Source organism: Cyrtonyx montezumae, unplaced genomic scaffold, assembly GCF_038088225.1.
Source record: "Cyrtonyx montezumae isolate F1298 unplaced genomic scaffold, pur_monq_1.0 scaffold_5, whole genome shotgun sequence".
Taxonomy (NCBI): domain Eukaryota; kingdom Metazoa; phylum Chordata; class Aves; order Galliformes; family Odontophoridae; genus Cyrtonyx; species Cyrtonyx montezumae.
Genome location: NW_027072056.1, coordinates 4,880,731 through 5,008,012, shown reverse-complemented (window position 1 = coordinate 5,008,012; position 127,282 = coordinate 4,880,731). Strand labels below are relative to the sequence as shown.

The following is a 127,282-nucleotide window of genomic DNA, read 5'->3' as shown; positions in this document are numbered from 1 at the left end:
AATTGGATAGCTGATGCTATTCTTAGTGTGGTCACGAGGGATCCAGGTACTTGCAAGCTACAAAAACACGGTGGTTTTTTTGTGCAAAAAATTCAAAGGTGATTTGCCTTCACACCAAGGGTAAAAACCTTGTGGTGTGTACAGTGTTGCCTGGATTTACTGCATCTTGAGGTGTGCTTGGATGATCTGTTCAGCAAGTTCCATTGAATTCTTCTGAGCTGACCTTAATTACATGAGGTCTGAAAATGCTTTGGTCATCGTAGCACCGTGGATCCCTCGTGTAACAAAACATGCAAAAGGTGTACTGGTAAAGCAGTTCACAGAACTACAACTCTGGGTATCTGCAATGCAGGTGAGGTGGTATTAACATGCATATTTGGATATAAATTTTGATAATTGTATATTACTTTTTGAGAACCAAAGTGCTGCTGATAGATTATGTTTCAAGTATTTCTGTTTCTGGTAATCTGTTCCCCAGTTGTGAACGTACAAAGGTTACAAGCTAAATGTGACTTCATGTGTTTGCCACCTTGGTAATGTGTACTCACAAAAGCGCTCACTTAGCACAGCAGAGCTGCTGGGAGCAGGCACTGTCTGACAGCTTCTCCCACCTCTGTAGCCCCTAGGCGTCACTGGTGTCCTGTGACTGAGTCTTTTTGCTGCCCCTGTTCTTCCTCTGTTCAGCTTCCCTGAGCTACTGAGTTTATTACCTTTGATGTAAAGGTGAAGATTTGTAACTGTTAACTTCAGATAAGATGCTGGGAGAATTCCTAATGAAATGTTGCTGGCCCAGTGATAGTGAACATGAATATAAAATATCTTACTGGAAAGGAGGAATGAAGTACTGAAAAGCATCCTATTTTAGCCTGCTGTCATGGATTTAGAGAACACTTGTTCTCTTTATTAAGCATCAATATCCTTGATTGTTTTCTTTTCTTCCCAGGAAAGATGGAAAGAAACTAATGTAATGATAAGCCTCTGTCTCAAGAACGTGATGCTTCTGGCAAAGTGACAGCTTAGGAAGAAAGTAACTTCTGTAAGTGTAGCTTCCAGATATTCCAGTATTCCCTAACCCTTTATGAGCAAGTAGCTTGGCAGATCTGCTGGACAAGGTAGTGAACAGCTCACCAGCTCCTTTCTTTTTTTTTTCCAGTGGTAGTGATTGAGGATGGTGTTTTCAGGGGTGGTATGGAAGGTTTATAACAACCTTGTCAGTTTGCTTTATGGGTATGACTTAAGAAAAGGCTTAGGCTCTCATCGCATGGCAGCGATGAAGGATTCCCTGATAATGAATGAAGGAATTTTTCTTCCCTTCTCTTTACTTGTGCATAATTGAGAAGATGATTACCAAAGTGCTTTGAATGGAAGTTTTTAAAGCTTTGGGTGTAGACAGGCCACCTAATTTCACTGCTGACGAGGTGATTACTTTCAGTTTTAATAACTGAAATCAATACAAAGATCTGATTATGAAAATGCCTGTGCACAGCAGTCCTACCAACCCACTTGGAATCTTTACCCTGATGGATGCACTTTGCTGTTAGAAGCTGATGCCCAACTCTTAGATTTTTAAAGTATGGAATTTCCAGAAGTCTGTAGCTTGGGTTTTCAGGGAAAATCTGTTGGATTGGTGAGGGGTGCTGTTTGATAAGTTTTTAGCAAAATGAATGTCAGTGTCTGAATCTGCGTGAAATGGCACCAACCAAACCAGGCTATGTAACTGAAAATGTTTTCACAGACTTCACTTACTGATAGAAGTAGTTTGAAGTGATATAGGACAGCCTATTTCTCCTAATTTAGTGTCCATAGGCCCATGAAGTTTATGGTGTTAACTTCTACTCATTTAGGCTGACAGCAGTGGCTTTACAGGTGGAGTCTTTCTGAATGTATTTGGCATTCTGAATGTATTTGGCATGTATTTGGCAAAGGGTCCAAATGCTCAGGAAGTCATTGAGCAACATTGCTGCCCATAGTGCCTTTCAAGAGGACAAACTAAAGTAGGAAGGTCAGGATATCTTGGCCAGCATAATGTAAATCATCAGTGTGTCTGAGTGGGCCTGCAGTAAATTAGATCCAAGAAGCACAGCACTATGTCCTAATGTGATTAAGGAGTTTATAAATGGAGATGGTGTTCGTCACCTAGCTGACTTACAGTCAGACTTGCTTATTCGAGTATTTCTAAAGAGAACTTAAAGCTTTCAAACATAAAATTTGGTTTCAGGAGAGTAGCGTGTTGATGAGAGACATGTGTTATTTGTTCTTCGTGAGGATGGATGCCAGCAGCCATCTCCAAGCTTAATAGACTTTATAATACTTTATCAGTGCACACAGTAGTTAATTGGAGGGGATTGCCAAGACTCACTTTTTGAGTAAACTGCTTCATTAAATGTATCTGGAACTTTCCAAGCATTGTGTGTTGCCATACCTCTAACACTTAGATAAGATGAGGACTGAATTGTGACACGTGGGTTATATATAGAACCTGTCAGTTTGTTGCTCTGGAAACATTTGGGTTGTTGCACTATGGTTTGTGACTTTCTTGAAAGAATTGAAGGAAGAAGATAATGACAGAGGTCCAAAGGGCACTGCCTCTTCTTTGAAATCACTAAACACTACCTTTTTAAAAATAGTTTTATCAACAGCTAAACACTGCTTATCTTCCTTTGGGAGGGACGTGGCACTCACTTGTCAGAGAGAATTTAAGAGAGGTAAAGATGAATGTCTATGAAGTCATGTGGGTGCTGGGACCTTAAAGAACAGTTGAGTGGAGGCAGGGAGTACTGAAATTCAGACAGACAAAAGGCAGGCACAGGGTTAAATCTGTGCATCCGTGGGCTATGGCCATAAAAAATGAGAAAACTGTCAAAGTAAGGAAGGATGAAATTGCTCTGTGTCTAGACATACAGAGGGGGGGTGGGGGTGAGGAAAAGGAGACTGGAGGCAGAGGTTGAGGTTTAGAGCTCTTGGCAAAAGAAGCACCAAACCCCGTGCAGGGTTGTGTTCTCTTGGTTTCTCTGCTAAACTGAATTACCAAGTGCCAGAATGGTAAGAGTGCAGGTACAAAAGCAATGCTTAGAAGCTGTGTCTCCAGACACTTCAGATTTTGGTGGTTTGGAAAACCAAGCTTAAATAACCAACAGAGACTTCTGATGAATCCATTTATAGTTTAACTTAAAGCCAGGTATAAATTAACTTTGTCTAGGTAGTTTCCTAATACTAATGTTCTTTAAAAACAAGAACAGTAAGTACAGAATGCATGTTTAAAAAAACCCAAAATCTTTGTTTCAGGGGAAGGACAGGAAATAGAAGCACTTCCGTTCTTGCCATTGCATGTTTATTTCTTGCTGCTCAGATGCCATGGTTACAAGTACTACAGAAAACAAACCAGTGGTACCAGGTAGGCTCCCCAGCTGTGTTCCAGCAGTATTGATTCCTCTGCAGTTTGTGCAGTGCCAACGGGAATCTGAGGAAGGCCGAACAGTGACGGTGTGCTTCAGCAACAGAAGGAATTATTATTTATTTGAATCTTGTGCATGATGAAAAGTAGCATGCATCATTTGGTATGTGAAACAGCAGTGACTCCTGTGGGCAGCAGTGAGACCCATGAGTCTGAATGAGTCCCCTTTTTCCTTTTGGCAGCCAAGAAAGCTTTCCCATCAGCCTCTTTGCAGCAGTTCTCCTCTTGTATCTGCTATAAACTGATTGATTCTAACAGCTGTAAATTGGTGTATAAAGACACAAAAGACGAGGTGATCTTTTTTTTTTCCTTTCTAGAAAACAATTTGTTGTCAGCAGTGTTAGCCTGCATCTGAATGACAAGCTAGACTGTGCTTGGAGATGTGTGTACATGGGTTGTCTTGTTGGCAGATTCCTGTTTAATCTCTGCTTTTCCCCTCAGGATAACAACCACTGAGACAGTACTTTTTTCCCCATCTTTGAAGCTTTGTTAGAATTATACAGAAGTGAGATGTCACTGATTGTTGTTATGACAACTGGCATATCAGTACGATATTGTCATTGCATCTTTTAAAGTAAAAAATCCTCAGTGTTAAAGCAAGTGAAAGGATATTACTGCTTGTCCTCCCTTGTAGCTATTGGATGGACCTCCTAGCAAAAGGCAGAGCAGTAAGAATGTCTGTTCATTTAATAAATAAAATGGTTAGATTGTAATTTCATAAATGAAGGAATGATGCTTTTGGGAAGGAATAGGAGATGGAATGATCTAAGTGAGCACAGAGCAATGGGATGGTGTGGTTTTACACAATTTTGAAGACTCTCTGTGTCGCTGGGGCTTTTTTGGCCTTGGAATGGAGCTCTGACAAATCATTTTTCCTGCTTCCTGCAGCAACTGAGAGTGAAGCCTGTCCTGCTGTCGCTGAGTCATGCTGGCTGCTATGCTGTGCTGTGCTGTGCTACAGTCTGCATTGGTCACTGCTGAGCAGCCAAGTGCTGCCAGTGCCCTCCTGCAGCAGAAAAGCAGTGGCATGGACTTGCTGGTAGCTTAGCAGTCCTGACATCCACATAACTGCTGCTCTGGGCAGCTGCTGCTGTGCATTTGCTCAGGGCAGATCAGGTGTGATGGAGTGATGATGCCTTTTGGGCCTTTTTTTTTTTTTTTTTTTTTAGAAAAAAGTGCATTTAGGAGCTTTCAAAATGGCATTGGTTCGTATAAAACTCCTGGGAGCTACTGAGCATCCTGGGTGTGCTGTACGGGGGTCCCAATGCTCCCTAGAAGTGCAGTGCTTGCTCCTAGATCACTGTTGTGTACTTCCCAAAAAAGTGTGTTGGTGTGTTAAGGAAATCCTAATTCAGTGGAAGGGTTAACGAGGGGGAAGCTTGCAGCTGCTATGAGTGGCAGCTTCTCAGTGAAGATATGCTCCTGAATCCTAGATTTCTGTAAGATGGTATGCACACCTTCTTCCCAGCATGGGAGACTCAGTTACACTTCTGTTTTCTGATAGCAGTTAATTGGCTTCTGTGAAGGGCAGAACAGATCTGGACCAGGCTCAGAGGCATGTAGATGTAGTTTTCAGTACTCAGCAGGTATCTGCGAAGGATCTTTTGAGGGGAAAGGGATTCTTGTACGTTGTTTTGGAATGGCTCAAGGGCTGATGCGTAATTTGAATCCACCTCCACTGGGGATCAGCTGTGTGTAATGAAGACTCCCTTGCTTTATAAAAGCAGCTCACAAGCACCAACAAGAGTCTGCTGGGTCAAAGGAGGACAATTGCCTAGAAACCTGTGGGGATTTTTCAGCCCTTGGGTGCTGTGAACAACCTCTCTGAGCTGGAGCAAAACCTTGACAGGGCTGACAATGGAGATGCCATCTCTTTTATTTTATTTTTTTTCCCCCCATTCTCAGTTTCTGGGATGTTAACTGCAAGTACTTGCATGGTGACAGGAGAAAGTATTTTGTAATGACCCTGTGTGGCTCCTATTGGTTCTGGCAAAGCCAGTTTTAGGGAGAACAAAACTGATGTTTTGTTAGTGCGCCTCATTTGTGAGTGGTCCAAATGTGGAAACAGTGAAGCTTGCTTAGAGGGCCCTTTGAAGACAAAATCCTTCCTGAAGCACGTAACTGAGAGGGCACCCAGGCTCCCAGTAATCCCCCTTTGCACGCAGTGGGCATGTCGTTTAGGGATACTCTTGAATCGTACCTTTTTGGTGGTGATTTTAAATTAGGCTGCTTTCCTTTGTACCTAAACGATCTAAGCCTTTGCAGAGTTCAGCTGAGGGTAATTCACTCAGGGTAATTCCTGAGCTGTCTGCAACAGTGTGCTGGAGGATGCCTCAGGTCTACGCTTCTTGAGTTGCAGAGAAAAACTACCTGCTATGCTTTCAAGTCTATAATTTGAGTCTGAGTTCAATGTGAAAGCTAAGACTGCAAACTGCAGTAGTTTTATACTTAAGAAATGTAAGAGTAGAGAGGGTCATCTAATCCAGTTGGCAGTATGCTGTAGTTTTATAAAGTCTTCTCAGTTCTTCACAAAGCAATTTGCATTTGCTTTGGGAAGGACCTGATGACACAGAAAGAAAGGGAATTCATGACTTCTTCAGTTTCTGATTTGAATGTTGTTTACCTTGTCATTTCAAACAGTTAGACAGGACAAGAGGGAACAACCTCAAGTTGTGCCAGGGGAGGTTCAGGCACTGCTGTCCTGGAGCATGGTGGGGTCACCACCCCAGAGGTGTTTCTGGAAAGGTTGGGTGCAGTACTGAGGGACTTAGTGGGTAATATTGGTGGTGTGTGAATGGATGGCCCAGATGATGTTAGAGGTCTTTTCCAAACTTAATGATCACATGAACTCTCTGTGTAGCTCCCAGTGTTTGAGGCTCTATGTTATTGGATTAAAAGGCTCAGCTGGAAGGAGCGTAATATGACAGACATCGTGCAGTATGACCAATCAAATTGCCCTCAATTGTCTTGTTCAACTAGATTAAAATGTTCTGCTGTAAGATATATTTTCATGCTTGAATGCTTTCACATCAGTTTTGATATATACATGTTTTTTTTTAACTTTATTAAAATGCAGAAATGAGGTTAACACTTGCAGAAAACAATAACTGAATACTAAGCTTCCACAGGAAACTAAAAATCCCATGGAAAGAGGTAGAGTGGGATCTTTTTTTCCCTCTTCTCTCAGCTCATGCAGGAGTCAAAGAGGCTCCGTGTGCACAATGTAGTGATGCTATCAATTCAGGTAACTGCTAGCTCAAGACATCAGTATGTGAATGCATAAACACAACTTTGAACCAGGGGTCTCATGCACGAAAATGAAAATACATCCTAAGACGTGGAGGAAGGATATAGTCTTGTGGCTCAGCCAGCTGTTTTGGTAGATTGCTTTGTTCCTTGAGTTTCCATGTGCTTCCTGCATGACTTTCTTCACAACTTTGTGCCCATTTGTGGAATGGGAGGATGTTCTCCTGGGTCCCATCTGTACTGGTTTGTGTTTCAGTGGTCTGAGGGAGCACAGCCCAAGCTGTTGCTGCTGGGGAGAGCTCAGCAGGGGACGTGCTGCTTGGCCCTGCTGCTCTCCTTAGTGGGGAGAGGGAAGAACTGCTGGGGCAAAAGTCCTTGTGTGTTCTAAGAGCTGAACACCAGATCTGTAAAACTTGTGTGTCTGCACCCATGTCCTCCAACGGGAGAAAAGCAGTTGGGGCTGGATGCCTCTTTCTATTTGTGCTAGTGTGTCTGCTGCTGATGCTTGGAGGTGGGGCCATAAATGGGAGAATCCTAAACCTGAGCTCTGACAGCTGTGGATGTCAGGACTGGATTGCCTCCTGGGGAAGTTGTCTGTGGGCACTTGCTCACCATGGAGAGGGTCTTTATGTTGACTTTATTTTGCAGGTGAAAACTTTGCAGAATGATAGTTGCTGGTGGGTGACAAAGGAAGATGCCTGTAGATTTGGAGAGCCTGAAAGCTTCAGCCTGCACCCTGGCTGAGGGCTGCAACAAAGACCCGGTATGTATGGCCAGTAGCTTAGGAGAGGTTTGAACAGAGTCCTCTCTGCTGAACTGGTTAACAGGGAGCACTTTTCCCCTGTGACAGGTGTGAGTGACTGGCATGCAAAGAGCTTTTCTTTCAGTTGTTCTGCAACTGCATATCAAACGAGTGTCCCTCTGATTGTGTGCTGCTCCTCTCCCCCTTTACAATGCAGTGCACTGTCAGATCAGATAGTCTGTTTAATTGTCTGTTGGAGTGGAAAATAAAAGCAGTCCTTTCTGTAAAGGACTTGAAAAGGCTTCTGGTTTTTCATCCAAGCTGCTGGAGCCCTTCCTTCCCCTCCTTCTTCCCCAGTCCCACCCCAGAACCTCACCTCTTCCTGCCTGTGTCAGGAAAGTGTCAGATTTGACACCTTTGCAATAAGGTACAGAAATGCAAATGGTAAAACCAGCAACACCTACTCAGAGGATGTAAACTTTCTGTCAGTCTAATTTGTGGATTTAAAAACAAACAAAAAAACCCCTTATTGCCAATGTATTTCTAAAATATTTTTGACACTTTAAAAAAAAAAAACCCTCTAGCAGTGGTGCCTCTTTCAGCCAACACAGGAAGAAGAACTGTGCATGGGAAAGGAGTGCTGCCCTTCTGCCATGGCCCTGGCTACCCATTCTGGCTTTTGGACAGCAGCTGACCCAGTACCTGTCCTGAAGGCCACGGCCAGCACGTGTGGAGCTCCTTCTGCAGCAGTGGGATAGGTGCAGCCTTCAGTTCTGCCATGGCTCATGTGCAAGGTGCACCATGTTGCCCCCAGTTGTGGGAAGGGCTGAATCAAAGCTGGCAATTTATGTTGACTCTCCGCTGTGTTTCTGTCACCAAAGTATCAGGATTTGCTCTTGCTCTCACAGCGGTGTTACAGAAGAGCCTCAACTCAGCCCTTTTCATCTCCTGGAAATGAAGCTGAGCCAAAGCTGCCTCTTGTATTCCTGCAACAGCTGCAGCCCTAGATGTCAAACAACCCAGGGAGCACAGGTGGGATTGCTGCCCAGTTCTGCTGTGCAGCTGGGCTTGCTGCTGTCCACTGGGGGGTGGGCTATGCACAGCACTGTCTTGCCTCTGGTCCTGTGCTTCTTCATGGGCTGCCCATCTCCATAGGGCTCCTGGCCTTGCCCAACCCTTGGGAGCTGTGGCCCTATTTCCCTGGGAGCACGGGATAGAAAGGTGGTTTCTGGGTGGCAGGTGAAGCTGTCACTGCACTATGTGACCCTGCTAAGTTATGTGTTAATAGAGGAGGTGTTGTTATCTTAGCTAGGTGAGCAAAAGCTATGGTGTCAGGCCTGTAGTAACTGGGGGAAGCAGCTTTGTTTAAAAATAAAAATGTGACCTTGCACTGGGTCAGTGGGGCAGGCTCAGTCCAAGGGGTCATCTTGCATGTAGGGTGTTACTACTAGTGCAAGTGTCCCAGGTTACTCCCTCATTTACACTTCAAATGCTGGCCTCCCTCCCTAAGCAGAGGTCACTACAGCAGCTCTCACTGCCTCCTGGAGAGCTGGTTCTCGCCCTTCTTCCCAGTTCAAAGGGAAATGAGTTGTTCTGTTTTTGTGCTAGATCTGATGGTAATCTTCAATAAGAACCTGCCCCCCTCAGGTAACATTAAATAAAGAGCAGTCTACTGGTACTTAGTTTCCATTTTTATTGTTCTGTAGGGTTGTTAACAAAGGAAAGTTACAGGTCTCATCCCCTGGTGGTTAGGTTGCTTCCTTTCTTGCTTGTTCTATGTTTGGGAACTTCCATGTATTAAGAAACTTAACAATTGCTTTTGTTACTCTCCTTAGAGTGCCAGTGCTCGGGAAGGTGGTATTGCAGAACAAATAACCTGGCATCTCCCAGTAGGGACGTGAGAGAAATCAGACCTCGTGTACAGCAGCGCTGAAGCCCAACTCCCTTAAAACTGTTTTTTTTTCTCTCTTTAGAAATACCTTCCCAGACCTCTGCGTGCTCCAGCCAACTTTGCATGTGAAAGCAAAACCACACATTGGTGCTGTGCTGCCCCAGCAGAGGATGTGTCCAATGCTGCTGGAGTCAGGACAGCTCTACCAACCCCACTCTGAGAAGGGAGCAGGTAAGGGGCAGCTGTGCTGGGAAGGCTGCCACAGATCACTGTATGCTACTCAATGCAGTATCATGTCTTTTAGCATTAGACAGAGACACTTGAATTCCAATACCTGAGCTAACAGTAGCTTAGTACACGAACTAAGTGCTTAATTACCAGCATTGTTCCGCAGACACAAATACTTCTGTTCCTGGTTAAGACAGAGCACAACACAACCCATGAGAGCCACTGTGAGCTCGCTATTTTTTTATTAAAGATTAAAAAGAAACAAAAAAATTGATTTGACACCCTCATATACATAAAGTCACAATGAACTCAAATGTGCTAAAAGCCAAACGTGAATCAAGATGCTCATTTCCAAAGGCACCCTGCCACCAGTGCTGCAAGTGTCTGCAGAGCTCGTGGGTCCTGGTGCTCTTCCTTCCTTGCAGGCAGGAGGGGGGGGGGGCTGCTGCCACGCACAGCTGCTCCTGGGAGCCCCTTCCAGGGCTCCGTGCTGTCCCCAGAACACAAATGCTGGGTGCAGACTGAGTTTCTCACGGAGCTGCCCGGATCTAAAACGCACAAGGGCTTTTTCTTAAGAGAAAAAGGTAATGTGTTATCTGGGACCCCTTAAACAGGCCGAGAGGATGAGGCAGGGTTAAGAGATCACGGCTGTGCGTCCACCGACGAGCTTCGCTACTATGAAAACCTCCCTCCTCCCCATCCCACTCCCCCCTCTCTCATACAAACAGCCCCCCGTTACAAAGCGCGCTGTCCGCGTGCTGCCACGCATCTCGTTCAGCCTCATCCTGCCGGGGGTGATGGCAGTGCCGCGGTCCGAGCCCGAGGGGCCGCTCGCAGCGTTACCACGGCCTCCACATGGACTTGGGCGAGCCGGGCGAGGGCACCCCCCGCGTCTGTGCCGCCTCCAGTCCGTGTGCGGGGGTCCGGCCCGGCTCGGCGTCCGCCTCGTCCGAGTCGGAGCACATCTCCTCGCCGGACGGCGGCACCGGGCCCAGGGCCACCTCGCAGCCCGGCCAGGGCTCGGCCAGAACGTCCGCCATCAAGTCCCGCAGTCCGCCCTCGCTGAGCGGCATGGACTCCAGCAGGTGGTTGAGCAGCTCGGCCGCCGTGGTGGCGTCGATGCCGGGGCAGCCGGACACGAAGGTGTGCACCTCGTGCATGCACTGGATGTAGCCGGCGGCGAAGCGCTCGCTGGCCTCGCGGTGCAGCCGCCCGCCCTCTGCGGCCCGGGAGAGACAGACAGATGCTCAGACACACAGACACACACACAGCGGGGAGCGGTGCGGCGCGGTCCCCCCCCAACCCCCCCCCGCGGCACTCACCGAGCGCGCGGCGCTCCAGCACGGCCTGCACCCGCCGCACCGTCAGCTCCAGCACCTCCGCGTTCTCCAGCTTCGCCTGGAACTGCCCCGGGACGCCGCGGCCGTCAGCGTCGGCGCGGCCCCGGCCCCCGCCGCCCTCCCCGCTCCTCACCTCGCCGCCGGCCAGCAGCCGCCGCAGCTCCCGCAGGCTCTCGTTGATCCGCGCTCTGCGCTTCTTCTCCACCAGCGGCTTCCGCGCCTGCGCGCTCCCGTCCGCGCCGCTCGCCCTCCCGTCCGCGCGCGGCCCCGCACCGCCCCGCGCAGCGCGGCCTTTGCCGCCCCGGAACGACGGCGCCATCGCCGCCGCGCTGCCCCGCGGCCCCGCGCCGCTCCCCGCCCCGCGCCGCCCCTCTTATAGCGGCCGCGCCGCGGCTCCGTGCGCCCATTGGCCGCGCCGCGCGGGCAGCGCCGCAGCGTGGGCTGAACGGCCCAATGGCGGCCGCGCGCTTTGTCTGCGGCGGGGCCGGGCCGGAGCGCGGTGCGCTGCGTTGCGGTGCGCTGCGCTCTGCCCCTCCCGGCGCGGCCCCGGCCCCGACGTGACCGTGTAACGGCTCGGGGCGTGCGCGTACGGGCGCTCCTTCAGGCTCCTGGGTGCCCCCGGCGGGAGGGGCGGTCGCAGTGGCTGGATGCTGCCGGCTCGGCGCTCCGATCCCTTTGTTTTCGCCCGAGCGAGGCGCGCTGCCCCCGCCGGGCCGTCCTCGGGCCGTGCCTGCCGGGCTGGGAGCCGCACCCGGGGCGTCTCGTCCCCCCGCCGCTCCCCAGCGCCGGCCGAGGCCCTGGCTTTGTGCGGTAACTTGATGCTGATGACAGTTGGCAGCTGCAGTTCCCCCGGCAGACTGAAGCGGATAAAAGCGTCGGGGCTCGTCCCCGAGGAGAGCGACAGGTGTTCGCTCCCGCTCCTTTTGTTTCCCTCTTTTCATTCTCCTCGCTAATGGGTGTCGTATTTTTACCGCCCGAGGAAACGCGAGACGCAGCCCCCGCTGGAAGCGGCCCCGCCCGACGTGTGCAGCACAACTGACCCCGCTGGAGGTGGGGGCTCCTGCTGCGTGCCATTATCCGAGCTGCGGAATGGTCGGGTTGGAGGACGCCTTACAGCCGGGCCGGTTCCAACGCCTGCCGTGGGCTGGGTGCCCCACCAGCTCGGGATGCCCGGAGCCCAATCCAACACAGCCCTGAACACCTCCACACGTGGGACACCCGCACTCCTCTGGGCAGCAGTGCCACGGCCTCACTGCCCTCTGAGTGAAGGATTTCCTCCTCACATCTAACCTACATCTCCCCGCTGTTACCTTAAAGCTCTTACTGCCACAGTGGTACTGCTGGTGGTGGTCCAATCCCTTTTCCTTTTGTTTGAAGGAAACGCTGTTTGCATTTTGTCCGGTTGCTCTATAGGTGGCACATTTCATTGCCCTATAGACCCTAAAACTGGGTCGTAGCTGTGAATGTGTGGTTAAACACATCTCTGCAGTTCCGATGAGCTCCATGCACCATGGGACACGATACTGGAACAGGCAGAACCCTCAGTAATGGCACTAATGCAGACCAGCAGAAGTGCTGCTCGGGCCAGGCCAGGTGCGTGGCATTTTGCTCTTTAGGCAAGTAGCGCCTGCAGTCTGTGTCTGATCCGTGCGAAACTGGCCTGATGTGAGAAGGCAGCTGTATGGGTGCAAGCTGCAGCGAAGCAATGAGTCTCCATTTAGAAGGAGCTGTCCTTATTCTGACCCAAATCTGGCCAGGTAAAAGCAGACATACATAGAAACTCCCGAACACATGCACATCATTATAAAATGTGTAGTAACACTGAGTGTACACTGATTTCCCACAAACCTCACACTTGCACGCTGTGCAGCAGTGAGGAGCTGCTTGCACAGAGCGAAACAAACCCAAGGGGGATGCATCTCACCTATTCGTCATTTTAGAACCTAATCTGCAATACACTGGGGGTGGTCTGCTAGCCAAGCTTGGCCACAGAGAGCTGTCCATGGCTGTAGTGTCCCGTTTGTGCTCTCACTGCTGGAAGCAATGGCAGTGAGCTGCACCAGGTGCCGGCCCAGCTCCGGAGTGTGTCTTCCTGTGTACTGCAAGTCAAATGAGTTGAAAATGCTGGAGTCACTTGTGCTGTACATTAAAGATGTATCATAAATAAACATCAGGGCACTGCAAGAGCTGCAGTTCTGGAGGCAGAAGTCAGTGCAGGCTCAGTGCTCCGGCACACAGGGGTAATGTGACGTTTTTGTGCCACTTTCAGAGAGCTCCATCACATCAAGTGAAACGATTCATGATAACCTCATGCATTTTAATGTAAATGTCAACTGCAATCTTGTAAAAGCAAACGTCCCTTAGATACTTATCTAATGCCTCAGTGTTTGCCCAAGCATCACGATTCCTGAAGGACGTTTTGGCAAAACTCTTGGCTTATCCATACTGCTCTGCACAGGTTAGGCCCATACTGATGAGTGCTCTCCTCCTGCATGGAGGGTGGGAGTTTAACTGTGTCCTCCCAGGGACTGCAGCTCCCACACATCATAGCACAGCCAAAGAGCAGCATGTTTTAGCAGAGATGAATGAGATCAGAGCTTTATCCTGCCAGTTTGTGTGCAGAGTACCACAGCACATGATGACTGACTGTAATTCTTTGTAGATTATATACAGTCACTAACGTACCTGTGGCAGCAGTGGCTGAGACAGCAGTGGAAGATAATCCTGCAGCCTCAACTCTGCACTGTGTGCTCTGTGGCCCATCCCTGTGAGGTGGGGCTGAGCAGCATGGAGTGCTGTGCACAGTTGAGCCATCAGTTGCATCTGAAAGCTTTCCAGCTCCCAGAAGAACATCCACAGAGATACAACGCGACTCTGAGAAGCTGTGAGGACCCCACAGCCAAATGCACGGCCAACTGTGTTCTTGGGCTTGAGACTGATGTGATCTGAACTTTCAGTAGGTCATCCAGCATCTGCGAGCAGGATCATCAGAGCACGGGATAGAGACATGAGCATGGACAGCATCCAGTGGGAATGCTCAAGTAGGTCTTTTAGTAAGCGGTGTAACATCTGTTGTCGTTGGAGGCAAAAGTTCTTGTCAAAGAGACACGTCATCCTTATAAATATTAATGGTGTGGATGAATGGTGGTGGGTATAAGCTGCGGTGGATGTTTGGTTACTGGGTGGATTGCTCCTTAGGCAGCAGTTTGCTGCCATCCCGTTTATTCTTAAAACTACCAATTGTTGATGTGGCACAGTGAGCAGAGCTGCCTTCTTCCTCTTCCTTCACAATTCTCCTGATGGGTCCTGGATGAAAATTAGTCCATCTCCCTGAGTGTGCTGGAGCTGGAAGAGCTGGGGGCTGCAGGCAATAAATGCAGGGAATGAGGAAAGCTGCACATAAAGGTTTGCAGCATTGCCCACCAGACAGATCCCTCCAGTGCCACTGATTTCTTGGCTGCTGAAAGCAGGTGTTTAACCCTGAGAGGCAAATCTGCTCTCAGACTCCAGTCTGCCTGTTGCTGCAACTCATGTCCATGGCTTTCAGCATGGAGTTTCTGTTGCCACTTTCAAAACCAGAAGGCTTTTCCTGTCCGTTTCCGTTTATCAGCCAACTCAGAAGCAGTGCTCATGCTCACCAGCTGGGGCACACAGAGCAGCTCATGCCAGCAGCAGCATTAATCAGTAGCCCAAGTGTCTTATGTCACAGAAGAGCCCCAGGACTACATTCACTCTCTACGAAGATCTGGATTCCCCTTGGACTGTGGGGATGATTCTGCCACCTCGGTGGTTCTGCTGGTGATGTTCAAACACAGCAAGTGATGGGGCTGTGCTGTGGTGGCAGTGGGAGGGCAGCGTGTCCCAGCCTGCGAGCACTGTGCGGGTGCTGCTGGGCACAGTGCTGAGAAGGAGCACCCATTGTTGGTGTCTGCTTCATTCCCATGCTCGTGAAGTGGCAGCGTGGTCTTTATCCCCTTTGTTTCAGCAGGTGCTTTTATTGCCTCGATATCCTTGCCTTCCAACCTGTTGGGCTTCAGTAGAGAGTTTGCCCAAATGCCACTGCAGAGTGCTTCAGCTGTTACCACTCAGACTGCCCTGTTGCAGTGGCAGAGCCCCATGTCATGCGATGCTAGAGCCCATTGCTCAGTCACGCTGTATTTGTGAAAGCTGTTTCAGGGAATGAGAGCAAACTGTCGGAGGTGAATACTGAGGCGTTCTTGTTCATTTTCTTCTCATCTGCCGAGGCCCTGGAACTCAGCCCTCACTGAGGCTGCGAGCTTTTTGAGATGTGTGCCCCTCCGGGCACTTTTTTTGATGCACAGTGTGTGCCCAGGACGACTCTCAGTCTGCACCTCTGGCAACAACACTCCACGTTTGCTGACAGGACACGGGTTTTATTTTGCTCAGATTAACACGTACATAATCAGGCTCAGAACTTTGCCCCTGTGTGTTCTGAGAAATGCTCTAGGAAATGTCTGCTTTCACGCTCCGCTGCAGATTTGCATCCCCATTGCAGATGACGCATCTGTTTAGTGAAGGCAGCATATATTTTACGGTCAGTTTTGATAAATGCTGGGCTTTTCTAAATCAAAATTGGAATATTTTACTAATAGAGATCACTACCCTTTATTTGAGGGTCCTGGTCCTTTTTATAAGTACTGGTTTATACAAATGTGTTTCCTAGAAGTATCCTTAGACAGCATGGGACATGCCCACAGCAATGGATATTTTGAGGTTAGTAGTCTGCAAGTCCAAGACAGAAGAAATACCTTCTCTTATCCATCGCATCTTGTCTGAGATATGCCATGCTCATGCTGAGGGCTGGGTATTTCTCAAAGTAATCATTAAGGCTGGAAAAGACCACTAAGATCTCCTAGTCAACCCATCACCCCCATGCTGACTGACCATGTCACTCAGTGCCACATCTACACATCAGCATGTGTTGTGGAAGAGTTGTCTACTTATTTGTGGGAAGTGTAGAGTGTATCTTTGCCTTGCTGTCCTGCAGAGCTCATTCACTTGGCCTATCGCTCCGCTGATGTATGCTGGTGATTGGATTCTGTAATCTGCCAAATGCATTTGGTGTTAAGTGAGACTTCTCTGATGATAAATGCAGGCAGAAGTGGGCAGAAGACACTGAGACAAGTTCCCTTTGGCTTGCGTTCATGGGTTGAGTTCAGCAGATGCTGTGAGTGCTGGAGCCTGCTGTTTCCTCCTGCAGCTCCCCGCAGCCATTCGTGTTCACTGGGATACTTCTCTCTTATTATGTCTACTCTGATTTTACACACTTATTTGCTCCTTGGGGCTTTGTAAAGAGGAGATGAGCACTTAAAGGAACTCAAGAAGGAAGGGGAACATGAGCTGTAGGATAGAGGTTAGCAAGGGGATCAGGTCCTGAAACCTGCCATCATGCATTCTGTGCTTCCTAGGAAAAAGCTTTATGATGTTTGTATTGGGGCCTGAGTGGGGAGGGTACGTGGCTGATTTACTGAAGTGACGTCTGTGTCTTTGTTGTATCCATAAAATTATTTGCACAGATTTTGTTTGAAGGAGGAAGTGATCTTGAAATGTTCTGGTCTAAAGAAAAGTCTCCTGTTCCTTTTTCGCAGCAAGCCACTGCCTGTGTCTCCCTGAAGGGGCTCCGTCGTGGTGTGCAGAAAGAGGGCAGGAGAAGCACATGTTGTTTCTTGCAGCAGATTGCTGTCCTGGCACAGCAGGGTGAGCAGGGATGGCACCCTGGGCTTGGGCAATTACTGCATTACTTTTCACTACAAAACATTAGAGAGTATCTTCTCCCGTGGTGCTGTGGTCTCCTGTGCTTGGTTGGTTTGACATAGTGACCCAGGTCTGGGTGGAAGCTGTCTGCTCCATCTTATTATGATCTCAGTATGAAGAAAATTGGTTTGGTGAGTGAGGAGAACATAGGGGGCCAGATGTAGAAAGAAGTCATCCTTCCCCCTGACCAGGAGATGGATATGAGGGGAGGGAGCAGTCCTAGCAGCTCAAAGTGGCTGTAATTCTGCTTGAACTCACAATTTTACAACAGAAGCAAGGGAATGTTTGCTGAGGAAGCAGAAGTCTTCTTGTTCTGCGTATGCAGTAAGAAGCTGCCTCTTTAGTTCTTGTGCAATATGAGTATCCAGTGAAGGAGAGGAGTGACATGGGGCTATCTTTAGTGTCTTCTGTGGTGTGCTGTGTGCCTCCAGGGGACAGTCTCCTCCTGCACTTGCTGCCTGGTGGGCTGTTCTGGGGGACATGGAGCTGGATTCCCCATGGCTTTGCATCATCTGCTGGATCTTCTCCTCTTCACATCCATAAATTTTTCCTCTGTGGCCCGCAAAAGGTGAACCCCTGCTGTGGGATCTCCCACCTCAGCCCAGGTGCCCATATTCACAGGAGCTTCATTTTCTCCTAAGTTTTTGGTCCTTGGTCAGCTGTTAAATACAGCTAGACAGGCTGAGCATTCCTGGGGAGCAGCGACAGATTTGGGAAGGGACAGGGGCTGCAGCGGGACTGCTTCTTCAACAGAGGAGGCAAAGGAAGCCTGGGGAACCAAGAGGTTTGCCTCTGTCCTCTTATCTGCAGATCTTGAGCTTAATCATCACAAGTATATCATCGCTGCTGAAGACTTAATTAAGTTCAGCATTTTACCGTCAGCATAATTGCATTAACCGTCTTCCTTTCTCGGTATGCCTCGAAACACGGTCTTTATAGACTCCCTGCCAAGTTATTCAATTTTAACGTAGCTGGAACCAAGCTTTTATAAAACGCACCTCAAACACAGCAAACGCTCGCGGTTCACAAGGCCTGCCTTGTTTCCAGCAGTGAGTCAGATCAGCAGGACGAGCCAGGCGTGAAGGCACTGTGCTTTGCTTTGCCCAGCCGAGCAGACAGCCCTGAGCACGGAGCATCCCCTGGTTGTGCTGCAGACGGCGGTGGTGCTCTGGCTTTTCCATCAGGACCTGTAAAATGTTGGTGTTTCTCTCTTAAAATCCAGGTTGCCAGAAGAGGCGTGTCCCCTTGAGCATAAATGGGTATTCATGGTGCAGCCCCTCGTCTTCTGGGAGTAGAAAGACTCGGCAGCTCTCCCCGCAGGGTGCCGGTGTAGGGGTGCCCCAGGAGCCCCCCTCCTCCCATCAGCTGCCCTGGGATGTGGTTTGTCTGGGCAGACAGACAGCTGCCTTTGCCAGGATGGGCTGTATCTCAGCAGGGGGCTTTTCTGGCAAATGCTGTACAGCTCTAATTGAGCCTTTGATTGGTTCCAGCGTTTGTTTGTTTGTTTGTTTTACTTACACTGAATCTTGTAAGATAGAAGAAACACATCCAGCCGGAGCCCCAAGAGCCTGTTTCGGTTATTAACACCATCGTTACTGATAGAACCTTCCTGCTAAGCAATGCAGGATCATCTTCCCCATAAATGTTTAACCCCTTTCAGAACCATGAAGGAAGAAAGCTAGATTTGCAGCGTGACTGCAGGAGCAGACGGCACCACCACGTCCACTGTGGCAGCAGCTGACAAGAGGACAAGCAAAGCAGAGGTGCAGCCCTTCCCCAGGCACACGGGTCGGGCTGCAGCCAGGGTGGGTGGGGGTTGCAGGCCTTGTGTCGGCCACATCTGATGGATGGGAGGTCTCTGGAGAGATCACACCGAGCAGGTGAACTTCAGAAGTGCAGTGTGACTGCTGTGATCTGCCTGAGTGATGCATGCGAGCGCACCGGCAGTATTTGTGAAACTGCATCAGAGCTTCTGTACCACAGGACTCTTTTGTTAGAGCACTAACACTGGATGCCTGCTCTTCAGTCTCCAAGCAGCCACCTCATCCGCTGAACGATTTGTCAGCTGCTGTCTAGCATCCATCCTGCCATTCTTTCCATCTTCCAAGAGAGAGTTGCATTACTGCGGCACTCGCACGTCTGTATACAGGGGCATTGGTAAATTCCAGCCTGGATCAAGCAGAAGGCACAGCCCAGTGACAGCCCTTTCCAAGGGCTGCTGAGCCCTGCCTGCTGGCTGCCTCGGGGCTGTGCTCTGCGTTAGTGCTCCTTGGTCTGTCTGCTGGTTTTGACACCACCGACCACGACGTCCTTGTGAAGTGCTCTGAGCAGATGGTGCATCCGTCTGGGGCTGCTTCAGGTTGATCCAGATTGTATCTTACAGAGAGCTGCTAATGTGCCAGTTACATGTTCCAGTCCTTCCAGCAGGTTTCTGTCTGCTGCATGGGGACCCCTCTGTTTTGGTGCCTATTGATTTATCTAGTCTAGGCTGATTAAGCACGTACTCCCTTCTGTCTGCCTTCAGGCAATCCCCTTATTTCCTGCTCCCTTCCCCAACCTGTCACTCCAGCAAAGCAAGGCATATTTGCAGCTTTTTGAGGATATGTTGTTGCAAACAGTGTCCTTCTTGGTTGGATCAGTGCCCCAGGAGTTCCAAGGACTTCCCAGCCTGCCTTAGGAAGAGGAAACTCTGCATGTCCTCCCCGTGGTCATGGCACAGATAGGCTGGACATTGCCACGTTTGTAGGGCTCTGCATGGAGTGAGCGACTCGGCAAAGATGCAGCAGCTCCTGGGCTCAGTTGCAGCACAGGGGTAAGGTGGGGTCAGGAGCAGTGGGGTCACTTCTGCTTGCTGTGTCCCCCCACATCAGCAATCCCAGGGTGCTGGCAAACCATGCAGAGCTATCCCCAGATCTCAAAGGGACCAAGAATGGCCTGGAAATCCTCAGGTGATGTCAGCCCATGGGGTCAGTTTCTAACAGAGATGAGGCTGGAGTCCCATATACTCAAGCTTGCTCACCACCTGCTTGTTACTAAGGCATGGGGCAGTTCTGGGGTCTCCATAGTATCTGAAGGCTGTTCTCTCTTTTACTGTGCCCTTCAGTAGCATTAACACTGCAAGGACTGACAGGTTGCTTTACACCTTAGTGTCAGAGCTGTTGTCAAAGAAAACAAGTCTTTAATTTTAGCTGGAGATGATTGGCTGTGTTTTGTTTATGAAAGACATAGAGAGAACCGGGCCCTTTTCTAAATACAGCAATCAGAAGCCACTTGGGCTTAAGTAGGCTTGTTTTATATATAGTACTTTTGTTCTTTAGTTTGCAAATACTGTTATCTAAATAATTCCACAGGCTGGAAAAGAGAGGTGGAGAAAGGCCATGACTTCCCCTCAGCTGCGTGGCAGGCAGCTGGCAGATGCAGCCTGACCCTCCCTTCTGCTGCTCTCCCGCACAGTTCCTTGCTCCTGTACTTTTCCTTTCCCTTCTTGAGACGTTTATTTATGTTTCCCCTTCCCTTGTTCCTTCTTTCATCCATTCTGTGGGGAAGAGGTGGAAGGGAGATCACAGAATCATTAAAGTTGGAAAAGACCTCTGAGATCCCCCAGCCCACCCCACCGTGCCCACTGCCCACGTCCCTCAGAGCCACATCTCTATGGCTCTGGAGCACCGCCAGGGATGGGGACCCCAGCACCTCCTGTGCAGCTGTGCAGTGCCTCACTGCCCTTTCTGAGATGAAATTCTCCCCAGTATCCAACCTGACCCTGCCATGGTGCAACTAGAGGCCATCACCTCTCAACCCCCACCTCACCACCACCTTCTCTCGGTGTTGCAGAGTGATGAGGTCTCCCCTGAGCCCCCTCTTCTCCACACTGACCCATCCCAGTTCCCCCAGCCGTGTGTGCCCCAGACCCCTCACAGCTCTGCTGCCCTCTGGACGTATTCCATCACCTCACTGTTCCTGCCTGCCGTTCGCTGCACTCCTGACAACCCCTGATGAAGGATTTCAGAAGACTGCCCAGTCTTCAGTAGGAATAAACTGGGTTGTTGCGTTCTGACCACCTCCAGCACCCTGTGCCACAAACCCACCTTGTCCCCAAGGGTGACAAACGCTGTCGTTGTGCCTTGACCCTGTGCTGAGCAGATTCCTGGAACCAAGAGCAGCTATCTCAGAATGGAGCTCAAGGGGTTTGTTCTTTATTGGCTACACATTGTACCTGAACTTTACCATTGGCGAGGCAATCCCAGCCTGTCTATCGTTACATTCCCTGTCTGGAATTCACCACGCAAGCAATAGCGGTGTAATAAAAGCCAACAGACAATCCGGTTGCTGCACGGAGCTTTGAAGTGGGAGCGTTTGGCGTGTTGCCACGCTCCTTGTTGGGGCTCAGCCACTCATGCACCCAGGAGCTGTGCTGAGCAGATGGCTCCGGTGCTGTGCAGCCCCTGCTTGCTCTTTCCTAGCCCAAACACCTAAAGAAATGAGCAGAGCTCAGCTGAACCGTGCCACGCATGCATGTATGTGTGTGTGTGTGTGCTCCCTCCAGAGCTCCCTGTTCCCTTCACTCCCAAGTGACTGGAACCTGTTGGGGCAGTTTCAGCCACATGGGACACAAAGGCAGAGTAATGCATTAAACTCTTACAGGTTTGTGAAAAGAGGTGCTGGGGTGGAAGAAAGAGGTTTCATTTGTGGCGAGCAGCAGTGCCTGTGCAGCCTCTCTCAGGGAGCAGGAGATCCAGGCGCCCACGTGGGGCAGGGCTGTAGGTGCTTGTGGGTTTGCTCTTCGTGGAAATGCTTTGCTGTTGGTTTTTGTCTTTCAGTTCCTCCCATTGTCTCTTGATGAAATCTGTCTCTGGAGCTGCACTAAAGGTACACGCTGAAATCGGTTGTCTGTATTGAAATCCTCGTGCCTCAGCTCTGGCTTCGAGTTTGCTGCGGTCCCGTAGAAATCCACGGAGTGTTTGTCACACCTCCCAGCATGACACACTGCGACAGCTGTGCTTGTGAATGCTGTTACCTGGTGTTTCACTCAGTTCAGCAGCACTGCATTTAACAGGGCTTCACGCAGCTTAGTGTGCCTGCTCAGAGCCTGGCGGGGTGGGCTGGGGTTGGACTAGGGGATCTTAGAGGTCCTTTCCAACCTTAACGATTCTATGACTATGTAATTTCTCTCCATCACCCGTCATTTCCTCAGGTACATCTGTCCTACATAAAACCAGACCTGGGATGGTTTGAAGCCTGGGGAAGCGCTGGGGTTTGGAGCAATTACCTTTCACTTGATTCAGAGTGCTAAGGAGGATGGGAAAGAAACGAATCATTCAAACATCAATTAAAAATAGCAGGGGGAAAAGTCTGCGAGCTTTTGTTAGGGGTTGCCCGAGCTACTCTCCTGCTTGCTCTGTCAAGGAGAATGGGACAAAGTACTCCTCACCTCCCACACATCGGCACAGGAGCAGGGCAAGGGACAATGCCAGTGCCCTCCCACCCTGCCCCAACACCCAGCTCCTGCTCTGTCAGGAGGCTACAGGCAGAGCCGTGTATGCCTGCACTGCATGCAGCAGCTCACCAGGGCTGAAATCTGGCTTTGCCCAGCCTTTAGAGGCACCACTATCTCTTGCTATCAGTGCTTCCAGCAGAGCTGTCAGTGGAGGTCTGTTTCTCAGTTTGTTCCAGTGTGATTTCAGGGTTTCACTCAGCTTTTGCAAATAACACTGACTTGAAGAGAAGAAGGAAGAGATGTGGCTTCTTGAGAAAATACATCATCAGCACTTTGGTAGCTGTCTCTCAGACAACCTTGACAGCTTTGATAAAGGTCCCTGCGCCTGTGCCTCTCCTTTTCAGAGATGGCAATAGCACCAAGGGCTCCTGTACTTTTCCTTTCCTCACCCTCAGCTGCCCAGCAATTTCAGGTTAGCCTGTACTTGGTATGTTTACCTTGCAAGCAGTCTGGGATGCATGGAGCGCAGAGCAGCTGTCGGACTGCGGTGTTGTATAAACACAAGGCAGGTGCTAGCTGGCATCCCATCTCTTGTATGTCAGGTATAATTGCAGGAGACAGCCACGGTTCTGCCATCTGGGTGAGTCCCCAGTGTATTTTTGTGGTTACTGTAAATACAGATTGCCATATCATGCAGGAAGCCTTTCCCCACCAGGATATCCCCCACCAGTTACCATTGCAGATGAGCCCCTTGTTGCTCTCTGATTCCGGATACTGCTGTGGAAGTGTGACAAACCCAGCTCAGCACACTGCTGCTCACCATTGCCTTTGGCCTTGCCAAATTTTCATGCAAAAAGATGTAAATTTCATGGAACATCATGTGTACTGTATGGTGAAGGAGTTTGTTGTGCAAAACCCCAAATTCCCCCAGACTGGGAAAGGAGCGAGGTAGACAAACTGCCCAAACTCAGCTCTGAACTGATTTCTTCTCCCTACGGATTAGGCACTGCTGATTTGATCTGAGAAGCACTTTCAGGCAGGCAAAGCAAGCTGTGCTCCATGTAGGGTGGGTCTGTGAAGGAGGAGAAAAGTCAGCACCACAAGGTGTGGTGAAAGTGCTGGAGAAAATGGTCCCTGGCAGGGCAGCTGGGAGCCCCACCTGCAGGCAACCAGCTGAACCCAAGGGGAGGTGGGAGGATGAGCTGACTCCACATGCCTCTGATTTTCCTGCTCATTCCTTAATTTTTTCTCCCTTAGGGGAATCCAGTTTTAGGTGGTTGGGTGCTTACAGAGATGTTCTGCTGCAGAGACCGCTGCCATGGCTGCAGCAGCCTGGGATGCTCCTCACCTGGATGCTCCTTTCTGGAGATAGCCTGCAAGGCTGCTTTGCTTTGCGTTACCACTGTGAAACTGCTGGGGCTGCTCGGAGACAGAGGCAGCAGGAGCAGTTCTTGTGGGCTGTGTCAATGGGGTGAGTGTAAAGAGTGCTCCACTTTTTCCCTGTGTGGTTCACAAATCCCAGTGGAAATTGCCTGCCAGACCTCCGGCCCTGTGTCTGGATTTAGGGTGAGTAGAGCTGAAGCTCTGCAGTTTCCAACAATTGAGTCCTTTCAACGGACAGCAGTTTGGTGGTGGTGTGCTGTGCCTTGGCAGAGGGGAGCAGCTCCCTCCCTTCAGAACTGGGGGCTTTTGCCATGTCTTCTATTCACAGCTTGCTTTTGGAAAGAGCTCTCGAACCTGGTAGAAGGCTTTTCAAGCTGTGGGTGCAGCATTAATGGCTGTACAAGAGATGAGGTTCTGCTTTGTCACATACCCTCTCAGAGGGGACAAAGTTAAAACAACACCATCACTTTGAAAATGAGATTAGGGTGAATACTTTTTATATCCCCCACACAGGAGCACTGAGCCTTGGGTATTTGATAGATGGAGGTGATTGGTCCCCCAGCTTCCTCCTTCCAGCTCCCTCCTGCCACAGACAGCAGCTAAGCCAGGATGCTTAGCACCAGGAAATTCCTCGTGGCACTGCAGTCTTTGAAGGCAAATGTGACCCTTTGATTGACAGCCCTAAATCTGACCAGACTTAAAATAGGAACCTCAGCATTAGTGCTCTGAAATTCAAGTCTCCACAGTCCTCAGATTTTGGCCCTGCTTAATTCCGATTTCAATACACTGCGTTGTAATTAGGCATTGTGCAAATGGATACCGTTAACAAAGGAACAAGGTATTACGTGCTCTGACTGTTGAACTTGTATTTGCTTTGCATCATGAAGATTTGGTTGCCTGAGGAGGATACAGTCCTGTCCAGAAGGAGAGGTTTGCCCTCGCTCTGAGGCCGGGCAGCTCAGGGCAGGCTGCGAGGAGAGGAGGTACTGCAGGGCAGCCCTGTCCCTGCTGGGAGCAGAGGGCTGTGATGTAGGATGGCAGCTCCACGTGTGCTCTGCCTCACCCTTTGCCTGCAACCCTCAGAGATAGATGCTGTGTTAGGTGGGCTCCTGATCTCATCTAAAGTGAACCTTATTCTCTTACATCGTAACAGGTATTTCATGGGATGGTACAAACAGGGAAACTCCTGTGTCTGGCTTGGCTGCTGGACACCTAATACATACCTCCCATAACCTGGGGAGACCAAATGCATGAGTCCTGGAGTAACAGTGGCCAAAACATCATGCTAAGAGCTTTCCTCTGTTTCTCTGTCTTCTTCCCCCATTGCCATCTGCTTACCATACTTTTGTTTGCTTACCTCAGCCAAAGCACCTTCTGCTTCTGTATTTCACCCCAGAGATGGGAGCTTTTCACAGGCAACAGTCCTCTGTCTCTGGTTTGCAGATTCACACTTTAAAGTTTGTTCTGTGCAGAACAGCGGCTAAGGTTTGTTTATTTGTTTTATTGTAATTACACCACTTCACTGCACAATCCCTACCAGTTATACCAGCATGAAAGTGCTGGCTAAATGAGGCTGATTTTGCTCGTCTGGTTGGTCGATTCCAGTCTTCAGTTTTGCTGTACTGGGGAGTTTCAACAGTATGGATGCACCAGCAGAACTGGTAAGTGCAGCTGGGAGTCGCTGGACGCATATCAATTGATTGGCATCCAGTGCTCCATCTTCACTGTTCGGTCCCTGCTGTCTCAGTGATCTGTAGGCTGAGGGTGTTTTTGCTTCCTAAGCCAGTATTCACTGAGGTGTTGGGTCAAATTCGGGGAGGCTTTCATGCATTTGCTACAGTCAAGCTTTGATCCTAAATGATAGCAGTGTTTGGAGCTCTGTGATGCTGTGGAAGAGTAGAAAGTCTTACAGAGACACTGAATGGTTGGGTTGGAAGGGACCTCAAAGACCATCTAGTTCCCACACCCTGCTGTGAGCAGGGTTGTCATACACTGAGCAGGCACCAGCTCAGGCCTAGGACACATCCAACCTGGCCTTGGGCACCTCCAGGAATGGGGCACTCGCTCTTCTCTGAGTAGAACCTGTGTGTCCTGGTTGTCCCTCACCTCAGCATTTGGAGAGGTAAGGCATTCCCAATCAGGAAATTCACTGTATATGTGTGTGAGGGCATGTGCACATGCCCACACTGTTGTGGTTGAGGATTTGTCCTGAGAGTGCCCCAGAACCAGAGTTTTCAGCACCCAAAGTCTAAGTTGAGCTCTCTGTAGAACCCACATCCCAACACACTTTGTGTACCCCCAGCCAGAGCTGTGCAATGGCCTCTCTCCATGTCTGTACAGCCTGTCTGCAGAGAAGCACTTTGGTTGATCCTTTTTACCACCTTGCCTCGCATTCAAATGCTTTGGCAGTCATCTGGGGAGCTGCCAGTTGCATGCTGATGGTGTTTGGGTTCAGGTCGTGCACAGACATGCTGGGGAAAGCATTCCTCCCCTGTGGCTTGTTATCTCTCCCGGGAGGAATGCAGCATCTCCTTTGTATAATGTGTACACACTGCACTTTGTTGCTAGGAATGGCCAGCACAAAACAACTGCTGTTTGGAAGGATTTGTGTGTGTGTGTGTGTGTGTGTGTGTGTTTGAGAGGGGTGCTAAATAGGAGCTGATGATTTTGAGGGTGTTAGAGAAGCAGGGGAATGTGGAGGTACTTCACATTTTTAGCCTTTTTCTACCAGTCCCCCTGCACTCACACATATAAATATACGCACCCAGAGACACACACACGGACATACATGGGCCATAGAAACTGAGTTACTGAGTTACTAATTGAGTTACTGAAATGTCCCTTAAAATAAGTGCATATTGGCATGATATATTTATGGGAAGGGACTTTTCACATGTATTGGAAGGAATTTTACTGACGGCAACCACTTGTACCAGCACAGAGCCCTGGCACAGTGAGCACTGCCAGGTCAGCCCCATGCTACACGGCAACATGAGCTCCTGGGGTCTTGATGCAGCCACAGATATTCTTTGGCTCTGAGCAGGGCAGGCAGACAGAACCCTCTCCTGCTCAGCCCTTTGCCTCTCTGCAGAGGAGATGAGGCTAAATTGAAGACTGTCAAACCTAGGATATAGCACAGCTAGAACATGGGCATCACCACTGACTGCTCACATCACAGCTTTTGAAAGAGACAGGATCTCTGGCTGGGGATGACACAGGGGCACATGAGCACTGCCAAAAGCCTGCTCCCAGCAGGGCAGCAGCCACAAAAGGTTTTGCAGCTCTTGTTCTAAAACATTCACTGCTGTCCCAGTGGCAGCTCAGGTGGAGGAGTGAGCCCTTCTAGGCGGATCCTTCCCTCCCAGGCTTGCCCTGATACCTGGTAGTAGCGTGGGCTGACTTTCTGGATGGAGGTGTCAGGCAGCTGGAGCAATGCCTGCCCCTTGTTTAGGGAAGGGAATGCCTGCCTGTGTGCTGGGTGAGGCCTCTCTGATCTGTGTGCCAGGAGCTGGATATAGACACAGACAACTGGATGAAAGGTGAAAGGTGTGTGAATTCCTCCCCGAGGGGCTGCGATTGAAGCTGTTAAACCAAAAGTTTACAGAAATGCTTTGGACTTAGTCTGGAGTAGCCATGTTTGCCTAGAAAACCAATGGGAACTGTGAGAACGTAGGCTCCAGCTGCAGTGGTGTTTTTCTTTGGAGCCTTTGTGTGGTTTTGTAGCAAATTTCCTAATTGTCCACTCTCTCTGCACACAGCACCAGCTGGCAGCACACATTCCATGTATGCAGACGGGGGTTCATTTTGGTTGAAACTAAATGAGAAGTTCTGCTGTGAGCTTGCACCAGGTGTGCTCTCACCATAATGGAGAAAGGAGTGGCAGCAGAGGTTCTCTGGGGAGCTGTGAGCCACATGCATGGCCACAGGTTTGGCTCAGTCTGGATGGAGGTCCTTAAGAAGCATGCACAATAGATGTAATAGCCACAAGAGCTGCTTCTTCAGCAACCCAGTCTCCTCTGTCGCACACAATTACACTGCCAGCGCTGTAGGAAGGCTCCAGCAATAACAGGAGTATGTTTGTGCAGACAGGCTTTGAAGAGGTGAGTGCTGCTGGAGCTAGAAGGACAGAGGAGATGTGATTCATACGATAGCAGGTTGGAGAGGTGCTTCTTAAGTCTTGCCTCACCTCTTTAATCTCTGCAGTCCTTGGCATTTTGCTAGTGCTTTTCATCTAGAGATCTCAAAGGTGAGTGCAGTCATCTCTCCCAGGTAGGAGGCGGGAAATATTCAGGTGTGGAGTAATGGAAGTGAGAGCTGGGCTTAGATCAAGGCCAGTGTCCTGTGGCTCATACCACTCCCTTCACTACTGCCCTGTGCTGCTCCTCTGTGACGGTGGCTGCTCAGAAAGTGCACAGAGCAATTGACACACAGTCCAGCTCTATGGAGGAGATAAGCTGCACTGAAGGGCTCAGAGCTTTCCTCCGTGTTAGAAAGCTTGCTCTGCTCATGGGCCTTTCTGTCCCAGATTCATCACATCCCCTCAGATGTTATAGCCCAGGAGAGCAGAGGTTCTGCTTGCTGCAGCGGTCTCCCCATCAGTGTGTGTTCCTGTGCATGGTGCTGAGCAGCAGGAAGCACTGTGAGGCACCGTGCTCCTTTTCCCCATAGAATACTGACCCCAGGATGTCTGGCTGGGAGAACCTGTCTGTCTGGGTATTGCTTTGGTTTTGTTCAATGGTCTGGGTGGTTCTCCTCTCATGCCTATTGAAGTGATATCTCAGCACTTCTCAGGAGTGCACGAGGTGATGTGATTGCTATCCTACGTGGATTGCTTGTTCTCACAGCCTTTCTGGTGGGAAGAGTGCCCGTCTTGGAGTGTTTTGCTCTGTGCTACAGTACTCACACAGGCTATGTCAGTAGGGCAGGAGGCAGGGAAGCTTGAGGTTCTGTGGTTGCTCCCGAGTGGCTGTTCCCACAGCAGGAGAGCTCCAGCTGTGGAGGTTGGCTCTGCCCTGCAGTGGAAGCTCTTCTGGCTCAAGGAGCTCAGCTGTGGCTCCCTTCTTTGTCCTGATAAAGCACTGTTCTCTGGAATGCTTGTTTATCTCTTCCTTCTCAGTTGGCAAGAGGTAGAAAGATACAGCTTCCCTAAGGGAGTGCGTTTCTCCTGCTGTGTGGGGGAGGAAACATCGAGCTCTGAGCTAAGGGGGAACTGGGGGTGCTGCCTCAGTGAGGTCAGCGTGCTGGGCAGTGACAGATGGCTCCTCAGTGCCTGACCGGGTCCCCATGTAATCCCGTTAGGGTGCTGTGCAGAGCCCATCTGCTGGCGGGAGGCTGTGGGCCGGGGAGAGCTGTAGAAATATATTTGATTGGTCGCATTAGCCAAAGAAAACGTGATGGAAATGTTCTGACAAGCTCTTTAACTCCAAATGCACAGAAAGATTGTTGACACCCAGTGCAAGGACCAAAGGAGTCCCAGAAGCAAAGTTCCCAGGCTCTGGGATGTCTGCGATGAGTGCCCGAGGCAGCAAACTGCATTCTGAGGGGGCTGTGATGTATGAAAGTCTTTGCAGCACAGACCCAGGGCTGGTTTCAGTTCTGCTACATTATTCACGAGTGTGTGAAAGCTCTGACAAATGTGAATTTGGGTTAGGTTCTCAACACAATATTACTTCTCATGAGATGAAATATGAGTACGGCTCCGTTAAGATAGGAATGTATACACTGGAAGATGTGAGATAATGACATATATATAAAGGGAAACTGAAGTCTTCGGTGTCCTGCTGCCAGTGAGCTTCCCCTCAGGAGCGTGGTGCTATCTAGCTGCTGGCACTCAAATCATCACTGGATGCTTAAAAGCAGTTTGACAATGTTCTGCTCCAAAACTGCTTTTGCACAGGGTTTTGCAGGGTCACCTGCTTTTAAGTGCAGAGGATTAAGAGCCCCTCCACAGGTCCCACAGAGGTCACGCAGCAGTCTGTAGCCTCCTCCTCCCAAAGTGAGTACTCTGAAAATGTAGCTTGTGTTTCTTTATTAAGCAAAGTGCTCAGCCCCCATAAGTTGCTGCCTGAGGGGGCTCAGTACCACTCCTCTGTCTCTGGAGGAGCTTGGCCTGGTTGCTGGGGGTGACTGTGGGACTGTGTGGTCAGAAGGGAGCTGCTCCGGTGTCTTCAAAGCAAGGAGAGAAGTAAGGGAAGGTGCAGGGATGCCCTGCAGAGCCTGGGTTGTGTGCTGGGCAGTCATAAGTCTGTTACATACCCATCCTCCTCTGTGTTTTCCCACTTGGGGATGGGCTCAGTCCCATTTCCTGAGAAATAAGTGGGAGTTTTTCTGTTGGTTTCAATGGGAATTGGTCTGGGAACGCAGTGTGCATGATCAGAGCTGCTGTGTACAGGAGTGTTTTGTCCACCTGTGCTCACAGTATTACTGCATACATCTCTAACTGCTTTGTGTTGAAGGTGCATGGGGGTCGTGAGCCTCAGGTCCAGCTTTCCTCATACCGTAGGATCACAGAATCACTGAGATTGGAAAAGACCCCAGAGATCCCCAGGTCCAACCCCAGCCCACCCCACTGTGCCCTCTGACCACATCCCTCAGTGCCACATCTCTACAGCTCTGAAATGGTGATTGTCCCACCTCTCTGTGCAGCTGTGCAGTGCCTCACTGCTCTTTCTGGAAAGAAATATTTCCTAGTATCCAACCTTACCCCGCCCTGGCACAACTTGAGGCCACCATCTCTCAACCTATGACTGTTGCCTGGGAGCAGAGGCTAATCCCCAACTACGTCAGGACTGCCCTCTTCTTAATTCTCAGTTCACACAATTGGAGCAGCATTTTGGCAGGGCACAAAGCCCAGACCTGTGGCAGGCTGTCCCAGCCCCACGTGTGCTCCATGCTCTGTGTGAAGTTGGACACAGCTTGTGGCTGCTTGCAGCAGGCAGATCTGTCCAGATGAACCTGTGCTGAGCAATCTGGACTGAGTGCTTGTCTTGGCTGATTCCAGTGTGTGTATTGGGTCAAGACCTGAGTGTGTGGCACCTCTGCACCTTCAAATCACTTATGTCTTGTGCCTGCAGCCCCTGGTGAGAGCTGTGCTGCGGTGCCTCATCTGGTGCGTGGGGCTGAGCCCTGCTTGCACTGGGGCACACCAGCAGCTGGGAGGCACCACTGCCAGGGCCTGGTGCAGATGTTAGGGGGAGGAGACAGTGGTTTTCGAGTTTTCAGGGAGGAGGTGCCTGTATTGAAGGGTGAAGTAGACTGACAGACCTGCTCTTGTAGACTCCAGGTTCTGATGAAGCCCAATGAATCTGAACCCAGTTTCTTTGTCAAACACAAGCAGCAGCAGACTTCACATGCGTGAAGGGTTAGGAATGACCTTCTGCCTCCCTAAAGAAACGCCTTCTTTACTGAAAACTGTTGATGTGCACAGGATTCTGTCTGACCAAAGTAGGTACGTGGCACGGGATCATCTAAAAGAGCCCCTTGGATGGAAGAGAAGGCAATGAGAAATGAGCACTGTGTACTGCTGGCCAAGCATTGCAGTCTCACTTTTCTATTTTTAAAGCTCTCTCCAGCTGCTGTGCAACCATTCCCTCCGCACCCATGAAAGAAAAAAAAACCAACAACAACGCACCGATTAGAAACAGGACATAATAAAACCCACTAACCACAAAGTATGTTAAAATGCACTGAGTAAACAACCAGAGATGGTGAGAAATACGTATTTCCCACTGATCTCTTTTCAGCACAGCAACCAAAGCTGATAATTATAGTCAGTGGAGATTTAAAGCATTAGGGGAAAGTATGTTTTTAAGTTGATGCTGTCAAAACACAGGAGAACATTGGCAGCACAGTGGAGTGGTTGCCACAAGTTGATACGGTGCATTACTGAAATGAACAAAAAGGAATAGAAAATAGTGAAGTTTGAGGCCCCATTCTGGGTAGGGATCTGCTGCTTTACCTGCCACAGGGCCCAGCACTGGGCAGCAGAGGAAGCAGTGCAGCAATGGGTGCTCAGGTCACGTGCAGATTTCTCTGACCTCAGCGGGGTGTGTGGTAATATCTGCCACCACCTTTTGTGTCTTTTCCTTTCCAGGATCCTGAGGTTCACTTTGTCTGACTGTTATCATGACCTGTGAGTGCTCCTTGACTCTGCTGCCTTTTTCTGCTAAGCAGAACAGGATGCTAAATCCAGAGGTGACGGTTTTCACTCTTTCAGTGCATCACTGAATATGTCATGCTGCATAATTAGCCCTTCTGAACTGGATGTCCATTACTTGGTATGCACGGTGTTTGTTTTCTCGTTCAACCAAATGTTACTAGAAGCTGAGTGGGTTTGACCAGTCCAATGGGTACAATTTGCAGGCAGTTTTGCCTTCTGCCTGTCAAGAGTCTATCTGCAATGCTCTTCTAAGTCAAACCTGAAGTACTGCTGTGGGTTGAGAAGCTCAACTCGCGACTTCATTTGTCACTCACAGACGTTACCGTCACTCAGGCGATTCTCAGTGTGTGCACACACGCTGCTTTTCTCCAAAGCATCAAGCACTGTGTTCAGAGCAGGCAGAAGGAGGCTGGGAGAAACACAGTCGCTGTCTTCCAAGAGTTTATTTAGAAAATAAACAAAAACAATCTCTAGATGCAACTACAGGTGACATACATGCACAGGTAGCTGACTGCTTGAACAGTTGTGTCAGCATGTTCAGGAACAATGTGTGGATATTGAGCAATACAGAGAATATTTCTAAACAGTCTAAACCATCTCTCCCTTTGTATTTTCAGCACTGCAGCATTCTTACAAGAATCAGAACTGAACTCTCCTACAGTTGCCCAGGAATGGCTGTAACAATAACAAAAGTAAGAAGAAGAGATTGGCTGTTTGCTGCTTTGTTCAATGAAGTGGTCTCAGCTGCTGCATGAGATCCAAGAGGCAAGCTTGGTGCAAGAGAGGGTTGTTGTCATCGTCTTGTATCTTTACTGATAGAACATTAATTATTTTAGGAATGCAAGACAAGAAAGTTATATAATTAATATACACTAAAGAGCACGAGAGGATACTATACAATAATTTAGATGTATTAAATAAATACAAAATAATTGCAGCCTTCTATAATGCAGGCTACACATAGGTTTACTTCGGCTTGAAGTACCCTGGTCTTTAGTACACCTACGGGAGCAGACTCGCTCCACAAGTGTTGTAAAGAAACATATCTATAAGATACATACATAAGAATGTCTAAGGTTAGGATAAACATTTGAAAACACATTTTACCATGGTCTCCACATATCTAATGACCCCATACTAGGGTTATTATGGGAAAAATTAGGCTGCAGGACCTGTCTGGGAGGCGCAGCATCGACCTGGCCAAAACCGGACAGCGACGGTGGCTGGAATGAATTTTTCAAAGCCTGTTTGTGTTCTGCTGGGTAGAAGTGCTCCTGAGATGGATTTGTGCTGGGAGTGTTCCCTTTAGGACTCAGTGGGGTTTTTGGAGTAAGGAGAGGCTGCTGAGATGGGCTCGAAGAACTTAATGCTGCTTTGCAGGTGTCTTCACCAGACCTGGGTAGGGATTTCAGCAGGTGGTTTAGCAGGCGTGCCCCGAGCGTCTTGTCCATCCACTCGCAGGTGAGGAGAAGGTTGTGGACCTCGTGCATGCACTGAATGTATCCTGTGCTGTACCTCTGCTGAGCTTCAAGGCCAACTTTGGAGTCAGCTGCGTTGAACAGGAGAGAACTCAAGTTGGTAAGTGTGTAAAGCCTGCACATCCCACTTAAACACATTCAGCAGGTTCCTGTGTGCTTTGCCCCATTTGCTGTGTGCCCCATGGAGGGCCTATTGCTGAAACCATATCCAGCATCCTGCTTAAATCACTGTGGGGCTGTGGCAAGCCAGGGCCCTGCTGCTCCTGGGTGGGACAGAAGCTGTGCAGGAGGAAGAGCACTTATTTAAGAGCCAGATACTGGCTTTTGGAGAAGGCAGATTGGTTCCTGCACAAATCTGAGTTTGGTTTAATGCTTTACAGGATCGTGCGTGGTTTGCAGGGCTCGGGGAAGGTGGTGCAGGGAGCGGGCAGCCCGCAGCATCCTGCTGCCCATGGGCAGGCAGAGCCAGAACGGAGCAAGGGGACAAAACCAGTGCGGGAAGGAAAACCTGCCGTGGGTTAGCGCGTGCTCGGCTCCATTTCCCCATCTAGCGGTGAAAGCCAGCCCAGAGCAGCAGCACGGCGGTCAACAGGACTGCGAGAGGCTTTGGCCAAGCTCCCAGGGGGTTCAGTGTGCAGCCCTGTGCCTCCTGCACCCCAGGGGCTGCAGGGAAGGGACACTTACCCATCAGCTTGCTGTTCTGGATGTTCTGGAGGTGTTTCACCGTCATTTCCAGGATGTCTGCTTTTTCCAGTTTAGACTGCTAATAAAGAAGGAGTTCGGCAGCTGAGAGGCCGTGGGGTATTTGCGGCTTTTCACAAAAGACAGAGGCCTTCTCCCACCCCCAAAAAGCCAAACATTCTCCATCAGCAGGGGAGCACAATCTGCATCAGAATGAACACTTACATCCAAGTGAAATGCGCCAACCACGGTCTCCTTCAGCTGGTCCAAGCAGTTGTTAATCCTTTCCCTGCGCTTCCGCTCGATTAGAGGTTTCCTTAACTGTGGGGAAGAGGAGGGGGAATTGCAGTCGAATTATTTTTTGTGGAGAAGGGAAGAACCTGGACTATGCGAGCTCCGTGGGGGCAGGTTGGGGTCTGTGGGAGGCAGGAGAGACACATCTCAGTGTGCAACCAGTGTGGGATGGCATGATGCTTGGCAGGGTCAGTACTGACAGAGAGCCTCCGTCTGGTAAGGGCCTGTCCTTCAGGTCATGCTACCTCTGAATGCCCGTACTTCCACCCCCATTAACCTGTGTTTACCCAATGGAAACCAAAAGACAGAGAAAGGAAGCAGAAAATAAACTTACACAGGTTAAATTCCGAGAAAACATCCCTAAGAGGAAGACAACGACTCTCCCCTAGGAGAGGCACCTACCTTCCTCTCCTCCTTGGTGCTGGACAGCTTGTGTGCTCCGCCGGCCATGGCTGTGGCTGTCATTGTAATCCAGGCCGTCCGCCCGGCGCGCTGCCAGGACGGGCGCGGGTGGCACTCGGGCAGCAGGTCGCTGCCAGTCCCGGCGGCTGCTCTGCCTCTCTTCTGCTCCTCTGCTGTATTTATAACCCAGAATTAGCATGTGAAAGGGAGCTCGCCTTGGCGGGACTTCTTTTCCCACACGAGGGGTCGAGCCCAGAGGTTTGTGGCCATCAATCAAAGCTGACAGGTCACTGCTTCTTTTCAATGACCACGGCGGCCCCCCCAAACAGCGACAGATGTCCGGCCTCCAAAGCCTTGCTTTGTAGGGATCTTTTGTTAAGGAAGAAGAGAAGCAAAATGGGCGCGCTCGGAGCAGCTTGCATGGCTCCTGCTCAATTTGCACAGATTCCCAGGGAGGAAAACAATAGCGGGACCCAGTTGAGTTACACCTGGGAAAATGCCTTCTGCATCCCTTCTCCCTTGCATCCCTCTGAGCCAGCGCTTCTTTTACCTGCCAACGTGAGCCTCGAGCATCTTCCATCCTCAAAGCAGCCTCTTAATTTAATAATAGAGTACTCGATTGACTAGTTCCTGTAGGAATTGTTATTGCAGGGTAATGGCGATCGATTAAAAAGTGTTGACAGCAGACAGCAATAGAAACCTCGCTCCCATCCCAGAAACCCTCCAGGGAGAGCACTTCACGGACCTCCCGAGGACGTGAATTCTCTGTTGCGTGCAGCTAGGTGCAGGGATTACAGAGCTCATCTAGTTTTTCATTGCTGTGTGCTATTTAATATTAAACTTGCAGACAGCTGCAGAAGCAGCCCAACCTTAAGGTGAGCGTAGACCTGTTGAATCTGTGGGATTTTCACTTGTTTGCTTCCCCTCCCTTCCCTTTTTCACGCTGCCTTGGCTGTTTTGGGGGGGGAAGGGTGTTTTTCTGTTTGTTGCAGACCTCTGAAGTGCTAGTGCAGAAGCACAGGGGCCTTTACAGCAGGCTTGGCGCAGGATGGGAATGTGCTTGTATGCTTCCTCACTGCTGTCTAGTTTTGAGGGGGAGCATGGAGGCATTTTCCACGGCTTTGCTTTTTCTTTCTGACAACTGCTTTGCTAATGGGCAGGATCCGGCAGTGTCCTGTAGAGTCACCCAGGTGAAACCCTTCAAGTTGGTGTCGAATGTGCCACCTTACGTAAATGAACAGGAAGAAGCTTCCTTGGTTCAGAAGCTCCAGAAGCCCTCAGGATCCGCTCTTGGAATTTCCCATCACCCAGCACAAAGCTGCAGCTGCAGAGCCCTTACTCCACCCCTTCAGCCGTAGGTGGTGATGTACCCCAGGAATGGATCGAGGACATGATGTCCTGCACTTAAACGCTGTGTGGGTGTATGCTTGGATGTGTGTAAATGCAAACATTTGCAGCATGCCTGCGCTCAGTGCTGTCTGGGCTTATAGTGGGAATGTGTCCCCGGACATGCTATGGTGCAGGCAGGGGTTTGTCAGCCAAACACAGGTGCTGGGTGCAGTTGCCTGGTTTTATAAACACCTTCTTGGCAAGGGTGCACGAGGGAGAGCCTGAGATGGGTGTTTGTTGCTCTGGGAGAGGACAATTGATATGTTGTCCATTGTGTTGCAGGACCAGAGTGGGAATGGGCACCTTGTATCAGGTCTGTCCCCTGCACAGAAAATGGGGGACGTTCCACTGTCCAGTGTGAGAGCTCTTCATGTCTGCCAACCCCCGGAATTTAAGATACTTTTGTTTTTGCAATTATTTTTTTTTCCAATTGACCAGGAGAGGCAGCTGCACAACTTCCAGACAGGTTTGGCCCTGCTGGTGCGAAGAGAAGTCCCTACCCTGCTCCCCCCACCATCACACCTCACATGGAAGAAGTACTATCCCACAGCGACCTTCCCAAGGGGATGCTCAAGGCTGCCTCGGCTCCTGGCTCATCTGAGCATTGCAGAGGTGTGTGAGAATGCAAAATTGCCCCCAAAAGCTGTGAAACACACCAGAAGAGGTGCCCATGCCCAGCCCCACCCCATGCCCATTCCTCCCCTGGGCAGTGGGCTCAGGGCTCTGAGAAGCTCCCGGATTCCCCGCTGGCTTCTGCTGGCGATGAGTTCATTTCAAGGTTCATTTGTAAGACAGCATTTCCGTGAAAAAGAAGAGCAGCTTTTGCTGTAAACAGTTATTTTACACCTCTCATTCAGGGCAGAACCCTTTATGCTCAAAGCGAGGGGGTGCGCGGGCGGGAGGGCCGCGCTGCCTTTCAGGGGAAGCGTGACATCTGTGCTGGGGATTGTGTGGCCCGAACAGCCACATGCAAATGAGCGCGGAGCATTAAAGGGAGCTTTTTGCAAATTCCCGCTTCACTTTCGCATTTTGCACTGCCAGGTTTCGCTGAAAGGGGATTCTCCGTAGCAAACAAAGCCTCCCTTTTTCCCGGGCTTCCCGAAAAAAAAAAAAAAAGAAGGAAAAGGGTCAGTGCCGCTCGGAGTTTTCTTTTTTGCTATTTGTCTACATTTCACACCCTGTAGAAAGAAAACAACTTTTAACATCTGTTCCTGCACTTTTTAAGATGGAAAGAAAGGCCCTTGGAAATGGGGAAAGTGTGGCAGATGTTTGCAGATTCCCTCCAACGCAGATGTCTTGCTCTGAAAAAAGTTTCTTTAGGAATCCGTGGCCACAGCTCCTCTTTGACTCGGGACACGCGACTGCTGAGAGAATGAAGGGACGTGGGAAAGCTCTATAGGACAAAAGAGCTTATTCAAACAAACCTGAGAGCCGTGAACAATCTAATAACCAGCAGAGAAATGGTCAGCGGCCCTGGCCCTGCCAGAGGGACAGTGCTCCTGGGGCTGGGGTAGCCAATGGCTGCAGGAAGGGGCCCTTGGTGCCTCTCATTGCAAAGCCAACTTTGCCTCAGCATGGGACGTGTGTCCCTGGGAAGCAGGGATGGTGCCACCGAGGTCTCTTCCACTTGGGTGACATCCACATCCCATACATGACCGCTGCTGCCCTTTGTGATCTGCATGCTGAAGCCTCACTCTAAGAGGCAGTTTCTGGACAGAAGGGTACTTTGTAGACCAGGTTCAACTCCTGCTGAAGACAGACATGAGATGAAGGGGTGTGCAGTGGGGCTGCCGAGCTGCTGAGTGGGGGCCCAGGGCTGCGGGCTGCCCCTCTCTGCATCCTAACATCCTCCCCCAGCACTGATGCTGTGCTGCAGCCAAAGGCTTCTACCTTGGGTGCTGGTGCCAGCCCTGTCTCAGCCATCTGGGTTCTTCAGCACTGCTGTGATGGCTCCAGGGTGAAAAGACACATGGTTTTCTGGCATGTCTCAAGCAAGTTTAATTCCTGGGTGACCACAGAAAGCCACAGGGATGCTTCCTAGTTTCCCATTCTGTCTTTTGGGATCTATGTTTCCCCTGTATATTTGCTACAGATTAGAGAGAACAGCATAACCTAAATACATTGTGTCCCTTAGTCCTTGCTTTACTGCCATGGATATGAAGAGGACACCTCTCTAGCAGCCCCTTTGACATTGCCACCACTGCCTTTCTAGACTGAGGCACCATTTCCCTCACCTCTCCCTGCAGACGGTGTGGTTGCTCCAGGTAGATGGCTCAGCACAGCTCCCAGTTGGCCTTCCTGCTGTCCCTTGCTGGATTTTCCTTTTGGGTAGAAAAGATCAAATCCAGGCTGCTTCTTTAGGAGTTGCATCCTCCCTGCCAAGTGCCCAGAGAGGCTGGGAGCCAGGTGGCCTTGTGCAGAGCAGGAACAGTTAAGCAGAATCATTACAGATGCCTGAGCACAGCCTGTCAGCATGGGTGCCCAGCTGCTGGGCTCAGGCAGACATAGCAGTGTCACTTGCAGCTCTGAGCAGGTTTGGGAGAGCAGCCATCAGCAGGTGCAGGCACTCAGCCTGTCCCAGCTTCACAAAGCACGAACTGGAGCTGCTGGAAGGATGAGGCCAGGGAACAAACACCACACAGGGCACTGAGAACAACTCAGCCCTAACGTGTGGCCTCAGTACCCCCTGCACCCTCCCCAGGGCAGGGATGGCCCCAGATCTCGGTTGCCATAAGCAAACATTCACAAAGGAGAGGCTGTTTTCACAGCGGTTTCAGTCATTATGACTAAATGGTTTTAGTCTGGGGGGGTTCAGAAGTTCAGTTCTGGTTCAAAGATGGGGTTTGAAAACAAAGGTTAAATCTCTTCATTAAAAGGCTCAAATCTGCTGCTTTTGGAGCAGCTGTAAATCGTACTGCTCTGACTTCCTGTGTCGCCCACGGGTGGTTTGCTCCCCTAATGAACCCAGCACGAGAGGAATGTGGCAAAGAGCTGTAAATGCCGGCGAGGTGACTGGATGCATCAGGTCAGGAGGGAACAGTCAGTGTCTGGGCAGGTAGAATTGCTCCCAGCACAGCAGCACGTAAACTATAAGCACCATAAGTGCTGCTCAGAGATTACTCACTACCAGATTACGTCAGGGGGAACAGGGCACTTCCAACCTGGCTTTGGTTCAGGATGCTCCATTAGATCTTGCAGTGAGAGTAGCTGTGGCTTTGCTGGGGAAAGGCTGCTGCAGAGACCCTTTGTAGTGGCAGGTTATGGGGCTGCTGACTTATAGCAGTGGTCCTAGGGGAAGGAAGCAGGAAAAGACTCTGAAAAGTTGAGTTCTTAAACGTGCAGTCCTTGGTGTCATTGTTTTCCTTCTGGCCAGAAAGGAAACAGAAAGGACTCACCAGAGTTAGCAGGGTTTAATGCTAACACTGGACAGTCCCTTCTCTTTATCCCTGTTGCCATCTCTTGTGAGGACTGATAGTTGATGTTCTCATTGCTGTCTTTGATATGTGTGGGGAACAGGAGCAGAGCTGGATGTTCATCTGCTCTGAAGGCATTTATGGACAGAGAGGAGCACACATGGCACAGGATAGTGCTGTATGGATTTTATTCATCATAAGAGAAGTCCTGCTCCAAAAGCAGTAAGGGATGTCTCTGGAAATGCTGTTGGTATCTCTCAATCCAGCTATTGTATCGAGTGCTCCAATGTTCACCAGCCCCAGCTTTTCACCCTCAGTATCCAAAGAAGGGCAACAAAGCTGTGAAGAGTCTGGAGCACACATGTGATGGGGAGCAGCTGAGGGAACTGGGATGGGTCAATGTGGAGAAGAGGAGGCTCAGGGGAGACCTCATCACTCTGCATTTCCCTGAGAAAAGGTGATAGTAAGGTGGAGGTCAGCCTCTGCTCCCAGGTAACAGTGATGGGATGAGAGGTGATGGCCTTAAGTTGGGAGGGGTCAGGATGGATACTGGGGAGAATTTCATCTCAGAAAGAGCAGTGAAGCACTGCACAGCTGCACAGGGAGGTGGGGGAGTCACTGTCCCTGGAGGTGTTTCAGAGCCATGGAGATGTGGCAATGAGGGACATGGTCAGCGGGCATGGTGGGGTGGGTTGGGGTTGGACCTGATTGTCTTAGTGGTCTTTCATTCTGTGATCCTATGATCACATGACTAAACCATCCTCAGGAGTGGACTCCTGGAATAGGAAATAATTACAAGGCTGGTACCAGATGAGTAATTTTCAGCTTTTCCTTCACACACACCCCTCCAGCCTTTGTGTTCAAGATCAGCTGATGTTCCTGCCATTGCTCAACACCTCTCCTGTCTGGTGGGTTACAAGAGCTTCTGCAGGAAGTCTTATCTGCTCTTCTCAGACAGAGACCTGCTGGTTGCAACATGGACTCTTAGGCCAAGAGTGAGTTATAGGAAGAAGAATATCTGATAAGCCACTCGTGGGCGGTGACACACTGATAAGGTCTAACCTCCTGCTGAGCTGGAGTGGTATTTGGGGATGGAGAGCCACTCTTGGCTCCCCACCCTTGGTGGGAAAAGTGCAGGGGGCTTTCAGGGTGTATTCAAAGCCGTTCTTGAACTTTCCTCATTGGGCATCCCAGGGTTACTTTTTGTTCAAGGCAGCTCCAGGCTTTCTCACACTTTCTGTGCGTGTAATGTTACCAGATGCTGTCTGATAACAGGCCTCATCTATAATGCAGCAAGTTCCATTTCCACAGCAACTTCAGCGTGTGTGCCTGCCTCCCAGGTGTCAGGAAACGGGAGCTGGGCACCCATAGCAGCCTCTGCACATCTCACACAGCCCATGTCTGTTTGGCCTCTTGGTTCCTGAGGCTGCAGAAGTAGCTGAGAACGAGGGGCCTTTGTGAGATAAAACTGTCTTCTGTGCCTATGAGTAAATTCAGCTCTCATCCCAGTTTGGCCACACGCCAATAGCAGCTTTCTTTTTATAGTACGTGTGTATACGTGTGCTGACACCACATCCTGACCCCTTGACACAAAATACCTTGTCAGCATGAATGAGGCAATGGGGGTGGCCAGCATTCATCCTCTGCAGGAAGAACAACCTGCAGCCTTCATGCCATTATGTTGTTCTCAGCCTTCAGCACACCAACAACTTCTGCAGGGTGCAAAAGGACAGCCTGCAAGGCACTGGGCTCAGACACAGCTCTTCCTTTGTGCTGCTTACTTCTGGCCCCGCAGGGCTGGGATTGTGGCACCAGAGGAAGTGAGGAAACACTTGGTCAGGTTTTTGAGCTTGTGGGTTTGGTCCCATACAACCCAGCTCACTTCTGGGCCGGCAGAAAGACTATAGGATGGGTAGGCACGAGCCTTGGGGGTTCTGGTCCTTACCAGCCAAATCCAGCCTGGACTGCACATAAAATCACATGCTTATATATATATATATATATAAAGAATTATAACAAAGAGCTACAAAATTTCTTGTGGGTTTAAATCTGTTTTTAGTTCTATAAATACAGCCTAGTTTTAACCACATCTATTTTCTCTTTAAATTCTTTCCTTTTTTTCTCTCTCTCTCCTTGTATAACTCGGATGAGGATTTCTTACTCCGACAGAGGAGCCAAAGGGATGGGGATGGAGTGGCTCAGTGGGAAGAAGAACACAACTCCCATGGCCAGAGGGCTGTCAGGACCCACATGGAAGTGTGTGATGCTCCATGAGCTGGCCTGTGAAGGTGAAAAGCAGAGCTTGCACCTGCTCCAGCTTCTCCATAACATGGCATTTAAAAAGAAATAATGATACAGAAAGCCTGCAATCGCTACCCTTTTAAAAATTTATTGTCTGTTTCAATACTAGGAGTCGTGCTCCAGGTTTGCTCTTTGAGGAAGCAAAAGAGACCACAACACACATGAACTACCCAAGGATTCCTCTAGAAAAATAATTGATGGAAAGGTGTTTTTTTGTGCTTTTAAGGTAATGTTCTGTTTCCTCCTGTCTCCACTTTCCCTGGTGTATGTACACACAGATGCAGATGGCCTCCTATGTAAATGCAGTTGCTTTCAAAGGTGTCCCAGGTGAGTGATGCTGAGCTGGAAAAGGGGCTCAGCCCCTCTGCAAACCAGTGCCTGAGTTTCAGGGTGGAGAGAGGCAGAAATCCTGGGTGCTCTCCTTGTCCGGAGTCTGTATTCACAACAGGGGAGTGAGGAGAAGTAGTGCAGAAGAGCTTCAAAGAGGCTTGGGGAAGGTCTCTGCATATTTGCTGGAGTGGCTGAGCACAGATGTATTTCAAACGAGATTGGAGCAGCCCTGCTGCTAACCCAGCCCCACAGCAGCCCAAATCCATCTGAACCACACAGAATAGCACTAATCCCATGTCCTTCATTGTAGCAGCTCTCTGCTGCAAGAACTAATTAATTAGTTTCTGTAGAGTCCTTTGAAGGTGTAAATTGCTAAGTAAGTGTGGATCGCTATTGTCCAGAGGGTGTGGGCTTCCAAGTGAAATGGGCACTACTTAAATATGAGCATTAGTAAACTCATTCGAAATTTTTTTTAAATGAAAAGAGCAATGTGCCAAGAGGAGGGTCAGCCTCTGGCCAAAGCTGCACACGCAGTGGGGGCCGGGGCCACAGTACCCAGCCCTGGGTGGGAGGGAGAGTAAATGGGATGTACTCACTGTGGCTGGCAGCAGGAGTGCTCCTGCCCTTCTCACCTCACGGCCACCTCTGCCATCTCCTCGTGCTGGTTCATCTTCTCTTTTTTGGCCAAGGCACTGCGATGAAGGATAACAGTGCACACAGATCTCCCTCTCTGCAGATTTTGGCTTTCCATACAAGCATTTCTGCATCAGCACAGCTGGACTGTAGCAGTCATTTGGTAATGCTGACCATGAAGAAGAGTCACCAAAACAAGTCAGGTCCCAGAAGCATGAGCCTTCAGTTCATGATACTTGGTTTTCAGCCTTAATGTACCTGCACAAACAGGAAGTTTCTCTTTTAATAATATTCTATTTTCAAGTTGATTTGATAGAAATGGGAGAATAAAATTCCTGAGAAACAAGCAAACAAGCAAAACAGAAGAAGAGCAGTCCTTCCTTAAAGATAGTTTATTTTCATGCTTACCACGTTGATGGAAATGACGTGGCTTTAGCAGTAGATTCTGACCAGAATGGATTCTGAGCTTTACAAATAACTTTCAATTGTTCCATAGCAGTAAAATTAAAAGGACATGATTCAGAAGGACAACATACTGCTTTTGTTGCTGTACAGGAAATGAATTTGCAAGAGAGTTTTTTCCTATGATTTTTCTGGCAATTGTTTCTGATGGACTTTACCTGCTACCCTGAATTCCTGTGATTTGCAATCATATTTCAAAAGTAAGCTTTAATTCTGAAATGGCAGCTTGAATCGAGGATAAATCATAGCATTACTGTGAGAAGAAAGAAGTGCTGACACGGATGGCCATTCCGTGTACTCGTGCCTTCTGTTGTAAATACATCTTGGGGAGAGTGAGTCTGTTCATTACGTACGGCTTGAATGAACTGACAGACAGCAACATGCTCAGCAGCAGGTGTTTCTTTGAGGCCAGCAAACAGCCACAGCCAGCAGCAGGGGTGAAATGCAGCTTCGGGAAAAGCCACGGGCACTTCTGAAACATGGCCCACGAGATTAAGCCACTGCCACTTGGCCCAGTTCAAAGTCCATGGGAAGAATCTGAATTCTTTTCCTTCCAGACTTTCAGTAGAAGGTACCTGAGTCCTCATATTTTCTACTCAAAACCTTTTCCCTGAAATTCCTTGTCAGGGCATACAAGCCTGGGTTTTGGTCTCTGAATTACATCAATGTATAGCCACAGCTGAGCAATCTTGAACTGAAAAATAAACTGGGTGTTGGTTTGTGTTATTTCCTCATTGTACTATCTGTCAAGGCACTCGTTATTTTTTCACTTGCTTTATGTCATGCCCATTGAGATGGCCTTGTAGTTAGCGTGAACTTCTCCCTGACAACCACGTGGAGAAGTGTGAGATACATGAGGTAAGGGCATTGATTTCTAACTTCCTGGTTTATTTTTCTACTGCTCCCCTTAGCCCCGTTCCTAGTGCCCCTGCCTGATTGAATTGACGGTGATCTCAGAGTAAGATAAAATGGTGAGTCACTTTCCCTGAGTGAGGTTTTAAGGAAGAGGAGGGATTAAGATAGAAGACTTAATCCCTGTCTGTAGGGCAGCACCCAAGTAAGGATGAGAGTAACCACAAAGTGTCAGCAGCACAGTCAGAATTCAAGATGTTTAAAGCATGTGCTGTCCTCTTCTTCCTTGCTCTCAAGTTTTCTTTGTTCTTACTTATCCACCTGTGTGGATGTTCCCCATTCCCTCCCTCCTTTCTGGGCTCTCCACTCCAATCCCAGATACTGGTTCTTGTGAAGGGACATCCTTGGGGACATGGTGGGACAGAGACCCTGAGGCAGCGGGGACTGACAGGAGGAAGAGGGGATGCAGAGAGGATGATGCTGCTGCCTCTACTCCTCTGAGCAGACCCGAAGCTCTTTTTTCATCAGATATAACAGCAAGAGGTCGGGTGCTGTTACATCATGGCTATAAAATGTGTGTTAGTGGCTTGGCAGCTTGGCTCCATGTTTGGTGGGAGGGAAACACATGTCTGCATGTCTGGAAGCACTTGGCGCTGCAGCAAACTGCAGTGTCTTGGTGCTATGGTGGTAGTGGCCCCAGCTGCTGCTATGTCTTTTTTAAGTAGAGAAAAGTAAATCAAACTTTGGCTTCTGCTTTACAGTTTGCCATCAGCTGCTTCTGCTGACTTCATTACTTCAAAATTGTATTTTAGAGGCAGTTGCTTCACTGATGTCTTAAAGAAACCATCCTCATGTAAGAGACATCCTGCAAGCATGATGTCCCTGCAGGGATGTGTCGGTTGGTTTTGGGCTGAGCCAAATGAGCCCTTGGAGCCTTAAGATCCCATTCAACTGGCTGCTCCTACAGAGCAGAGCATCTGAGTGCTTGCCTTTATAGCTAGTTTTTTTTTTTCTTCAGTGAAGTAACTTGAATTTTTGAGTCATGTTTATTCACTTCCTAATTTGCAAGAATTAAGTAATTCACAATGGCTCTCAGTCAGGGCTGTGAATTAGTGAATTGCTATTGTACTAAAAGGTCTCTCGCATGTTGAATTCAATTTTTGAGGGCTTAGAAGAATCACGCTCCCCCTGCTCACAGATTTCCCTGAAGTGCACTACATGGTGATGATAATTACAGTGGATGCATTATTTGCATGGTCTTTTTTCCAGTGGTCATCTGTAAAGCACTAGTGTCTATTTTCCAGGTGCTCTGTTGAATCATTGTCCTGGTGCTTGTCTTTAATTCTTTTTTCTCTCCTGAATATTATCTGTTTAAACTTGAATGTTTTTAGCATAATTACAAGCTAACAATTTGAGCTCAGACATACACACCCTTTCAAAGCTGGCTTTGAAAACAATTATTTCCAGCTCACAGGCGGGATATACAAAGTGCCAACATTCTGCCGACCGCATGCTGTGGGCCCAGACAAGCATGGCCAACCATCCCCAGCAGCCTGTCACCTGCCTGGGCAGCACGTCCCAGTGTGCATTCAGGTCCAGAGCTGTTCTGTCTGCCTGTGAGATGAACTGTCATCACATGTGGATGTTCTTTTCCTGCCCCACCTTTCAGCTGTTTGGGAGAACATCCCCATGGTAGCAGCACTGCTGCAGATAGCCATGTAGCGGAAAGTGAATGCGTATGAACTGTGATGCTTGTCAGACTCGGGGATGGTTGCAAGTGTGGTCAGAAGTGTTTTCCTGAGCTGACAAAGCAGGCTGATGCACATGGGCAGTGCAGCACACAGGGAGGCAAAGCATCTCACATGTTCCATGACATCTCTTGTCAAGACAGCACCAGGATCTCATTTTGTCTTTAACAGCCTTTTTAATGCTGTCATTACTCAGAAATACCATTGCTACGGCTCCTTAGAGAAGGAGAATACCTCTGCAACTAGGATAGCCCCCCCCAAGAGTCCTGTCAGTGCTCACAAGGTTTCTCTCTTTTCTTTTAAGTTTTATTTTTTAGAAGTTTTATCTTTTTAGAAGACAGACTTCTGTGGTTAAAGTGCTTACTGCTTCTTTCAGCACAGTTCAGTGGATCTCAGGGAGAACAAGGAGACTTTGAGCAGCAAACAGGATGGGATGTTGCAGGTGGATGGTTTGCAAAGGATCCAGGAATGAGAATGTCTCACAGGGGTGAGAAGCTGGACTGTGAAATACTGGAGGTTGCTGTCAGGCTGCTAAAAGACACGGTGAGGGTGGAATGCATGGAACATGTGGATCCAAAAATGCTACACACGGGGCAACGCAATAGCCGAGCATGGCATGGCACGGGCACATGAACTCAGCTCTGCTGAGCTGTGTGAGCCAATGGTTGCTGCTGTGCTTGCTCTCAAGGTATGAAGACTTATTTTGCTTGGGTTTTTTAGATTTGTTACACTTCTAGCTGGGTGTTAGAGATGAGAAGTCTGCAGAGCAGACCCTTCATATCCCAAGAGCAGTGTGGAGGTGCAGGCAAAACCCCAATGCAATAATTCAAGAGTCATTATGGAAATTGCTTTTGCTTTTCATCTGCCCAGTCACCTCTCAGGTGGCAGAGCAAGGCACAACCTGGCTCACTTAAAGCAGTTTTCTTTAAGGCAAAATGTTAACACACGAAATACGAAACCCAAGGCTGCTACATTCTGCTACAGAAAAACTAACGGCGCTGAGAAGCCTCCAGAAAAGCGGTCCAGTGATGTGGCAGGGAAACGCAGGGAAGTAAGGGCAGAAATGTAACACAGCACAGGTCATTAAACCCAAACCGAGGACAGAAACTGTCAGTGCAGCAGAGCACGAGGAGCTTAAGGACTTCTCGGCTGCTGCTCAGCAGCGACACGTGGGGCTCACAGGTGCAAGCATTTGCATTTAAAATCGTAGCTTGTAAGAAAGTAATGACATGCTCCAGAAAATCGTTATTTCATTTCCCTGCTTTAAACCGACGCTGTGCGTTACACCTAACGGACGGCACGGGCCCGACGCACGCACGCGTGCTTGTGCCTTTGTTCCATACATACCGCGCTCCGCCCCACCCGTCTCCCGCTGCCCCCGCAGCGCCCTCGGCATTCGGACCTCCGCTCCGGCAGGGGGCGCTCGCGTGCGGCGGCGGGCGGAAGCGACGCCGCGTTCCGCCGCCGCTGCCGCCGCCGGCTGCTCGCCGCGCTCCGCCGCCGGGCGAGGACGGGCGCGAGGGACGGGCAGCTGCGGCGCCGCAGCACCGCGGGGCGGGGGCCGGGCCGCGCCTCAGCCCGCAGCCGGAGCCGGGCGGTCGTGCCGCGCCAGGGGCGGGCCCCGCCGGACGCGACGCCGAGGAGGCGCCAGGCCGCGGCCCAGGTACCGGACGGGAGGCGGCGGGCGGTGCGCGCGCGAGGGGCCAGGCCCACCCGTGTCTTCCGACCCTCCGGGCCCGGGTGCGCCGCAGGGCAGGGCAGGGCCGCGGGGGCCGCCGGGGGAGCGGCCCAGCCGGGCCGTGACCGCCGCGCTTCGGCCCCTCGTCGGTCAGCGGCGGCCGCGACGGGCGGGTCCCGGCCGCGCGGAACTTTCCCCGGGCGGCTCCTTCCCGTGCGGGGCCGCAGCGAGCTCCGTGCTGAGGAGCGGAGCCGAGGGGAGCTCTGCGCCGGGCCGCCCCCGGTCGGGATCGCGCGGTCGGAGCTCCCTTTTGTCGCTTCCTTCGCTGTCTTTACGGGCCGAGGCGCGGAGTGGGCGCGGTGCGGCCCTCGTAGCGTCCGTGTCTAAGGCCTCTTCCTACAGTTGTTCCCGGTCGCGGTGCTCGCGGGCCCCGCGTAGAAGGAGCGGTACGAGGGCGTTGTTAAATCCCCTGTTTTTGTGAGCTAAGCCCTGGAAGCCGGCATGCTGTGCTCTGTGTGTGCCACAGAGGAAAGAAGTTGTTTCATTTGTTGTCCTACAATCCTGTGGCGTGCTAGGAAGTATTGAGGTTTTTTCTTTTTTTTTCTTTTAATAAAATATGCTTTATTTTTTTATAAGTGCCCATGAAGGTGTGTGTGGTTTATTTAACACCTATATGCTGCCTTATGGGAATGGTGAGTCAAAGAGTCAGCTGCGTGACCTGCCCTGTGCAGTTTCAGTGGGGCAGGTAACAGCGCTTGGGGAAGCAGTTGAAGTGCCGACCACAGGTGAAATCTGATTAGCATCAAAACACTGACGAGGTGTTGTGTGTGTGGTTTGGAACCTGCCTATCAGAAGTTCCAGCACAGGGCCAGTGTTTTCCTTCCAGCAGTGCTGCACATCTCCAGGAAACATCTCTTCCTTTTCAGTGCTAGAGCTTGTGAAATCATATGGTGTGAGAGGAAGTGTCACATCCTGAGCTCGCACCTTAGCATCTTGTCTTTGAAATGATAGACTTTTACCACTTAAAACGCTGCGTGCCTGTAGTTAGTACCCACTCCCTTGTGTCTGTTGATGTGGCGTGAGCCTTTAGCTGGAGAGGAAAAAGAGGCCAGGAAATACACTGGAGCAGGTTGCTCACAATGAGAAGTGACTTTTCAGTTGTCCTGAGCAGTGTGACAGCCCAGCTAAGCTGTAAGAACGGCACCATGCCCCCGGCACCGTGTCTCGCTGGGATCCTGTCTGTCACTGACTCACTGTTGTAAGAGCATTTTATTTTACAATTAGCTTCGTGGCTGTCTTGTGACATGGGAAGCTATTGAGTCAGCCAGGTAGTGCTCACTGGGCTGAAGTCTGCTTGTACTCAAATGCTTATCTTGATGGCAGCGTGGTGCAGGTGGTGGTAGGAGTTTTCTTTGTCAGGCTGAAAAAGTACCTTAATACCAGAGGAGATTCTGTCTGGAGTTTGTATGTATGCAATAGCATGCTGCTGAATGTATCTAGGGGCTGATAGCGTTGGTCTTTCGAGTTAATTGCCTTCACTTAGATTGGCTGAGGTTCTGCAACTTCATGCCTTCCACAGGCCTTTAAAGCCTGGTTACAGATAGAGAAGCTTTGAAAAGCAGTGCTACAACGTAGAACTGGTGCTTCTTTAGGGGGGTATGTATTTATACAAATAAGGGGGACTAAGTAGGGTTGCCAGCTAAGCAGCACTTCATGACAGCATGTTTTTGAGAGATAATTGTGTTCTTTGGGTATTATCAAGTGCAGACAAATGTGTATTCCCGGGGGGGGTGTGACAATATTAAGAAAACTCCACCTCTCGTAATTCCTTGATTGCTTTTCAGAAACATTTATGCAGGAGGGAATGGTGTCTATTTTGCATTCTATCGTGGGAGCTAATGAGTTTGTTTCTTACTAATTAGCCGATGGTAGTCAGGAGGGGCTTTACTGTTGTGCTGCACGTGCAAGGCCGTTTAGCTTTTTTAAAGACACTTTTGTGAATGCTGGGATTACTGACCGATGTCCTTGCGTTTGATGTAATCCATTCTGGATTGTCTGAGTTGTTACAGAGTTGGTGATGAGTAGTTTGCAGTCTTAATATCTGCGGAAAATATTTCTGCAGGCTTTGATAATCTCTGCCATGCACTCAGAGGCTTGAGACAGGGGCAGGAAGGCGTCGGGGTGACCTTCTGAATTCCCTCCTGGCCCCGCTTTTCTGTAATTCTGGCACTTTCTCATGTGATTTAATTACAAGAGCAGCTATTAAAGTATGATTACCACTGTCTAATTGGAGACATCTTGCAGCTTTCTATCAAGAATAAGGTTCGAATCATGTGCTTCTTCAAAATTAATAGTGCCACAGTAGCCACCTCCCCCCACCCAAGTGTGAGCATGCAGGTCAAGTTAGAAGATGATGCTGCCCTGAATTATTTTAACAGACTTGATGTAGGCTTTTACATGTGTGCTTCACTGGTACCTATGGCTTCAGCTGGTGTCATGTGAGTTTGGTCTTTTTTTATCCTGAGCAGATTTTGACACGATAAAATGGCCCATGTGTTTGTCCCTATGTAAGAACTCTTCATGAAGAGCTGAGTTGAGGATTGGCCCAAACTGGGAACAGCCAAAATGCTGTGTGTGCACAGCAAGAACTGTGCTCTTTCCTCAGCAGCCTTCATGGGCTGCCTTTCTCAGACAGCATTAATTTAGAAATAGGAAGTACATTTCTTAGCTTTAAATAAACAACATCAATTTGGTTTTTAAGTCCCTTGTTTGGAGAGTTCTAGCTGATATTTCGAAGACTCAGAAGAGGCATTACAAAAAGTTGCTCACAGTGCATTTCAGGTATGCTGGAAGGAAGCACGTTGTAAGGCCACCCAGGGGGGCACGTGGTCATAGGGGTATCAGTGTATGTTGTAGCTGAGCTTTCTGTTCGTTAGGCTCACTTCTGAAGGTCTGTTTGCTTTGTCATTCCTCCTCTCTCTTCGAACACTTAGAGAATTCATCACTGAGAAGTGAAATGTCTGAAGGCAGTTTGGAAATGGTGAAGGTACGATTAGTGTAGGACTGTATGTTTCTGAACTTCATCAAACAAACTTCAGTGAAGTTATTGAATAGCTGCTGCTTGGACTAATTTTGAAACGCTCGGGTATACTCTCCAACTTCTCACCTAAAAATGGCAGTGTCAGTGACCCACTCCTGTGTACTGCTCTAGCCAGGGCTGGGGACCTTTGGCATGTGTTTGTCCACAGGTATCTGACTTCCCAGCATCCTGCTCAGGAAGTTGCTTAAATAATCTGCAGGCCTTGACTTCCTAGCAGCACTGTGTGCAGCGTGCTGCCATCCTGATGCCTGAGCACTGCCTGCAGCTTGTGCAAAAGGTATTTCTCTCATTATGCTTTGCTTCCATTGCTGCGTGTAAAACATGCACGTCGCTGCTTCAGGAGATCATAGTTCTTGTACTGTATGTCAAAAGATTTATTTTGGTTGATGTATTTTGTTTTGGAATTACCCACAGTATAATGACTTTATGAGAAGTAACCAATAGACAAAGAAGAAGCAAAAGAAAAGCTTTTTTGCAGAGAAATGTGATTTTAGGAAAGAAAATCCAGCAGCTTTTTTTCAGCGTGAGCAGGACCTTTGGGATGCTGACATGCAGTGAAGTTAATGTAAGTGAGCACTGGGAAGTGTCTCCCACGCAGTTTGTGAATGCATCACTCTTCTAACCTGTAGCACCTGCTGCTCGAGTCCTCAGCTTCTGCTGAGCAGAGCAGAGGTTGGCAGTGAGGGAGGAACTTTCCAGGGGGATTTAAAGAGGCAGCTTGTCATGGAGTGCTGGGACCCCTTCTGAGGAAGGTGTAGTTCAGTGCCTTGTTAGAAAGATGTTGAGGAAGTAAAGTTCATTTCTCAAAGGCTGACTGAGACAATCAGGGATTCAGTTTGCTTCATTTCTGATATGGTTTCCAAAGTTTGATTCATTCATTGTTTTCAGTTTTTTCAGCAGGATCTTTTGCTCAGGTAGTGCATGGGAGTGCACTCAGAGAATGATGTTTGAGCATGAGATGTTGTGTGCAGTGCTGTCTGGTAGAGCTTCTGTGTGCTTTCACAGCTTCTTTTCCAGTGGCAGTGGGTTACCTAGCTGTAGGGATCTGGTGTATCTCGTAGGTGCTGTAAGGTTTCTGCCCAGCATGGGTGTGCAGCTGGTGACTTTCTGCACTGGGAAGGGAAAATGGCTTTAGACTGAAGGAGTGGAGATCTAGATTGAATGGCACTTTTTCACAGAGAGGGTGTTGAGGTGCTGGCACAGGCTGTCCAGAGAAACTGTGGATGCCCTATACCTGGAGGTGCTCCAGGCCAGCTTGGATGTGGCCTTGGGCAGCCTGAACTGGAGACCCAGCCCCCACAGCAGGGGTGGGAACTGGATGGTCTTTGAGGGTACTTGCAACCCAACTGTCCTAGGGTTACCAGGTTGTCCCTGTGGCTGGGTGAGGTGGAGGTTCGCTGTGGGTATCACAGATAGTAGTTGACAGCAAAGGAAACTTCTCGAAAATACTCAGTTTTCTAAACAAGTGTTGTTCTCAGCATGGTTATGTAGGTTTGTAATCTCTAAGAAAAGCAGTATATTGACTCATCAGTATTGACTAATAGGTTTCCGTTTTACATCTCTAATTGACATTGAGCAATGTTTAAGCTCTGCTCTCGCTGTAGCAGGGTGGAGCTGGAGTAAACAGTGTTGTGCTGGGAGCTGCCTCCATTCACTGGGCACTGGCACGGCCATCCTGCTCTGTGACACCCACCCCACGTGTCACGGCGAGGGATCAGCATGCCCAGATCCAGGAAAGCCTCTTTATTGCAGGGTTAGGGAATGCTTCCAGAAGAGTCACAAGAACTTCGTAGCCATAGTGCAGGATTGTACTGCTGGGATGGTGACAAAGCCACAAGTGTATCGAAGTTTTGACTTTTGTGAAAGACTTCTTGTCCGTTTCCTTCTTTCTGGTCACTTAAAAAAAAAAATGTGCTGATGTGTTTTTTTTCTTTCATGCCTGCGTGTATGTGCTTTTATCTAGCTTGGATTTACAATGCACCTCTGACAGAAGATGGATTGTATCTTTCCTTTGGGACTGACTGCGCAGTGCTGCTTGCTTGCCATAGGAATTGCACTGTGTTGCTCCAGTTGGGTCATTAGACTGGCTGTGGAGATCAGTTGTGCCCTCACTGGCATTGGCAGTCGTCCTCGGTGTATTTTCTGAGGCTGAGAACTTAACTATGTCAAATCTAGGAAGAAATTTCAAATCTGTGTCTCAGAATGAGCTGTTCTTAAGCTGTTTAGTGAACAAGGAGAAGGGTTGTTGGCCATGAGCACAGTGCTTTGATTCTCTCAATGTGTAATTTTTAACTGTTGGAAATCCTTACAAGCCCTGGAAGGCCTTAGCACAGCAGAAGTTTCTACAGCTTGTCCCTAACTTGGGGTGTTGTGGAATCGTGCCTCCAAGCTTTATGTCCAAACAGAAAGTCTGGCTTTTCCTAAGGCCTGTAGGTTATCTAACCAAATCAAACAGTCGGAGCTGTTAAATAACTTTTGAGTTCACTGAGGTGGTGAATTCTGATAGCTTGTGCTGTTTGTTTCTCGAGGCTTTTATGGTAGAGCCTGGTTTCCTTGGCTGAGCTTCTGGAGATGATTACTTCTGTTAGCCTTTGAGTTTTTCTTGGTAGCTATATGCAGTAACTGTGTTAAGAGGAAAGCCAGGAGCTTTTATTTTAAATATTGTGAAATGACACTAGTTCCTTTTTCCAGCCCAGCTCTTGGAGGCAAATCAGATAAGTGAACTCTGTCCCTCTGAGATGATTCAGTTCTTTTTCGCTCTATTAGTTGGGCTGGTGTTAGTTGCTTCTTGTTACAAGCCTGATTTTCTACCTGCTATCTCTGGTAGCTCTCAGTTCTGATTTGCAAACCTCTAGGTGCTTTGCAGGAGAGATGCTGACTCCTAGATAGAAAATACCTGCTGTTTCTAGAGCGGGTGTTAGTTGCCTTCTGTGAACTGGTGCCTTGTGAGTAATCAGAATGAACTGGTTAGGTTGTCATGAAAAGAGCCTGGAGCATCTTTGGGAGCAATCTAGATCTTCCCCCCCCTTCTCGATTCCTATGCTGCATAGTATTTCCTAGTATGGATTGAGGGGTTTAGGTGAAACTTCCACCTCTCTACCCCAAAATACATGCTGCAGTAGGAAAATACAATGGCTTGAAGTTCTGAGTCCCACTGCTGATAGTCCATCATCTTTGCCCTTAAGTACATCTTCCTGTGCACTGCCCAAAAGGTACACATCTGTCTTGGTGTTCTAGGCCTGATGGGCTTAGGGGTCAGGGATTGAATCTGTTTATGACTTTGAAGATGGAGACCAAACATGTGAACTATCAGTAGAAACAGAGCTGATTTGGGGGGACTGTGAAAGGACACTTCCATACAGCAGCCTTAGATGCAGCATCATTTGGAATTACTTACGTGGAGCTTCTGCATCGCTGTGGCTGGTTCTGCTCTCGGGAGGAAGCTGTGAATTAGAGGTTGCTGTTTTGCTTGTTTGTTTACTTCTCTTAAGTTCTTCTCTTGCAAGTGCAGTGACATCTTAGTAGCAAGGAGATGTGCATCTCAGTGCCACAGACGTGTTCTGGCCTATACTGTGTCATGTTGTTTTGTGCTGTTTCAAGTGAAAGCTAATCCTTGATCTTGAGTATTCAGGGAAGAAGAGAGGTTTCTCCTAGCTAGCCTCAGATTTTGCTGATCTTTGCAATGTTTTCGCCTCTGTCACACTGTCCTTGATATAGTGTCTTCAGGAGGAAGCAGAGATTTTCATCTGAGGATAAGCTGGGCAGAAGTTCCTTCTGAAGAAAATAAGTTCCACATCCAGTTTGGGCAGCGTGGACACTGGATTTGTGGTGGCAAAGGGGAGAGCCCCATGGTAGTGCCAGCACAGCTGCAGGTACAGTGGTCAGTGGTTGATTGATTGATTTTTTTTCACTCATGTAAGCTGTATAGCTGCACTGCTAGGGTTTAACAAGACAACTGGATTAGTAAACTCTTTGTATTGTCATCAAAACTGCAACTTAAGTGCCAGAGCCCAGGGCGAAACTAAAGGTTTGGCAGAAAGCTCTTCAAATGAGTAGCGACCGTATTGATCAGTTCAGAGACTGCCTGTACATGAGCTCCTTGTACTTGTTAAGAGGTGATAGAAGGAAAAAAATAACCAAGCATTTTTTTTCCCTGTACTGAATAAGAATGTGATGAGCTAGAAGGGGAGAATTCATACACGTGGTGGGGTCGTGCTTCTCAGCTTGTTTATCGATTACCCCCTCGCGCTGCAGTGACTCTGTGCAGCTCCTGTCGGCTATTGGTCAGGAACTCCCTTGCAGAGGAGATATGTAATCACTTCATGGGGTGCCAAGTTCTCTGTTTGACGTAGCAGGAATCAACTTGGATTCATGGGAGTTGATCTCAGAATAACGTACTCGTTAGTCTTTGCCTCATGCTGATGAGGTGTCGGAGGGATTGCAGATGGCAGAACGGCCGTGCTGCTTGCTGTGCTTGTGGTTACAGGACTGCCCTCCTCGTGTCAGGTGAACACACAGAAGCGAACCCAGAGCCATTAAGCTACCCTAGACTGCATGTCATCTCTGCTAGTTTTGTAGTGACTGTTGGGATTGAGGTGAATTGTACAGTAGCCTAACAAAAAGAGCCTTTAATTGTGAGCTTCCAGATCCCTTCTTTCGGAAGGGAGGCCTTAACAGGCGCAGCACATCAAAGCAGGGACAGGTAGTTCCTCCAAAGCAGCCAGTAGGAATCATTTAGGTAAGATGGGCACTCCCTGATGTGTCTTCTCACTTCTTAAGTCAATAGTTTCAGGATGTTCCTGTGCTACATCTGAATTGTTGTTTAATAGCCTGTTCATGTAATGTTTTAATGTTGTCATTCTTCAAGTGATCTTTTTCCTGTGCAGGTTATGTTTATTAAAGATCCTGTCATTCTTCAGATAAATTACATGGAGAGCTATGATGGGTTTGCTTAAGTGGAGTTGGGCTGAGCATTACTCAATACAGACCACAAAACTCAATCTCAGAAGGAACTATGGGAGCTGTAGACAAAGTATTGTTGATTTTTCTCAACGTTATTTTAAAAAGTAATAGTAAAGTACAGTTCTTTCTAACAAAAATTGCACCCTGAGCAGTCACAGCATCGTTCCTGTAGTTCAACTGTTCTCAGCTTCTCTGAAAAAGAAACCCCCTCCCAAAAGTGCATGTGCATTTCCCTCTCTGTTGGGACTGATGCTTACTATTGTCAGCTTCTCTGCTTAAGTAATTAACTCATGCTTGTAGGTGATCTGCTTTCCTCATGTTTGTTGCACTAACTTTGTTTTAAAAACTGAGCTCTGATGCTGCAGTGCTGGAGGGGTTTCCAGCCCTTGTGCAGTTAAAACTTCATTCAGTTGTCTGTAGTTACTGGAACATTACGTGTAGACCATATTTCAGTGAATGAAAGCAGAGACTAAACTGCAGTGTACTTTTTGCCTCCCTGTTTGCCGTTTCTTCCCTTTCAAAATTAACCCCTAAATGCATATTAAAAAAACAAAAACCGAAACAAAAAAAAACCCAACACCTGATATGAAAGAGTTTTCTGTGATGTGAAAGGCAAACCTCTGAAAAGGAATGGGAATAAGACAAACAGAGGAACAGAAATCGTTACAGTGGAGACTTTGTCTTTTGCATTTTTGCTTCTGAGGGTGAGTAGAATGGCACGTACTTAATTGCAGCCTTTTTTGTCATGTAAGGAATATTCTGTTTTTTGTGATGATGTGGTGAAGGCATCTGGGTCATCGGGGGCTGACTGCAGTGCCAGGTTATGAGAAATTTGACTTCCCACCTGGCCAGAAGTGGGCGTGCTGTCTTATGGCATTTCTTAAAGCTTGAAGTAAGTTCTTTGTGGCGTGTTTGGGATACGAGTTACTTTTTGTGTGTATATAGGTGTGTGTGTATATCTATATTTAAGCTTACCAAGGAATGGGTGAGGCGTCTGCGTGCTTCTCTGTATACTGTATTGCTGTATAGCACTAAGGTTTGTGGGGAAATGAATGGGTGGGGTAACTCCAAACAGCACACCAGGGAAAGAAGCTGAGTCATAAGATTTCCTTGCTTATGGGGAAAGAACTGGGATTTCAGATATTAAGCATTAGTACTAACAAGCTTTTGTGCACATTAGTACTAAGGATCTCCGAAGCCCCCTAAGTACAGCAGCCTTATTTTAAAACAATTCTGACTTAGTTTCTGTAAAGGCTTTGTAGCAGTGTGTTAAATTGCAATGAATAAACTGATGCACAAACTCCAAAGCAGAGTGCAGTCTGGGGAGGCTGCAGTGAGCGAGCAGGGGCTGATGAAAGCAGCTGCCCTGTCTCCCCAGCAGGATGCAGATGTCTGCTGGAGAAGTAGGCTCTCGAGGAGGAAGGATCAGTAAAGTAATTGAATGGCAAGAGAGAAGTCTGCTTAATGAAGGGAATCAGCTGGTGTTTGGTGCTAAAGAAACAAGCGGGGCTGTGAACTGCTGGGGACTTAATTAGAAGGAAATTTTCACAAAGGGAGAAGCTGTCTCGCATTATGTGCTTCATTCTTACATAGACACTTATTTTCCAATTCTCCATCTTTTCTGAATCTATTGAATTGGTCTCTTCTCTCAATTGTATGCCCTATTACAGCGGAGGATTTCAGGTTTTTCATTTTTTCTCTGAAATAAGTTATAATTCTGAGATTATTTTTTTCCTGAGTTTTCATCTTCAAACAGACGAGTCCACGAATAATGATGTGGAGCAGAATTGTGAAATTGCTTCAGAATCTATCTAAAGCTTTTGTGCACTCAGTGTTAATAGAATCGGCTAACAGTGGATTTTAAGGAAGAAGCTGGTGTTCAGTGCCAGGCAGGAGACATCAGCATGAGGTGTACGTATAAATTCTGTTCCTCACAAGGTATTAGAGCAGTCCAAACTGTCCTAATACTGGAGCTGTGGAGCAGATCCTGGTGGTAGTCACTGGTGCTTCAGGCACACAGAATGCTGGAGGTGTAACTTCATGTGTGTGAGACAGCCCGTGTAGTCCTTGAGTCCGTGCTTTAAAATCCTCTTGAAAGAAGTGCTGGAAAGATGTGCAGAAGTGTTTAGAGAAGAGCAGAAATACCTTAGAGCTGTAGCGTGCTCCCCCAGCAATTGGAAGTGCCAGTAATTGCTATTTACAACTGCAGCCATTTTGTTAATGGCATAATTCTGCAGACTGAGCCATGGTTGTACTAAATAGTTCATTCTGGAGTTCCAAAGTAGTTGGAAGAGTGGCTGATGTGATCCATCAGTCCCACTTCCTGCATGTGTTAGGGAGGTGTTGCCTATGTTTTATATTAACAGGTTATGCAATGAAGATGTGTTTGGGTGAGAGATGCTCACGCTCCAGTTTGGTTAGCTCATCAGAAAAAGATCTGAGAAATGATTTAGGTGCAGTGCTTGGGCTCTAGAAAACTGCTTATCTTGTGGAGAGTGCTTATCCAGATCCAGGATATGGAAAGACACAGCAAGCAGCAGGAAATAAAAGACACGGAAGTGGTCTTAATGGTGAATGTGAGTACCCAATTTAAATCATATCCGAATGATGTGTAGTGCCCTTGGCCAACTGCTGTTGTGCAGCTGGGAGTGGTGCAGCAGTTCTGGGGCCGTGCCATGCCTGGCAGCTGGCGGTGCTGGGCTGTGGGCTGGCACTGGGCGCTGCCTGCCTGTGCAGAAGCTGCAGGGAGGATGCTGAGGATGTTGCTACGGATACTCGATAAAATAAGTGGTAACGTTCGGTCATCCTGTGCGGGAAGGCTTCTGTCTTTGAAGTTCTGAAGTACTTTTTCCTGAAGAGTATGTCAGCTTGCATAAAAACTGGTTCCTGGATCAAAGCAATGGCTGTCAGGCTCCCTCTGATCACTGGGAATGTCTGAGTGAAGCTGTGCTTTTAAAAATGCATAATTTCTCTCTATTTCTGTTCTTGTTATTCCAACCAGCCTTCAGAGTGGTGAACTAACAATAAGGCAAGATGAGAACTGATCTACAGCAGTGGTGTTTTTTGTATTGGCTTACTGAGCTCCTTAATCCAGGAGGTACACGACAAAAGAACAAGTTCTTGGGATAATTCAGTTCGACAGGGACAGACGTGCTCCTACTCCATCAGACTGGTAGTACAATCATACCTCTCTTCAGTAAGAGGCAGCAAGTTTTGTCAGTAGTGGGTTGGTGACTTGTTAATCACAGGGTGGCCCTCGCTGTTTTTTTTACTTTGCAAATGGGTTAACTTATGTAATTGTATTTGTTGAAGACCATCCCTGTGTGCTGATAGCACTGCTGTATGAGCAGGGGAAGGCACAGGGCGGGAGTGGAGCCTCCCCTGGTTACATGGACTCCTTTGCCTTGGGAACCCAAGTGGTTGGCCATTAAAGTTCTGTTAGACCTTCATGGTTTTCTTGCTCTTACTGAATACCACCTGGATGCTGGATGTGTGTTTTCAGAGGGCCTGTGCAGCCACAAGGGGCTGAAGGGGCTTTTTGCTCCTCCCTCCTCATTAGGAGCTTAATAAAAGCAGTCACCCAAACTCTCCTCGTGTGAACAAAGCAGCAGGCTCTGTCTAGACACTTAATGTACAGCAGTCTAGTTTAAGGGAAGCAAGAGTAATACCATGTAATACTGTGAGGCCTAAAATAAAACAAGAAATTAAGGCTATTGTACTTGGCTGTTTCACAACACGGGCAAGGAGATTTTTCTGTACAATGCTCAAGTAGCATTGGCCGAAAAGCCAAGAGGGCAGCATGCATGTTAGGATGCAATAAGCACGGTGTGGCCAGCTGGTCTGCAGAGGTATTGGTGTGGCCTCTCCTGCAGTGTGCCGTGCAGTTCTGGGCTCCACAGCCTAGCAAGGAACATAATTAGAAACAGGAGTGCACGTTCCTTACAGCACGCTTCATTTAAAGCAAAACCAGAGCTTCCCACTGCCGGGTAACCATGGCTTGTAGTGTAACACTTGTACTGTTATATGGGCAGCACTTTCTCAGCCCTCCACACGAGAGAACAATCCCAACTGAAAGAGAGGAGACTCTGGGCTACTGCATCTATTTTTTTTACAGAATTAAAATTGATTAAAAGAGAGGTTTTGCTCATCATGCTCCTGTATTTACTCCTGCAGCAGCTTCTTGGAGCAGGGTTGTCCTTGCAGAGAAACAAATGTATTTAAGCATTACCTGCTTAGTTTCAAAAGAATAATAGAATAATGTTTTTTATATGGAGTATGTGAAATTGGATTTAAATTGGTTGCGTGGTCAATAACAGCATGTAAAGCAAACTGCTCATGGATCCTCCTGCGTGGTGGAGCTGCAATTCCTGTTCTGGTGGAGCAGGGGGGCTGTTGTCCCCTGGTGCCCCAGAGGCCCAGATGTGCTGGTGCAGCTGTGGCTCTGTGTTGGCTGCGTGCTGTGCTGCTGTTGGACAGCCCCATTGGGTTTGTGAGTCCTGTAAGGTTTCTGTATGTGAGCACAACATTGAGGACCCTCTTTTTGTTGGCTTTGTCATGCTTGAATATTGGTAAAATGGAAAGGCATGCCTAAGGAGTCTGATGTGTAAAATCCTGCCCAGGGCTCCTTCCAACAAAGGGCTGAAGACAGGAGCTCTCCGGTAAGGTGAGGGAAAGTGAGGGAGCCTGGCAGAGCACCAAGCCACCCATGGACTTGCTGCAGCTTCTGGGCTCCCTTTGTAAAGCTACAATTAAAACTTTGCAATGAATTCACAAGAAATCCAGTTGCTGGGAATGTGAAACAATTGCTATTTGACACGATGTAAGGTCTGTTCCTCAATTATTCACAGAAAATGTCAGTTGATGTTGTTTCCTTTTTTTCCACTTTGCAGATGCAGGTGGTGGCAGCTCTTTCCGATCTCACACAGATGTTGGCATTGTCTATTGTTGCAGGGTGCTGTTGTTGTAGGGTGTTGGTGTGGCTTTGCTAGGCTGAGGAGAGAACAGTTGGTGTGTGTTCTCAGAGCCACGTTAAGCACATCTCTGCGAGACAAGGGGCTGCTCAGCTTTTCTTGGCAGGATGGGCACAGCTCTGTCAGTACAGCTTTGCTCCAGGGTTGGTGGGATCTTCAGTCTTGAGGCCTCAAAGGTTGTTCCTGACAGTGCTGCTGCATTCCCTCTGGTAATACAAGTGCAATAGCAATAATGTTTATTCCATTATCTACAATCAGTGAAACACCTTGGAGCAAAATACCACCTTTGGTAATGCAGTGTGTGGATTGCCTTCTTCCTCTCCTTCTTTTCTAAATTGCTTATGAGAAATTCGTTCAGAGATGTACCTGATTTGGGAACAATGCTTAGTATAAATATATGCTGTTATTAATTGATTATCTTCTAATAGATCTGCTAGTAGATAAAGTTGTTTATGACTTGTGCACATGATTTATGCAGATGCTGGCACGTTTCATAAGTTGTTGCTGGACTATTTTTAATTTGGAGAAGCAGATGAGCAGTCTCTGGAGGGAAGTCCCGTTCTGCAAGCCTAGACACTGGGCAGATCTTAAGAAGTTATTTGCTGTTGCTCTTTGCATGTTATGTCTGTTGTCATATCATCTTTTAGATTAGAAGTAACGTAGTTGTGACCAAGAAATGAATGTGGACAGACATTTTCCTGTGCTCTGCTTATTCTCTTTGTGTGCTGCTGTAGTACTCTTAATTTTGTTTTCCCATATTTTTATTCTCTCAGAGAAATGCTTGAATTTCTGTGGCTTTTTTTTCCCCTGTTCTTCCATTCAAATGTGATAAAGTTGAGGCATAAAATCCCCTTGCCTAAGGAGTGATGTGTGGTTGGTTTATATCTCCTAGGGAATCCGTTTGGTGTTTGTAGTTTCATTTTTTCAACCTCTTGTTACTGCAGAGAGCACAGAAGGTATCTGCAATTTGGAAGAGACTGGAAGTAGGGGGTGATGGATCTCTCAGCTCCCTTCATGCTGTTAGTTTTTTCCTTTCATCTGAAAGTATTCTGATTTAAAAAACGACCTCACACTTTTTGTCAGCTGTGATAGGTCAGTGACAGGTGTGAAACGCTGAAGGCAACATCTGTGTAGCTGCTTTCCTGGTGCATGTTGTTATGGACACTTTCTTGGCCAAGGATTGGGTTACTTCTGTCCTTCATCGTTTAACTGTTGTCCTCGGACCAGCCCAAATTGTTTTGTGTTAAAAATCAGAATAACTCAAAAAGAGCGTAAAATCAATATTTTTAGTTGTTGTGTAATGTGATTGGATCAGATCGGGTTTAATAAAGTTCACAGCATGTGAGCCAATGTTTTAATCAAGGATCAAAGTACTTGGTCTTAGATAAGAAACTTTAAGGTTGTGATTGGCTCATTAATAACCTCACTGGCGTTGTCTGAGTGCAGGACTTACTCCTTTCAGGATAATATCCCTTCTTTGTAGTGACAGTAATCTGTGCTCTGTCAGCTCTGCATTTTGTGTCCAGCCCTTGCAGTGCTGGCAGCATTTTGAATGCAGGATTTCCTGTTCTTCACTATCTAGATTAGAGTTCTGAAAGTGTATTCTTCTATGCAGTTCGTTTGTAAGAAATTTTTATTGTCGTAAAAGTGGAGGCATACGTGTTTAGTAACAAAAGCTTTTGTATGCTCATTTATACTAATAATATTCCTCTGTTTTGTACACAGAGGTGAATATTTTATATATATATGTAAATATACAGAGGAACAAACGTATTTGGTTGCGGAAGCCAAGTATTTTTGTGAAGGGAAATTTCTACTGTGAGTTTGAAAAGGGCAGATTAGATATTTAGTTTTCATGTTTGTGTGTGCCTTATTTAAGCCCTCGCTACTGATGACAAAGTTGGCTTCCCATGAAACGAGTCAGGGAGAGACTGTATTTCAGCATGAAATTACAGCAGTACTGGCACAAGAAAGTCAGGGCATAGCAAGTGTTATGACCTAGGTATGAGCTGCTGTCTGCTGGCTCACCTGCATCAAGCTCTTAGCTCCTGCACTAAGTAAGCCTTGCTGTCAGCTTTGCTTTTGTTGTGGAGTGAGTATGGATAAAAGCATGTACCTGGACAGTCATTGCAGTGCAGCTGAGGCACAATGCCTTGTGTCAAAAATCTAATGTAAAATTGCATTCTGCTTGATGGCATTGATTATAGTAACTTATCCGTGTTGGTCTTGCCCATGTGGGGCTTTTGAACTGTATGTGGCTTTGGATGTAATTAATGTACTCTTCAATTTATTCCTGTAAAATAAGGTAATTATTTTAATGTGAATTGTTAGTATCTGTACTTCGTGCTTTAAAAGAATTAGAAGCACAGTTAGCATGCATATTTGCAATGGCAAGCTCTAGTTTAACTGTCAAGGGTGGTTATTCTGTATATGAGTGCCTTTACTGTATTCTCTTCATGCACATTGTTACAGTGACCTCATAATTCTATTTATGATATGCTTTTTTCCCCCTCCTTTTCCAGGTGAAGCAGGAGCTGTAGAAGGTTGACCTGGTGGCTCGCAATCATGCCGTTCCCCTTTGGCAAATCCCACAAGTCTCCTGCAGACATAGTGAAGAACCTGAAGGAAAGTATGGCAGTTCTAGAAAAGCAGGATATATCTGACAAGAAGGCAGAAAAGGTATGGTTGGGACTTTTAATTTGCTAAACAGCAATTAAATGGAAGACAAAAAAAAAAATCTATCGTCGCAGCTTTACTGTACTTCTGTGCTTGGCTGTGCAAGTGGTCACAGAGCAGAGTGCCTCTGTTAACAAAACCAAGTGGCTTTGAGTCCCTGTGGCTATCAGAAGAATATACTGTGATATTCTTGTGCCCTCTCTCTTTCCTGTGGGATTTTTCTTCAGCCCGTAAGAGGATGGCAAGGTATAAATTCCCTGTACTGCTGCATTGTCCTTTTAAATAGGGTGGTTTGCTACTTCTGGATCTGTACCCATCTTTCAGGATCTCTGCCTTGCAACAGTCATTTACTTCTCGACAGGTAATCTTGAGAGCTTCATTAAAAATTATCTGCAGATTCAGGCTGTGTGCAGCTGCTTCCTACCTACTGACTCATCCTAACAGGGGTTATTTACAGTTCAGACCAAGTTTTTCTTTCAATATCAGTACTGGGATGTAAACACCAACGCTTCTTAAATTAAAAACAAACAAACGAAAACCCCTCAAACTGAAACAAGCAAGAGAATAACCTCCCCCCTCCTTAAATCCACCAGCTTTTGAAGCAGGCTGTGATATCATAGCCCCTTGAATCCTCTCCTAGCAGTAACTGTTTTGTTAATGCCATTCTTGGCATCCTTACAGAGTCAAGCACAGGAGTTAGTCATAAACTTTTCCATGCTCACTGATATTTCTGAGCACAGTGTGGCCGGCCTCTCTGCATTGTTTCATCCACATTTGGCACTACTGCTGAAAGTGTAAGAGAATCTGGATCTTAACTGTATAGCCATCTTTATCCTGATACTCTGTAGGATCAGCATCTTCTGCACCAGTGCCAGGATGTGATGTGTTCCAGATCTCCTGCAGTGTACCACAGTGGTTTTTCCTAGATGCTTTTCTGTTTTGCTAGCGCAGAATGCACGCTCTTGTCTTGTTCTGTTCTTTTTCCTAGTTCATGGCAGTGTTAGCACAAAAGCTGGGAGGGTTTTCATAGCTGCTGCTTTTTTTTTCTCTATTAAAGACATGTGCCATGCGAGGAGGGGAAGGTGCATTCTGAGGAATGTGTGAATGAGACTTGGCGCTGCCTTCTTCATATCAACTTCACTCTTAATTCCCAGAGATGTAGCTTGATGTTGGAGACTGTGCTCTTTTGTCGTCTTTTTGTGTAGACATCTAATAGGAAACAGGCCAGCTTCATTCCTTTGTGCATAGCTGTGCTCTGTATTACATGCCTTGTTCTTGATGCTTTAACTGCAGATTATTACATACTACTGGCTTCTTGCTGGTCTTTAATCCCATGCCTCTATCTTCTTTAAATACCTCATTTATGAGCCATCTTTGACAAGAAATAATGTACTTAAGTCTGTGGGGTTTCATCCTGTATTGTAACAGGCAATGCATTGTGCACAAAGCAGGAAAGACAGACAAATTCACCAGGTTAGATGTGATAAGGGTTAAATACTGACAATCATGAGGCTGAGGCGGGTGGTGCTGGCCTTTGTCATCCTCATTATTCACAAAGGAGATCAGCTGGTAGATCTGAATTTTCACAGTGCCTGGTCCTGTGTGTCCTTACGTGGGTTCTTCAGGAAATTATTCTTTCGTTGGCATGCCAAGACCTCTGTGAAGGTGACTGTAGTTGTAGCAGTTTATCTCCGGTTGTTAGATAGTTTGCTAGTTTGACAGGGAAAGCTTTTCATTATATTAGAAGCCGGTCATATCTTCAGAGGTCTGATTGAACATCTTGAATTCATGCCCACTTCCTACCCAGTCTGTTAGAGCTTTTGTAGCCAGTCAGATAACAGCAGTGAGCTTTCAGGGCCCAGTACTGTGCTGCTGAAGCAGTGCATTGGGCCTTCTGTGGTGAGAACGCCCGTTCAGGTGTTACTTTCATTTGTTTTGTCCTAGACTACATTGTTTCTGAAGTATATACACAGTTGCATATCTTTATTACTCTTGGCCCTACGGAATTTCCATTCTGTATATGAGCAGGACTATGAATACTTCAGCATATGTTGAAGTGACCTGAACGTTTCAAAATTAATTATTTCTTCCACAAAATGAAGTTCATTGTATTGTTTTATACATTATGTCTGACTGAGCTTCCAAAGACAAACCAGCACTTTTCTGCTGCAGCATGACAGTGGTTTGCTTTTAATATGCAGTCTAGGGTAGTTCCTACCATGCAGTAGCAACTCATTGCTATTCTGTTTTGCAGAGGATGCACTCTGACAGTTTCCAAGCATGCTTGAAAATATAGATTTGTAAAGAAAAATAAAGAATTAACAATTTTCCCGAGAAATTAAAGCTGTAGTTAATTAGAGTTTTGAATACCTTGGATTATTTGAAGAAAAAGATGTGGAACAACAGTAGTGGTCATGGTGCATTTTATGCAATTAAGAAACATTCTACCCTGTAATAACTGCAAAATTTGCTTTATAAATAGAAATCTGAAGCTTGAGAAGTGAATTCTAGTTGCATGTTAATCTGTATGTTTTTGAATGGGACACATACAGGAGAAAAATTAACCAGGTAATTCTCCAGGTCCTTTTGAAACACTGTTTAGGTTTGCAGTACATACTTAGGAAATGAGATTTGAAGTGCCTGCAGAAGCCAGGCTGTGTCTCAGGGCTGACAGTGCCTCCAGTGCCATGGCTCAGTGACTGCTGACTGCAGTTTGTTACTTAGGATAAAGGCAATAGATGGCCATCTTTTATTATATTGGAAGGGTAACCAGAAAGCTGAAAAGACAAGTGCTTTATATCCGAAAAATGAACAACATATACACTGTTAGTTTTCCTTCCCTTGCTTTCTTTTTTCTTCTCCAGAAATGGGCTGAAGGGAGAATCTTTTCATATTAGTGGGACCTGCTCATGAGCTTTTACATCAGTTAGTATTTTATTCTCATCTCTTCCTCTTCTTTGGCTTACACTAGCATTTATTATTATGCTACCATTTCATTTAATTTGTGGCACACAGTCACTGTCTTGAAGGTAAACATTTACTCATGTAATAGACTTGTTCTTCCCTACCCTCTGACCTTGGGTTAACCTGCTCATGGCAACTTCAGATTGGCTTTCTGGTAATAGTTCCAGCCACGCTGTTAACTTGTGCAGATTGACTGTTACAAAAAGAGGAAAAAAAAACCAACAGAACAACACAGATTTTTGGCTGAAATGAAATTCAGAGAGTCACGGTTTCTCTTGCTTAATTTAACAAGCTCAGTGCAGTGGACAGAGTGCTATGCAATATGCTATTGTACCTGATTCTCCTATCAGGTTATAATATAGCATCGCAATGACAGAGATGTAAATTCAGATTTTATTCACTGAGCTAACACTGAAATTTACAAAGCAGTGAAATTTTAGATCTGTTATGAGCATTTGTGCTGTTAATCCATGTTTGAGGTAAAACTAAAGGTCAAGTACTCTTCTTTGCCTGCTGCAGGGGGCTTTGATTAACAGCTCAAGATGGAGTAAGGGGCAAAGGTTGTTGGTGTTCTCTTATTTTCAGATTCGGGTGTGACAATCATACAAGCGACTTAGTGGAGTGTTATCTTTAAGTAATACCTTCCTATCACTGACAAAAAGATAGAAACACAGGGGTTTTTGTTTCTTTTCCTTCCTTATTTAGTTCTGAAGTCTGACTTATCCTCAGATGTTGTTTGTTGTCTGACATCACTGAATTTTAAATGGTCTTACAACAGCATTTTTGTCTATGACTCTGCCCCTTGGTTGCTCCTTCTCAGTATTGATATACATATAATATATATTCTGTATATATAACATACCTTGCTTATATGCTTTTTTAGAATGTATATTAGTGATTCCACTTTTTGTTTGTTTGTTTTGATGAATATAATTGTGCATTTTGATTTTCTATAGAGATTGTTTGTTTCTTCCAAAAGAAGGCAGCACGCTTGGCAATATTTTGGTATCTGTACCTTAGGAAGCAATGCTAGTTAGCCTTTACAAGCAATGCTAGGTAGCCTAGCCTTTTCCTGTCTGTCTTGAATTTCTAAATGAGTTTTTCACTTAATTCCTGACTTGAACATATAATTCTACAGTAAATATCAGGTGTAATGAACTAAGTTCCATTCAGTATCTGAAATGGGGAAGCTAACTCTGCACACTGTGTATCTGCTCTAGTGCTTGGAATGCAGTGGAGTGGAGAGACATTCTAGAAGTTTGTAGGAGTTTGTTTCAATCCTTTTGAGTTTTAGAATAGGAGAGCAGGGAACACAGAAACGGGATCTGCTACAGACGCCGAGCATCAAAAAAAATTGGTTGTTGATACAGTGCTTATAGAAAATGTCATATTTCTATATTTGTGTGTATCCAGAAGTTATAGTTTGCCTAAGTAGCAGTGACACAAGCGATGGCACTTTTAACTGCAGGCACGTCCTCAGTGTTGCCACTGTCCTGATTAAAACAGCTCTTCACACCTTAGCATTTCTTCTCCCATCTTGCTTTCTGGATTGGTGTGCAGGGACAAACTGCAGTAGAATTCTTTACTACAACAAAAACAGAAAGAGGTAATAATGCTTCAAGGGGATCCCTCTGTAGCTCCATGTTCGACAGACATTCCCGTTCCTTTCCTTGTAAAGATGAATTTCTTCTGAATTTTCAGGAGGAAATAATGCAGTTGTGCTGCATAATGTGTCAGGCTGGCTTTCTCAGTCTGTGTCTGTAGGGGATGTCATGAGTCTGAGCAGTCAAAATGAACATTTGCTTCTTGCTGTCATAATAATTGCAGAATATCCTCTGGAGTTTAAATAAAGGAGCAGACAACTGGAATTAGTGAGAAAATGGAGACAGTATGGAGTGGAAAGTTGTGGAGGAGCAAAAAATGATCCAGAGCCTCCTTAAAGGTCACAGGATCCTTACTTGCATACCTAGCAAGGCTGGAATGGCATCAGCTTTAATAGCTCTTGGGTCATGTTGAAGCCTCTCTAGATATAGCCCGCGGATGAGAAATCTTCTGACGTGTCCCTTTTAAGATCCAGAAAGTTCTCATTCTTTTCCTTTATTAATTTTCCGTGTGCTACCAAATGAATACTTTAGAGTTTATGCATTCCTTGTTGTCAGATTCATCTAATTACTAAAAATGAGTGCACTCACAGACCTTTCACGCTTTCTAAGCATGTGAAGAGCTAATGTATTACAGCCAAACTGATTATATATGATGATCATTTTGCAGTGTTTTATCCCCAAGATCTGCAAATGTATATATTTAAAGCAGTTCTTCCCTCTCCCCTCCAAGATAACTGTGTTTTAAGATTCAGAAGTGGATGTTTAGAAGTGTTCCTGCTGATTTTGTTTATTTTTACTTATGAGATATCTGCTTCCACTGCGAAGTGTTACTCCAGTCCAACAGAGCCACAGGCACTCCTTGCACTGGTTCCCCAAGGAGAGCAGTCTCACTGATGTCTTTTGGGATGTGTCTGATTCTTCCATTTGTCCCCTGAATCAATATTTTCTTTGGAAAGCCCACTCTTTTTGGGTCTGGCTGCCAGTTAGTTCTTCTATACTGAGAGAACCTGAAGATTGGGTTACACTGTCTTTCAGGTTTTCCTTTGGAAAGGAGAGCATGTATAGTTACTGCACTGTGAGGTTGGTATTTGCCAGGAGATCGGCTGTGGGCAAAATCTGCAGGAGTGCAGGTGTTTCTCTGGGCAGCTTGCTAGACAAGCACACGTCTGTCGTGTTTTCCAGTCTGATCCTGTGTACCTCTGTTTTACAGAATGGAAATTTTGTCTGGTTCCTCTCATACTGTCGCTAGTCTCTTGGAGATTTTTTGAATGGGAAGCTTAAAGGCACTAAAAAAGAAGAGATTTTGCTTTTGATAACTTGTTAATTAAATTGCTTGTCTCCTCTCTGCCTCATTACTTTTAATAACACATAACTTTATTTGCAGAAAGATTGTCTATTGTTTTCTTAACATGTTGTCATTTCCTGATTATTTTATTCCCCCTCTGTCATGGAAGTGTGCAGTTAATAAGAATAACAGTATGCAGTTACAAAGACAAATGGTATTCTCTATGTTCTAACTTTATTTTTTTTCTCCCATTTTCTTCAGGCCACTGAAGAGGTCTCAAAAAACCTTGTCGCCATGAAGGAGATCTTATATGGCACAAATGAAAAAGAACCACAGACAGAAGCTGTGGCACAGCTTGCTCAGGAGCTGTACAACAGTGGTCTCCTTAGTACCCTCGTAGCTGACTTGCAGCTAATTGATTTTGAGGTAAGAAAATTGATATTTCACGTATTGTATGTTAAAATGAATACATCTGAGTTCCTGTGACTTCAGTTGGTTTAAAACATCTTTTGACCTACAGCTTTTGTTTTCTGGCCGGGACAAAGCCAGGAGAAAGGGAACTAAATATTCCAAACCATCTAGAAAATTAAGCAAATATTGAATACAAAATCAGTGAATTTGCTCCAAGATGAAGTAGTTACACTGCTGATCTTGATGCTTTGATTCTGTTAAAATTATGGCACGAACCTTAATTGTTGTACCGATACCACACTGAACACAAGCTTCAGTGCCACAAGCTGTGTCTGTATTCTCATCTTAAGTTAAATTACTTGGAAAAGAAAATGGCCGTAACGTTTTTAGAGTTTTAAATTTTTAAGGTAAAGCTGTTCCTTTTGCTAAGTCTTCAGTTTTTCTTTCTTTAGAAACCTTTCTTTCTTCTTATTTTTTTCTGTTTATATATATAAAGAACCCATGGTATTTTATTGATTACTTCAAAATAGCAACACTTATAATCGAATGTGTCTCTATCCAAACCTCTGTCTGACATTTGTCACCACATCACATAGAATAATTTAGTTTCCCAGCTCCATAGAGAGAAATCATCCTATGTAGTTATAAGAAATTGCAGTACAATTGGATTTTTCTGTTTTCCCTGAGGTCCCACATGAATTGTGTGGTTGTCTAGGAAAGGAGCCAAAGCCCATGTCTCACACTCCACAGCCTTGACCATAAAGGCCATACCACTTAAGATTGCTTTAAGACAGCATTGTTCATAACCAAGTTGTTCATGATGCAGACTGAACAGTTTGAAGTCCTATTGTAGTATGACATACCCAAAATAATAGCCTTCTTCCCTGTTCTTTTCCTCTCACCCCTCCACCCCACCCATAACTGCCTCTGATTTGTTTAATTGTAATATGGTTGTATTTTTTTCCCCTGCCCACACAGATGTTTACAGCAAACATAAAACATTCAGGTTGTTAAGTAAGCAAGGAGACCTGGGAAAGTTGAGATAGAATGTTGAAATATGACAACCTTTAACTGCCAAGGAAAGGAAATCATGAAACGTCATCTGGATTCTGCTGACCTCTAGATTCTTATCAGCTTAATGTTTACTCAGCTCAGTTTTTATAGAAGGAAACATTCATTATCTGCTGCTGATGAAGAATGATAACAATTTGTACAAGCTCGCTCTCATTAAAGAGAGCTATTCATTTTATTCTAAGGGGACTTAAGAAGATTGCAAGTAGTTTCCTGCTTTGGACTTTCTGCTACTTTGTTACACAAGGATATTATCTTTTCCCCTAGAGAACCAAGTCATTCGCATTGCTTTCTAGGCTGGGCCTTGTCTGCTTTTTAAGGATGGGATCTGGCAGACTGTCCAGCTATTGTTTTTCTTTGAATTAATGTCAACACACCTGTGCTCCAGACCTGCACTAGCTTCCCATCTATGACAAAGTCAATCAGATGTGTTCTGTGATTTGGAATTTACTGTATTGGAAATGATTTATCTATTGCAGAGAGAGAGAGAGAAACTTTATTTCCTGCTGCTTTTTCAAAGATTGAGTTTAGTTTGGTACTTCCTTTGCCTCTCCAAAGCTTGAAATTATTCAAAGATGAAGGAAACACCATCTTTTTTTTTGTCAGAACGCTGCTCTTCTTCAAGATGTCTTTGGTGGTTGCTGAGCTAATAGAGAAGGGACCATTTACTGGACTCCTGAACTATCTCAAGTGTGTTTGAATGTGGAACAGAATGGTTAAAAAAACAACACTCGCAAAGACAGGGAAGCAGAAATTTAGTGTTTTATAATCCTGTAATCTGAAACAGTGGCTGTTGAACCTTGCTGGGTATAAAGGCCTGTTTAAAATGATATTTTTACCTGGGAGTTTTCTTTCCAAGTAGAGCAGTGAACAAAACCATCTACTTAGCAAAGTTATGAACTTTCCGGTTATCTCCTCGCTGATCTGTGCCAGCGTGCCCACAGGAGAGATGGCATCCCTTGTAGAACTGTATTCTTTGTTCTTGCTTTTTTTCTTTTTTTTTTTTTTAATGGAGGGGAGGGGGAAATGCAAACAAAAACTCCTTTTGCCTGAGGGAGTCTGAATCCTACTGGGAAAACAATGCTAGCACAGTTGTACTCTCACCTCTCGCAGTCGTGACTACTGGCACAAGGGCTGGTGCCTGTTTGCCCTTGTTAGCCATGAGGTCACTTAGCAGTGTATGCTGCTTAACAATAACTAGGCTTGGAATTACTGTGTACCACTGTCAGTTTGCTTAGGTGAATAATAAGGAAATGCTGTTCTTGCTGCCGAATGCAAAGGAAATTGTGAGATGTAGAGCAAAATTGGCAGTGTTAGTGAATGAGAGTTGATGACTATATTATGTGGAGGTTGAGTAAAGCAGTTTCTGCAAACACTGCTCTACTCATTTCAGAACAAAGAGTGCTGGTGTTGCTTTGGGCTGGCTTGCAATGGAATTGTAATTGAGCAAACAAGCATTTACAAACAAACTCTTATATCCTGAAAACAACAGTCGCTCAAATGGTCGGTGGTAATTCACAAACATGCCATTTGTAAAACTGGAGCCCTCCTACGTTCGTTATAAACATTTGGGGTTTCTTTTTCCTTACACAGTCATCTTTATGTTGATTAGAAAACTGAACTAGTTTTGAATAATTGCTGTTGTGTTTTAAATGCTTGCTAATTAAACACACTCTGAATTTTGCTTGATAATTTGGTAATGTAACACAGGGAATTTATAATACAGAGTAGATAGAGATGGTCAAGAGGAGTGGTTTGCATGTGGTCTTCATGAGTTTGACATTCAGGAATCCTTCCTGCAGGGTTGCTTAATGGCGTTATTTGCAAGACCAGGTGTAGCACAGGTTTGCCTGGGATTTCTTTGGGTTACATCTGACAACGGATAGCCTTGAAGTTGTCCTTATGGAAATTTCAGATTGCAAGTTAATTAAGTGATGTATGTGAATGAGAGTGATATTCCTTATGTTTATAATCAGCTTTTTGTCCATAGCAGTTTGGCATCTTTAGCTGTGTTCTGACATGTCCACAGAGAAATAAATAAGGAATGTATATATACTCAAGATAATATTTTCAACTACTTTTATGCTACCTGGTGCTAACATTGTGTATATAATTTGCTGAATTCCAGCATCTTGTTCTCATTCATACTACCGTTATCTGTTAAAATATGTGAGACTTGTGTTTTAGGTCAGTGGGTGAGTTCTCTTTGTAGTTCTTATTTATTTGTTTTGCCTTCAGAAGTTCCAGTTTTAAATAGAATGTTAACACTGCAGGCAGAAGTGCTTTACAGGCAACGGATGGTGGCATTATGCCTTTCCAGAGAAGGGGAGGGGGGAAGGTAATGGAATATTGAGGACACAGACTTGCAGGCAGGAGCACAGCTAAAAATCAGAATGTTATTAGCAAAAATAACCAACGAACAAGAATAAAACAAGTCCTGGAGTCTGAAGCTACACAGAATGTCAGATGAAATCCGAACTGGCTTTATTCATGTAATTAACCTGCAGTCTGCCTGAACATCTGTCCGGTAGAGTTTAGAGCACTTTGGAGTATTTGAAATGAGCATGAAGAGAATAAACTATTTAATCTGACTAAGATCAGACTACAGAGGCTGTCTGAACTGTAGAACTAACAGTGGTATGAATGCATGAGATGCCAGTGTGTAATTCCTGCTTGAACAGTGGACTTGAATACTATGTGTTTAACTGCTTGTGTTTTTGACAGGGCAAAAAAGATGTTGCTCAAATCTTCAACAACATCCTCAGAAGGCAAATTGGTACAAGAACTCCCACAGTTGAATACATCTGCACTCAACAGAATATATTATTCATGCTACTAAAAGGGTATGTATGCTGTAAGGCATAAATATACTTTTTGATGAAGTAGGATGTTATGGTCATGAAGAAGCACCAAGTTCTGAAATGTTTTTTGATTCCTTTGCAGCATGCTTGATTTTGTTGTTCTTGTCTAAGGGCAACTTCCCCTAAGGAAAGGAAAATTTGAGTAATAAACACCAGAAATATACTTCTGCCTGGTGTTTGACTGAAAATTGAGAACTGATAGTAACCTAAGTTATTCTTACTGGGGTATTGTCAGCATTCTCCTTTTGGTATATTACATGATCCAGTTGAAGTTATTTCCTTCTGAAATTACTCATTTGTCTAGAGTTAAAGTGGTGAATTTGTTTGAGTTTTTCTTTCTTAGTTTCTTTCTTTTAACCAATGTCCTTTCCAGCTCGCTGTCCTATTCCCTGGTCTTAGTTTGTCTTGTGCATGTTATTTGTAGTGATTCATATTCTTGTAGTCACAGGACCAAACAAAGAATGACTCAGGGTATGCACTGCATGCCAGGCTACTCTTTCTTCCTCTCTTCTCTTCGTTTTTCTGATGCTGGGTGTTGGAGAGCAGCACCAGACTGAATATGTGGTTGCACACCTGAAGTTGTGGATCTCAAATGTGAGAGCTGAAATGTATTTGCAGTGGTTTCTTGGAAAAATAAGATTTTCTTGAAAACTGACAGCGTGCTCTCTGTGTATAAATAAATAAATAAAATAATAATAATAATTGCTCACATTTCTATTAACTTTATTAAGCAAAGTTCTGAAAATTGGTATCCCGGTTGTAGCACAGAGAAGTTCATCAGTGTGTAAAGAACAAAATAAAACACAAAAACCTGTTCTTGAAATGTTCTTTCAAGTATTCAGTTTATCTTCTGTGTTAAAGCTGCTGGGAAGGGTTACTTCAGTAAGCTTCCATGGGCTGCAGCTGGGAAGCACTTATTCCTCTTGGTGGGATAATAGGTGATAAAGGAAGGGGACATGCATTTCAGTGAGACATTTGCCTGCATTATGATGGTAGCCCAGAGATATGAGGATAATCAAACATATTTTTAACATTTAGACAGAAGGCATTATTTTACTTTTCCCTTTCCTTCTTCCTACTTCATAGTGGTAGCTGGAAATGCTAACTGAGTTCAGAGTGAAGCCTGCCTCATACATGATACACGAGGCAATTTTATTTTAACACTGTGTAAGATGTGTGGTGCCAGAGGTGCTTTGATTTTTGTTTTTTCCTGTGCTATACAAACATGATTCCAGGAAGAAGCAAGATTTAGATGGCAGAAGGGCAAACAACTGTTAATTGTGGCATATGAAAGAGAATACTGATTCAGGACTTCTTCAAAGCAATTTAAAATGAAGCTGAATTTGAGATGCAGAGAGATGGAGCTACTTTCTCAGTGTGCTCTCATTGAAATGTGACTGAATGAGTGCTGCAGCACAGTTGTCCTAATTTTTATACTGTGTTGTCACTCTTCAGAGGGATTGTTGAAACGTATTCATAAGTCAGGATGTTTGAAATGAGCATTTAATTAGCTTTAATGACTGCAGTGTTACATCTGGTATCTATCTGAGTCCAATTTATGCAAATTTAAGCTCTATGGTAAGTTACAGAAAGTCCAGTAGTAAGTCTTCATGACAAGTTAAGTAGGAAAGTATCACAACATTTAATGTGAAAATTGATTCATAAGCAAATGGTTTTGTATGGTGATTTAATTAGTGCTTAGTGCACACAATCATGTGTTGCTCCAGAAGTATGCTGGTAAATTGAAATCAGCTTCTGATGAACTTGGGACCAAGGCCTTTTTTGGGTGGGAGGGGAAAAGTTGTATAAGAGACTTCAAGTGTTCCAGAAGCAGGCATGTAAGGATAGCCACAACTTCTCTGTGGATCGGGATAGCTTATTTTGCAACTTGCTGAGGTTAGTATCAGGAAGGCAGGCCCACGTTCATCCGATTTCTTGCTACTGGTGTGCTTGGGAACACCAAGCTAGTAGCTGCTAGTAGCAAGCACTGAGGTCTATTTCTATCAGATGGATCTTAGTCTGTTGTGAAATTTGGGCAGCTGCTGTTGGTGTATGCTTAGATAAGCTGAGAGAACACTGTAGCTTGTATATGAGCAGGAAAGCCTGCCAAGAAAGTTTGGAGAGAATATCTAAATGAAGCTATCTCTGGCAGCTTCATCATTTTCATCAAAACAGCAATGGGCATGGTGGTGATGGGTTGATGGTTGGACTTGATGATCTTACTGGTCTTTTCCAACCATAAAGTTTCTATAATTCTTTGATGGTCAAGTTCCAGAAGATTCTTGTCAGAAGCTGCAGATACTCTGCTTGGGATAGTAAAGACTCAGGTGCAGAGAGCAGTGTTCACCAGTATCCTCAAAGTCAGGGGACACTGCTAACAGCTCAAGCTGGAAGTATGTATGCGTAAAGTGATGCTGAGAGCTGGTTTCATGAAAGAGTGGCCATGAATTTACATCCAGTTTTGTTAACTGTTTAGCATCAAATATACTAAGGATAATCTTATGTAAACTGTTGGGTGTAACCATACAGCTTTCCCAGATGTCTGCAATTGCACCAACGTGGAAAAAACAAACAAATATATTTTCTTCATGCTCAAAATTAATTTTAGTCTTCTCATTTTTATAAAGTAATTTGTATTGATAATAACTTGGCAATAAAGAGGCAGTGATTTCAGTAGTACTTCAGGTAAGTATTTCAAAGTGAAATTTAATACTGAAACAAGTATCTCTAATTCTTTGAATTTTTGTTTATGCAGTAGCACAGAAAATTGTAATTGGCAGTGCAACATTTTGGAAGTGCTTATAAAGAACCTGTATTTTTTTTGTTGTTGTTGTCTTTTTTAAACAGGTACGAATCTCCAGAAATTGCTCTAAATTGTGGAATAATGCTTAGGGAATGCATCAGACATGAACCGCTGGCTAAAATAATCTTGTGGTCAGAACAATTCTATGATTTCTTCAGATATGTGGAAATGTCAACATTTGACATTGCTTCAGATGCATTTGCCACATTCAAGGTAACTTCCATTCTGTGTTTAGGTAATTTCTGTAGTTCTGTTTCCACCATGTAAACTCAGATGTATACTCTTGAGCAAAATGAGTGTACAGAGGGAGAGGTAAAAAACATACTGGTGTGGTGCAAATGCTGAACACTGTTCATCCTGTATTTCTCAGAATGTGAGACATTCCTTCAAATATGTGTGCTCTGTTCCCAATAACTTCTTAAAACTATATATTAACTACCATCCCCTAACACAGAACATACCTACCTTCATGCCAGGGGACTTTAATCTGGTTCCAGCCATGCAAGCTGCGTGGAGTGTATTTGATGCTGGTTCTTAGGGAGTAGTTCTTTGTTGTCCTAAAACAAATCAAAACTAAAACCAGTCCCCCAAAAATACTCCGAAGAAAACAAAAATTGTCATAGGACTATAATCATAATATTTATCAGTGTCAAATAGTTGGACTTAGTTGTGTGTAGTTCTGTGAAGAGAGTGAGTGTTGCTTTGATTCGTGAATGTCATTCTCAGTGCTAATTCCACAGGCTTAAGTGAATTAATATAAAACACAGCAATCTTTTTCTAACTGATGCCAAGGCCCTTAGGAATGCACAAGTCTTATGAACCTACAGTTTATTCAGATCGTACTTGTAACATGTAACTGTTGCAGTAAAAGTACTGTTTTTGTGTTCTTACAGGATTTACTTACAAGACACAAGTTGCTAAGTGCAGAATTCTTGGAACAACATTACGATAGGGTGAGCAAATACATTTTATTATTGAGAATTTTGTGATGCTGTATGTCACCAAATAAGAAGAATCTGTGTTATCTTTCCCTATGTGCTTGTCCTTTTGAAATTTATGTAAAATATTAAACCAAATGGAAGCAGTCATTTCTGCCAAAGTGATAAAATTAGTGTTAAGACTTTGCCTTTGGACACGAAAAATAAAAATGAGAGGCTGAGGCAAAAATTCAGTGAGAATGTGTTTTTTCCACTAGAGGGAACCCTTTCCCAATCTATTTCCTTGTGTGTACCTGTGTCAACCAAACATTACCAGATAGTCCTTGTCCCTCTCCTGGGACTCCTGAAATTAATAAGCAGTGTTCAGAACCAGGATCTGCTGTAGTTTAACAAACAGTGACATAACTGCCTCTAACACACTGCAATCTAAACTTTTTTCTTAAAGCATATACAGTAGTGACTCAAGAAACTACTGAGATTTCAGATTTTGCTTATGTTTTTGTTTGCAGATTTCCACCTCCTCCAGTTTTTATAGTAACTTGGAATAAGAGGACTTGTAGTACTTGAAAAAGTCTTAACCATTCTGTTTGTTCTGTGTTTAGTTCTTCAGTGAATATGAGAAGTTACTTCATTCAGAAAACTATGTGACAAAGAGACAGTCACTTAAGGTAAGGCAGTTTTATGTACTTCAGTGCAAAGTTAGGGAGTGCCATTAATTTCAAGATGGGTTGACTAAATGAAACAACAAGCAACTGCTTTGGGTAATATTTAATTTTATTTTTTACTTGCCTCTTGAGATCATTTAGTTTCCTATAGTCCAGTCTGCCATTATTCAGTGTCCATCACACAGCAAGTCATTTCTTTCTCCATGCAGAAGTGACTGTATGGGAGAGTTTATTTCTGTTGTTTTTTTAAATTACTAAATAATTATTTGATTATTAATAAATTAAAAGGGACTCATGTGACATAATTAGTGCAATGCTGATTTTACATTCAAGTTAGTCAGAAATATTGAATATAAATACTATATATATATGTATATGCCAATTTGTAGCAGGGGTGGTACTTCGGGGTGATATGGTATTGTTCCTGCAGCAGTTCTCCTCACAGTAAGAGGTTCTGTGTACTTCACTGAGCTTTATGGTGCTTCAATTGTTGGCATATGTTCTTAGGAGGTAGGAAATATGTGTATAAAATCTTCTGAGGTTTCCACCTTGGTTTTGCACTCTTTCTGGACAAAAGAGGTAGCAAAAATAGTACAGATTTCTCATTTGAATTACTAACTCCCTTTCCTTGCTGAATTCTTCAAGTTGTTGCATAGCTTTTTTTAAAATGAAAAATATAGTGAAGTTGGTGGGGAAAAAAGGCATCAGAAAGATTTTTTTTCTTTAATTTCAGTTCCATTTCATGACAAAAGGAGAGTAAAAGGAGATTTTGCAGTTGCATGTTGAGAAAAAGGATGTTTGAGTTCAAATTTTTCCGCTTTTACAGAGCGGTGTTGGTTTCTCAGCGTGTTAGAAAGTATATAATTAAAGTGTTTAAAAACCTTTCCCCTTGTTTTTGGCTTCTAGCTTCTTGGTGAATTATTATTGGACAGACACAACTTCACTATTATGACAAAATACATCAGTAAACCTGAGAATCTCAAACTAATGATGAACCTTCTACGAGACAAGAGTCGTAACATTCAGTTTGAGGCCTTTCACGTGTTTAAGGTAAGTTTGAAAACAAGCGGGCACACAGTGCAGCAGGATAAGGAGGGATCCATTCTTTTAGGGAAGCATGAATTATCTTGTAGTTCAGAAGTGTTTCCATCATGCTGTGTGGCACTATAAAGCATAGCGATGTTGTAATCAATGCAGCTACATTTCAAAGCCTAAATGTTTGTGTGTTAAAAAAGATAGGTTCTGACTTTGCAGCATACAGGCAAATAACAAAGAGCTCAGAGAAACAGCTTGGGGAATCAGAGTTTTCAGTGAACTTTAATATACCCATCTGATGTTGTATATAATATGGAATGATGCGTTTGCCACGGAATTTAACTGTGGAATGTCTGAACTGGATTCTGCAGACAGTATTGTGTCTAGTAACTCCCACAGTCTGACTTTACTTCAGTACTAGGGTTTGATTTCTGTTCTTATTCAAGAAAATTAACAGAGCAGTTTTAAAATGAAAGTTTTGTTCCATTTTATTTTCAGTGTACATTTTGGAATATGGAATAATTAAGACATCACTTTAAGTTATTGTTATCTCTATTTTGTTGGCTAGGTTTGTTTTTTATCTTAGCCTCCTGTTTCCTACTGTTACACTGAATGCCATTTATTTTCTTGCAGGTGTTTGTAGCCAATCCTAACAAGACACAGCCTATATTAGACATCCTTCTAAAGAACCAGACCAAACTCATTGAGTTCCTCAGCAAGTTTCAGAATGACAGGACCGAGGACGAACAATTTAATGATGAGAAGACCTATTTAGTTAAACAGATCAGGGATTTGAAGAGACCAGCACAGCAAGAAGCTTAATCTCCAGTAAACCCCTATAATATTAAACCCAAATTCAGCAGTTGCTGTTAGATATTCAGCATCAGGCACTCTTATCGATTCATGAGGAACATTACTGCTAATCTGCTGTTCAGTGAACGGTTTTTGTTTTTCTTTTTTCTTTTTTAGTCCAAGTTGAAAAACATAGCTGCTGCTTTCTTGCACAATGTGGACTTTCTTGATATTTGTGTCATTTCAGAATTCAAAGACACTGCTTGTTTTATGAGCCCTGAAAAGAAAGATTCTAGGTTCATGAACGCAAACATATAGATAATAGTTTGGTTTAGGAAAGAAGGTATTAATGTAGTTAAGTAAAAGGTTGCATGCTTGCAAATCTGAATAAATCTGTATGTTTGCACTTACCTTGTTTGAGATACGAGCACAACGTGACCTGTGCATACCTGGCACCATAGTATAAGATTATATGCCTTGATTTAAAAACAAAAAAAAATTGTGCAGTGCTTTATTTGTAATCAAAGGGGAAATGTATCTAAGATGTGAGCTTATTGGGATAAACAGTTGTCTTGCAAATAAACTGATATTGAAACTTAGCAACTTTTGAAAGAGTGAAATCTCAAAGTTCATAAGGAAAATGTATATATGCCTTTCACTGCTTTCTAGATTTTCTGGACATGATTTGATTTTTCTGAGAATTGACTTGTACACTTGGAAATATGTTCTAAGGGGTTTTGTTCATTTTGCTTTAAAGGTATTTCAGACAGTAGACCTAGCAGTGACATTTTGCGTTTCATTTCAACGATGCTTGCTGGTTTCTTTTGTATATAACTCCTAGGCTGCTCATTTCTTTAAAATATGATTTAATTTGTACAGCAGAGGAATGTTATTGTATTAGTCTGTAACTATTACCTAATATTGAGTTTGGCAAAATGAATGCTCATATGTAATTGAATACTTCAGATCACATGGAAATGCTGATTTAACGATCGTAAGTACTGCAGCATTAAAAGAAAAAAACCACCAACAAATTCTTTGTACTCACTTATCTAATGGGGTGCCATCAGTTAGGGTAAGCTGACGTAGAGAACTGGAACCCTTTCTGCTAGATTCTCTCTGGGTAATATTGGCCTTATTCGATTAAACTAGCATTGTGCTCACCAGCTCTGCAGATGGCAAACAGGATGCTAAATTAATACGGATTCCTCTTACTTCTGGGGAGCCTGCAGTGCATCGTTCCTTTCTTACAGTAGTTAACTCAGTATGTAGTTGTGCAAGTGAATGATTTCATTCCCTCTGACTTCAAGAAACATAATGATGTAGATGTCCTAGAGTAACGAAATGATTTTCCTTTGTTGATTTTGTTCTTTAATGCTGCAAACTATCAGTATTTATAAAAAACAAAAAACCAACTGATTTTGCACCATGTTTTTGTTACTGTGACCGTACAAAAGGAATCTACTAAATATAGCTAAACAATGTTATTAAAGTTGTATTTATCCATCATATAGTAATGCTAAGATCACAACCAACCAAGCGTATGGATTGGAGTCTGAAAGTTCAAATTCTGCATGGCTGAATCTGATTGAGAATGCTATAGAAAATGTTTGTTGCTTCCTGTCCTCTTCCTAATTAAAATATTTTGCAGTCAGCAAGATGAAACTCGTAAGTGACATTTAAGCCAATTTGAAAGCCTTCACAAGGGAAGTTGGATAGCTCCAGAAGACTGAGTGTTTTCACCCAGTAGTTTAAAATTGCTCTTAACATTTTAATTGGCGTTTTTCAGGTCCTTAATGCGTCCTTTGCAAACAAATTCATTTTGCCTACTGGAAGGAAAAAGAGCTGACTCTTCCTCGTGATTGCTTACACAGGCAGGCAGGATTGGCCACAAGATGGTATTGTAGTTCAGCACTAACAGATTATTATTTTCTTGGTTTATTGTAGCTGAGTGGAAGAAAACGTTATTTGCCAAGTTACCACAAGGTTTCCTCTTTAGAAAAATGTAGAAGTGCTGAAGATTTATATATGTAAAGATGTGAAAACATTTGGACTGGGATATAGGTTACTCTATATTAGGTCTTGGAAGTAATGGCTAAGGTAACTTCTTTAATATGTGAAAACATGTGAATGTTGGCTTTTGGGAAGAAGTTGTGTTTAAATTAAATCTCATTTGACGTGTTCTTCGTATTAAAAAACAACCCAACTCTTGTTCTGGAAGTGGTTTGTTATCTGCTTGAAGGCTTTAAGGTTATTACTAAAACTTATTTAATTATGTGAGCGGTTTTTGATTTTGTGCTTTTTTTTTTTTCTTTTTAAATAAGAGATGTACACAATTGTAATTCTACTTCCGTGGTAGCATTTCATTTCTCCTGAGGAAAATGCGTTTCTTATCCAAAAGAATCTGGCTGGCCCCATAATTTAAATTGAAATAAAGTTTTGAAGAAAAACGTGTGCTTTACTGTGTTTCTGAAGGTGGTGGGTTTCTCATGCATGTGAGCCTTTGTATCTTTGTTGTCTTAGAGATGTTCCATGTTCTCACTCTTACATGTTAAATAATTCTGAATCATGAAGAACTCCAGCTTGTAAAAAAATTGGTAAGTATCTAAGACAAAGTGCTGTTTTGGAGATATAATCAGTTTTAATTAATTGTGAGTAGCCTTTTTTTTTGCCTATGCATAGCAGTATTTGCTGATTCTGTTCCCTTTTGACATGACCCAGGGCAGAGAAGAGATGCTGTGTCTTGTGTCCTCTCCAGAGACAGGGCCTGACAGGATCAGCGGAGGTGAACTGCTGGTAATTGTGGCCCTTCCTTCCAAGCTTCCAGTACAAAACTGTGTGGGACTGTTACTCTTTCCTTAGGAAATACTCTGGTGTCTTTACTGTGGAAAGATGTCTGTTGTTGACATGTTACAGAGGCTTGTTTCCTTATGGGAAAGTATCCATGTTGCACACAAAAGTACTGTGTCAGTTACAGCCTGCAGCAGTGGCTACACCTGTTGGAGCCTTTGTATGAAACTGAACTATATTTTTCTTCAGAAGCTGCAACAAGGTTATGAGGGGAAGGGACTGCCTTGTGCTGTATGGGTGTTTGGCTGACACAGCTGACAGAGAAAGGTGTGGAAAAGCAAAGAGATGTGTTGACTTTGCACAATGTCTTTTCCCTGCAGAGCTGAGCGGAGGGACCTGGCGTGTGAGCTGGCGTTTCTGAGAACTGGAGCCAAGGCTGCCCTGGAGCACATGGGGACAGACTGTGGACAAAGCTGTCTGCAGTAAGTTTGCCTCTCTTTGAGACCTGACAGGTTGTTCCTAGCAGGCAACTTCATCAGCTTATACTTCTGTTGCTACTCTTCCTCCTTATTCCAGACCTTTGCAGGCTGCTTGGTTGAATAATTTTCCTGTCCCCAATGCTTTCTTTCCCATGTGCATCTGGTTACAGGAGCTTGTGCCATCTCCTTGGGTGCATGGCTTCATTTTCTGTTGGCACTTCGGTTGTTTCTCATGATTGGCTCTCCTTTCTCCAAATGTTTTGGCCACTGCAAAGCTGTTTTAAGCATTCATAGAATCATAGCCATAGAATGGTTTGGACTGGAAGGGACCTTTAAGATCAAATAGTTCCAACCCTCTGCTATAGGCAGGGACGCCTCCCACTGGACCAGGTTGCACTGTTTCTTTTGGTTTTTCAGCATATTATAATTAACGATCAATTCTTGCTACCATACATGAGAAATATTGAGCCTATTACTTTGCTTGTAATCTTTTCAAATCGATGTTCAGCTCAGTCTGTAAAGAGGTATTGCCGCTGTGTGAAGTCTGTATTTACAGCTGTATCTGGTTGCAATCCTGTTTGACTAGAGGCAGCAATCAAAATTGGAATTAATTAGAAAGGAGAGCGCAGAGGGACACCAGTATATTACATTCTTAGATGGAAATTGTTTCTTGGAAAAAAAGAGATCTGTTGTGCTTCCCATTTACAGACATCTGCTGACTTATCTATTGAAAAAACAATACAGCAAAACAAGACAATGCCCTGAGTTATACGGTCTAACATATAACAAGATTTTTGGCAAGTGTGCTGTATTCACAATAAAATATTGTCTAAAAAATGCAGGCTCCCTTTTAGAAGGCTCATACTGTGGATTCTGATTGACACAGCAAAAGTGAGGATGTTTGTTTGTTTGTCTTGCTCGGAAGTGTACTGATCAGAGCTGCTCTTCTGACACTTGTCATAAATAGAGAGCTTACAGTGAAGATTTCTCTCCATCTGTTGCAGGAGAATTTTCCGGTTAGGTAGTACTGAGGCTGTGTGACCCCAGCACACAGCCATCCTTTGGAGATGGGAACGTGTCACACGTCAGCTGTGACTCTAGGCTGCCTTACGTTTTCCTAATGATGTTAAAACTAAGAGACTGAGCTAGAGAGCGTGTATGGAAGGAAGGAGGAAAAAGAATATGCTGACATGTGAAGGTGAATTTCAGATTTTTGGGAACTGTATCTCAAGAAAAGCATGGAATTAAGAGAGCCTGCTTCAAGAGAAATGAGAATTTCTCTTGAAATGAAATGAGGCCATCCAGAGACGTTTTGAAATACTGGAAATGGCTGAATGATATAAATGGCTGGATATAAAAGCTAGCTTGCAGCAGCTGAATATCCTGCCCTTTTTACATCTCTGGAATTACAGACTGCTAGGTTATGTCAGCTAATACCCAGGTATTGTATGAAAACAGCATTTAAGGTCTTACAATAATATGTTATTACAAAAGGCATACACATGTATTTTCTTCAAAAATTGGTCCTTTAAGTAGGAGAAAAATCTCACAAAGAATTTGTCGGCTGAACTGAGCGTTTATAATGTTTCTTTGGGCTGCAGAGCAGCAGGGACATCCAGTGGGCTTAATTGTGTACTGCTTAATGTTTGAGGGGCCTACATGATATGCAGCAGTGCTGATACAGTTTCAGTCTGGTTGTAAATCATATCAGAGCACTGTTCTAGAAAGGAAAAAAGAAATGTTTCAACCGTGATGATGATGACAGTGGGTCACCTCTGCTGGTGCAGATTTTTGTGAGTGTGTCATGCAGGTTTTGTTCATTGCTGGCAAAAAAATGCTTAGCTAATGGTGGTGACTGGGTTGAAAAATACTGTTTTGAAGCTGGGAATGTGCTCTATTAAATAGTGTTGTTGTGCTCTTTATATTGGTTGTAGTTTATGGGAACAAGAATGAGGCATTACTTTTGGTCCACCCTACACACTAAAACTTCACTGCTACTTTCCGGTCTGAAAATGTTTCCCCCTCTCATATCTCTGGAATAGTGGAATAAACAAAGCTAGTGTGGGGTCATTTCGATTTCTGTGTAGGTTCTGGGTGCGTTCCTTCTCCTGGCCCAGTTTCTTCTGAGCTGTTTTTTCTGGTATAAATTAAATCCCTTGGCCACACATTGCAGTCTGGTCATTAGTAACACATGGCAGCTGTGCACAGGTGTTTTGTAGTCGGTGGTGTGCTTTGGTATAAGGTTTCTATGTGAAAAAGTGAAGTAGGCCAAATTCCTGACATCAGGGAGTTACTGGCAGCTCCAGAAGTCCCAGTCCAAAAAATCCCAGGTCTTTATTTGACTGATAAAGGTCTGCAAACCTGGGGTGTTGCCAGTGTCAGCATACTGATAAGTAAGTTGGCTGCTTGCAGCAGCTTTGTCACCTGTCTGTGACTCAGGTAGCTGCACTAATCTGCCCATGGTAGCTGTACTGTTGTGCTGCAGGGATACGATGTTCTGTGAATCGTTTAAATCTCTTCTGGTGCTCCCTCTCCTTACTTCTGGTTTTACGTGGGTTCCTATAAAGGATTATTTTCTGCAGTGCTGTTTTCTATTACTTAATCCCTCTCCCTGCAGCATCTGATTCTTCGCATAAAAATCTCATCCTCGTGACAGATCATTTCTTTACACTGTGGCCCATAGCTTCCAGTTTCTGTGCTTTCTCTTTGCAGCTCTCTTCCAAGGGGCTCTGTGGAATATCATGGAGCAGGTGGGTTGGACTCGATGATCTCTAAAGGTCGTTTCCAACCCTTACAATTCTGTGGTTCTCTGCAGAGTCTCTTATTAGACGTAAGTAACTGCACTCATGATTTTTCCCAACTCTTAAGTTTGTCACCTAGTATTGTTGCTGCAGGCATTGGGCAATTTCCTGTGGGCCCAGTCTGTACATGACTGGAAAATACCGACTGCACAAAGTGAGAGTGGATAATGACTGCAGCACCCGTGGGGCTCACAGAACTGCATTGGATACACGTGAGTTTTGGCAGTGACTTGGAAGAGAATGGAGCAGCAGCAGTAGCAGTTTTACCTGGGTGAGCTTTACTATGAATTGAGTGTCACTCATTTTGGATGCTTCCCTGCTGTTGGGAGGTGGCTGGGACATTCCTCTCCCCTGCCCCAGAGCTGACTGGGTGTTGTTACAGGTGGAGCTTGCTCTTCAGACAGATTGCATGGGAATTGCCCTGTGCTGAATGTCCTGAGCTCAGCAGAGAAGATGAGATCTTTGATTCCCTGTTCTGAGTCCATTGGTCCTAAGACCGCTTCTGCTGCATCTGTTCGATTTGCTGCACTGTTAAAGGTGACAGGTACAAGGACTGCTGTGTGCCCCCAGTGCCCAACTTCAGGCTGACCCTTGCAGTTTGCATGCTATGGCAAGATCTCAGCCAAGCTGTTTCTTTCTGCTGCTATGTTCTTGCTCATTAGCACGTTCAGGTTAAGAAAAGGCAATTGCAAATCAGTATTTAAATGGGTACACCAAAGGGACAGATGAGCTTGGAACACTGCCCAGAGTGCAGACTGTCATGGCCTGATCTGAAGGCTGTTCTGAGGACTGGGTGGTGTCACTGTGTCACTGTTACTTGATGAATGAGTGACACTGCTTTTTAGGCCAACATGTTCCACACCTCTGCCACTGTTTTCGTGTTGCTTGAAGGCCGCTGGGAGTAATGCTGTCTGAGGTAACATGTTGGAGTGAGATCCTTTAGTCTTTAGGGCCTGAGCCTCAGGAGACATGTGCTCTGCTTTTGAGAGGTCTGCAGGTTTACGTTCATAGTACAGGGAGGTTTTGCTTTCTTTGGGAGGAAAAGTCCACAGATCAATGGTCAGAAGTCCTGTGACAGCCATGAGATGGTTTAAATTGATTGCTGCTCTCATATAGAGGGGTCTTTACCTGCAGGAGGCAGAAGAGAAGTGAGAAGGCATTTCTAGGGAACTGGCAGCTCTGACCTGATGTTCTTCATACTTGGAAGAAAATTCCTGTGCTGCTTTAGGTGCTTTTCTGTCTCTTTCTTTGCTTCCACAGTTGCAGGAAGCATGGAGTCAGATTTGGGACAGATGGTGGTTACATCAGTTTCAGGGTTTGAAATATTTCAGACCTGGGCAGGAAGTCTCTTGTGGCCTCAGCATGTTAAGTAGGTCAGTGGTATCTGGCTAGGCACGTATTGCTGAAGAAACAAAGGTCTAACACGTAGCTGCAGTGGTGGGAAGTCAAGAAAGTGTGCAGCTGCTCTTTATTTCTCTTCATCAGGTCCATGATTTGGGGTGCTTTGATGCCGACGAAAATAGGAGGCTTTCAGCTTTCTCAAAGCTCTAATCATTAGTTGTCCTATGAAAAAAAGGCATCAGTCATATGTGATCTCCCTGCAGGGAATGTAAGGACTGGTTTTACTTGGATTCATTGTCCAAGCATGGCATTATTTCCACTTCATTTCCCACTCTTTAGATCTTCCCAATGGAAGATCTTGTCACGAGTGCTGTGTATTTTCACAGGCAAAGTGGTGCACTGTAATTAAATTCAGTGTTTAAAATTCAGTTATTGCTTAAAGGTACACACTTGTCCAGAAAGGGGTACCACTGTCCTTGGATATACAGTCCTCTGGCTGAAGAGAAGGACTACTGGGATGTGAATTAGACATTAACTCACAATTAATTTAAAAAGTGGAGAGTTTCTTGGACGTATAGCTGCGTAGATGTATTCTGTCCACCTCTGGTAGCTTGTCTGAATGTTTCAAATTGACACTGCTGTGTTGCTAGCAAATTGGGGTGTGTAGCTGTTTTTCTCCCTTGGAACCTGGGCTTTGCTGCTCTCCTCGGCTCTCACAGCTGGGGCCAAGCCTGAGCCCAAGCCCTGGTAGCTCCACGCTCTCCTTGGACTGGGGTGGCAGCCCGTGGGTGTTCTGGGTTTGCAGTTTCCCTCCAAAGGGCCTTTTTGTGTTGAAAGCAAGCAGATAGCTTGACGTTTGCAAAGCTTTTCTGCTCCTATCCACAACAAAGCAAGTATAGTTCTCATCAAGCAGTAACATGTTTATGCATTTCTGTGCTTGTAGTTTTTGTTTTCCACTGCTCAAGTGCTCTCTGTGCTGAGGTTGAAGCTTTCAGGGCCCAGCAGCTCTCTGCCAGCAGTTTTCTTTGCTGTATCGGAGAGTCCCTGTTTCTTCCTGGTATCTTTCATTGTCTAGCATCAGCATAAAATATGCTCTGTTGTAGAAATATGCTTCTTGTTTCTCTCATCTACCCAAGGTTCCTTTGTTTTCAAATTTCATCTTCTTAATTCTCAGATGTAGGACTGGTTTGACCTTGTCCATCAGCGGAGGAAAGCCATCCTCAGCCAGTAAGAGAGACAAGAAAATTGGGGTAATAGCGAAGAGAGCTTTTCTTTCTCCCAGATTATGATGGGCCTGGCATCTCTGGGTGTTTGCTCAACCTATATGCAAATAAACAGGTAGAAGGCACTGTGATCTTTGCTTAACATAAGGCAGAGAAAAATGGTCCAAAGAAAAGGGAGCAAAGATTTCAGTCAAGGAACTTGGGCTGAAGAGTCAGTGGAGCTGTGGCAGCTCACTCGTGAAAATGTGAGCTGCAGTCAGAATCCAGGTGTGCTTTGATATGGGTAAAGGTTTGAAAAAACAAGGTGTAATTTTTTGGTTCTGTCAAGACAGTGTAATCTCTTACTACCTAGTGAAGTGTGATTAAAAAGAGATGCTGTCTAGGGGTGGCAGGATGTGCTGGGCAAGCGAAATAAGCGGTGTGTAAAGGTCATAGCTCCCTGTTGATGAGATAAAGGTATTGAAAGGGCAAAAGGACCACAGAAAACCGATTTCAGCTCCTGTGTCATTACAACAGGTGCTGTATGAAGTGGGTAGAGTAGCTGAACAAAGCAAAATGGAACACAGACGGGATATTTAAAGCAAAATACAGAAATAAGAGTCATGCCCTTTTATTAAAGTGGAGGGAAATAAATTTCTACCTCAGTTAATTTCTGAATGTGATGTAAAAGCAGCTTTAACAAAAGGAAAGAGAAATCCTCGTTCCATTTCATTCCCTTTAACCCAATCAACCAAAATCCCCTTAAACTGTGGATGCTATCAATAATGTCATGTTACCAAAAATGGAGTATTTTTCAGGAGGCTCAGCTTTAATCTTCCTTCATAATTGTTGTGATGTTTGGTCTTAAATAAACATGTCTGTACTCAGGAGTGTGTTAGATACACTGCAGGAATGGAAGCACGCAGCTCTGGTCACTGGGATGGTGCTGCATGAGGACAGCCAGGCTGTCTGTGAGCTATGGTGCACGTACAACGAGAGGGAAGCACGGGTTTACTTGCAATAGATCATCCCCATGTAGTAATGTAGTGACTTTTGGACATCTATTTGATTGGGTTCGGTGTTCCCTAGGGAATGTTTGACTTCACAAAAGGAGTGTGCATCTGAGGGAAGACCTTTCCCCTTCATTTTCTGGGAGATCACTACTGTTGTTTGTTTTTTTTCTTTTGTGGATTTATCAGATCCTCTTGTATGTGGAGTGCCCTCTTTGTTCACCAGAAACTTTGCCTGTTATTCAAGAATTTGCTTTGCTGCAGGTTTGTGTGAGATGCATAAGATGCCCAGCTCTCACACAGGTGATGTTCAGGAGCTGTCCACTGCAGAGTGTGCTGGTGCTGCCCAGAGCCTGTCTGTGTGCTCTGTTGGTATGAAGATAAACATCATGCAAGGAATGATAGTCCAGTGATGTGCTCTGTGTGAATGTGTATGGATAAGTTAATGTTGACATCATTACTGCTTGGTCACCTAGGTGATGGGTCTTGCTGCCATAGTAACCTGAAGGCTACATTATTCATCAAAGTTGAATTTTAACAAACAGGAGTGACTTGAGGTGTTTGTATCTTCTGTCCCTCTGCAGCTGCCTGCTGCTCTGTTAAAACAGGAATGTAAAATGAGACTCTGAAGTAAATGTTTTGTTGTATTCCTTTTGTGCTGTGCCTGGGTTGTGTCTGCAACATGGATGTTCTTTGTAAGGAGAATGTGGGACACAAACTCCTTTACGAACCCAGAATAGAAACGATTGAAGTATAAGGGGAGCTGCCAGCATGTGCATTTAGGGATGCATGTGTCCTGCTGGGGAGGGGTCGTCTTGGGTGTGGAATCCAGCATGTTTTGGAGGATCTCACTTCTTGGTTACCCACAGTGTCTCATCTTTTACACTTGGCTAGTAAAGGTAGTAGAACACTAGTTTTGGTGCAGCTCCTTTTGAATCTAATTTTGTTCTTTCATCCTTGATGCTTTCTGAGTGTGAGCATTACAGCTGTGGTTGGATCTGCTTGCTTTGGCTTTCTGTTGGTGCTGCAGAACGGAGGATACTTCCATAGCACAGGCTAGATCAGTTTCTGCCTATTGCTGACTCTGAGCTTGAATTTGTGTAATAGGTGCTGATGCTATAAATAGAAGCATCCTTGTCTCTTACAATGAAAACTCATTGTCAGTCATGCAATACAGAGATTTTTTTTAAGTACTAATTATGTTCGGGGTATGTCGGTGTGTTGCTAGGAGGGATGGCAGATTCTTCCTTTGTGATCCAATTTGCAGAGGCTTTAGAGTGTGACAAACAAGGCACTGGCAGTTTCACAAGTGGAGAAAGTCCAAACTGAGGATGTCCAAGCAGTTGTTTGCATTCTCAGTGTGACATTTTTGTCTGTGTGTTTGTCTGACATGCAGGCCATGGGTTTGATGCTTTTGTTTTCCAACTTCTTTCTGATGTGTATATTCAGTACTGGGTTCAGAGGTGAGAAACAAGAAAGGAGTAACTAAAGAAGCTAAGAAATCAGGGCAAAAAAATAGACAGGGGTGCCTGCTGTGCTTTGGGCAGTGACTCTGGGCCAGGCACAAATTTCAGTACATTCAGAAGAGGCAAATTCGTACAAAAGGAGATTCAGGCTCTTTCTTGCTCAGTCCTGCAGCCTGTTAATATTGAAATTTCCACCTTCTAAGGATTATTAATAGCATTACAGTGTTCTGTGATACTTCATCCCTCTTGGGTTCAAGATAATGGTAATTTTCCAAGCATGTAACATAAAACCCTGAGATGTTCATCATGATCTGCTATTTGAAGAGACAGAGCAGTGTCATCTCAGAGGATGTGGCTGTCACAAAACACCACAGCATTTCTCTCTCAGCTTTCAGCAGCCAAGATCCAGAGAGAGACCACCTTTTGCCCACCTTGAGTCTTCTGAAGAACTGGTGGTGATATTCAGTGTCATGCTCATTTCTCTTCAGGGTGTTGTTTTACCCAGGCTGCGTGTGCTTGCTCACTCATGGCAAGCCCTGCAGTGGAAACAGAAGATAGTGATACTACTCTGGCTCTTTTGGCTGCTGGCTTGAAAGTAGGAAACTGAGAGATAAGAAGGAGAAAACGGGAATTGATTGGATCAGACTGTTGTGTGTTCAGCCTTGTGTCTAATGCCCAGTGAAACCAATCTAACTAACTGCTCCACTTGAGCTCTGTGCATCTGATCAGCTCAGTGGAGGGCTGGGAGCGTTTCTTTAGCTTGTGGTAAGTGCTCAGTCACAAAGGTGGAGAGCTGCCTGCTGTTGTCCTAGGTGGCTTTGAGGCTGTGGTTCAGAGGCAAGCAACATGTCAGAGACTCCGTGTTCAGTCTGGCAGGTGGGGTGGCCTTTGCTTACAGTATATCATACTTGCTTGATTCATGAGCAGGAGTTGGTGAAAGCTGGGGCTGCTGGTGTAGGCCAGTAAAACCTCTTGAAACTACTCATCCCTTTATAGCTAACTAAAAATGTGTGTTGCACTCAGGACTGTAGTTGCAGGCACGTTTGTTTGGAGCCAGGCACCTGTCACCGCAGGAACTGGAGTCAGTGGTACTTCACTGCCCACGTCCAAGACTGGTGTTGTGCTGCACCTGTACCAAGGGACTCCCTGTGATGAGTCTGCTGGCTCTGATTTGGCTGAGCTCCTTACAAAGGACCACTTGCCCGTGCCTGTAAGACCCAATAGGCCTGATGGCTTTGTGATATCAGTCCTTATGGTGGTGGGATCAGCCAGCCTCCCACGACACCTTTCTGCTCTCTTTGTTTGCAGGTCCCCGGCAGCTTGTTGCTTCTGGAGAGGACACATGCCCTGTGCTTTTCCACACTGAGTGGCCTTTTTCAACATCAGACAAGTCTCATTCTTGAATAGAGGTCCAAAGCAACATGAATGAAAAGGGGAAGAGCTCGGATTACATCTCTTGTACTTGAGGGTCCCTCCCTGAACTGCTTGGGAAAAGGAGCTTTTTCTTGGAGTTAAGCTCTGTGGAGCTGATCCCAGCTGCACTGTGCCACAATCCTGAAGCTCATTTCATGTCTTTCGTCGTCTTAAACCAGCATGTCCTCTGCACTCTGTTTCTATCACTTTGGGTTGTAATCTGTGTTAACACGTGCATTCAGATATAAAAGTAAGAAATAGATCCCTCCTGCTTCCTGGGCTTCCTCAGACTTCAGGCTAGTGTGCTGCTGCCAAGCCACCTTTTCTCTTCCTTTCTCACCATGCCCCACCCCTTTTTCACGTACACCTGTTAGGGTTTTTTGGATGGATAGTAGGCAAGCAGATGTTAACAAGCATCCTGGCACTGGCCGCCACAATGGTTGATGTAGTGGCTCATGTCAAATCAATTGTGCATCCTTTTTAAAATGTGTATACTTCTTATTGTATTTTTTTTTTTTAGACAATGACTGATGGATGATAAATGTTAGCTTATTGTAGACTACAATCTATAGAAGACAGACATCTGAGTGACCTGGAGCCTGCCCATTTCCAGGAGTGAGACTAATCTAGGATAATTCTTATTATTAGGAGAAAATTATTCCCCTGTTATTGCAAAGTACATCATGGTAATACATTTCCTTTCACTTTCCTTGGAAGTGTGTCCTGCTGCTTCCTAACCATCAGTTTTGTCTCTGAGAAGAGGAAAGAAGGAACAAAAGACTCAGTCTGTGAGAGCTGTGGTAGGGGCAAGTGTGCATCCCCAGCTGGGTGCAGCGTGCCCTCCCACGAATGGCAGTGAATTCATCTCTGGCTGCAGATGAGCACTGTAACTTTCCATGGAAACTGCTGCATTGATTCTCTGCCTTTGGCTGCTGGTAGTTGCTTTGCCTCCTGCAATTACTTGGGGTAACTAGAAGGAGAGTGTGTGAGGAGCAGTAAAACTTGTCAGTGCATCCTCTGTGGTCTCTTCCTTTAAGAGTGATTATTTCATTTTTTTAGCCCACACTCTGTCTGTGCTTTCTGCCCGGTTGATATCTTAGCAGTGTGGTAAAGGAAGGGGAAATGAAAGCTGTGTTCGTATTTACAGCATGCTATCCAGTGCAATCCTTTATGGAACTGCAGTGGAAAAGCAGAATGACTTCAAAATTCACATTTTTCTTTCATGAAGTTATGGGCTGCTAATACAGCGGGTTGAGTTCTGAAATAGATGCAGTTCAGGAACAGAGTCTAGCTGGCTTAGCACGATTATGACAGTTTTCCTATGCTCCCTCTTTAATCATCTCATTTTTTTTCTACATGAAGTGGTGCACTCTTGAAACGTGAAAAGAAACAAGGAAGCAGACAGTTTCTGTAATGAAGGTTTATAAAATTGCCACTGATCCATTACTTTAGAAGTACTATCATGCTGCTGTGCTTAATGAAAGATCAGTCAAGTAAATTGTTCCAGGGATTCGACTTAATTACATGCAAGAGATGGAGACTCTGTTATCAAGGTCTAATAAAATATCAGATGGCTGTAATGAAGTCAGTACGGTGGCAGCTTTAAAGTGAAACATGCTTGATTAATAATGGAAGTGACAGTAGATTTGACCGAAGAGTGTTATAAATTACGTGTCACCTCTCCACTGCAAGGTGTGAGAGTGACTGCTCTTAAGCTGTGTTGGCTCTGGGTTCGTTGTCAGTGCTTATCCTCTAAGGCTCAGGCTGATGAGCCAACAGCTGGAGGAGATTTCCTATTGAAGGATTCTTTTAGCCTGGAATTTGGTGTATGACGAGTAGGGTGGTTTTTCTTAATGCTTGCAAAGGAAGCTGCTCATGTAATTGAAGTCAGGAGATGCCTCGGGATGACATGGCTGTGACTGTTACCAAACACTGAAACGTTAAGTAAAGAAAGTGTTTAGATTTTGGTTTGACTCGTTTGGTAAACATTTGGATGTCTTCCTATACACTTTTAAAATACATAGTTTGGATTTCCAGTTTAATCAGGAAGGCTTTAAACTATAAACTAGATGGATCTAGTTCGATCCGTGCTGCCTTCTGTTTAGAAGACAGAATTGGTCACAAATGGAAAGAGAAAAACCCCACTTTCTCCATCTGTTGACTTTAAAGTGAAGACTTGTGCATCAAGCTTTTTCTGCTGCTTATCCAGGTGCACTGGGAGCTTTCACACTGCTTTTACTTCATCGGGTTTGTCTTTCTAAGGTGAGAGCAGGGTGTACTCGGTGCTATACTCCGCCTGAGCTGCAGTCCGCCGCTGCCTCGGAGTTTCTCTCCGTGCCCGCTCTGTGCGTAACGCGATGTAAAGCGTCAGCGCTTGCTCCCCACCTTCCGCCGGCCCCAGGCTCGGCTCTCCCCGGGGAGCGGCGGGGCCGCGGGCGGAGCGGTTCCTCCCCGGGGCGGTACCGGCGGCGGCGGCGGCGTCGCGGGGCCATGGTGAAGATCGGCGTCCAGCAGCCGGCCGCGGCGCTCAAGCCCGAGAAGGAGAAGGCGGCGGGCGGCGATGGGGCGGCCGTGCTGCTGCCCGCGGGCGCCGTGAGTGCGGGGCGGGGGCTGCGGGGCGGGGACCCCCGCGGTGGTGATCGGTCCGTGCGGAGCTCGGGGCTGCCCCGAAAGAGTCGGGCTGTGCGGTGGGGCGGCCGCTGCGTCGCGGGGGTTGGAAGTTTGGGGGATGGGGGTGGGGTACGTGAGGGTCTGAGATCCGTGGGCAGCGGCAGCCGAGCGCGTCCTTTGCGGTTTGGGGTTTAGCGGTGGCCGCCGGATTTTGGGTTGTGACATCTCTGAAGGCTCGGGTCTGGTGTGGAGAGGAGCAGAGTGGCTGGGGCAAGATGAGAAGCAAAGGGTGAGAGCACGTGTGCTTGTTTCAGCTGTTTGGCAGTTCCAGTTGACACACAGGAGCTGAATTTGCTGGGTTGGGTGAGGGCTGCCAGAGGGCAGCAGGTGCTGGTCCTGATGCTGCGGTGTGGGGCAGCCCCGGCTGATGCAGGAGGACAAGTGCACTTCTCTATTCTGAAATGCATCGAGCTGTGTGCATGGTCTGACCACTTACTGAACCCTGATATCTCCGTGACCCAAGCCCCATGGGGAGCCATGGGTTTGCTCCGTTCCCACTGCACTGCAGGGCATTCCCTGCTACAGGGAGCTCCCCAGAGGGTTGCTCAGTTTCAGGAGTCATGGGGTCACTGACACCCCTGTGATCCCCCATGTCACGAGTTGGCATGCTCCCAGCTCTCCTAACTGCGTTGTCAGTGTCTGGGCACTTGGTCTGATGTTAATCCAGCTCTTAAAAGCTATCCCAGAACCTGCAATGGGGAACATGGCTGACTGCATTCTCTTAGTGATTTCCAGACTCGGTCTCATCTCATTAGGTCAAAAATGGTGGTAGGCTTCATCCTGCCCCTGGTGGCAGCCCTGCAGGTGGCCTGGGAGCAGGGCTGCCACCAGACCCAACTCCTAGCGTCCACCCATCCCCAGTATGCCCAACACAGTACTGTGGATTCTCTTCATTGCCTTGAGTGTTTCTCTGTCTCCTAGGGAGCACTGTGTTGTTCTTTTAAGCCCGCAAGATCTACAGAAGAACTTTAAAACGTGGATTTAAGCAATTCCTCTATTCCAGCAGAAGTGACAGACGAGCAGGAGTGGGTGGAGGTGAGCTGGAGAGAGGATGTCAGGGGGTGCACCCCTGGACAAGGTGGCCTATTCCTGAAGCTATTTTTCAGGTTATTTATGATGCTGGATTCTTCAGTAATGGTCTTCTGAGTATAGCTGGTGCACATCTGGACCGAGGGGTGTGCTGCCCAGTAAAACCTCCAGGAGGCTGATGAGGCCAGAGCCTGGCTCTCTTGCTGTGCCCACTCATGCTGCCAACAATTCCTGTCTGTGTCTCTTGCTCCAGCTGCCTTGCAGCAAAATCGCAGTGGTGACATGCAAACAAGATGCTCTGCATTCCTTTTCTCTTTGATCTCTCAACTTCAATCCCAGCAATAGGAGCCAGAGCTGGGAAATGATTCAGCAGTGGCTTCTGCAGGCTGCAGATTCTGGCAGGTGCTTGGTACATGCAGAGATGTGCATGTGGGAAGATGGCTGCGATAGTGCTGCATCCCAAGGAGCTGTAGGTAAGGGCTCTTGACAGCAAGCTGGCACGTGATGAGCCTCGTGTTCATCTGTTCTGCAGCGTGGGGGGAACTGAAAAGGACAAACAAGTTCACTTTGGTCAGAAAATGTATGTGATTTTGAGGCAAAAGCAACTTGTTAAAGGTTAATAAAAGAAAGAATCTTGTTGTCATTAGCAGAAGCTTGGGGGATTGTAGCATCCTCAGGCAGAAGGGTAGTCTGAGGTATGCAGTCAGTAACATAATTTGTTGTATTCATTGGAAAATATCTTCTCAGACACATAATAGCACTCAGTGAGTTTTAATTGAACTCCAGATTTAGAGTCTGGAATGGTAATGCATATATCTGCCATGTCTTTAGTGGCTCTGGGATATACACTGCATTTGTGATTCACTGGGTTTCATTAAAGTCTTCTGCTTCACGAGGGGTAAACGATGAGAGGTGGAGGGAAGAGCTCCTCAGTCCCACCATCCATAGGGTTTCTCAGCCTACACGCTGCCCCAAACTGTGCCCTGGTGCCTCAGGTTGTCCCTGGCCTTTCTGGTGTCCATGTGGGCTGAAGGCAGCACTGCTGCCGCCTTGGGGTGCTTGGAAGGGGAAGGAATGGTTTGAACTGGTAAAACATTTCTGGACTCCACTGGGACCCGCTCCAGTCAAATGCAGGTCCTGGGTCTTGTACTGGACTCCAGGCATTAATATTTCGTACTCCAGCTGAGCATGACAAAAGGTCTGATTAAAATTGGGCAGGAGGATTGAGGGAAATAGTTAATTCTAGCAGATACAGTACAGATGGGACTGAATTTGGACCCCCATGGTTCTCCTTCACCGTGGAGATGGAGACTGCAGAGCTGCTGACACAGAAACATGAAATCTGCTGGAGAGGTATGTTCTCCCTGAGTGCAGCCAGGCTCCCCAGGCTGCTGCAGCTTTGTATGTGGCAGAAGCTGTTGTGCTTACCTGCTTTGGGCATGGGAAGAACACAGAAACCTAACAAACATCGTGGGGGACGGAAAATGAGTTTTTACTTTTGAGCTGGTGTTTTCTTCCCAGGCCCATGTGTGGCATTTATGTGCCTACAGGGGAGGACAGTGTGGCAGGGTCTGGGCTTTTGTTTGTTTGCTTAACCCATCCTGGGGATTTGCTTTGCAGAGCTCTCCCACTGCTGTGGCCACAGGCTAAGCTCAGATAGAGCCGCAGAAGAGTGGATGTCCTCCTTTCTTTTACTCTTTGTTAAGCTAGATACTGTTTCTTTGTGGTGATTTTTCAAGTAGGACTGACTCTGACAGGGCTTTCCTGAGCTGCTGCAGGAGGAAGAGGTCACTGCTGGGCAATGTGTTCTGTACTGGAGCAACTGTGCAGCTTAACATATTTCTGCTCCTGTCTGTTCTCCTGCTCTCCTGCTGTGTGCTCTGTTAGAACAGCCTCATTTCTGCAACAGGCTTTGTTGGCTCTGCTAATGCCCCGAGTGGTTTTACTCCCAGGAAATAGAAGGGGGAAGCTGGAAAGCCTCCAGCTGGAAGCTGTTGCACCTCTGCCAAGAGAAATAAAATACATGGGAATGAATTCCTCATCCCTGTGCAAAGGGGGAGAAGAAACGGCCTCTTGCTTCAAAAACTGAATGGGACAGGGAGGAAAGAGAAGGTTTGAGTCCCTCTTTCTGACAAGGGAAAAGGAAAGGACGATCGCTGGGCACTCAGGAGCTCTTCCATGATAGGCTGTGTTTCATCCTGCTGGCTTTGTGGTTTTTAATTAGCCAGCAGTTGTTTTTGATATTCTAATTCTCAGTGCTGCACAGTGACTCCTGAGGCAGGTGGCTTTGTTGCTAGGCACGTGCGGCGGAGCCACTTGAAGATGCGATTAGATTCCTTTATGGCAACCTTTGCCTTCAGCTGTGATAGTCTCTTAATTACAGCCCTCCTTTTTGGCTCCCAGGCATCTCTGAGTCCAAAAGCCATCAGCTGTTCCCTGCAGAAGCGCTGCTGCGTGGCCCTGCAGGACTGCTCAAGTACAGCACAGAACTTCGGTTGCCTTGGAAACTGTGTGCCATATATACGTGTATGTGTGTGTATATATGCATGCACACGCACATTATCTTCTTTCCTGATCAAGTCGTAGGAACAGCTGTCAGTCTGGAAGGGCTCTACTGTCCTGTCCCAAGGTGGTGACTTTGGTGGGATTCACTTGGAGATGGGTGATGCTCAAAGCCAAGTCCAGCAGAGGTCACTCAGTAGCAGCTTATAGCCCTGCATCAGCACTGTGGTGACCAGCTGCCAGCTGTGCTTCTTTGCAGCTGAAGTCAGTGGAGGTATTGTTGCCACAGGTCTTTAAGTTCTGTAAAGCAGTATTCGATGGTTGCCGTCCATGTGGGACTTCATAGGCCAAAGGTATAGGCCTTGAAATTATTTCTCCTTTTCCCATCTTGGCTCCTTTGGTTGCCAAAACTGAGTACACAGGAAGATCAATTAGGTTTTCTGATGTGGGCTTCTTACATTCCTATCCTGCTTCCTCTGAGGAAGGCAGGGCTGCCTGTGGCAGCGGCTGTAATTGCATCGGTGCATCCTTCACACCAAGAGCACAGGCAACAAGCACCTCCTGGAGATGGCTGTCATTTTTTTGCTGCCTTTCAGCTAGAGCTGCTCTCAAAACAGTATCCCTTTGAGTATTATCATTTCTCTCCTCACTTGTCAGTCAACAAAATCACATCTACTATTTTTAGTCGCCCCAAGCTCCTGTGCTTGGGTGTGCATTTAGACACTTGCCAAGCTGTGTCCCCTGCTCTCTGGGCCCTGCACTGTCTAAAATGAAAGATTTGAAAGCTGTGTGTTTCATAAATGCAGGAAAAATGGTTCGTGGTGAACTCAACCAATGCATCCTTTAATCTGCAGGATGTGTGCAAGCAGGTCTGCCTGTAGGCTGAATATTACTGTTAAGGATATATGTGCTTATACAGCCATAGCAAGTTACATAAATATGGAGGGGAGAACGCCTCAAATCTCAGAGCAGCCAAAGGAGAGAAGACTTGGAGCGAGATGATGGCTGTGATGTTTCTCTATCTGTGTAATTAGATGTCATTCTGGAGGAAATGGAGTAGAGAAAACCGATAAGCTGCGAGGAGCTGCCTGCCCTTAGCCGTGTTCCTGGAGGATCCGCTGTGTTGTTTTGATCTCCTGACAGCAGCGTACAAAGGGAGGCAGACAGAGCTGCTTCAAAAGCTGAAGAAGCAGGAAAAAGGGATGCGTTGAGCCCAGCTCTGCTGGGGCGTGATGTGAGTTGGCGGGAGTGAAGCAGGACACAGCATCTTTCATTTCCGCACTTTGTCATCTCCAGACAGGCATTGGATCTATTTTTCATTAGCCTAGACTGTGCTGATAAGGCATCAGGAGATGGCAGCTCATCGGGTTATGGCCAGCGCCTCGCACTGCGGCCCTGCTTCCAGCTGGGCGGGGGCCTCCAAGGACTTCTGTATAAGTATTTCTAAAGGATATGTTCCTCAAAAAGACACGGCGGTCCCGCTGGGAGTCTGCACAGACATTGCTCTAAGAAAATTGCTGGTGTGGGTGTGAGGCCTGTGTGTGCAGGCTGGGGAAGAGCGAGATGTGACTGAAGGCCAGATGCTGGCGCTGGGGGAGGCAGCTTGCAGCCTGTGCTCACGGGCTCTGTGAGCACGGAGGGCTGGAGCTGCTGCTGTCCTGGTGGCTCAGTCCTTTCCCAGCTCCATCTCTGCAGCGGTTTCCCTTCCCTGTGTCCTCAGAAAGCCTGGAAATTCTGAAGAAAATCCCCAGACTGAATTAGCACTTGTTTCCCTCCTACCCCCCCCCCCAAGGCTGATATGAAGACTCCTCTACCAAACAGTCTGTAGCATAACCTCTTTTCCTCCCAGCTGGGTGTCTGCTGCCCACGCTCTGTTCCTGCAGCCTTCCTGCGAGCAGGCAGGGTGCTGAAGCAGATGGAATATCCTGTTCTGTCCAAGAAAAGGAGTTCCTCCTTATACTCCACACCGTTGCCTGCTGCCAAATGCTGGGTTGAGCATCTGAGAAGGGATGGCCACCTGAAGCTCACTGCCAGCAGGTGTGTGGTTTGTATCACAGCTTCTCCCAGGGCAAAGCCCTGAGGATCTTCCCCACCTCTTCCCAAATGCAGAGTTAGCAGCATGGGAACCCAGCTCTCTTCTGATGAGATGTGCTCGTGCAGCATTAAGCATTTTGTCAGCTGTACCTCGTGTCAGCAGCAGCAGAGCTTTTTGTTCCTTTCCACCCACACTGGCTGCACTGTTTCTCCGATGACAAGCATCTGGGGAAATGTGTTTTTGTGGAACTCTTGACATGCAGCACGACTCTCACTGGAGCCGTTCATGTCAGAGAGCCTTTAAGCTTCTGCTGAGTTGTGATTTTCTTTGTGGCTTGTCACCATTGCCACCCCTCATCTGTAGGAGGAGGGGAAGGGAGACAGAGGAGATGAACTTGGAATGCTTTATTTTTCAGCTTGCTCATCCCTTTGTTTGCTGGAGGAGTGGCAACAAGCTGATTAAACAGCAGTCCTTCAGCACAGGGAGCTGGCAGTGTGCTGCAGGCCTCCTCAAAGCTGGGGCAAAGGGGAAATGCATACGTATTAATTTCTCCTGGAGGTGTGCTGCAACTGCAGCTCCACAAAGCTGGTTGGGAGCCTTGGGGCTTTAAGCCCCTGTAGCACCCTGACCAAAATGCTTCCAGATGTGAAGTCAAGTTGCAGGACGCTGCCTGCGTTATTCAGTCACGTGCCACAAGCTTGTGTGCATCCTTTAAATGACAACTTGTTGATGCTCTCACTCTTGCCTTGCAGGAGGAGCAGGCTCCTGCAGTGCAGGGCCGCAGGTCATCGCTCAGCGGGGTGTGCTACCTGACCATGGGTCTCCTTGTGCTGCTCCTCGGCTTGGTCTTTGCGTCCATGTATGTCTACAGATACTTCTTCATCACGCAGGTATGGGTGAGCTGGGAAGGATGGTTGGCTCCTCAGTTTGGAGCAGCCAAGCAGACTGCTTCAAGCCTTTGATTTGCACTGCTGCTTGTTGCTTTATGCGGTGAGGTTTTGGGAGCTGGTGATTCTGGGCCCTGCAGATGGGACCCTACTCTTCCCACTCTCTTGTTTTGTGTTGTTTTTGAACTCTATGAAAATACGACCTGCAAGTTCAGCCTTGTGAACCTGATGTTACTGCTATCAGTGGTCAGTCAGTTTCCAAAGCTTGGCTGGTTGTAAGGGTTGAGCAAGCCCTGGAGAGAGCAGGGCATGCAGGCAAGGCAAAGCAGCATTTGTGATGGTTTTTTTTAGGCTGCAGCACAGAGAAACGCTGTGAGCATAACAAAAATAGATGCTGAAAAAAGGAAGCTGGAGATGAAATGGCAGATGGGCCTACATCCTCCACCTTTTCTTCTGTGTAGGCTTTGCAAAACCCTGCCTGGTGGAGGCACTGGGCTGGCAGCACTGTAGATTTAAGCAGCTGTGGGTCAGAGCATGGGGAGGGAGACACAGCACAGCCCCAGTTTTAGGGGAAACTGCTATGCTCTGTGGCTTGCTGAGTGCTTAGCCAAGAAACCTCAAGCATCAATTTGCACTGAAGACCTCGTTCTGCTGCTCAGCCAGCACTTATCCACTCAGCAGTGTCATCTTTTTATACTCTCTTCGCTCTATACATGCTCATGCTGTCAAATTAATTTGCAGTCCTTGCTTTCGGTTGCATCAATTATTTATTATTTGTGCTCACATGCATCTGATCTGGAAACCCCATGACAACTGTAGGGCTGCTTGGCTCTCCCACACACCAATGGTAATCTGGTGGGCCTGGGTGCAAGTTCGCTGTGCTTCTGGAACGCAGGAGAGCAGCAGCTCCTGTTTTTGTCCTGTTGAGTTTGCCACATACAAGCTACAAGTACCTTTAGAAGTGATGCTTTGCTTGCTCCAAGCCCATATACTTTATGCAGAAAAATGCAATTGCTGGAAGCTGTGTCTGTGGAACAACAGCCCAGCTGCAAAATCTAAGAGCCCGCAGACAGTTTACCTTTCTGCTTACCCCCTGTGAAATCCCCTGGGGAATCCTTTGTTCCCTTTGGATGTGGCCAGCAGGAAGGGAGGCAGGATTCTTTTGCAAGGGCGTTTTGCACTGCATTTATCAAGAACATCCTCTGGCCAACAGGCTGGCCTTGAATTACGTGCCCAAGTGCCTGCTTGAAAAAGGTATTTTTACCCATTTTTCTCCGTGTTGGCTGTAGTAGTTAATGGGGTGTATGTGTGTGGTGTCTCCAGCTGGATCTCATTCCCACAGCTTCCCCGTGAGAGCGTGTTTCACTGCGGTGTCCTTTATGAAGACTCGCTGTATTCGCCGTTCCGAGGGCAGCTGGAACTGCATGAAGATGTCAAGATTTACATCGAGGAGAACTATGAGCAAATCAATGTCCCGGTGCCCCAGTTTGGAGGGAGTGACCCTGCAGATATCATCCACGATTTCCAGCGAGTAAGGAGCCCTTGGGTTCTTCCTGGACATCCTGTGCTTCATTCTGTTGTCCCATATCTGTACAGTGATCTTATTTTTGAGCTGTCCTCCCTCTCAGAGCCGTGTCTGAGCTTTTCCAACCTGCTCATCTTGTGTGTCAGGCCGTGGTAGGGAGGTCCTTGGGCAGATTTGTTGCTTAAAGCAGTTTTCTGCCCTCCCTGGATTTTACTTCTGGCTGTTGATTGTTCGAGTGACTGATTGCCGTGCTCAGGGTATGTGGCTGAAGGCAGAGGTGAGCTGGTGCCTGCAGCTGTGTGAGGAGGAGTGCGTGGGGAGCAGAGGGAAAATGCAGATAAAAAGTGCAGACTCATGTTCACAGAGAGCATCTTCCTTGATGAGCAGAACCGAGGGCTTTGCCAGGGGCGGACTGAGGTTGCTTCAGTGTGCAGTGCATCTGGTTTGGTGAACAGTACCTGCTTCCTGCCCTGCTCCTCACCTCAGCCTCCTTTCACCCTTTTTTAAGCCATATTTCGTTGAGAAGGGTTCAATTTCTTAATTTCTCTGCTTGGAACACAGGGTCTAACAGCTTACCATGACATCACACTGGACAAATGCTACGTCATCGAGCTGAACACCACTATCGTGATGCCTCCACGCAACCTGTGGGAGCTGCTGGTCAACGTGAAGGTACAGCTGTAATCCTGCTTTGTTTTGAGTGCTTTTCTGGGCTCTTGGGAAGCAGAAACAGAAAACAGTGCCTGCGAAAGTGAGCCTTGGACCTGACAGAGCTGAGTCTTCATGCAGAGCAAAGCCTTTGTGGGTTGCAGCACAATCACTTTGCAGGCAGCACAGTAGTGCAGACGTGACAGATGAACCTGAGCAGGGTGGCACAGGGAAGCAGCAGATTCCTTTCCCGTGGTGTTTGCTGAGAGTGGGAGTCAGTGCTGCTGCATTTTACTTCTGCAAAGCCCCATGGGGAGCACTGGGCCTTCTGCTTTTACCCCTTTGGGACGTGATCTGGACTGCTCACGCTGCCATGCTGAGGGCTGAAATGCAACTTTTGGTCTGATGTGGTTTTGCTCACAACAGGCATTAATTGGGTGTAGCTCTGCCGAAGCTCATGCTGGTGTATTGCAGTGACTGAAAACAGCCTTAAAATAGAGTGCTATTAAATCCTAACAGCAGGATAAAGGCCAGGATTTTTAAGGTTGCAGAAGGTAGAACAAGGCACTGAGCCTGGCTTTCTTACTCTCTTCCATAAGGACCTGTCTAAATAAAACAAAAAAAACCCAAACAATATAATTCCCTGCAGTTACTTGCTGGTAGGTGCAGCCTGATGAACTTTGTGGGGTTAAGCTGAGAAGTGAAAGTTTGTGCCTTGAGAGACGCCTGATCTCTGGTCCTTATCAGTCTTCCAGTTTGTTTCCCAGCACTCTCATTCACTGTGACCATCTGTTCACTGTGCTGGGGAGCCCTGCTGGGCTACAACACACATTTACTTACAACTCACTCCAAACTAGTCACTATGGCAGATGACCAGTCCCCACAGCACAGGGAAATGGAAAAGAGAAATGCTGGTCACGTCCTCAAATAACATGTATAAAATTGGAGGGAGTGAAAATGATACTTTATCGGAAATAGAATTTGACAGGGGAATAAAAATGCAGTTAAAATGGTTTTATGACTATTATGACCTTAATTCTTTAAAGAGCATACAAAGCAGACATGAGTTTAAATAACGTCATGACTGTTGGGATGGTTAAGTGTCCAACCTGTCTATGCAGGTTTTAATGTGCACCTTAAAAACATTGTTAAGCTCACAGAAGCCCCTCGCTGTGAGGCAGTAGAGCAGGCTGCCCAAAAAAGGTGTGCCCTTCTCTGAAGTGCTCCTGCTGGTCCCTGCTCCCCTTGCTGCTGCTTATGCTTTTCTCCTCCCAATCCAGTCAAGTCACCCATGAATGAGACTGATTTCCAGTTTTGAAGGTGTTCAGTGGCTTCAGCCTTGCTTCTAGCACCAAACTTCAGTGCAGCAAGTAATTGTAACTGCTTTCTCTGACAGCACAGGCACTCAGGGAAGCCTTTGCCCTTTCTTCAGCCTGTTGCCTGCTTGTGGTCCCTGCAGCCTGCAGGCACAGCTGTGCCCAGCCCAGGTCACTGTGTGTCTTACCAGGCCTCTCCCATCTGCTTGTTCTGCCTGCAAATGGCAGCTGCATTGCTACTTGCAGGTTTCTATCTGGCTCTGTGATGGTTCAGTGAGCAGGACTGCGTGAGTACCTGAGAGTAAAGGATGGAGGGATGCTTCCACTGTGCAGTTGTAGGAAGCTGGAGGTGACCCCATTAAATGATGGATGATCCACGTCGTCTTAGAACCCGATTAATTTCCCAGTGGAGATGCTCAAAGCTCCAGTTTTCTTAAAACTGTTGGCAAAGAATTGATGGTACTGTGTTTGTTGCACGGTTCTGTGATGGAGGAGCAAGAATTCCTCATTATCTCAGCTCCCACAGCTATTTAAACCTAAAACAATGGAAGGTCTGGATTGCCTGTGTGTGCCTGTAAGCCAGGGCAGATCCTGAGCCCCCGTCCCCTGTGTTAACGTGACAGCTCATGCCCCTAACTGCACATATCATGTGCCCTCTCCTGCGCTGTCCCTCTGAGAATCAGTAATTGCATTTCTTGCAGAACTGTTGTGTTAGTGTAATACAAACTTCCACTAATAGTCTAATGCTCCACCATTAAAAGAGAGCTGTATCGATCCGGGAGGCTCCGCCAGCCCAGCACGCAGCGCTGACTTAATGCAGTGTGTTTCCAGGTATGTCTCTGTGGAGATAACCAGCCCTGTGGTGGGAATTGAAGAGATGAAGTTTCAAACTGTGCTGCTATTCCTTGCTTTTTCCTCTTACGTTGCTCCCTCTTACAGAATCTGCTGATTTCTTTTACTTCTTTGATGTATCCTAGACAGAAGGGACCGTAAATGAAGCTCTGGTTCATGGCCTGGTGAGCTTCTAGTCTGCTCAGGAGTGTCCCCAGTGCAAGCTGTGCTTGCAGCATGGCTGCTCATTGCCCAGGTAGCCTTTGGGCACAGCTTGCAGAGTCCTCACTGTGGCAAGAGCTGTGACCTCCATCCCTGGGGTGCTCCCAGTTCCTCCACTTCCTCTCTCCCACCTTTTCCAGTCCCTGGTGGCTCTCTCCTAGCAGCACCTCCTCTTAATAAGAGGTCACGCTTTATTTTGGTGGAAACTGTCATTCCAGAAAGGGACGTACCTGCCTCAGACATACATCATCCAGGAGGAGATGATCGCGACCGAGCACGTCAGCGACATGGAGCAACTCGGCTCCTTCATCTACCGCCTGTGCAGTGGCAAGGACACCTACAGGCTGAAGCGGAGGAGCACCAGGAGACGTAAGAGCCTCACAGTGCTCAACTGCATCCCTTATTTCTGCTGTAACAGCCCCAGGGCAAGGAGGGTCGGGGGGGGGGGGGGTTCCCTGCAGGTGGAGGCAAATAGAGGTTTTGAGGCATTTCCCACCTCGTTCAGCTGAACCCCAAATGTGGCTGCAAATGGTTGCTGGCTGCTGTCAGTGTGTCTGTTGTTGCAGCTGTCAGCCTAATAGAAACACTCATACAAATGCTTGCAGGACCCTGCAGTTCCTTTGCACGTGGACTCCTGGGGCTGAACTAATAGCAGTGCTATTGGGAACTGCTCGGAAAATTTCCTTAATGCAGATAGTGGCAGCTATTCAGAGCAGATTAAATCTGCAAATTGCCTTTAATTAGTTCCTAATAATATGAAAAGAAGTTTTGAGGAAATTATGCCACCTTAAACTGATTTTGTGAAAATCAACAGTATGTATCTTATGTACAAATGCTAACGTTGCTGCAAAAAATAATAATAATCTGTTTCAGGATTTCTAGTGATCTGTTTATTTTTAAGCCTCACCTGAAACACGAACCTGTTGTTGGTTTGGCTCTCTGGATGAGCTGTGTGGTGCTGAGGGTGTCTGGGGGCCGTATGGGGCTGCACGTGCTGCTTTCTCAGAGCAGCCCTCATAGCCCTGTGCAGAGCTGCAGCCCTGGCACGGTCCTGTTTGTCAGCAGGGCATGGCCAGGCTGTATCTGCCCGGTGCTGCTGCCTGGAGATGAGCTCCTGCAGCACAGGGACATGGGGAGCAGCTGGTGTTTTCCAGAGAGGCTGAGGCCGTGGCAGGATCAATGTGTGTGTGACGTTTCAGGCAGCCAGAGGGTGACAGCTTTAAGCCCACTTTGGCTCTGTAACTGCCTGTGGCTCCTGCTGGTTTGGTGTGGATTTCTGGTCTCAGAGATAACACTGAGATGCTGTCAGCTGTAGCCAGCTGCTCCCCTGTGGCTCCTCATCTCATGGCAGCTCTTACTGCAGGACCAGGGCCTAGGTAATGGTGCTGTTCTTCCTAAGGTGAGATGCTGCCATGTTCCATGTGGGCTGTGTTGTTCTTTCATTTCAGCATTCAGCAATTGTGTCCCATCTCCTTTCCTTCCCCCACTTAATGTTGCTCTTATCAATGAACACTGGTTGAGTTTTCTCCTTGTCTCTCTTTTATTCCCTTCCAGGTATCAGTCGACGTGAGGCTGGGGACTGCCACCGTATTCGTCACTTTGAAAACACTTTTGTGGTTGAAACTGTTATCTGCAAAAAATCATGAAGCCCCTGTCCAGCTGTAACCTTCCTTGGCTTTGCTTGCACACACGTGCTCCCAGTCCTCTTTTTAGACTTGATAATCTGTCTTTTTTCACCCCCTCTCCTGCTTGTGCAGCTCTAAAGCCTTGGGTCTGTCGTGGCCTCGCAGTTGATTCTCTTTTCTCCTTACTGCCTACCTGAGATGTTTTGCTGGGCTTAAATTTACACAGCAATCACAGATGGCCTTGGAGTGGATGCAGCCGCTTCCACACCATAGGGCGGGAATCGATTTGGGGAGCAGGTTTTGGGTAGAAGGGATGGACAATAAAAGTAGGATGCTGGAAATGGATGCTCTTTTCCTGTCTGAGCAGTTTCATGCTGGCAGTGTTGCGAAGCTGGGGCGGGAGGTGTACTGCAGAAGGAGTTACCATTCTGATGCCGATGTAATAACCAGAATTTGTCATTGGATGGACTTAGAAAAAGAGCAAGATATGAGGCTACAAGCAGGGTGATTCAGAAAGCTCAGCAGAGGGAGGGTTTCTGCCCACTGTGGTGCTCACCGTTTGCTGTCCTCATGATGACCACGTTTTCAAACAGTGAAAGCAGTCCCTACGTGTTATTTGTGTCTAGCTCCTGGCTGATTTTGAACGGCATACCTGGAACCAGCCAGGCTACTCTCCTTCAGCCTTCAGTATAGCAAGCAAGTAGCGTCTGCTTGTGGCTCCTGAGCACACCTTTTGTCCCTTTGCCTGAATAATGGAGGTGAGCCTTTGAGACTGCTGCCAAAGCTCAGCTGACTTCCTATCTATGGGCTGCTGATGCTTTATTTCAGCTCACCTCTCCAGGCTGGCTCCTCCTGCCTGGAAGATGAGTTACGCTCACATAGAGCTGTCTTCCTGAGTTGTCAGGATCCCATCGGTGCACGGATGGGTGCCATGCCTGCGTGCAAAGCGGTATCAGTAGCAGAATCAGTAGTTTCTGGCAACTGCAGGAGCAGATTTTATTTATTTATTTACTTTGAAAGCACATTCCCATAGAACTGAGGAAAACTGTTTTGATCATAATTCCCATTGCCCAGCTGTGTTATGTCATCTGTAGGCACCGCCAGAGAGCAGGTGTCGATACGAGGCAAGATTCAGCACATCAAAATACTGCAGAGAAACTGTGTGAACAGAATTGTGTTTCTATTGATCATCAGAAAGAAACAATTGCAGAGTAATTCAATATTCTTCCCTCTGTTCCATAAATATAGTTTAAACTAATTAGGTTCTTAAAATGCAGGCAGTTTTTTGGCTGGAAAGAACAACTTGGCGCGTTCTTGTTAATTGGTTTTCAGCAAATCTGGACTTGTTCATCTGCTGAAATGAGCTTGTTGTTTCAGGAAGTGAAAGGATAAAGTAAATGCAAGAACAGTCATTAACTCAGCAGGTCCAAAAAAATTAATGCATTTTAGAGTCAAACTTCTATTAGTAATACTGTGAGCTAATTATATGAAAACAAAACAGTACCTTAAAATGATCACATCTCACAGTAACAATTACTGTGTCCTTAGAAGCTGAGATTTTTTTTTTATATATAAAAATAGAGTCAACCATAAGCACTAAATTTTAACAGGCAGAGGAGGAGATGTTGATCTCCCACTTTAAGGTGGATGCGAAATGTCAGCTTGCATGTGCTTCATGCAGATTGGTAAGGAAAGTTTCCCGCTGCCAGAGGGGTATTTGCTTTTATAGTACAGCTGTGTTTTTCCAACTACAACTTGCTCTTAGTCCTAGCTTTTCATCGCAAAGCGAATGCTGAGCCAGAGGATCGGTTTGCTTGCTGGAAGTTCCACTAACTGGTAAATTTAAGCCCTGCTTTTCTCTCTCTTTCTGGGCCCCTAAGCCTGCACTCAGGTGAGCACGCAGACCTTTCCCCTTCCTTCTGATTCTGCATGAATTAACTGGTCATTGAATATGCTAACTCCCTGCAACCCCGCAGCTCTAAGGACAAGCCCCGATTCTTTAAGATGAACTAACGTGCTCGCTGTTTCATAGGGTGAGAATGCAGCTGTCTAGGAAGAAAACACAAAACGTGTTGTGTATTTTGTCTGGTAGAACTCTTACCTCTTAGGAAACATGCGTGGGATAATAAAATCTTTTACCTCTGATACATTAAGTGTGTATTTGTAATGGAAGCACATTTTTGCATTTGCCTCTTCTATACCTGGATGGGTGTTTTCCATTGTTGGGGTTCTGTAGAAGGGATTTGCGTTCTGCAGTAATTGTTTGCCAAGGCCTGTTCTGCAGCTAAAGCTGGTAATAGGGTCTGACAGGAAGATGGGAATGCTGCAGCCTGCGGCAGTGTTTTCCTGGAGTCTTACTTGGAAAAGACACTGTTTCTCTGCGCCCGTGCATCAGGAAATTCCTGTGACTCTTCCAGAGGTCAGCGAGGAGAAAGCTGTGATCTGTGTGGTGTGCTGCCGTGAGACTGCTCACTGTGCAAATCAGTGTGTTGTCCTGAAAAGTAAGTGCTGAGGAGATGATTTCAGTGTGCACCTATTGGGACCATCTGTTCCAGTATTAGTACAAAAAATAGGCATGTTGTGGCTGCTGGTGACCAGTGCCTGGAATGTTCTTCATTGTTACTGCCAATGTCTTAGATTTGCCCCTAGCTAAACATTTGAAGGGTAATAGAGATAGAAAGGCCAGATCTGCTGTTACAGTGAGTTTTAAATTCATTTGTTTTGACCATGTGTGACTACAGGATTTCAGGATAACTTCTGAACTATGCTTTGGGGCAGTCTCCCCGTCATGGGGCAGGAGCAGCCCATCCCAACACCTTCAAGCTCACTCCTTGGAAACGTGTTGGCTGTGTGTCCAAAATTAGGAACCTTTGCTTCCTGGAGAGTAAGGGTAAATTGGCTAAATGCAGTCCTGTAAACAGCAAAAAGTATGCAGCTGTGCTTTCCATTCTGATACAGGAATTTGAGAATAGGGTTCAAGATTACTGAAAAAACCTATCAGTTTGTTTGAGACTCCATTTCCCATCAGGATAAATATTTTACCTGGGACTTTTCAAATGGAACTTATTGATTCACAATCAGACATTCAATTCAAATTAAAATCTGACCACGCCTCCACCAGGCTTTCATAAGGCCTCTCCTACCAGAGAAAAATACCCCTTTCTTCATTCACATCTTGGCTTTTTGGCAGTATATGTCTGTGGCTGTTTTCAAGGACGAAGCACAGGAAGAGTAAAATGTCTTCAGAAATCTCTGCTGAACACCGTGAGAGCTCACTAAGAATCACAGCCACTGCCATTGAAACAGACTGATGCATTTGTTCTACAAAAACAAGAACCCATTTGTTTTATGGTTTTGATGATATATTTTTTAATGTTTAAATAAATATGATAAACATTAATATATATATTACTCATAGAGTAACTATACTGTGTATTTTACAAGAGCTGCTCTGGAAGTATTCCTCCTATTCTGTGATGTTGGCCCACGCTGTCAGAGGTGAGTGCTGGTGATATGGCAGCAGAGGTTGAACCTTCCCAACAGATCCTGTTACGTTTTGTTGCTGTGTGACAGATGGCAGCAGAGGGGCACTCTGTCAGAATGGCATCTGACACGTAAGTGCATATGGAGCAAAGGTGTGTCACAGAATTCTTCCATGCAGGGAAAAAATGGCACTATCAAATAATGTTATTGCACTCTTTGTATCAGTTGTAGTTTCTCTGGAAGGAAATAGGAGGCAGCCTGGGGTGGTGCAGCAGTCTGGAACCTCAGCCTCACTGTGACTGGTATATACTGGGAGAAAATGGGAGGATGCTGCAGGGGTGAGACAACACGCAAGGCACTGTTGCTTCCAGATATGCTTGTATGCCTCCTCAGTAGGCAAGTCACATCAGAGGACAGGCTGGAGCTGGGGGTGTTACTCGAGCAGGAAAAGCACGCTGTGTACAGGCTCCTCTGCAATTACTGTTGTTTTAACTCCTTCAGTCTTGCTGCTACTTCAAATGGGCAGGTTGAAGAATTGAGAAGCAGCTGTTTCCTTAAGTTTGCAGAGAATGTTTGCCCTGGGAATATTATTGTTTGTAGGGAATGTGTTTGTGCCAGCTCTGATTAACCATTCTTGCTAAGCACAGAAGTATTCTTCAATGGAAGCCAGGACATTGTTCTACTCATTTGGATTGGTTAATCTAAAAGGCCAAGTCTGTAATTTCATACTTGAGCTTTCAGATCTGCATTGGAGTTCAGTTGAAGTCATAAACTGCAATTACTGAGATGTTCTCGTGGTCTGACCAGGGAAAGGAGCTTCAGAAAGGAGGACAACTGATCGAAGCATGTTGAAGAAAACCTCTCAAAAGTCATTGCCTTTGAAAGACATTTCCTGAGGATGTGCCCCATATGTCATTAATGGAGCAACCAGTTTTTAACCTCGCCGTTCTGTGGTTTTTGTGCTCCTTTCCTTTCAAGAGGTAAGAGTAAAGGCTTTGGATCAGGCCCCAGCTGCTTCTCGCTGTTTTCAGATCGTGATACCATGGTTGTCACTGCCAGAATAAAAGTCACCCCGCGTGGGCTGTTCTTCCTTCTCCGTAAATTGAAATCGGTGTGTGTTAAAACACAGAGAAGCAGACACAAGCTGATCTGTGAGTGCTAGCAGAGTTCAGGCGGTCCCAGCACAGCCTGGGCCCCTTTGGGACACAAGGCAGGTTGGCAATAAGCGTTTCAGACCATCTCTCCCTGCACTTTATAATAGCTTTAAAAAATGATTCAATTAAGATGTCACGGATATAAATGCTCTCTCTTCTCCCCCCCTTCCCCTCCCACGACAGTATTTCAGTGTTAGCCCATGAAATGGAAGAATAAACAGCAAACAAAAGAGAAACTCGCTGCCTTTACAACAGCAGATAGCAAGGAACAAACCTGCTGGCAGCGTTGTTGAGAGGGGAGAGGAAGGCATGTCGATTCCCTAATGAGGTTTGCAGAGGAAATGCACTTTGCTTTCATTCAGCACTTTGGATGGAGTTGTTTAATCGTACCACAGGGTAAATATTTGGCATTAATCTCCTTGGCAATCTGAACTCATTCAGCGCTCAGCATAGCTGTTCCTGCAGGGCTGCCTCTCACCAGAGCAGGACCTGGTGCTTGCCCATGGGAAACCAGCGGGTCTTCAATTCTTCAGTTCTCTTTTCAACCCGCTTTTGCATTAACCTCAAGCCAGCAAGCAGGGCTGAGGGCTGCTCAGCTCCTGTACCAGACGGCGTGGGGCTGTCTGCAGTCCCAAATGGTAGCAGCACTCAGCCCCACCGTGGTGGCCCTATGGGACAGTGGGGGCTGGTGGTGTGCACCCGTGTCCCCATGCCCCCATTCTCCTCACGTGCAGATTTCAATCTGCTCTTGTGAACGTCCCAGTTCTCGCCCAAGGGTGAAGTAAGAAGGGAAGCTCAAGCCACCTCTTTTCCCCACAGAAATGCGGCTTCTCTCTGCTCATTGCTTCATTTTGCTTTCCTTTTTTGGTGTACTTTGTTTTTATCTCCTTTAACTGTTTGGTGACAGGTGCTGGATATTGTCTCTAAGGGTATGAATAGGAGTGAAGTGACAAAAAGAAAGCTGAAGCAAACCCCACGCCTGCTTGTGGCTGTGTCTTCCCACCCAGGGCTGCAGAAGCAAATCCCAAACTGCTCTGAAATTCTGTTTACAGTTTAAAGAGTCTCCTGAAAAACCTTCAGACCAGAGGGATTTTGCTGCTTCACCTCTAACTTTCTTTATTCCCCTTCACTGTTCTTCCTACAAGTGCTGTTTGCATGGAAGCAAGGCCTTTTGTTTCTCAAGAGCTGATCCATCCACATTAGTTATTCCTCACTTGGAGGTTGACCACTGGAGTCTCTCCAGTGAGCACAACTGGGCCTTAAATCACACTCTCCAGAATATAATCCTGGCTTTGTTTCCACCGCTGCTGACTGTGATGCAGAAAAGGGATTCTGACATCAGGTGCAGCAGAAGTTGAGGGAATGTGGTTTGCAGTGAGAGTGGGGTGCACTAATTCAAGAAATGGAAGTTTCGTCAGTGAATTCCCCCTCTGCTGCCTGTTTGCTCTAGCAGTGTGCCTGTGCTGAGGTTCTGCTCCGTGGCTGTCACCTTCTGCAGGCTGGCAGCCTCTTCTTCATCTTATTGGCTTTGGAAACTTCCCTAGTGATGCTTTGTTCTGACTTCTTTTCTATGTGCCCTCAAGCTGATCTGCAAAGGTCTTCTGTTCTCCCAGTTCCTTTGGGGTTACCTTCAAGTTTTGCTGCTTTGACATTTTTTATTTATCTGGGAGAATATGGTGAAGAACACTGAAAATAAACTTCTTGAACGTATGCCCACTGAAACACATCCATTACTAACGCCAATTTATTGCACTCTGCATGAGGGAAACAAATCTATCTGCAGGCTTTTTACAGCCCTGCTAACTTTGGTCTGCAGAAAGCCCCATTCATTTATTTCTGCCCCCTTCCAGCTGGGATACTTTCATGCCTATTAACACAACTAAAGCCAGGCTGGTCTCCGCTGTCTGCAACTTCTCATGCATAAACCTATTTTGAATACTGTCCTTCATCATCTCAGATACTGGCTGGCCGAGTGGGCCTGAGTTAGATGTCACGCTGGGAGATGGCTTTGCTTGTTTTCACTGTTAATACTTAACAGGGAATGGTCAGGATTGCATTGACGTGCTCTGAGGTGCAGTCTAAACTGGATTTCCTGGGTTTGTAATGCTTAGCTTTAGATGAACTGACTGGCCATGTTTAGCACGCCTCTGAACTGTCAATGTTTGCTTGCAGGTAAAAATGCAGCTTTATCTCTTGGAGTGGAGACAAGGATAAATAGGAATCTGTGGTATATAGCAGATAGAAGAGTTTACGCTCTTCGGTGCTTTTCTTCCTGGGAGTGTTTGTGGTTCTTCATAGAGCAGCTGTTGGGACTCTTAACAACAACCGTTTTGTCGTGTTAGAAAATGTGGTGAATGTCATTCTTTTGAAGCAGTAGCGTACAAAAATTGGAATAAGGAGACCGTGAGATGGAATGAAGGATAAACAGATGTCGTAGGTGTGCCTTGCCTTTCACTGTATCTAAAAAACACAGATCCATTGGAGTCTACTGCTAGAAGTTTCTCAGTGGAAGGAAAAGTCTTTGCCATTCTAGTGAAATCAATGCCTCTAAATTCTGAGGCTGAATAGAGAGGCACGTGGAAGGGAAGGAAGAACGAGGACAGGGCTGAGTAAGGCACCCGACTGAGTTGTACTGTTGCACAACGCCCGATTGCAAAGCCAGGAGAGAAGGCTGCGCAGGTCAGGCATGAGAGGCAGAGCATCTTCCCACCAAAACCAGGCATGTCTGGGGCTGTGTGCATCTCTGTCTCTGTCACGGCAAGGTCAGCAACAGGATTGCTCCTGTCACTGTACTGTGTCATTTCTGTATCTTTGTGGCACTTTTCCTTTCCTGACCCAAACTTTCTTCCTGAGCCTGAAGCACAGTGTAATAGCAGTACTAGAAGGAAACAGATTTGGAAAGTGAAGGGCAGATGCCCAGTAGCTCCAGCTGAGCTAGAGCCTCACAGCTTTCCTAGGTGATTGAGGCTGCAAGGAATAGGACATTTGGCTTGTTTAAGTGTGCATCATCAAAGCTTTTGGAATACAGAGTCCAGTCTCTTCGTGAAACACAAGTAAGCAGGAAAGCTAGTGGTGTGAATATGTGTGGATGTCTGCAAGCCAGGTGTCCCTGCAAGAAACCTGGCAGCCTCGAGGTGTGCTTTGTGAAATGCCTCTCAAGTGAAATGGCCGTCCTGCAAAATTAGGTGTGAGAAGGAGTCGTGCTGGCTTCTGTAGATACCTCTGAGTAACAGTAATAAGAAAAGAAAGCAACTGTTTCTATTAGGATAAATCCTGAAATTAGGGGACATGGGTGGAAGCTCTCCCTGTGTCCACCAAACATTTCTAAATTCACCATTAATCTGTACAGTATAGCAGGATTTTAAATAAAATTACAGTTGAAGTAACTTCATGTTCTAAAAATGGAAGAGAAAGCTGAGCAACACAGGAAGCACAGAACCACAGGTGAGCTTCTGGAATCAATTACAGCAGTGCAAGTCCAGTGTAATGTCAGCAAAACTAGGGGAGCTGCCTCAGGCTGTAGAAATACAATTGAAATCAGTTTCCAATTATATTTTGTCATTTTATGCCTCATGAGGAACTGACAAAATCCCAGTTCCTATATTCAGGCTATATATAATATATATACATATATTCACCCAAGGGGGTGTCCACTTTAACCACTGCTAAGTCTCATCTGGTATTTGTTAACTGAGCCTGAAATCTCATCGATAAAACCTTTTTGTGTTTGTTGCAGTGCAGGTAAGGCTAAGTTGTGAACAAGGTGATGAGGATTTGCTGTCTGCTGGCCAGCTAGAATTTCTGAATTTACTGAGGTAGCAAATGCAAGTGGCGAATGCTACAGAGAGGAGCTTCTTTCTGAATATTTTGGTGAGTTTTATTTTCATGCACTTGGATATAACCAGGACACACATCCTCAGAAGCATGATTTACATGCTGAACACCAAAAAGGTACTCATGTCTATTTCAGCCTTGCATTTCCATCTTCAGCAACTGCACTTCTTTAGTGCAATCTCCTACAAAGACGTAGCAACATCATAAGGTTTCACTTTCTCCACATGCACAGTGGAGCCTGGGAGGACATCAGTTCGTGGTCTGTGTGTTATTCTTCTCACTAATGTATAGAGAAAAGTCACTTCAGAGGCTGGAATTAGTACCCCTGCTGAAGAGATAATATTGAAGGATCCAGATCTATGTGAATATGACTGCTAACTGCTCCTGTTGTCATCCTTCTCATCTCTGGGAAAGGGACTGGCTGCTAGAGCAGTGCTGGAGGCAGCAGTGGGGGACCCGGGGGCACTGAGCTGCCTCTCAGGCTGGGACCACCTTGTCACTCAGGCTATCTGGATGCATGTGAGCACTGATAAGAAGTAACTGACTGGTATGCGAGGCTTCTGCCAGTGAATTTTTTCATTGCCTCATTTATTTGGGAAGTAATAATGCTCATCTTCTTCCAAGGTCCATAAAGCTGTTTGAGGTCCCATGGCACTGGCTGCTGCTTTGGGGCTCTTACCTTACTTCCCTGTGAAGTGGAGGGTTGTCTCCTCAGATTCATCTGTTTGCTGATACATTGGGCTCAGGCTTTTTATTGCACGTTCTTGTTTGTCTCTGTGCACTCTGTAGCCAAGCAGGAAGGAACAAGTATGTGAAAAGCCTGTGAGAAGAAGAGCTGGCAAGGAAATCTGGAGCTCAGTCTATAACGTAAGCATGTATGATCAGGGCAGGAGGGGCAACAGAACTTAGTCTGAAGCTTTTTGCCATAAACTCCATGTCTCTGCTTCTTTGCAGCCCAAGGCTGTAGTGACTGAAGGCCTGGGGGTTTGCAAGGTACAGTGTGGACAGCAGAGTGAAATATGCTGCCATCGATAAGTAAATATTTTGTTGTTTTTTTCCAAAGTTAAAAAGAATCATATCCAAAGGGATACGCGAGACCATATTTACAGCAAATAATTTCCATTCTTTTTATCCATAAATGACAACACGAAGCATTGTGGAAGGGAAGGAAATATGCTAGGAGTCCTCAGAATGGGCTTAGTTCTGTTTGTTTGCTTGCTTGCTTGCTTGTTTTTAATGAAATATTTCCACATCTGAATATTTAAAGTAAATGACTTAGAAAAGTAGTTCCGAATCCTGCACCATTCTTGGCAGCATCTCCACTTGTCAAGCAACTACTGTTCAGTATGTGGATCAAAGCTTTTTTCTGGGTGATTCTTCACTTTTTTTTGCAATGAACCTTCCTCAGACTCCTTTAAAACAAAATAATAACAGACCCCATCCAGACAGCAGTTCAGATTTGCCCAGCAAAGGGTGACTTGAAGGATGTCCCGTAGCACACTGTGACAAGGGATTTGCACGATGCTATTCCTCACCAAAAAGTAAAGGAAGAACATCACATGGTAAGGTGTGAAACAGACCAAAAATGTGACAAAGTTTGTCACTACTACCTTCTCTGCTTTGGTCGTGTGTGTCTGGAGGTTCTCTGATTTTCTGTGGTTTCTCAAACACCTAATGATCTGAATGGTGCAGAAGGCCATGGTCACCATGCTGCCAAAGAAGATGGTCTCCAGGGTGATTATCAGGCCTGTGTTTTCCCACGTGGTTTTGGAGAAGTTATGGAAGCAGAATGAGATGTTGTAGTCCTGGTCATGAAACTGGGAAGTAGCGACAGTCCCAGATGAGATGCCCAGGCAGATGACAACACAGACCAGAGCAGCTTTCTTGGTGGAGCGCAGGGTGGGAGCTGTGAAAGGGTGCTGGATAGCGATGTAGCGGTCTACGCAGATGCAGAGGGAGATGAGGATGCTGCCATACATATTTATAAAGTAAAGACTCTCCAAGATGGAGCAAAACACAGACCCCAATTTCCACTCGTTCTGAAGGTGATAGGAAATGATTTTAAAAGGAAGAGTGAACAGCAGCAAAGTATCCAGGAAAATAAGGGCTATCAGGTAGACTGTAGATTCTGACAGCTTTTTAGCCGGAAAAAAAAGGGATGACAGGGCCATCACATTGAACAGCAATCCCAGGATAAATGTGGGAGTGTACATGATCAGCTGGAACAGTTCTACTCTGGGATTGATACTGCTGTTGTTAGAGGTGTAATTCATGTCTCCAGGTACACTGAAAGAGAAGAAAATCACCTTCACCACAAGGAGGCCTGAAGACTACATCTAAGACCCTGGTACAAAGGCTGATGAGGACTGTAAGTGTCTGCAGACCTGGAGAAAGTTACCAACCTGGGTAGACTAAGTCTTCTGAAGAAAAATAAAACTTAGGAAGCCAAGCATTTTTCTTAGATCAGCCAGTCTGACCACAGACTGACCTGCAGCTGTCTGCTGCAGGGGTGCAGTAAATGTGCAGTGGTTTCTTCTCTAAAAATATCTAAGATAGATAAAACTAGAAGACTAAAAATATCAAGGTAGGCATCTCTGTAGATTTCATCAGACCTTTCTTCTTCCCTCAAACTAATTTTTTGTAATACTATGTCAAAGGAAACTAGTTCTAGGGAAATAAAATAAGCAACTCAAATTTCAGCTTCTTACCATAAGCTTTACTTGGTACAGATCTAGTGATGATCAAAAGACATTTTAGTCTAGCTTGATGTGTAGGTTTCTAAACAAGAGAAGGTGCTGAAGGATAGTTCTTTCATGCTTCAAAAACAAACCGAAAAACTCCAATAAGTAAACACGCTATAAGCAAAACAAATGATGTAAAGGACATTTAGTTTTCAGATCATGCTGCAAGAAGAAGGTTTTTAAGGTAAGATTTCCCTACAGTGTAAAACTGTCTCTTGCCAACTCACCTTTGGGCAATCATCGACTTGCTTCCCTTGGCTTGTAGAATCCTTGAATCTTGTGTGTTCTTTGAATGCTGTGGAGTGAGCAGCATGCAAAAAAAAAAAAACAACAACAGCCGTTCTGGATGTTAGAAAGCACCAAGTGCTGCTGCTTTCTGTTTCATCACATACTTCCATTACAGCAGCTCCCTTCCTGCCGTGCACACGTGCATTGTGTGCATAGCGTGTCACACAAAGCTCATTTGAGGATGTAACAGTTTGCTTTGTGGGGCTCGCATCTCTGTGAGCCACCCATTCAGCATTCAGAGCAGTTTCCATGAGCAGAGAAGGAAATTCTGGCCCTGCAGAGCTTCGTGCAATTTCTTTCTATGAGATGCTTAGCTGCTGAAATGTGCTTTAACCCAGATCCTGAGCTACCACTGTCAGTGCCTCTTCTTGCCCTACCAGAAATGAAAAAGAGACCATCAGTTTTCAGAGGTGATTTGACACATTTGTTTTGAGTTGGTGTTTAAAAAATAAAAGAAAAAAGAACAAAGGAATAATGTTACTCTTACATCTGCTTATACTGATGAAAAGCAGGGAATTTACCTATGAGCAGTGTCAGGTGCTGACTTTGTTAAGGGAGAAACAGGAAAACTTATTTTTTTTGCCCATTGTGTGTGTTTTTGCAGTCACCCTCTAGTAAAGGGGGAAAGAAAGACCGTGGTTTTAAGTTCACGTGGTCCTCTGCCTACTCATGAAATATCAAAACAGTCATTTTGGCTGAACTCAAGCTGTGCCTCTGTGAAAGGCGGGGGAAAGGGGAAGAGGGGAAGGAGATAACAGTACTTCAGGTTTCTGCATGATGTTCTGGCTGATGTGACTCAAAGTTTAAAACAACAACAACAACAAAAATAGATAAAAAGACACTGCACACAGTCTGAGGGAATAGCACCTTGTCTCATTCTCAGCTAGGTTTCACTTCTGTGGTCTTGTGAAGCTGCACTTTGGATATTTAAAAACAATACACAGGCAGGCACCGCTGTCTTAAGGAGGCATTAAGGAAGCATGTGGGGTTGGAGCCAAACTGGATGCTGGGAGGTGAGGCTGCTGGTAGGATGGGACAGAGCCCAGCCACTACAGATCTCTGCTCTCTTGTTTGCACATGTTGATATCCATGCTCATAAGGGATTTTCTCACTCTTCCTCCTTTGCAGGGATTTCTCCTCATGTTTTCAGAGTCACTTCTCATTTTTCCTTGGATACATATATTCTCATGGTACATAAGCACTGCCTGCCTCACCAGAAGTGCTGGACAGAAAGCCTTATGTGGCTGCACGTCTGAAGAAGTATGCTCTGAAAAGGAGAGGATGAGGAAGCAGAAATGCTGGAATTGTTCTTAGCACACTATGGTCTAGCTGTTGCCAAGGGCTGGGCTGTTTTTGTTAGCAAACATCCTGGCAAGCTTTTTTAGGCAGGATTCTGTAGCCAAGTGGCCAGGGTGGCATGCAGGTGGTGCAAATTCACTTGGAGAAGGTGTGAAATAGAAAGGGTGGGAAAATGATGCTGAGAGATGATGGCAGAGGGGAAATGAAACAGTGTGAGTAACATATAGAAAGGTTGGGATAGTCCGTGCTGTCCTCCCAGACTGCTGATTAATAGTGCAACTTGTGATGCAGGGGTACAGAAGCTGTGGGCAGGCAAGATGCCTTTCTTTTCTTACTACAGGCCTTCACCTATGCTGATAGGTTGTGATTCTTCAGTAGGACCACAAGACTGGGTGGGCTGCCCCTTTTCTTGCAGGCTGATTGGTTGGCCTGCTCAGTTCTTGTACCTCTCTGCACACCACCGATGCCACTGGTGAGCAAAGAATCTCCTGACACTCCATGTGTCACCTCATTGCTTTTTCCTGTAAAAGGAATGCTGTTCCACATGCATTTTGACACATGTTGAGAACTTTGCCATTTCTCTACGACCACCACACAGATTTGCCCTTCAGGCCATGTAGGTAGCCCTGGGTGGCAGCAGGTGAGGTTCTGCTGGTTCCCTGCGCTCACCTTTGGGGATGACCTTCCCAGTCAGCAGTGCTGAGCTGTGCCAGCCAGTTCAAAGTGCTGGTAATCTAAATCACAGTCTAATTAGTGAGAAAAATAATTGTTCTTGAGAAGAGAGCATTCACTGCTATGGTCTTCTTGCTTTCCTACTTGATTTCCCTCAAATGGCCTTCAACATCTCCATTTTTCAGTTTCTTTCCCCTCTGCCTTGCCCTCCCATATCCCCAGCCCCCTGGATTTTCCCTTTTTTGGAAGGCCTGTTGCAGCTCTTTGCTGGAGAGGAAGCTTTGGGAGCCAGCCAGAACGGAACAGCAGGTAGGGATCAGCAGGCTGGTCAGTAGATACCACAGCAGAGCAGCGTGCAAAGCCTTAGGATGGCCCTGGGGAACCTTTTAGTGCTGGAGTGCTTGTCTGGAGTCACCACGAGGGGCTGAGCTCATCTCTGAGCTACTTGGTCCTGCTGCAGGGTCTCACTGGGAGGCACCAGGAACTACACCCTCCCCCTTCATCCCACCTGGCAGGAGGAGGCCCAGGAGGCTTTTGGAATTTGAGCCACGGGTCCTATCCTGGCTTTGGGCCATCACAGCATCCCCGCGGGACTGCCTGCGACCTCCAGGTGAGCCAGAACTCGGATGCAACGTCCCTCTGCCTAAATTCGATGGCTCTGCTGAGCTATTTGTTATTGAGTTGCTCCATCTCGTGGTAGAAGGGGAAATGAGAAGCACGGCTTTAGCCCTGCACTATCTCAGCCTCTACCTATAGTTGATCTCTAGGAGGATCACTTCATCCTGCAGCTCAGACAGCTTATCCCGTAACTGCCTCCACCAGCAAAGCACTTGGCCCCCTGCGCTGACCACTTTTGCTCCACTTTCCACCCCATGGATGGCCCAGGAGTGATGAGCAAAAGGAGAGCCAAAAGCTCTTCATTTAATGATGGGCAGAGAGGGCAAAAGCACAGGAACAGCTGAAACAGAAGCTTTTTATAGAGAAGTGACCATAAACATTGCTGGCAAGGCCAGGAAACTGCTGTGCCAGTGCAGAGCTCTGACTCCAGGGAAAGGCCACGTCACCAGCTTTGGAGGACCTCCCTTAGGAGGACCCCACAGCCTGAAGGGGAACCTGCAAACCTTGGCTGTGCATCAGGACCGTGGCTGTCCCAATGGAGAAGGGTTCTTTCAGTGGTGGAGGAGCTAAATCTGCCACCTGAGTTAGCAGGTGAGCTGATGTCTATCTCTTTGAGGTGGTTTTTGTCGAAATGGATGACTCATTTCAACAGGTATCAGCTGGGGATGCTGTGTGGGACTCTTGAGGATGTGTCAGCAGGAGAGGTATTTTCTGTGTCAGTGCTCTGAGACCTGGTGAAATTTGAAGCCTCTGAATATTATTCCTCAGTATTCTACTACGTACTGGTCTAAAACCCATGCAGTTCAGGCATTCCCCTACTTGCTTGTTCTGCTCTCTGCTGCACAGCACCTACTGCCAGCCTGGAGAGGATGCGTGCATCACACTGGCTCTCTTCCCACTGTGTTACCTTTAACTCAGCCCAGTGGGTGCCCCTGTACCCACAGAGGGACCCCGCACTGCAGTGTGCCTCCTTCCAGCCAGATGGTTGACTGATTCTGACTCTTCAAAGGTACTTTTTTGCTTTTTTCCTACTCAAACCCTCACCTACATTTGTCTTCAGCTCATATTCAGGTTGGATATTAGGAAGAATTTCTTCTCAGAAGGAGCAGTGAGGCTCAGGGAAGTGGGGGGGGTCACTGTCCCTGGAGGTGTTCCAGAGCAGTGGAGATGTGGCACTGAGGGACGTGGGCAATGGGCACGGTTAGGTGAGGTTGGACTTGATAATCTTAGAGGTTTTTTCCAACCTCAATTTTATGATTCTGTCATATAACCCCCATCCCTGGCCTGACAAAGCAGGCACTTGAGCTGTCCTTGTGCAAGGTGGAAAAAAATAGCTGAAAATGACTGAGGAGCTTTTGTGTTGTTTTTCATAGAGCCAACGTGCACATACAACTCTAGGAGGCGGCTGTATGCATTTTGAGCCACGTGGGCTGTGTGTGTGGCCAAGGAACTGTGTCCCACCAGCATACTGCTCATGGTGACCAGCATCAATCAGCCTCCACGCAGCATTTGTTCTCAGTGCTTTTCACACCACACTTCTGGAGGCGTGTGAACTAGCACAGCGTGTGTGCACAGTGTGTAACAAGATGCTGCAGCCCGAAGGGCCTCGAAAAACATTATGAGAAAACGATTAACTAAGCAGGAACATAAGAGTCATTTTAGGAAAAAGTGCTTCTAATAGGACGTCCTGTCTTTGAGTGAAGCCAGCAGCGGATGTTTAGAGGAAGAATGTCAGAAAGTGGGATCCTGCTGCTGGCAGTACTTCCAGCAGCAAGCTGCTCAGTGAATAACAAAAGTTCCTCAGGGTCTTTCTCTCTTTCTGTTTCTTGCAGAGTTCTTCTGCTGAAGCATATCCATGTGGTGTGTGATATCCTTGTGCCCGTCCAGCAGGCAAGTCTAGTGTTTTATTCTTGAAAACACATATGTAACCGTTTCATTACTATTTTAGGAGAACGGGTGGATGTGAATTGTTCCACCTAACAACCACTGGTTCATGAGCGTTTCCTTAAGAACAAAACCAGCCAAACAGAACCAAACAAGAGCAAGCAAAAAGCAGCATATGATACTAGAATGTAATTCTTTCAGCATTTAGCAGTGGTAGTCGGCACTCTAGAATCAATAGAAGTAGGTAGGTTGAATCATGGCTTCTGGTCTTATGGAGGTGGCAGAGATGGAAAGGCAGCAAATCTCCAAGTGGGCCGTGTGGGATGGTTAACACGAAGAGATGAATTAGAAATGCAGTCACAGTCATCAGAATGTAACACCAGTAGTTTTCCCTGAACATACGTAGAAACTATACTCCCCAAGGTTAATATTTATACGATGAAAGAATATGATTTCCAGAGACTTGTTCTTTCTCAGAGTATTGCTGTATTGTTTTATTACCCAAGCAGCGTGTGGTGGAATTCCCTCTCTTCTGGTTGTATGCTTGGTCTGCAAATGTCATTTTGGTGCTTCACTATCTTTATAACCTGTTGATCCACTGTGCTGATGAGGCGAGGTGTTTGTTGCACGCAACCAAGTCATTTTTAGAGTGATTTGGATGTCTGCACCAGACATCACAAGGCGCCATGGCTCACCTGCAGGGTCAGGCACTCAAGTCAGGGGGTTTCCATCGTCTCCCAAATGTAACTGTTCTGGTGTCATCCTGGTAACACCAGAGGTGGGGTCTGTTGTCTTTTTGATTCTACGCATTGGAAATCATAGCAGAGAAATGCAAAAGGACTTTCCAGAAGTGATACAAAACAGTGGAGTGCAATTTCCCAAGTCCAGATATCTTCTTCCTGATGCCAACGCTATTTTAGGCTGTTCTTTCCTAGGGACCAGCTCTCAGGTCAAACAACACTGCTTCAATCACGTCTCAGTGTTCACACTCCTTTGGGAAAGTCCTGTAATCTTCAGAAATGACTGCTGTCTGCCCTTTCATATGAAGAATGAACTATTCCCAGTTGGTATGTGCGTTTCTTAACTCCACTGAAGCTATGTAGTAATATGCAAAAGAAGTTACGAAGAAAAAGGTAACATGTTTCATGCACTAGCCATATATAAACTTTCTCTTAATTAATTTGAATTTTTCAGTTTATTTAATTCCCATAACATTTTATTTAGGGTGAGACTGTGCTTATATGGCAAAAGCAAAACGTCTCTGCAGTTACAGTGCGTGCTGTTCGCAGGAAGGAGGAAGAGAAGAATATCTTTCTCTCCCTTTTTTCCTCAGCTGAACTCAGGAAGTGGTGGCCTTCAAGCAGAACTTGTAATGTCGTAAGAGCGTTTGATGGTGTTTGTGCAGAAGCATGCAGTGGTGGGGTTTGGGGTGGGGTTTTGCTTCCCTTATGGGCAGCATCCTAAAGCCCACAGACACTGATGGGAGGGGAACTTCCCTGGGAATGGGGCTCATCAGCACCCGGGGCAGGAGCTGGAACCCCAATGGCATGTGTTGGCCATGGCAAGTACACTTTGAGTGTAAGCAAGGACATGGCAAGGTACTTTGAGTGGTAATAGCTGGAACATCCCTGTCTTGCTGTCTGACACAAGTGCTTGTGGAGCTGTGTGGTAAACCAGAGCTGGGAACCAGCTTTCAGACTGCCTGAAAAAGCAACTGGTGGTGTGGTTTGGCAGCGTGAATAATGCCTTCAGTGCTGGCTGCCTATAAAACAAGGAACTTGCAAGGTTTAATGCTTGTGAGGCAATACATCCAGGAGCGTTTTACTGTCATATTGTCTGTAGAAAAGCATTTCTTGAAGCACATTCAAGAGGTAACTGGCAGAATTAAAAATATGCTTAAAAAGCATGCAGCAAGTGGTGTGTTTAACCATCTGAGCACCCAGTGCTGCAGGGCAGAAGAAGGCTCAAGTGTTCCCTCAGGAAATATCCTGTAAGATAAGTAGTTTTAAGGGAAGCAGCGATTCCCAGCACCCTTCATTCATCATTTTGTATTAGTCCACTGAATCTCAGCAAGTTCTTGGATTTGAGAAACAAAAGATATAAAGGGAAATATAACATTTTTTATTTCTACATTGTGGAAGTGGTGGTTTTCTCTGTCATGTTTGTAAGTAAAGACTCTCCATGTTATTGCTTGGGCTGATATTCATTAGGGTGGTTGTTTTTTCTTTTGCACTCCTAAGTATTTATAAGGCAAAACTGTTTAGAATATTTTTTATGGTTTTTGACTATTTCTTCTCTCTAAGACAGACATCTTTGGACTGCAGGAGACTGAAGCACCCTGAAATAATGAAATTTCTTGCTGTCTGTCCATCTGTGCACGCTGGCACTGAATGACAAGACACAACGGGAGGGAGAGGAAAGAGGGAAGTTAAGGGGTTTGATGGCCCTTTCACGCTTCCTGGCGTGACACACATTCCATGTCACAGTTGTGCTCCTGAGCTCTATGTAAGCTAACGGCTGTCCCATTGCCCACGTGCTGCCTCTTTGGTTCAGTTTTGCTTTGGATCTGCCTTCTCTGTTGTTTGTGGTCCAACTACCAAAAATACATAGGTCACTCTGAAAGTAATGCCTCTTTTTTTTATTTCTGTGTCTGCTACAACGGATACAAAGAGCACAGTTGGCACTGTTTGGTAGAGCAAATTCTCAGCTACAAAACACTGTTGTTCGATACAGTCACCATCACTAGCTTATGTCCTCTCACCAGCAATGAACAAGAGCCTGCATGCCATGCTCTTAAACATCTGTACCAGCTGAGGTGACCCACTGCTTCACAGCTGCTATGATAGCATCACTGCTGAAACACACCACCCACCCTTCACTGTGCTCACATCCACTGCACGGGCTCTAGAAACATCCAGCAAGCATCGCTGAATGTCAGCGTGTGCCATTTTTTCCACGTGGAGGAATTCAGTTCCACCTCTTCGCTTCATGCGCACGTTCATGTCAGACCCCATTTTGTCAGACTGTCCCTCTGTTACTGTCTTTCACATGGCAACAAAACATAATGAGATGTTGGTGGGAAGGTTCAACCTCTGCTGCCATACCACCAACATCCGCCTCTGATGTTGTGGGCCAACGTCATAAAATAGGGGGCCTTATTTTTGGAGCAACCCTTGCAAATATATTAAAAAAAAAAGAAAGGAAAGAAAAGCTGAATTAATGAATATTCACTATCAGTAAAATTTCCCAGGGAGTCAGCTGAAATTGAGGGGGATTTGATGGCTAATATTGTACTCTTAAGATTTCCCAAACTTATTAATTTTTAGTGAAATCAAATTCATTTGTATAAATACAGCCCTGATGAAGTTGTTACAAACATTTATCAGGCCACATCCTTTTCCTGTTGTTTTCCTGGTAAGCACTTTTAAAGACAAGTATTAAAACATTTTAGCGTAAAAATCCTCTGGTATGGAACGTTTCTTTGTAAATAACCGCAACCACCAATGCAAAAGCAACTGAGACTGTAGCTTTGATGCTTAGTTAGCAGTCCAGCTTGTGATCTGAGTTAAGGGGGAGGAGGAAAAAGGTATTTGATTTTTGATTTTTTTTTTTGTTAACTGCAGAGTTAATTAAAAACTAATTTTATCTTTTACTCTGCCTCAGCTTTTGCAGTGCTGTGTAAATCCTGTTCCAGGATCCAGAATACCATTGCCTCCAGTTTACTCTCACAAACTGGAGGTACATTAGATCCGATCTGATATCAAAATGAGTCCAAGCTTCTAAAACTGAACTTTAGTCATGTATATATAGGGCCTGCAACATTCTAGACCATTATAAATGTGTTCCCTTCTGGTGGGAAAAGAATAATGATCCTGAAGTGAATTTCTGTCCTACTTGCTTCCTTCTTCTTTAACCTATTTATTAAGCTAAGAAATATTGATTGTTTGGTGTAGGAAAATTCCTGCTTATGATTCTGGATTAGAAGATGCACATTTGGAAGAGAACCCTTAAATGTAACTCCCCTGGAAACTTAAGGATACGCTATATGACCGTGGATTACCCCTGTTC

General features: G+C 46.1%; 5 protein-coding genes across 6 annotated transcripts; 2 read left to right on the top strand and 3 right to left on the bottom strand.

Annotated features, from left to right (window-relative positions):
- Window positions 1-10,328: 10,328 nt before the first annotated feature.
- On the bottom strand, window positions 10,329-11,228 carry LOC136055988 (transcription cofactor HES-6-like). The gene is made up of 3 exons (XM_065747902.1): window positions 11,035-11,228; window positions 10,884-10,965; window positions 10,329-10,780 (listed from the first exon to the last, which is right to left on the bottom strand). The coding sequence occupies exons 1-3, from the start codon at window positions 11,218-11,220 to the stop codon at window positions 10,401-10,403; spliced, it is 648 nt and encodes a 215-aa protein (XP_065603974.1). The 5' UTR covers window positions 11,221-11,228; the 3' UTR covers window positions 10,329-10,400.
- Window positions 11,229-32,754: 21,526 nt separating this feature from the next.
- Window positions 32,755-34,569, bottom strand: LOC136056190 (transcription cofactor HES-6-like). The gene is made up of 4 exons (XM_065748235.1): window positions 34,507-34,569; window positions 34,036-34,131; window positions 33,814-33,892; window positions 32,755-33,200 (listed from the first exon to the last, which is right to left on the bottom strand). Exons 1-4 carry the CDS (start codon window positions 34,567-34,569, stop codon window positions 32,755-32,757), a joined length of 684 nt encoding a protein of 227 aa, XP_065604307.1.
- Window positions 34,570-47,149: 12,580 nt separating this feature from the next.
- Window positions 47,150-81,885, top strand: CAB39 (calcium binding protein 39). Of its 2 annotated transcripts, none has more exons than XM_065748495.1 (9): window positions 47,150-47,297; window positions 62,867-63,023; window positions 69,135-69,299; window positions 73,080-73,198; window positions 76,064-76,232; window positions 76,913-76,972; window positions 77,560-77,625; window positions 78,529-78,672; window positions 79,291-81,885. In XM_065748495.1, exons 2-9 carry the CDS (start codon window positions 62,910-62,912, stop codon window positions 79,477-79,479), a joined length of 1,026 nt encoding a protein of 341 aa, XP_065604567.1. In that variant the 5' UTR covers window positions 47,150-47,297; window positions 62,867-62,909; the 3' UTR covers window positions 79,480-81,885. The 2 variants fall into 2 exon arrangements, with proteins under 2 accessions (XP_065604567.1, XP_065604568.1); XM_065748496.1 differs by lacking the exon at window positions 47,150-47,297 and adding an exon at window positions 60,531-60,553.
- Window positions 81,886-94,420: 12,535 nt separating this feature from the next.
- Window positions 94,421-109,388, top strand: ITM2C (integral membrane protein 2C). Its single transcript, XM_065747852.1, has 6 exons — window positions 94,421-94,543; window positions 100,940-101,077; window positions 102,417-102,605; window positions 103,161-103,271; window positions 105,835-105,985; window positions 107,171-109,388. The coding sequence occupies exons 1-6, from the start codon at window positions 94,442-94,444 to the stop codon at window positions 107,260-107,262; spliced, it is 783 nt and encodes a 260-aa protein (XP_065603924.1). The 5' UTR covers window positions 94,421-94,441; the 3' UTR covers window positions 107,263-109,388.
- A 7,380-nt stretch (window positions 109,389-116,768) lies between these two features.
- Window positions 116,769-118,862, bottom strand: LOC136056061 (lysophosphatidic acid receptor 6-like). The gene is made up of 2 exons (XM_065748047.1): window positions 118,681-118,862; window positions 116,769-117,998 (listed from the first exon to the last, which is right to left on the bottom strand). The coding sequence occupies exons 1-2, from the start codon at window positions 118,764-118,766 to the stop codon at window positions 117,047-117,049; spliced, it is 1,038 nt and encodes a 345-aa protein (XP_065604119.1). The 5' UTR covers window positions 118,767-118,862; the 3' UTR covers window positions 116,769-117,046.
- Window positions 118,863-127,282: the final 8,420 nt, after the last annotated feature.

Bases quoted from the DNA above. Each gene is read 5' to 3' on its own strand.
- CAB39 (XM_065748495.1), top strand. From the start codon at position 62,910: ATGCCGTTCCCCTTTGGCAAATCCCACAAGTCTCCTGCAGACATAGTG. The intron at 63,024-69,134 runs GTATGGTTGGGA...CATTTTCTTCAG, and splicing joins CTGACAAGAAGGCAGAAAAG to GCCACTGAAGAGGTCTCAAA. The intron at 73,199-76,063 runs GTATGTATGCTG...TTTTTTAAACAG, and splicing joins TTATTCATGCTACTAAAAGG to GTACGAATCTCCAGAAATTG.
- LOC136055988 (XM_065747902.1), bottom strand. From the start codon at position 11,220: ATGGCGCCGTCGTTCCGGGGCGGCAAAGGCCGCGCTGCGCGGGGCGGT. The intron at 10,966-11,034 runs GTGAGGAGCGGG...GTCCCGGGGCAG, and splicing joins GGCTGCTGGCCGGCGGCGAG to TTCCAGGCGAAGCTGGAGAA. The intron at 10,781-10,883 runs GTGAGTGCCGCG...CCCGGGCCGCAG, and splicing joins GCTGGAGCGCCGCGCGCTCG to AGGGCGGGCGGCTGCACCGC.
- LOC136056190 (XM_065748235.1), bottom strand. From the start codon at position 34,569: ATGACAGCCACAGCCATGGCCGGCGGAGCACACAAGCTGTCCAGCACC. The intron at 33,893-34,035 runs GTAAGTGTTCAT...CTTCTTTATTAG, and splicing joins TTGGCGCATTTCACTTGGAT to CAGTCTAAACTGGAAAAAGC. The intron at 33,201-33,813 runs GTAAGTGTCCCT...TGTTCAACGCAG, and splicing joins CCAGAACAGCAAGCTGATGG to CTGACTCCAAAGTTGGCCTT.
- ITM2C (XM_065747852.1), top strand. From the start codon at position 94,442: ATGGTGAAGATCGGCGTCCAGCAGCCGGCCGCGGCGCTCAAGCCCGAG. The intron at 101,078-102,416 runs GTATGGGTGAGC...TCATTCCCACAG, and splicing joins GATACTTCTTCATCACGCAG to CTTCCCCGTGAGAGCGTGTT. The intron at 103,272-105,834 runs GTACAGCTGTAA...CTGTCATTCCAG, and splicing joins AGCTGCTGGTCAACGTGAAG to AAAGGGACGTACCTGCCTCA.
- LOC136056061 (XM_065748047.1), bottom strand. From the start codon at position 118,766: ATGCTGCTCACTCCACAGCATTCAAAGAACACACAAGATTCAAGGATT. The intron at 117,999-118,680 runs GTGAGTTGGCAA...CTTCTCTTTCAG, and splicing joins AAGTCGATGATTGCCCAAAG to TGTACCTGGAGACATGAATT.